Below are 144,179 nucleotides of genomic sequence, written 5' to 3' on the forward strand. Positions count from 1 at the left end.
AATACAAAATAGATAGATCCAGAGTCCCACCAATGGTGTGGTCCTCTGATCTAACCACAAGGTCCTTCTCCTATCTACCGGCTATCTCTAGACTCGAGTCCGCGTGCTCCACCTCGAGTGTCTGTAGACTTTCCATCTAGTGTTTTCTTCTCCACCTTACTGCCTGTGAATCAGCCTAGGTGGGAAGCCCCTGCCAAGCTTTGTTTGTAGCACACAGGTCCATGTTCCACTGCTCCAACTTGCTTGTGAATGGCTGCTCCAGAAGGTATGATGATCACAACACCTTGCTACCCTAGAAGACAGCCAAGGTCCCAGCCATTAGGGAACTCAGTCTGCAGCACTCCTTCAACTCTCCTTTACCTCCAAGATGAGGCCAAATGGAATGCCTTCAGGCTACTCCTGTCTGCTCCACTTTCTGCTGGATGTTGGATGAATAATGGGGCATGAAGCCCCTCCTTTTATAGGCCTAGGGGCCTGTCAAAAACTTGACCAGTCTATCCCAATCTGGGCCGACTGGACAGACCAGGTTGGCTGGCCCAACCGACCTGGTTGGCTCAACCCAACCAGCCCTTTAAGGGCTCACAAAACTAGGCCTTTATGGCCCACACTTTTAGGGCTTGTGGCCCTCCAATCAAGGCAGGGGCCTAGCCTATATAAGGCATGCCACAGCCCATTGACAGCCCCATTTGCTGCTCTACCAGGCCCCATGCAGCCCCATACACCTGCGCTCCTGACCTGCCATGTCAGCGCCTTTCTGTCCTACTGGTTCTGCCCTCTGCCAGGCTCTTCTCTAGCGTCGTACAATTTTGTACACTGTTGATGTCAACGCCATGCAGATCCATCCTAACTCCGGGTACCTTCCATGTTCTTTGATGTGAGGTGTTGCCCATGTGGCAGCCCCCTCTCTTCTTTTCCTCTTGGGCACATCCTGCCCTAGGTCTCCCTCCCCCACGCTCTCCTCATTTGGGGGCTTACAGATGGGGAGGTGACCATTCCAACACACCTGACCCATGAATCTTTGTAACTCCTTAACATTCTGCGGGACCTTGGTCTTCTGGATGGCTTCCAGTGTCCTGGGATCTATTGCCATTCCCTCTTCTAAAATAATGTTACCTAGTAACATTCCTCTCTTTACTACTCCTTTACTACAAATGCACACTTTGCTGGGTTTAAGCTTAACGTAGTGCTTCTACACTTCTCAAAGCACAACTACAACTGATCTAGGTTCTCAATTTTCTTTTTGAACATGCTGAAGTTGTCCAGGAACACTCGCATGAATGTGGTTAGATATGGTTTAAAGACATTCTAGATCCATGACTAGAAAGTTGGTGGTGCATTTTTTAATCCAAATGCCATGACATTGCTAGCATACACCATGACAAACGTTGTTTTGTCTTATCTTCCTTTGCCATCTGTATCTGATTGTACCTACTAAAGCCGTCCAAAAAATTGTACATAACCTGCCCCGCAACCGCATCCAATAGCGTATCACCAAAATGGTAAAGGAAATGGATCCATGATTGTCGTACCATTCAACTTCCTGTAATCCACGCAGATCCAGAGCTTCCCATTTCTCTTTGGCACAATTACAATTGGTGATAGCCATGTGACTTTATCTATCAAGTAAATGAATTCTACTCTCAACAATAGCTTGTCTATCTCCTTCTTCACCTGCTTTACGTAATTTGGGTTCATTTGATACTGTTGCTGAATTACAGGCTTGGCGTCCTTTCTCATGTTAATATGGTGAACACAAGATCCAGACCTACTCCCCTCATGTCTTTTCCCCATTGCTTTGCTAGACGAGTGCTTCCGCATCTATCTCAAACAATGGGACCACTGATGGATTGGCATCTAGGAACTTGTGCTCCTCATTTTCATCCATCTCTATTTCCATATTCACCCCTTGGGCCATTATCGGTCATTGTTTCTTCTGTAAGGTGGTGCTGGGAATCATCTGCATCTTTGGCTTCTTTTTCCCATTCCGTATGGTGATCATCAATGATTCCCAATCTTGTTTCACCCAGGCTACCTTGAACCACGGCCTTCCCAACAACATAGGGTAATGCACGTCCTCTTCCTCCATATGTAGGATTACAAAATTAATACAAAACACCATGCCCTCCATGCGTATCAATTGATTGCATATTATGCATGTTGGTTGAATTCTCCTCTAGTTTGCCATGTGAACTTGAAATGGGGCAGGTTCCAATCTGAAAAGTCCCAACTTCCTGAACATGTACTGTGGTAGAATGTTGACCCCCGGATTCCCCATCTAGTAACACACCTGTCAGCTTTTGACCCTGGTATTGAACTTTTACTACTAGCACCATGTAATCCATATCCTCAGATTTTGTCCATCATATAATTGGTACCTCCCTCTCTAATCGACTTGGTGGTATGAATTCATGAGGTTGGAACTATGGGTGGGGCCACATCAGATCTGCCACCATCCTTTTCCTTACTTTCGAGACCATCCATAATAGGCACTCCACTGGAATATTTACCTCCGCCTTCTTAAGGGCTGTCAATAATCCTTACGAGAAATTCTCCAATCCGAGAATTTTCTCCTAATTTCAAACTATAGGGTTTACGTCCATTTACTTCTCTGGCTTTGTACTAGTTGTGGTAGAAGAGCATCGGGATTCCCATTCTGATGTGATTGATTGTTGTTCCACTTGTTGCCACCCATCCGCTTGCAATTTCTCAATTTTCATTAATGTCACCATCCGGACCTCCTCTTGGTCCTTCCACTTCAGACATTTCTCCTTCTTTGGTTGCACTTCCTCTGTAGGTTTCCAAACTGGGCCCTTAGATCGTGTTACGTCATAAATGTTGATCTTCTCTGGTTCCTTCTATGGAAGTACTCTCTACTTTGTGCATGTTGAGCCGTTGCACTGTTGCCATTCATAAACCTATGTTGCATAACACCTATTTCATTAATTTTGGACTGGTGCACTGTCCAAATTCATTTTGTGAGATAATTTTGGATAAAACATTTTTAAAAAAGAGGCTCTTATAAAACAAAACATTGAGTCAAAAAGGAAGATTTTAAAAAATCAAATTAGAAAAAATGACGTGAGATGTTATTAAAACTAGAGTACATTAAAAATAGAGGACCACATTGTTAAAAGAGACAAAAAGTAAGATTTTAAAAAATCAAATTAGAAAAAATGGCGTGACATGTTATTAAAACTAGAGTACATTTAAAAAAGAGCACATCACATTTGTACAAGAAGTTAATCATATAACTCAAAGCCATATGGTGTCAAAAAACACCTTACATTAGCTCACAGCCCTAGAAGATCTCATCTTGGTCTCTCTTATCTTCTCAATAACCCAAAGTCTAGAAGATCTCATCATTGGTCTCTCAAAACTAGAGTACATTTAAAACAGAGCACATCACACTTGTACAAGAAGTAGATCATATAACTCAAAGCCATATGGTGTCAAAAAGCACCTTACATTAGCTCCTAGAAGATCTCATCTTGGTCTCTCTTATCTTCTTAATCACCCAAAGTCTAGAAGATCTCATCATTGGTCTCTCTTATCTTCTCAATAACCCAATCTTTCACTACCTCCACATCTGTATCCTCAACATAATTACATGCAAAGAAGTAATTTAAGCAGTCACAAATTGTTTCTTTATAATTTCTCTGTGAGGCTCTTATTGTTCTCTCAGCATCCGCATCAAATCGCCCATGACGAGAGCTGCAATAACAAAGGTTACTTAAGAAGTCTAAGAGATCTTGTTGTGCTTTTATAATATGTCTTAAAAGTCTTTCACTCTCTGCTATCTTGAGAGTCTCCTCCCTCTCTACGTGCCTTTGTGCATCGAATTCCTCTCTCTCCATCTGTGTCAAAGGAGAACCTTGTCGAATTCTAGCCTCTCTCTGTGCTCCTTGGTTAGCAATCCATTCTTTGAGACTGTTAATTCCGAACTCCATGTCTTCGACAATGCCAAGGACATCCATGGGTGGGGAGATGATAAAGAAAGGGAGATGGACTAGGATGGAAGAAAGAAGAGAGTGTTTGTGGAAGGACTAGGATGGAAGAATACAAGTTAATGAGAAGCACTAGCATGGATGAAAGAAGAGAGTGTTTTTGGAAGAACTAGGATAGAAGAATACAACTTACTAGGATGGATGAAAGAAGGGAGTGTTTGTGGAAGGACTAGGATAGAAGAATACAAGTTACTGAGAAGGACTAAGATGTAAGAAATAAGAGAGTGTTTGTGGAAGGACTAGGATGGAAGAATACAAGTGCACTAAGGCACGATGTGTTCGCTATGATAAGGATAAGGGTTGGAATAAAGTGAGAGAAGCATTGGGAATGCTCTACTTTAAGTGAGTGGAGACTGTCCGACTGAATAAAATTATGCAGAGCATTGGGAATGCTATACTTTAAGTGAGTGGAGCATTGGGAATTGATACTTTGGAGTGAAATATATTACAAGTGAGAGAGAGAGAGAGCGATAGAAAGTGAGGAAAGACATAAAGTGAAAGACGAATACAAGTTAATCATAAGGACTAGGATGTAAGAAATAAGAGAGTGTCTTGAAGGGATAGAAAGTGAGGGAAGATGTAAAGTGAAAGATGAATACAAGTTAATCATCAGGACTAGGATGTAAAAAATAAGAGAGTGTTTGTGGAAGGACTAGGATGGAAGAATACAAGTGCACTAAGGCACGATGTGTTCGCTATGATAAGGATAAGGGTTGGAATAAAGTGAGAGAAGCATTGGGAATGCTCTACTTTAAGTGAGTGGAGACTGTCCAACTGAATAAAATTTTGCAGAGCATTGGGAATGCTGTACTTTAAGTGAGTGGAGCATTGGGAATTGATACTTTGGAGTGAAATATATTACAAATATTACATCATCACATATTCATATCAAAATTCTCATCACACAAGGTTATATTTCCAAATAATTACATCATCACACATTCATATCATAAAATTGTGTGCATGAAATAAATATATAAATATCATGACTAAATGCCACTTAAGTAATAAGTCACAAATTGGTGTATAATCAACAAAAACTACATCATGATTCATACATTGCAACAAATAAATGTCAACCATAATATTCATGGAATAAACAACATCATGAGAATATGCTCCTCATGCATATATACAAACACAACATCATACATGCATCACAACTCTTCTAATGCTTCTAGTGAAGACTGTGGCAACTCTTTTGATGCTTCTAATGGAGGCTGTGGTGCTCTAGATGTACACTCAGTCTCTACTTCTTTTGTAGTATGTAGTGCTTTCGGAGTATCTAAGCTCAATATCCTCTTCCTTAAATGCAAGCGGAGGCTGTGGCAACTCTTCTGATGCTTCCAGTGGAGGCTATGGTGCTGTAGGTGTACACTGAGTCTCTACTTCTTCTGTAGTATGCAGTGCTTTCACAGTAGACTCAGTCTCCTCTTCCTTAAATGCAAGCTCTGATATTGCTTTAGTTGCACGTTGTATTCTAATGGCAGCAATAAGGTCTCGAATGATTTCAGCCCTAAACAATTGTATATCCTCCTCTGAATATTTGAGCTCCAAAGAGTTCCGATGAGACCTGTGGCTTAAGCGAGAAAATTTCTTTGAAAATCAACATGCAGTTATAGGCAACTCTCCACCCACAACTATGCCCATCTTCCTGCTCTACTACTAAATGCTTTTGGAAGTCTAGCGAGTCTTTGTACTGTCCTATTTCTCTGATAGTAGATACCAACTTCTCAATCGACCTGCTCATCATGACATATTAAAAAAACTTAGTGTGTCTATTACATAAGGTACATAATATAGAAGTAACAACAGATTAATAGAATACTTACGTTTGCACTGAGCCATGAAAGCCTACAATCGAGTTGACAAACCAACAATAGTTGTCTTCAAGGTCCCAAACCACCAGACTCCAATGTTCCCTACACGAATAATTAAGAACCATTATTATTCAACACAATGTTGCCAGTATAAGATGAAAATAAAGGTTGCCATGATACTTACATCTCGTGATATGCCATAAATAGGACTCGCACGCCATGTAAATGTAAAGGCTGTAACCATTTACAAACATTGGCTATCGTCTTTCTACTATCGCTAAGTATAGGAGAAAGGAGGGAATCCAACATATACACACGGTTTTGTACGGCTCTACAAAATCGTGAGATAACTATACTACACCAACAAATAAATGAATATTAGCTTATTAGATTTAATCAAAATATTGAATTATCAAGCAGAGAAAAAGTTTGTATCAAACCTGAGAATGGCCATCATAACATTGTTATTGACCTCATTTGAAGCTCTAGAGAGGATTGAAATCTCCTCTCCCCCAAATTCAAGATACTGAGGTCTATGTTGAATCATAACGTTAGCATTAAAAGAGCTTCCCAATTCTTCCAATGAAGCCATGTTTGTAGAGTTGAGGTCTTCTATCCCCTTTGACTCTTTGACGGCATTCATTTTGTACTCCTTTGAGCCATTATCTATTTGCCTTGTGGGAGGTCCATAATGTTGCCCTTAATGATTGCTCGAATGGTACATGTTATAAATGCATAGAGATGCAAATCCATATATGTTGACAGTGTGGTGTCATTTTGTATCTCAAAAATTTGACCAAGTACCAAAAAGCAATTGTAGCCCACCCTCCATCCACAATTATAGATGTGGCTATCCTCTTGATGTGATACCTGACATATTATATACTCTTTTTGTTGTGCCAAGTCACATTGCCGCATTACTTTGTCGATAGCACCTACTAACTTTCAAGCCAATCTGCACATCAAAACATATAACAACAGTGAATATGTGCATTACATATCAATCTACATGTCAAGAAGTGACAACAAGTGTAGTCTATACTTACTCTAACACAGTGCCATGGACGGATGTCATTGAGTTGGCAAAGAAGCACTTCTTAGCAAACATGTCCACGACCACCAAACTCCAATGTGAGCTGCATTATCAATAAAGAATAATTACTGTGTTTGAGACAATTCTAGCAATGCAATAGAAAAAACAAGTAGGGTTTGATGCTTACTTCTCATAATATGCTGTAAAGATAACTCGTGCCTCATTCATAGGAACGTGCTTCAACCACTTGCAAACATCCTCTATGGTTTCTTCTTTGTTGCTAAGCACTTCTGAAATAAGAGGATCGAGCATATATGAAACGCTTTGTATATTTTGAGGAAAATTTGCTATAACATTACTATATTATAAAAAAAAGTATTAGCTTCTTGGGTTTAATCAAAATAAGCAAAGTATAAAGCCAAGGAAAAGGCTGCATCAAACTTGAGGATGGTTGTAATGACTTTGACATTAACCTCTTTCTTAGGATTCAAGAGGATTAAAATCTCTTCACCAAATTCAAAAAAATGAGGTTGTTGTCGAATTAACAACATAGCGATGAATGAACTTCCAATCTGCTGCAATAAAGTCATATTTTCATGACTCATCTTATTAAGAGAGTAGTCTACATCATATTCTTCTTCACTTGCTATGTCTTCTACATCCTCCTTCTGCTATAAAAATATAAAAAAGTTATGAGATGTACACATCCCAAATAAAGGCTTAAACAAGCATAGAAATATAAAGATAAGATTTCATACATGCTGCAATGTAGTCACATTTTTAGGTTGTTCCCCAACATTAATAATGGTTTTTTCATTAGACTGCATAGAAGTATATAGACAAGGTTTCATACATGCTTTCATTAGAGTGAGTCTCTCCTCCTCTTGGAGCAAAAATTTAAAAAGTAAGGTTTCATACATGCTTTCATTAGAGTGAGTCTCTCCTCCTCTTAGAGGAAATTTTTAAAAAGTTATGAGATTTACAGATCCCAAATAAAAATAAAGGTTTAAATAATCATAGAAGTATAAAGATAGCATGCTTTCATTAGACTCAGTCTCTTCTCCTCTTGGAGGAAAATATAAAAAATTTATGAGATTTACACATCCCAATTAAAGGCTTGAACAAGCATACAAGTGTAAAGATAAGGTTTTATACATGCTGCAATGATCATATTTTCAGGTTGTTTCCCAATGGTAGCAATTAGACGCTGAATACTCTCAGCCCGAAACACTAGTAGATCGGCTTTTGTATATGATTCCATTTTGATTGGTAACTCCAAATCAAGAATCTCTCTAAGAAACAACATGCAGCTGTAGGCAAATCTCCACCCACAGCTGTGCCCATCTTTTTGCTCCACTGGTAGACGTCATTTGAATTCTACTTGGTCTTGTTGCTCCGTGGTTGTTCTGACAATAGATACTAGCCGATATGTAGCACTGTCCATCATGACATATTAAATATATTAATATGTCATGATCATAAGATACAAAATAAGAAAGTAACAAAAAAATTAAGAGAATACTTACCTTGGGGACTTGGCATGATAGCCTTCCATTGAATTCACAAACCACAAACGGTTGACTTCAAGGTCCCAAGCTATCAGACTCCAATGTGAGCTACACGACCAAAATAAAAATGATTTTTCTTTAAAAGTTTTTGTGTTGCCATGGATGCATACTTGCCAAAACAAAAATGATTTTGCTTTAAAAGTTTTTGTGTTGCCATGGATGCCTCCACATCCTTGCCGTCAACTCCTTCTTATCCATTACCATTACCTTCTTATCCATAGGTAAACTGTCCATGCTCACAAGCAATGCACGTTTCAAGCATCTCATTGAACACTTCAATAGGACGAAATATGATAGAAGTGTAGTTGGCATATCTGTCTCTCACCACCTTGAGGCTTGTCATATTTTCTTCCCGCTCTTGAGTTCCCCTAGGCACAACTGCACTCAAAGAAGTATAGAAGTTTGTGAGTGTGTCGGCGTCTGCTTTTGTGACCTTTCGCTTCAAATCAGGATTTGGAGAACCAAATGTTGTCCATATAACCCTTGCCTTCTATAAGACCTCTGAAGTTGAGGATATCTTACGCTTTCCATGGACATAATGATTAAGTCTTTCGGACTCAATCAAATACTTGATCTTATGCTTGAATATACAAATTATTGTAGGATAATAATGGAATGAACTTATCTTTGCAAATTGTTCTGAAGTGAGTCTTTTGACCTCCTTTGCTTCTTTTGCGATCTGATTACAAGCATAAGCCCAATGTTGACCATCAATGGGCTGGAATCTGCAATGAAGGAGGAATTCCTTCTTTGCTTCCTTTAGCATATTCTCACCTTGTGCCTCTTCGCCTTGTTCATGTGGAATATTTTTAAGAGTGTCTTTAAAGAATCGACTGAAGGTTTCCTCAAAATGTGTAGGCCCTGTAAATGTTATTTGATCCAAAAAGCTATTTTTGATTGGACAAAACATTATTGGGTACAGGACCACGTTGCTTGCCACAGGTTTCTTTCCATCTCTCAAAGCCTCGTATATTTGCAGTGCATAGGATATATCAAGGCTTCGGCTATTAGTAAAGACAGCTGCAGCTTCCACATCTTTGGCATTCACAAACCACATCCTTTGACCCCAGATATATGCCACATCATCATCTGTTACTGCTTCATTAAGACGTAGATTAAGATTTTTGATTGATGTGAGTTCATCCTAATCATCTTCAGCCTCAGGTTCTGAGTCTTCTTCATCTTTCTCTTCTTTTAATCGTTTTTCATCCACATGACCTTTCTCTACAATGGGACGATGCCTTTTTTTACTACTTGGAACCGTGGCTCTTGCAGTACTAGCCTTTTGCATTTCACGTCGTGGTTTGCTAGCAAGAGCTTCTAGCATAACTGCAGTGGATCGACCTTGATCTTCTTCAAATTTTTTTAATTCCCATGCACTCAAGGCTTTTGTTTCATCATCCTTAGTGACATCCACCATTTCTTGCTCTAGAAGTTTGTGCTCATGTTCCACACGTTTGTGATAGTGTGCATGTTCTTCTTGCCCCTGCATCGAAGTCTGAGCTTGATCTCCTGCATGTGAAGATCCTTGAATATGAGGAGCATATTGTGCATCCTGAAAGTACTCAAACATTATCTTTGCATGCATCCTTTTTGCCACCACACTAGGAAATTGCTCCCAAGTATATGCAAGAGCCTCCAATGTACTTTGGAGCTCTGGAAACTTTGATGGTTGAGGAGGAGGCATCACAAAGGTCTTTGAGTCTCTCCTTGATACAACAAAATGAAGACCGCCAACTTCAGGATCTGAACTCTTTGTGAAAATATCCATTAAAGTCTCTTTTGGCTCTATCATTATGCCTACTACAAGGCTTGAAGTCATATCTTTTTTAAAGAAAGTAGCATCCCATGGATCTTCAACATCATTGAACTCCCTTTTTGACATAAGTAGAAAGAGTCTCTTTTCCTTTTGATGAAGAAATTAAGCTCTTCTGCCCATGTGATATCGAGTCCACCTACCAAAGCCATTGGGGCTATATTACAAAAGCCCTATGTTGTGAATGCTCGAGATGTGGAGTCAACAACTATTTTTACCAATAATAGGAATCTTGATATATCTTATGCGATGCAAATGTTCAATGCTTTGGTGGATGGCAAGAAACCCGTGGTCTCTAATGTAGTCTTATGAACAATCATGTTCTATCCAAATATAGGTAGCTATGACAATGGAGTTATGTTTGAAGGACCTACCCATTTTGAGGAGACTTTAGCAAATTCTTCACACAGCCTTCAACAAATTCCGCATGAACAGGGTGAAGAGGCAAATTCTGAGAAATTTTTGGAAGAGGCAAAGAGAAGTTTCTTGTTGCATTGTAAATTTGAGCCGATTGATGGTCAGCATTACATATGCCTATAATGAACTTGCTAGACAAGCAAGGGACTCCAGAAGACTCACTGCAAAGCAGATTTCAAAGGTTCTTCACTTCCATTTTGATATGGCCACAATATGTATTTTTAAGCATCCAACAAAATATTTGATTGAGTCCGAAAGACTAAACCATGATATTTTTACAAAACATAAGATAACCTTGACATTGGAAATCCTAACAAAAGCGAGGTGTCTATGGATGACACTTGGTTCTCTAGCAACACATTTGAAAAGAACTACCACAAAAGCAGATGCAGACACATTAGTCACTTTTATACATGTTTAAGTGCAGTTGTACCAAGGGGAAGTCAAGAATGGGAAGAATCTCTCACAAACTTCAAGGTAGCAAGAGATAGATATGCTAACTACACAAGTATATTTTTTCGACCTGATGAGGTGTTTGAGCAAGTTGTGGTAGTTTGTCGTGCATACAAGAAGGGTGAGGCTACTTATGAAAGTCCTTTGTTACTATCACAAAAGTCAAAGGTTGAGAAAAAATAGGTGACAGTAATAATGTGGAGGCCCGTAAAGTATTTTCCAGATAGCTATGTAAAAATGGCAACAGAGAAACTCCTCAAGAAAGAATGGTTTTTTGGTAGGAAGGAAAAAGATCATTGCATGGAGGAGTGCATCAACATACAGGTGAAACGTGATGCAGTGTGGATAGTGCGATTAGATGTTTGCACACATAAAAAGATATCCCTACTAGTCAATGCAATATTGACCCTAATATTGTGAAGCATATAGCCGCTTTATCCATAGCTAAGGAATATAGGCATGGGCACATAAGTGGATGAAGAATCAAGAAGATGGGGCCAAAGTAGTCACCTCGTTCATGAGAGCCCAAATCCCACCACAGGTGATTGCATATGTTGAGAAGCTTGTGAATGAGCATAAGCTAAGAATAGCAAGTCTAGTTAACCACGGCTTTCAATTCAATGTGAACATCACTTCAGAATCTAGAAAGCTTGTAGCGTATAAGGGCATTTCAGATGAGGACTTTTTACTTGATGAAATAGGTTGGGATAAGCCCCAAGTATTCTTTATTGATGAGGTTTCTTCCAATGATATTTGCCAATTCATTGATAGAATACTATACACCACCATTAGTAGAGATGGAATTTGCAATATTGTCATTTTTGTCAATAAAGAAAACAATGAAGAGATACATAACAAAGTTTATGCCTCTAATTTCAAGATCTACAATGGTGTGTATGCATCCAAGACAAGTAAGAGAGAATGTGTATTAAAGATCCAATGCCTCGAAACATTCCTCTTATGCATGCGGAGTCCATATCCTGACCAGTCCCTACAACATAACATAAGGGGGACTTCCAAGAATTTGCATCTCATGCTAGAGGAGAAACAAATCCACAGGTACTCTCATCATCAAGTGCACTCCAAAATCTATGAATGTTCTCCAAAAAGTGGAAGTCTTTTGATTACTATGCTGGAATACTTGCAACTGCCTAATTGGGAGGTCACCTTATTATGGATGGGATATCTTTTTGAAGATCTTCTCAGAAAAGGATATTCCACTAATATTATTGAAAGAAAGGCTTGCATGGCACACTTCCACTTGCAAGCTGGTCTAACTGTCGGCTACGAGAAAGAGGTGGAACATAAGAGGATTGGAGATGATGACATGGAAAATCTTGATGGCTCCCAGGATAAAGACGAAGGTGATGCATAGATGATTGCAGATGATGGCATGGATGATCTTCCTAGCTCACAAGATTACGCAAAGAAATCACATACACATATCTTGGTATGACCCTTTACTTTTCTTTTACAAGCATTACATTTAACTATAACCTATCAATCTCACAAGCTTTTGTATTTTTTACAGATGATAGAGGGGAAGGAAGAAGAAATGAGTTCAAGTGGATCTAAAGTTAGGAAGGCCACAATATTTCCTCCAAGTTTAATCGATATGGTGATTGCTAGAAAATTTGAAAGTGAAATATTTAATATAATAAAAGGATCACCGAAAGACTTTCCTAATATAGAGAGTCAACTACATCATTTATATGGGAACTCAGAGCATATGATGATGGCTTGGATCACATTGAAGAATTCTGAAGATTTGTCCAAGCTACAAGAAATAGGAAGCAACTTTGATGTTTCGGTTGTGATTGGACAACGACCTCAATATCTATCATTTGGTGCAGAAGAGTTTTAAATCCTAAGATATCGAGGGAAAGAGGTTAATGATGAAGTTATAATGGCCACCCTCAGGTTTGATACAAACTTTATCTTAGCTTAGTATTTATATATTAAGTAAATCTAATGAGCTAATGTTTGGTTATTTTTTGATGCAGTATAATGATATCTTAGTTTCCTAAAAATTTTGGAAAGTGTGTATATGTCATAGATTCCGTGCTTTCTACATGGCTCAATAATAATAATAAGTCAATAGAAGATATCTACACCTAGCTGCAAACTCTCAATATGGACAATGTACGAGTTATCATTTTTCCATATAATGAGACGTAAGTGACACCGCAACCTCATATTTACTTTTGTGAGATATAAGATGAAGTCAAATAATAAAGATTCTTAATTGTCCATGCTAGAAACATTGGAATTTGGTAGCTTTGGACCTACAAGCCAAGAAATACTATTTCGCCAATTCAATGCCAAGTTATCATAGCAATGTGTTAGCGTAAGTATACCCTTAATGCATTGTAACTTTTGTGGTACACTTACTCTTAATGCATTGTAACTTTCATGGTATGTATCTTTTGTGATGCACTTATTCATTCCCTTGTATGTTATGATGTATAGGTCCACATCAAGGTTAATAAGTGCAATTGAACAAGTCACAAACTATGATGGTGACTTGCAAGAAGCAATGGACTTACAATGACTCAAGGTTGTAGAGCAAAATGATCCATACAGCTGTAAGTGGAGAGTGTGCTATAACTGCAAGTTGCTCCTCGATGAAATATTTGATGTGAAGGGCTCACAATCCTCAATGTCTACATATTCCAATGCAGAACTATATACATTTGTGGCTCATACCGTTCGATTAATAATTGCTGAATCTCCAATTAAGGTAATTGAGACACACAAGTCTGCATCGAAGACTCTCGAGGAAGTAGAGACTCAATATACTCCCAATCCATCATAACCTTTAAAGGACTCTACTCCCGAAGCATCACAATTGAGTCCAACCGTCGTAAAAGTAGAGATTCAACATACCCCCAAGGAGTATAAACCCAAGCATCAAAAGGGAGTCCACTCACGGAAGTAGAGACTCAATCTATGGCCAAACCATCACACCATTTTGGGGAGTCTACGCCCAAAGCATCCCAGCAAAGTCCACGAGTGGAAGTAGAGACTCATTCTACACCGCGAGCATCACAGCCTCTCGAGGAGTCTATGCCCAAGGAATCACCATCTACCCCACACTCAAAAGCAGAGATTCAATATATGCCTAGAGAATCACAACCTCCACTAGATTTTATGCCTAAACCATCACAATCGAGTCCACACTTGGAGGTAGACAGATTCTATGCCCGAAGGAAGAGTCCATATATGCCTAAAGCATTAAAGCCTCGAGAGTTAGAGTCTACTTCCAAAGTCCAAATTTTTTGTAATGTTAAACTTTATATCTTCTTTTTGGTGGATTCAATCTAGTATCTTCATTTGATTCTGGGTGCTCAATAACTTCATCTTCATTAACACCACATGTATGCTTGCATCCCTTGCATTCACAAGCTCCACACCATGATCATCACAATAATATTCCAATTCATCAACTCTAATATTTGAATAAAATCTACGTTCTCTTCCAAAGATGTGACGTGCAATGTACACCTACATTCGTGGAGCACATGGGCACCCCTTAGCATCTGATCCAAATAATAAAATTATTGGTTAATGTGTGTTGCATTGTTAGTAAACTTATGGCCACATGAATTGCATTCCACATATAATATTGATGTTGACACTTTTCTCAAATATCTTACATATGAGCAAGTTTTCCTTCAAACCATCTCTACAAAAAATCAATGTGTTAAAAACCACACATATGTGACATTTGAAAAATAAAACAATGCTTCAAAAAGATTAAGATAAGGATTATAACAATCAATTCAAGTCTTTTTTTTTTAATATTTTGTGGGCAACTGTGTGTTTTCATTTTCAAAACAATGACTAGAAATAATAACGAAGATTTTGAATTCACATAATGAAAGAAATGATATCTAGCATACATATTTTTTTAATGAAAAATAATATGATAAATTCATCTAATGTTGATAATTCACATACTTATTCTTTCTCGTTTTAAAAAAAACATCATTTTTTTAATATCATGAAAAAGACATTTATTTTATAATATATGAAAGAGAATGTAGATAATATTTATCCTCTAATTCATATTCAATATATGATTAAGTATGTCTCATTTATGCACACTCAAGTTCATTCTCAATATATGAAAGAATTTGCATCATTCTTGCTCACTTAGAGGTGTATTCTTTCTCAGTGTAAGAAAAAAAATATGCATCGCTCATTAGGAACGTGTGAGAAAGAGATGAGTGATTCATTGTTAACATGTGAAGAATTCTGCACATAGAATTATTCATTCTCACACATTGAGAAAGAATGGCTTTGTGAAATGCATGACAAATAATATGTGATTTACATTCACAACGTGAAATAACATATTAATTTCAATCAAAATTATACAAAAAGGATACATTAAGGTAAATCCTACCGATAAAACATGCTCAAACATATAAAAGTTTATATTTATTCATTCTCACTATGAGAAATGATAATCCTTCTTCATCCTTAATGCAATATATGAGAAATCTTGTTTATAGTGTTAGTATTCATTATCAATGTGAGAAAGAAAAAAACAATTCATCCTCATTTATTCTAAATTGTAATATATGAAAAAGAAACTTAGAAATAATAAGACAATTTTCATTCATTCTTAGTAGAAGAGGACAAATAAGACTACTTCGTCCTTTTTCTTCCTTTTTAAGTGAGAGAAAAATTATTCATTCTTATATATAATATATGAGAATAAAAAATATTAATCCTTTTTCTTTTGAATATATGAGAAAGAGTGCACCCAAAAAAAAAAACCCTCTTTTGGACATCAGAGATCATGGTCCTTAAAATACTCTGACCCAGTGTGACCATAGGTGCACAATGCCTGACAAATTTTCCTTTGATTGATGCTTTTATCTATGTAATCCTTTAAACATAGTTGTAATTTGTTCTCAAAATGTTATTCATGCTTCACCTCGTACGAAGTTTCAAAATTTTCTACTTTTCAAAGCATTTTTAGTGCTTGCCACCATTGGTCAAGTCTCAACAAGGATAAATCTCATAGATTATACGTTCCATGAATGGTTTAAATAAAAGACATGTGGTAAAAGTTTGAGAAAATTGTTGACTTTGATTTTTGGTAGAAGTTGGGACCATTTACTTGTCATCTATCAGTTGATGTTTGATTGAAATGAATAGTGGGAAAAGTATAAGAAATGAGACTAGATCCCCAACCATCCTAGTTATTGTTAGAAATGTGTGCAATGATGAGTGCATGGTGTGCAACAAAGGCGAGGAATATTAGAACCTCACCATTGAATGAAAAGTGAGAAATATGCAAAAAGCATAATCCCATAAGCAAAATGGTTGCCCAAATACCAAGGCATATAAAGCCTTCAGTGATAGAAACCTCGTCACCCTGGATCCATCTTTTAAGGAGAGGTCCTTAGAGTGGCTAGGTGGTTGAGGGTTGGGGTACCCTCAGTCCACACCAAATTGCCTTATGCTAAATTGTTGACATGGTATTAGATCCTACCTCTGATTGTACATGAAGAAAAGGAGTCGACAAAGACTTTGCCACATGGCAATAGAGAAGACTAGGACCAATAAGACAATTTTGAAAAAAGGCACTTAAATTTCTTAAAAATGATATGTGTATAAGGTTCATCACAATAGAGAATCATATGATATACCGGTCTCGATTGGATAGACTAGGGGCCAAGAAGCCATGTATACGTGGGGCAAAAGGACCAATGAGGGTCCACATATGAGGCATGAAAGACCCAACTAATAAGTGACGCGACAAGCAACAGGCCAGAGAAAGCTAGTTGGAACTAGCACAGACACCAAGAGTTGCCTACTATAGTAGAGAAAAAGCACAGAGCATTGAAGGCTGATGGCATTGAAGCTACAGACCAAGATGATGTGGCAGTGCAGAGGCTGGGCATGCAGACAATCAGACAAAGATCCGAGTTGATAGTGTGGAGTCCAAGCTTGTGTTGCAACTATGGCCTAGGTGTGCAAAACCCAAAAGCAACTAGCAATAGCCCACACAAAAGTCGAAAGGGAAGCGAGGCAGTCGACAGATGTTTACAAAGAAGCCAAGACTGGCAGAGTGCACACGTGATACAATGGTTCAAAGCTAGTGCAAGGCTACACAAAGCATAAGAAGAAAAGATGTGAACAGGCCAAGCAGCACGATAGTGAGTTGACCAAGGAGTTGCAAATGAAGAAACGTGGAAAAGGTGTGGCAACGACACGTGGTTGCAGAGGGCACAATCCCATAAGCAAAATGGACACCAAATACCAAGACATATAAAGCCTTGAGTGATAGGGACCTCGTCACTCCGGATCCATCTTTTGGGGAGAGGTCCTTGGAGTGGCGAGGTGGTCGAGGATTTTTGGAGAACCCTCATTACATGACTCCACACCAAATTGCCACATGTCGAATTGTTGACAGTTATCTCAAGAAAGCTTTTTTCATCTCATAAATTAGACTTTTGCTTGATTGGCCTAAGGGCAAATCATGTGGTCAAATTTTGATCATTTTCTTGACTAATTTTTTGTAGAGGAACATCTATCAGACATGCTTGATGCAAGTGAATATTGGAAATGTATATAGCACATTAATACCACCTTTAAAAATTGCAAAATCTCTTAGATCCTTAGTTACCCCATATTACACAATCAAGGGATCAAAATGAGAGTGTGTGCATGAGTAACACCTATGTGAGATTACCAACTGCATGCATGACATACAACATATTGTGTGTGTTTTGTACATGTTAAATATCCATACAACATGTTAAGGGTTGAATATAGACCTCAAAAGGCTGAAGATATGATGACATTCAGATTAGATTCCATTTTCATAAGAGGGGAATAATTAAGACCCTACCTTGTATAAACAAGCATATTGAAGTAAAACAATCCCTTGAGTTGAAATGATCGTGTGCTCTTAGGACCTTGCCCCAAAGTTGCTGCAGCTGCAACATGACAATCTACAACTCCAAATGTTAGACTCGTACCACTATATCTATCACAACACTGGTTGCAACTAAGGGAATGAGTTGTTGCTATGGTACACGCCCCTCCCTTCCCTTATACTTGATACACTTCAATCATGCCTTCATACACGATACACTTGTGCTATGATATGCCCCTCCCTTTCGTTATACTTGATACACTTGAATCATACCTAAAGCTCCCCCCTCATATGCCCCTCCCTTCCCTTATACTTGATACACATCAATTATACCTTCATACACTTGATACACTTGCTATGATATGCCCCTCCCTTCCCTTATACTTGATACACTTCAATCATACCTAAAGCTCTCTTGTAAGCTCAAATTAACCCCTCAATTACGTTGGTGTGGTCATAGGACATAATCTGATGTCCTTTTGAAGAAAAAAGTCACATTCCCAAAGAAAAAAAGTGTTCATTATTTTCCTTTTAAAAATATACATGACCAAGACATCATGGCAGAATTATTTGTCTCACTCATTGCTAACTAAATGCAGTTTGGTATAGCAAGGGAAAAAAGTGCGGAGACCTTATCAACACACAAATTAGGGTCACCATGACCATGTAGGGAGCTGCTTCATGCCATGGGATCAAAGGGTCCACATATTTTTCTCAAACCTCGTGAGTCAATTATTTGTGACTATTTGGATATTTAGCCTTTAACACTAGTTGGAAATTTTACCATAGTTTTGACCTTCCATTGAGCACCATGGAGACACCTAAAGAAAAATCTAGACAGTATGTTAGGAATGTGATTTGAAAGACAATGTGATTTGAAAGACACAAGTTCAAAAAATTACTTGAATATGTTAAGAAAATACTTTGAAATTAGTTGATTGACAAGACAAGAAACGTCCACTGACAATTTTATGTGAATTTACCAAACTAGTGCAGTGAAACCCTTAAAGTAACTCCTCATGTATTAAAATCTTGAGATATGCACATTGGAGGAAAAAAAGGGTGCCCATTAAATCTAGGATAGCAAAAAAGCTGCTATGAATCATGTCCCTCCCTCCTTTCCCTATACCTAATTCAACCCCAACTAAACTCCTCTTCTAAGCTATAGTTAACCATTCAATTAACCCCTTAGAATGTAAAGATTTTTCTAAGATGTGGACACTCTTGAAATGTCAAAGTTCCCTTGCTTGAACTTGTATACATTAGCATGACCGAAACAAGAGAGAAGCGCTATTCTAAAAGTAAGATCCTAAAAGATAAATTTCTATGTGTAGTCTTCAAACAATGGTGCACATGGGGACTTGTCATTGCTCCAAATTGTGCGCATCTTATAAATCTAAACCTTAGATAAAATCCATGTACTCTATCCTTCAACTCCTTGCACTCACTCTCATAAGTCAAACATCTATACATAAAATACAATCCTCTATCACAACATCTTTGCTTTGGAAAAAGTCCCTTCAAGAGTACATTCACAGTTGAAGCAAAATGGCAAATAGGGCTCACAATATAAGCACATGTACTCTCTTCATGGCCCTCACATGCAAATCTCAATTTTGAGTTGCTTGTCTTGGACTCTCGACATACACTCAATCTTGCCTGTTATTTATGATACTTTCAATCTTGGTTTTTGAGGGCTAATCCTTTTCCATAATTCTACATCTCTAAAAGCTTCAAGTCAATGCTGAAAAGACTTATAGAACTAAAGTTGCATAATTAATAGCAATACTATTGAATTGGAGGATCAGGTGCCAATGTGAGGCACCTATTCTCAAAAAACTTACTCCTCAATGATGGCAACAAGTTGAAAGGAACGATAATGGGACTTGTAAAACTTCTAAAGTTCTCCATTTCATTATGGTGGTGCTCCTCCTCCTTAAGATCCCCTTCACACTGATTGTTTCCATTGAGAAATCCCACAAGTACTCTTGCTATGTGAACTTGAGATCTTTTTTAGCTCTGTCTTCTCCCTTTCTTCACATGGCTCAAGCAATGACCTCTCTCACACTTTTGTACTCCTCTAAATAGCTAAAGTAATAATGAAATGTGGTGTTGGTGGACACACATCCACTATTGCTGATATGTTGGCTTCCATTTGGTGATCTTCATTTTTACTCTCAAAAATCAATGGGAGAGATCCACTAGGACATCTGCAGCAGCACAGCTGCTTGAGAGAGATTGATAGAATTCATGAGGACCTAAGATTGCTCCTTTTTTTTGCACTTTAAATGACGTGGCATTATAGATCACCCCCATGGCTATTTATTCATTGTAGAGGCCAAGATAGAGTTCTCAGCCTCAACCTCTGGTTTAAATTACTTCATAATATCAAAAAATAAAGTATTTGAAAATCTCTTTTCTTCTCAAATCAATCAAGGTTTTTTGCAACTTACATGCACTCTCTTAGGCTTGACAATATGGTTGGATTGGGTCCTCATAGGACTCAATGTATATAGAAAATAAAATATTGAGGGAAAGAAATAACATAAGAGTAGGCTGACTTACAATGTACGATCTATCACTAAGTTCATGAAACTTATGTTATACATATTTAGTGTTAGGATTATTCCTTTGTCACTCTTCCATTACATCTAATATAATACAAGTGAGCCTATTCTAACAACTAAGGCCTAATGTATTGTGTGGTCACATAACATGGAATTTGGAGCCCTCAGAATGCCATTAGAGAGCCCATCACATGGGAGATGTTTGCGAATGCTAGTCTCTTAAAAATTTAGATTAAATATCTCCTTGGCCACCAATTGAGGTTGCTATTGGAAGATGTGAATGCCCAAGAGGTAATAAAGAAATCAGATCTAGGGTCCCCACAAAACAAGCTCACGTGTGATCTCTTACAATATGATCATTTGATTGCCTCTCTCACTATGTAGATGGGGGTAGCATCATAAGAGCTAGCCAATCCATTGGACTAATCCATCACCCACTTGGTACTAAGCATGGGGATCCTACTAAAGAGCATAGAGAAACTTCTTTCAGCTTGCATGCCTTACCTTTCTATCTTGTAACCTTAAAACCTATTAATTTCTCTACAAAATCCTCTTGTCCACTATGTTGATTGAAATCCAACCTCGCATCCATCCGATAGATTGTCCACACTGCTTGGTAGTGACAACCTAGATCTATGTCATCCTAAAAGTAGCACAAAAAATCCATCATTGGATAGTCTTTCCTGTTATGCTTATACCTTCACAAAAGTTTGGCCTTGTAGTACACTGCCATCAAATCTATACTTCACACAAAATATACTTTTTCAAAAGCGCATCATACTCAACCTACAAGAGGCTTGCCACCAAAATGTGCATTATGCTTCCTTATAAGTCTGAGATTCAAGATTTCACTAATGAATGCATTATTGAAACAAATTTCATGCTAAATGGACTCACAACTGGGACAATGACTTCTAGTATTATATAATCCAAACGCTAAGATGTTAACATTAACAAAAGCTAACAACTGTTAGGCTTTGGCTAGAAGAAAGGCATATGCTATTAAGAAGAGATCATTTATTTATTTTTGCTAAAAAGAGACTTCTATTAAGGATGCAAGAACCTCCAAGAGAAAAATTCAGTGAAAAGTACATGCAAGGCATGAGAACATAGTACCAAATCCAAATCAAGCTCCTGTAATAAAGTGAGAAATAATCAAGGTTGAGGCTCATAATGCCACCTCAACCCTGAAGGGGCTTCCAAGAAGAAAGGTAAGCCGCACCACTCGCTCAAGAAGTCATTCCTTTTAGTAGAGGCTACTATGAAATCTCTTGCATAGTTTCCCAAATGGATGCTAAAGTTGGTTATGTGCTTGTCCAGATGCTAGCCAACTTGTGTTTTGGATGGATCTAGGAACCTTCTAATGCCTCAGTACATTTGGATCTCCAAATATGCCATGCTGAAATGCTTGCCATAATCTCCCATGAAGTATCTACAGATGCATGCGTAGGTCTATATAGAGAGCCAAGGGCCTTATCCATAGAATATGACTCAACCAAATGTCCTCGAATCGAAAGAGCCTAAGAATATTCATGTCTCTCGTAAAGCATTTGACGCCCCAAAAGATAGAACCATGCCATCAAGCTCCAGGTCATGGAAAGGAGAACGCATGAGGTGGTCAATAGTTTAGTGATCCCTTCCAACTCACCCTTGCCTGTTTGTAGTTCTGAGAGGCAATTGAGAACAAGTGGAATCAGCCCCAAACTTCAACCTCCACCGGTTGACAACAATCCCTCCATGAATAGAAAGCCAAAAGAAAAGAGTGACTTTTCTATTCTTGAGGGATTTCCAAAGTCTCTTCCAGAAGGATTTCTATAGATCAATAGAGATCTGAAATTTCTTCCAATGAGGAGCTCTACTTCCATCCTTTAAGGATGAGCTTAGACCTCTTGGCATTACTAATCGTGTATTAAAAGAAAGGGAGTGTCTTCTCTCGGTGCCCTGCATCAATTTATTCCCACTCCCAAGGTCCCACGATAAATAATTTATGGGGACAACTCCATAGAGACAAAGCCTCCATGAACCCAAGCAGATATGATCTAGGTACCATCTTGCCTCCAAAAAAAATATCGTTCCACATGGCCTATAACCTTGATAGGCTGAAAAGCAATATGCACATGCATATCATCTGTAGATCTAGATAATCTTCCGCTAGAGTGAACATCGAAGACCAAGGCATCCATGTTTGGCCCTTAAAAGTCCTACAACTTCAAGTGGGATCCCTGATCTCAAAGGCTCTCAGCCATGTGTCCCTAGATTGAAACTTGTTGCCCGAAAGAGACCAATCCAAGGGGATGGCTACATTAATCTACTAGATTCTCTTTGCAATTCCTCTGTGGTGACTTACTAAACTAGACTCTATGCTCAGCTAAAAGGCATCTAAAAATCCTCCAAGAGCCTACACAGAAAGCAAGGCCTCTCTCCCAAGAAGCCCACTCATATAGTAAGAGATACCTAATGGACTACCATACTCATCAAGTATACTATTCTTATCACTGATTCTCCCAAGTGCTGGTTCCCAAGGTGTTGGTCACCTACAATCATGTCATTACTTGTTATAGCATTGGTGTTCATAAGTGTAGAATAGGTCCTTGGGTTGTATTTCGGGGTGAGAGGTGTAGGCTAAAGTGTGGAAAGCAGATCTCATGCGTGCGTGGGGGAGAAAGAGGGCTTGATCACAACAATTGATGGAGGCTCTCGCCTCCATGGGAGTTCAAGGGTTTAGAAGGGAATTGTAGGGTTCGAAAAGGGGACAGGGTTAAGAGAGCTATCTAGGAGTTCCAAGGCTCAGAGAGGGTTGCAGGGTTTAGGAGTCCAGGGTTGAAAAGTGGAGAGCTAGTCTCCTTTGCGGCGGATTTGAGGGCGAGGGTTGAGGAGGAGGGACAAGGGAGAAGGGAGGAGGTGGAGGTGGGGGGAGGAGGGAGAAGGGAGGGAGGAGGGAGGAGGGAGAGGAGGAGGAGGGAGGGAGGGAGGAGGGAGAAGGAAGGAGGAAGAGGGAGGAAGGAGGAGGGAGGAGGTAGGAGGAGGGAGGGAGGAGGAGGAGGAGGAGGAGGAGGAGGAGGAGGAGGAGGAGGCGAAGGAGGGAGGAAGAGAAGAGGAAGGGGGAGGAAGATGGGAGATTGCAAGGTTAGAGTATGCTTTCACATTGAGGGAGCATGGACCCAAGGAGAAGAAGCACATGAACACTAAAGGGAATTGAACACTGAACCCCAAAGAGTGGGAGCTTCATTCCATTGAGAGATATTTATACATATTGGCCTCTACACAATCCGAAGGTACCTCCATGGTGGGGCCTCTTTTGTAGGAAACCTTTTGGACAAGAGTCCCTCCACTTTTTAGGGGGACCTTGTGGGTATCCACACAAAGTGGGGGGACCTTTTGGGCCTCTATACAAAGGGGGGTGTAGACTTTTAGTCTTTCTCTCTCTAGATTTAGTCTTTCTCTCTCTAAATCCTGATTTTGCAAGTATAATTGGATCTTTTCTAGAGATGATTTTGGCTTTCCTCATTCTTTAATATTCATCATACCATATTTTAGGATCAAGATATAACAAGTGGAGCGTTGCCCCTACTCTACACACACAATGATCTCATCTTCATTGCTCTAGACTGTACTTCTGTCCCTCGTTGCCGCAGAGTGAACATTTCCCCAGACCGATTTGATTACACATCCTCGGGTATTGGATGCTTTGAGTGGGAATATTTATGAACGTTGTTCCTTCCATGGAGTTGCAGTCTTTAGGTGATAATAGGAAGTTGATATAAGCACCACATATGATAATAATGCAAAACAATACAAAACCAGGTACACTCAACTCAAGTTATTGACATTGTCAATACCAAAAATTCGCCCATGGGCTCCAAGCCATACATGCAAGTGCTAAGACCTCATCATCGAACACCTCATTCTTTATTCTCTTAAGCATTCCTCTCGAAAAACAATGAATCAAATTCCAAGATCCAAGAAGACATACATTCTATACAAAAGGAATGCACCAAGCATAAGAGAACGTTTTTGTGAGCCAAATTTGATGCCAGAAAAGGTAATCAGACACAAGGCCTCTCAACATGTGCATCTACATACCATGTACAAGAAAAACATGGGAAATTCCAAGAATTATCAAAAGAAAAAATTAAGTTATCTATAAGAGAAGAGAAACTTTGCACACACTCAACAAGGCAAGGGCTACTTCAATGACACAATCACATCAAAAGAAGGTACATCAAAAAGTCATCTTTTGGGCCCCCCCCAGCAAAGTCATGGATTATGGGAGGTGACTTCAACATGGTGGAGTTGCATTCAAAACAAAAGGGAGGTAGAGAAGGTGGCACTCATTCTCTAGAGAGAGTAGCTTGGATGCCTTTCTTTTTTAAGTGCAGTAGTAGAGATGCTTGGGCAGATGATGTCTTTCACACCTTGCTACACTCACTTCACTTTTCTTGGTCAAATAGAAGGTTGCATATGCCCATCCATGCACGGATAGACATATTCTATGTTGATGATTGGGCACTTGACAGAGGAGGCTCAACATGCATTACACCAAGGGTCACCACTTTCGAATCACTTTCCATTTGTTCCTATGATTTTTGAGCCTCATGAGAGGCACCGCTTTGCTAATATTAGGATTGCAAATGCATTTTATGTAGAGGACTTCAATGAGGATATGTTGTAGATTTGGGTCTCTCATTTGCAGTGTGGAGTGTCATCCCCACATGCTGTTGTAGCTCTATCTGGTGTTAGTGATTTTCACCATTTTCTTGCTAATAGCAAGAGACATGAGATTATCAGGCAAGAGAGGAGGCTCCATCGATGGTTAGCATCCCTTAAATAGAGAGGATAATCCATCTATGGTTAGCATCCTAGAAGGCCTACAAATGCTTGGATTCAAGAGCACCTTGCTGGAGGAAGGGCTCATATGCAGATCTTGCTTGATCAGATAGCAGACTATGCCTTTCATGCACGGGAATCCTTCTGGACCTAGATGGGAGGAAGAGTCAATAAACCCTTTTTCTCTACTCTCGGCCCGAGAGATGGTAGAGAGAGAATAACTCAGCTTATTGAGTCTGACGAGGTTTTGGCAAATAGTCCTGATGCCGTCATGTGGATTGCATTGAATTATAATGCCTCCCTTCTTTCAGCAGATATTGATTCACATGCTACCAAGGATGGTGCCAGAAATATGGTTTGGCATAGTATTCAAGTATTGGTGAAACCCCATATGCCATATTTACTTAATGGCCCTTTCACCAATATGGAATTCAGGACTGCACTTTTGCCCTTCACAAGGGTAAATGTATGGACTCAAATGAACTGACACATTCCCTTTTATTGCTTTCTCGGATATGATTGGGGACCATGTTATCTCAACCGTGCAAGGCATTTTGGACTCTAGTATGATGCTACAAAGGGTCTCACTCATCTTATCCCAAAATGAGCTTGCGAAAACTTCATCTCCAAATGGAGAACCATCACTCTGCTGGGAAAATTTTACAAGATTCTAGCCAAAGCAATCAGTTTGCGTGTCAACCCATTCTTCTTGATCTTATCCATGACATGCAAATTGGCTTTGTGCATGGCAAAAACATTATTTATAATTTTCTCTCTTTCTGGGAAGCTTCAAATTAGGCTATGCAAGTGGCCAATGCCTCACCATTCTACTCTTGGATTTGGAAAAGGCATATGAGAGAGTAGATTGGGTTTTTTTGAAAGGTAGCCCTGCACGCTTTGGATTCTATGATGCATGGATTAGAGGGTTTTCCTCCTTATATTAGTCTGCTTATAGCAAAGTGCTCATTAGAGGAGAAAGGGGGAGAGATTTCATAATTCTAGATCAGTTTGTCAAGGATTCCCTCTTTTCCCTTTCTAGTATTTATTTGTGGTGTGGCTGAAGCAATGAGTAGATTCTGAGATCATAAGCGGACATTATTGGGCTGAGACTTCCTCTTAGACTTTATGGATGCCAATTCACATTACCTCACTTCCTTTAGAGCAGCCTTGGATTTGTTTTGCGTCGTAGCAGGTGCACACTTTAATTGGAACAAATTCAATGGCTTTTGGATAAGTGATGACACTTCTGCTGCTTTGGGGCTGACATTGGTTTTACTTGGATCTAGAGGGATGCCACTATCAGATACTTGGGTTGCGAGAGATGCATATAGTCCTGCATTCCTTCCACTCGTGAGGTTGGAAAGGTAGTACTAGATCGATATTTACTTCAGTCCATCTTCCTTCCTTCTTCCTTCCTTCCCTCTTATGGTTGCTATCCTGAAATCTTTGGCCAACTTCAGGAGTATCTTTGGAGATTCCCCCTTCCTCTCAGGAAGAAATTGAAAGGTAGCAAGGCATGTGGAATGATAGTTGTTCACTCTGCGGCAACAAGGGATGGAAGTACAGTCTAGAGCAACGAAGATGAGGTCATTGTGCTTGCAATATCTTGATCCTAAAAGATGGTATGATGATTCTTAAAGGATGAGGATAGCCAAAATCCTCTCTAGAAAAGATCAATCATACTTGCAAAATCAAAATCTAGAGAGAGAAAGACTAGAAGCCTACAGTTTTTGAGGTCCCCCACTTTGTGTAGGGACCCAAAAGGTCCCCCCACTTTGTGTAAAGACTCAAAGGTCTCCCCACTTTGTGTAGAGACTCAAATTTCCCCCCACTTTGCATGCTCTAACCTTGCAATCTCCCATCTCCCCCCCCACCCCCCCCCCCTTTCTCTCCTCTTCCTCCCTCCTCCTCCTCCTCCTCCTCCTCCTTCCTCCTTCCTCCCTCCTCCTCCCTCCCTCCTCCTCCTCTCCCTCCTCCCTCCTTCCACCCTCCTCCTCCCTCCTCCTCCTCCTCCCTCCTCCCTTGTCCCTCCTCCTCAACCCTTACCCCTCGAATCCGCGAAGGAGACTAGCTCTACACTCCTCAACCCTCGACTCCTCCTAAACCCTGCAACCCTCTTTGAACCCTGGAACTCCTAGATAGCTCTCTCAACCCTGTCCCCTTTTCGAACCCTGCAATCCCCTTCTAAACCCTTGAACTCCCATGGAGGTGAGAGCCTCCATTAATCGTTTTTGTGATCAAGCCCTCTTTCTCCCCCACGCATGCATAAGATCTGCTTTCCATGCTTTAGCCTACATCCCTCAGTGGAATACCACCCGAGGACCTATGCTACACTTGTGAACACCTATTCTACAATGAGCAATGACACGATTGTAGGTGACCAACACCCTGGGAACCAACAGTTGGGAGAACTAGTGACAACATTTTGGCGCCGTTGTCGGGAGGTTAGCGCCTGAAGCAAAAGCAAAGCACGTGTTTGCATGTGTAAAAAAGAACCCCCTTTCAAAAACCATTAAAGACACATCCCTCAAGGCAAAGGAGTGAAAAAATGCTTCCAAGTGGTGCAAAAGGATAATGTTGCCTTGCATAATTACATTAATACACTAAACACCCAAAATTAACCCTTAATCCCGCCACATGCTATAAAAGCAACACCCAAAATTAACCCTTAATCCCCCCACATCCTATAAAAGCAACACCAACCCCCCCTCATTTCTTTCCCCACACTTTTCCAAGCTACTTCCAACTCCAAATTCTGTTGAGCCTCTGACATATTCCCACAAGCCCTAATAGGAGAACCATTTGGTTGGTACTACAAAATGGATGCAAAAATACAAAGCTCATGGCCCATGCTACGACAAAATTTTATACAACAATTTGCAATCACTCAGGGAGCAATGATGGATCTTTATCAGAGTGTGTCATCCCTAAATTTTGGCAATCAGGAAAGATCAGACAAAGGGATTCAAAAATCAACATTGGCAAGGGTAGTTCAAAAGAATCGAGATACTATGATAGACTATTTCTACAAGCTAAAAAACACTATCATAGAAAGCAATCTGTCACTAACAGAGCACCAATTATTCAAAAGTTTTGTCAAGGGCTTGCATGAGGAAATGAAAGAGGAATTGGATCACTATAACTGTAAAACCATAATAGAGGTATATTATGCCGCAATGATGATTGAAGATTCAACTGATAAGGAACAAGAAAGGATTGAAGCAATATTAGAAAGACAAGTTTCCAAATCGAACAATGACACAAATATAATTGACTCTAACTTTGTTGATGCACATAGTGCAAAGCTTATAGAATCATCAAACACACTGGACAATAATGATGAGGGCAATTTGGCCATGGTTTCAAGAGAAACCCCTATCACGAACATGTGCACAATGGAAATTCAGCCAACAAGCAAAAAGAAAAAAAAGAAGAAAGGAGCTAAGAAAGGTAATGTAAATGTTGTGCAATCAAATGATGACTCAGAACCAACCTTCACAAGAGGAGATTGTCCAAAGGGGGAAGATATCCAAAGCATTGCACTGGAATGTTGTAACACATGTCTCTTGGGTGATGCAAACCCAAAGTGTGGCATTCGAGAACATCTTGATCACTAGGGCTCTTCCAATATAACACTTTTGCATGAAAAGGATGCACAAAGCATCCTCTGTGTAAATCTCAAATATGGGTGCCAACCATGGAAGAAGAATTACATGAGGACCATACACCAACAAATCCCCCAAAGACAACAACTAAGGTACAACAACTACATCCACTCTCTTATCAAAACTCTTGAAGACCTATTCTTGACACAGTCAAGAGGGAAGAACAAGAGAGAATAGACCCAACACAAGATCTGCAACAACTCAAGACTATTTTCCAAGAGCATGTTCAACTAATGCAAGAATTTTAGAATACTTGGCAACAACAGTTGACATAACTCAGGCAACAACTGTAAGAGGAACAGGATCAAAAGAACAAACTTGCTTCATGCCGTGCAAAGCAAAACAATGAGATCCAAGACTTGAAAGAGGAGCTCACTCAACTCAAACAAATGCTGGCCCTCTTGAATATCTACACCCATTCTCAAAATTCAAAAGGAAGAGTCAACAACATCAAGACTACACAAAGACTCTCCAAATAGGATTTGTTCAACAATCAAGACCAAAGAGGACTCCAAAGCAGATCACTCAATCAAATGGCTACCCAACAAAATGTCAACATGTAAACATCAAGAGAAAAGGAATTGGGTCCTTGAACAACAATGATAATTCTCACAATCATATGCAATCCAAACAACCAAGGAAAAAATCTATCTGGATACAAAAGAAAAATGTGCACCACTTTGTCCCCAATAGACATCAACACTTGGATAGAAGATTAACATGGGCATGGATTCCCAAAATATGTCTCAAGCAAATGGGGAACTCCCATGTCCCAACTGTGAATCCATGAGGAAGCAATGAGGCACACAATGTAAATCTTTATTCCAAGAGTGGTTACATACATAGGCAACTGCCTCCATGTAGGTAGATCCCAGATCCACAATCATCTCCTTGATTATCTCAATCAATCATCTCCTTGATTATCTCAATCAATCACCTCCTATGATCACTCACTCATCACACCAACCTGACACACCTAACTAGAACCTTCTAGCACACCTACACTCACACACTTCTTACATAGGACTCGAAGCCCATAGGCACACACACACATACATCAATTTTCCCCTTCATTCCCCCCCACAAATTGATGACCTCATCCCTCAGCAATAGTACATGGGATGCTCCATGGCTTGCCCACCATCATGTCGCAACACTCATGGCCCCAACCTGTGACTCTCTTAGGATTCTTGGTTTACAACTGGGAGATGGACATTGACTATGTATGTAAAGCCCAATGAGTCCAACAAGGAAAAATCTCAAAAGACTAACAATCATTTAAGGATGGACTATCCATGGCAGAGAACCATTATAAAAAACATATGGATCCTTACCCTTGTCAGATTTGACTTGGGTGTTGTAAGTAGTGAGAGCTTTGACATTCTCTGGTTCTTCTTCTTCTTCAGTTTCTGCTTCCTCAACAAGATTGGCTGAGCATCTCTTCTTGGCATAACATTCCTTTTAAAAGTGTCCAGGTTTGCCACAAAAGTTACATTTCATTTTGCTCTTTCCCTTGAAGTTGCTTAAGTTGCTTTTGGCCAAATATGCCCCTTCTTTGTAATATGCCCCTTCTTTGTAATCACTTCTTTGTTTGATCTTTCTCTCCTCTTCCAAGAGTGATGCTTCAATTTCTACCAGACTTATCTCTGGAATATTTGTGAGTGTGGTTACAATAGTGCCATATTCTTCAGGGAGACTTCTAAGTAAGATGGCAATTACAATATCTTCATCAAGATTAAACTTGATGCCAGATAACTGTGTCAAAATGCTCTTCATTGAATTTAGATGTGAAGAGATGGACTCCCCTCTATCCAATTTTAAGTCAAATAACTTGATAAGCAAGCTAAACTTAGAGCATCTTCCCTGTGCACCAAACACATGCTCAAGATGAGTCCATGCAGCACGAGCAGTCTCACATCCATCAATGTGATGAATAAAGGAATCACTCAAACTAAGAGCAATTATAGCAAGTGCTTTTTCATCTTTTGGAAGCCATGAAGCTTCTCCTTCTCTAGTTGTAGGTTTAGTTTCTTTTCCATTTGCTACCTTCCATATTCGCTTTTTCATGAGAATAAACTTCAGTTTTGTTTGCCAAGTGTGGAACCCCTCTCCTTCAAACTTATCTATTTTCAGTTTGGAAGCCATTTGGGAAGATCTTACCAAATTAATGGCAGTGTCTAATCCCTTTACAAAAGGTCAATCTTTTTGAACAAAAAAAATCACCTTCACCATATAGATGCAAATTGCAAGATAAGAATTCTGAAAAACCTAATTGTTTCTCATAATCATAACCAGTTGGCTTCTCCCACAACCTCTTAACTGGAGTCTTCTTCACCTTGTACTTTGTCTTTGTAGTCTTCTTGACATTTGAAGAGCTTTGAGAGCTTGAGGTTGGCATGTTGTCAAGAGATTAGCACCAACTGAACTTGGAAGAACATTCTCTGAACTAAAATGACACACTTTGAACTGAATTTTGGAAGAATAATCTCTGAACTGAATGTTTACTCCTCAAGCATTTAGTGTAGCATAAAAAACTCCAAAAAATACACTAGAAATGCTTGCAGAGTACATGTAAACTTGGAGGCTTGATACCTCACTTCAAGCATCACCAAGATAGGGGCTTTTGCTGCGCAATCATAGATCCATATGCAAGAAAGGCTCAGAACAAACCATAACCAAAATGGTGCATTATAACTCCTGGGGCTACAGCATCTCCTTTGCTTGAGGAAACTGTCTTCTCAAAAAAGTCGACTGGTTTTTTGCCTAGTTCTTCCTCATTTTTGGACCAAGTCACCCCAAAATTCTTCAGAGGGTAGCTCTAGGTGTAGAGTAAGCTTGGCTCAGAGGAATTGCAAGGTAGTTGACTGAGGTGAGCAGCATTGCAGAAATGGCATGGAAGTCACAGAGAGACAGTGCGCAGACATGGCGACGTATTTCGTCAATCCCACCGGTAAGGAGGTTGCCCAGGAGTAAGGAAGGTCTGGCTCAAGGGGCTCCTCAAAGCATTGCATGGATGGAGAGAATAGAGCTTCCCAAGCTCAAGGTAGAAGAGGGAGAGATAGGAGGCATTTGGGAAGAAGATAGAATCTAGTTGAAATCTTCTAGGAATCTCATTCTAGGCACTCAGATTCTAACCAAGCTCTGATACCACATGTGAATCCATGAGAAAGCAATGAGGCACACAATGTAAATATCTATTCCAAGAGTGGTTACATATATAGGCAACCTCCATGTAGGTAGATCCCATATCCACAATCATCTCCGTGATTATCTCAATCAATCACCTCCTATGATCACTCACTCATCACACCAACTTGACACACCTAACTAGAATTTTCTAGAACACCTACACTCACACACTTCTTGCACAGGACTCGAAGCCCATAGGCACACACACACACACATCAATTTTCCCCTTCACCAACAATAATTACAAATATTGATAGACTATGCGATGTGCTAAAGAAGTATGGGTACCGCAATGACAGTGTGTAGAGCCTACAGAGAGTGAGTCTATCTCGACAAAAATAGGACACACGTCAAGCATGAAATCACCATTTACAAATGTTCCTCAACATGAATATATCCAGCCCATCCTAGCCACAAATCAAATGCTTGCAACATATGAAAACAATCAAACCCAAGAGATTCAAAGCAGAGAAGATACAGATCTACATGTATCATCAAAGACTGACAAATCAGCAGAGGCATGCATCATTGAAGGATAGCACACAATCCAACCATCCACCTTACAAAATGAAGAGGTTGCACTTTTGACAAAAGCATATCCCGATATGAACTCAAGTGTCAACTCTCTATACTCTTCCACCTTGCCAACATGCCGACCGACTCAAGTACAAGAATAGAAAAGCTTCAACAAAATTCAAAGGCCAACATGACATAAGTTTCTCAGATGAAGCAAGAAGCATTGCTTTGAGCAATAAGCTCAATGACTTGTCCATGCACGAAGGTCAAACTATTTCAACTCATATTGCAAAGATTACTGACATTCAGGATGAGCTCACAGCTATTGATGAGGATATAGAAGACAAGAAATCGGTCTCTATCACCCTCAATAGTCTGGCACCCTCATATGATACGTTTGTTACTTCCTTGACTATTATGCTCAGGGCTGCTCCACTCACTTTTAAGGAGTTAGGTGGTTTGCTCTTATAGGAAGAAATGCGGACTTCCAATTCAGCCTGTTCGAGTGGGCAAGCACTTGCCACTCATGGAAAGGGTAAAAAGACCAACCATACTTATCAGCCCAAGATGGAGGGGAATACAAACACAAATGCACGGAATGCAGATAAAGGTGCAAAGGTGAAGAAAGAAAATGCAATTATTTCAAGAAGCCCCATTACATTGCAAAGTGCCAGAAAAGGATTGCCAATGAGAAAAAGAGGCAAGGCACAAGTAGTAATTATGTGGCACCAGCTGAAAATGCCAATGCTTCACCATCTCATGAAAACTTTGCACAAGAGGGAAAGGATTATGTGTTTACTTCATTTCAGGATAGCTTTGGTGCCAAGGGGGATTTAGTCGCACATGATGCTTCTCTTGCTTCATCTGGGGATTCTTCATTTGCTACCATAGATACTTGGTATCTAGATAGTGGTGCATTGAAGCACATGCCTCACAAGAAAGAGTGGTTTGAAGAAATCAAACCTGTTCATGGCAGACAGGTTACTTGTGACAATGATGCCACTCAGGACATCATAGGACTGGGAGATATTCCTATCCTTCTAGATTCAGGAAAGAAAAAGTATATCCGTGATGTCTGGTATGTTCCTGACTTGAGGAAAACCTTGTTTTCGTTCCATCCATGGTTCATGATCACATGCTTGTGGAATTCCAGGATGATCAATACAAGATCAAGGATCCAAAGAAAGGGTATGAGATTGTGGCTACAGGTTCTTATGAGGCTAGCATGGGTCTTTACAAGCTTGATGCTCATGCCTATAATCAGCATGCTATTGGCTGTCTCTTCTACTACTCCAGGTGATTTATGGCATGCCAGGTTTGGTCATGCACATCACAGAGCTTTGGCATATTTGCATAATCATAACATGGTTGAACGATTGCCAAAATTACAGCAGCCCGCTCAAGAGGTGTGTGAAGCTTGTGCTCTTGGAAAGTTGCATCGCCTACCGTTCCAAAAGGATGGTCCAGGGTCAGCAATAAGAGTACAAATGGTCTTGTGGATTGTGCATAGTGATGTTTGTGGACCAATGAGTATCACAACCCATAGAGGATATCGGTATTTTGTCACATTCATTGATAATTATTCTAGGTTCACTTGGCTCTTTCTCATGAAAAGCAAATATGAAGTGTTCTATTGGTTTAGGGAGTTCAAAGCATTGGCTGAGAACCAAACCAATTCTTGAATTGGAACACTTAATTCTGACAATGTGGGAGAGTATAGTTCACATGCTTTTGAGGGATACCTGAAAGAGCATGGGATAAGGCATCACAAAATAGTGCCATACGCATGCCTTAGCATAATCCGATTGCAGAGAGGAAGAACAGGACTCTCATGGTGGAGATGACACGGTGTATGAAATTTAAGAGAATGTCAAAGGCATTTTGGGGTGAAGCAATTGTTACAGCCACAATATTCAGAAACTACCCTACACAAGCATTGGCTGACATGACGCCTTTTGAGGCATTTTATGGGTACAAGACCAAGGGGAATCATTTCAGATTGTTTGGGTCTGTTGCATATGCTTTGGTACTAGCTGACAATCGATCCAAGCTTGATGATAAAAGCATTAAATGCATCTTTGTGGCGTATAGCACTGAAAGCCGAGGCTTTAGGCTTTATGATCTAGCCACAAGGAAAGTGATCATAAGCAGGGATGTTTTGTTTGCAAAGCATGATAGGATGCAGCCCATCAGTGAGGAGTTACCTCCATATGATGATATACCACTGGACATCATTCAGTTTGAGGATGATGCTGATTTGGGTTCTTCAGTTGAGGTTCCCTCTACCTCTCAGACTCCAACAGGGTTGCCACATGTTGAGGTTCTTTTCCTTCGAATGTTTCAGATTTGCACCAACCTCATGGGGAGGGACAGCCCAATATTGGAAGAATTATCAGCGCCGTGCAAAGGATGTTATTCCAGATGCACTTCCAGACGCTATTCCCAGTGGAACAGCTGAGAATTCAGTTCCTATAGATGGGCTAGGTTGACACTTGTAGATACTAAATCTTAAAACTAAGCCTCAACGCTTTGCGGATGCTCAGGGCAATCCGGCATGGCAGAAATCCATGGAAGCTGAGATTAGATCCATTCAAAAGATTGCTACATGGGACTTGGTTTATGTGCCCATTGGCAAGAATGTGATTGGCACCAAATGGATCTACAAAATAAAGTATCATGCAGGTGCTACAGTTGAGAAGTACAAAGCCCGTTTAGTTGCCAAGGGGTATGCACAAGAAGAGGGGATAGATTATGAGGAGACTTGCTCCGGTGGCCAAGATGACTACCATTCCCTCTGTCATCTCTCTTGCTGCGTTTTATGGTTGGTATGTGTACCAGATGGATGTCAAGACCGCCTTCCTCAATGGGGATCTCAAGGAGGAGGTCTATGTGCATCAGTCCCAAGGTTTTGTTGTTCAGGGACAAGAGCACAAGGTATGCAAGCTCAGGAAAGCCTTGTATAGGCTGAAGCAAGCGCCTCGTGCATGGTATCATAAGATACATCAGTTCTTGTTGTCCCAAGGCTTTGTCAACACTCATACAGAGCCAAATTTATATGTTCTGCAACAAAAATCAGATTTGGTCATGCTTGTGCTTTATGTCGATAACATCACTCACTGGCAGTAATTTACAGCAAATTGCAGCAATGCAGTTCGCAGACCTTTGACATGACAGATTTGGGCCTATTACACTATTGTCTTGGCATTGAATTTTGGCAAACCCAAGGGGGGATTTCTATGTCACAGAAAAAATATTCGAAGGCATTGTTGCAGAAATTTAAGATGGAGAACTGTAAGCCTGTGGCCACTCCATTGGAAAAGGGAATCAAGATGAGTAAGCATGATACAGCTGAAAAGTTTGACGGCACATTGTACAGGCAGTTGGTGGGCAGTTTGATCTACTTATGCTCCACACGGCCAGACATTGCCTATGCCACAAGGCTTCTTAGCCAGTTCATGCATTGTCCCACAGTCACGCATTGGAATGCATCGAAGAGGGTTCTCAGATATGTACAAGGTACACTCATTGGGCTCAGCGTGCATCTCATGGCTCAGTAAGAAGCAAGACCACGTGTCTCTCTCCTCCAGTGAAGCAAAATACAAAGCTGCAAATTCAGCCACTATGGAATGTATGAGGTTGAGGAAGCTTCTGCATGACTTGCATCATGCTCAGGATGGTGAAGCAACTCCGATCTTCTATGGCAGCCAGAGTTGCATTGCTATTGGAAACAATCATGTATTTCATGCTCGCATGAAACACATAGGAAATCACTATCATTATGTGCAGGATTGTATTACAGATGGCTTCATTGATCTCACATATTGTTCCACTAAAGACAATGTGGCAGATATCTTCACTAAAAGCCTATCTTCACAACGCCTCTCTTCACACGACATCGACATGGCTTGGGGATACGAGACATTCAAACAACGTCAAGGGAGGTTGTAAAATGGCACTGTTTTCTTTTGTACTCCCATAGGTTGCTATATCCACATTTGGATGAATTTGTGCAACCATGGTACTTTAAATACTGTAGGTGCTTCTGAGATCATTCCAGAACATTTCAACCATATCATTGAGGGGGGATTTGTAAAGATATAATACAATGATATGGTGGTGTAGGATAGACTAGGACTTGGTCTATTTTAGAGTTTTTGTGTGCTCTAGTACTTGGACTATATATACCAAGTATTTATACTTCATTTGGTTGAACATTTCAATTGGAGTTCACTTCTTGTTCTCTTGTGTTCACAACTCTTCTCCATTCTTGTTCCTACAGGGACACACTAATCTTGACTCAATATAGGATTACCTCCATAAAGAATTATCATGGAAGATCATTTCTAAGATTATCATTTGAAAGATTTGGTGTGTCCATTGTATGCATGTCACATTGGTTCTCATCACTTGAAGAGATGCTGCACACACTGCAAAGTTAGTGGGATGGATGCTTTGGTGGCTTTGAGTTTGCCTTCACGAAGAAATATTTTCTCAAAGTGTGGGATTGTGGCATCTTCTTCTGTTTGTCAAAGTCTTCTTTCAAGTGGCAATACTTTCTCCACCCTAATTTTTCAAGGATACTGCTCAAGACAAATATTGACCTGTGTTGTTGACTCTCCCACATTCTTTTGCATTTTGTTTTCAAAGAAAGGACTTCTCTTCTCTTCTTCTTTTTTGGCCAAAAAAAAAATTTCTCAAAAAGATTACTTCATTAAGTATGAATGAAAGCCGCAAGAGCAAGCTCAAATGCGGGAGTACATCATGACATGCATGAAAGAAAAAACAGCTCAAAAAGAGCTAACAAAAATCCAAGGTGGAGACTGAAAATGCCACCTCAACCCTGAAAAAGTCTCAAAGAAGAACGGAGATCCTCTCCAAACTCTAAAAAATATATCTCTCCTAGCTGTAGCTACTCTGGAGGATCCCTGCATGCTCGCCTAGATGGCCATCAATGTGTGTATAGTATCAGTTCATATACTGGCCATAGACTGGGATGGGTGAACCTGTGAACCCTTCATCGCCTCCGTACATCTGGCCCCTCCAAATATGTCAAGCTGCAATGCTAGCCAGAATCTCCCAAGATGTCTCTACCGAAGCATGAGCAGCTCTGAAAGGAGTGAACGGAATATCTTGGAGAGAACATGACTCCACAGAATGTCGTCGTATAGTGAAGGATGAGTCTGAGTCCAGTCCCTCAAAAAACACCTGAGGTCCGGTAAGAGATAACCATGCCACTGATCCCCAAGTCATGAAGAATGGTGTTCTATGAAATATGCAAAGAATCATGGCAACACTCCTCCAGATTGTCCTCGCCTGTCTGCACTCCCAAAGGCAATGTTGAACTGACTCGACTGCTGCGTGGCATCGAGGACAAGTAGGGTCAACTCCGAACTTGGATCTCCACAGGTTCACTGCAATCCCTCCACGAATAGAAAGCCAAAAGAAGAGAGTGATCTTTCTATTTTTGAGGGATTTCCATAGCTTCCTCCAAAAGTTTTTCTGCACCTATGAAAACTATCCCAATGAGGAGCTCTGGAGGGCCTCCAACCTCTACTGCTAAGCTGAAATCTCCTGGCATTTCTAACTGTGTAGCGAAAGAATGGGATGCTCTTCTCTCCGTGCCCTTCATCAATCCATTGCCACTCCCCTGGGTCCCACTGCAAGAACCTAATGGGAGAACCACCATATAACCAGAGTCTCCAAGACCCAAGTGCCAGGAGAACGGGGTCAGGATCAAGATACCATCGTGAATTCGTGCCCTACTCCATATACCCTACAATCCTAACAGGCTAGAAGGAAACCTCCAAAAGAATATCATCTGAAGATCTGAGAAGTCTGCCTCTCGACTGAATAAAGACAAGGGTCTCCTCATGTGCATCCCGCAAGGCAATGACCTGTAAAGGAACACCCATCTCCGAAAAGACTCCCAACCAAGTGGACTCTGTGATCGGTAAGTCATCTGTATCTATCCACTCTGCTGGTATGGCTGCCTCTATCTGTTGCATCCTGACTGCACTCCCTCTAAGGTGGCCAACTGATAAGAGTCTTTGATCTTCTGGAAGCTGTCTAAAAGCCTTCCAGGCACCTACAGTGGAAGCAGATCCCCTCTCCCATCTAAAGTACTACAATTAATGTGACACACCCAGTGATCTGCCATGCTCATCCAATATGGATTCATTCCACATAACTAGTTGCCTGTCTATTTCTTCACGAGATGAGGGTGTAACTCTCCGAAGAGTGTCTCTGAAGCTGCCCCAAGCTTTCAGAATAGAAGCCATGAGAGGGAAAGAGGGAGACCTAAGATGGGCTAAAGTAAAAGAGCTGTCCATCCAATCTCCCCCGTGAGAAGGTGTACAAGACTGAATGCTGCGTAGGAAAAAGTCCTTCCAAGGCTCTTGTCCACGCATCAAACCTCTCACTACAAATTTGCAGAGCAAGGCCATACACTACGAATTTGGATCAATAATATTGAGACCTCCTTCCCCAGTGGGGAGAATGAGGGTCTCCCAAGCCACCCTGGCTACAACATCTAAGGTGCCATCTAACCCACTCCAAAGAAAGTTCCTGACAGGTCTCATGAGCTGAGATGTACAACCTCTACCACCACCAAGAGCAGACAAACCAGGCAGTAGCCAATAGTACCTGGTTCACAACCACTACTCTGGATGCAAGGTCAAGTCTAGCGGAACTCCAAAACATGAGTTTCCTCCTGATGCTCTCCAACACGGGAGCAAACTGTTGTGCTGGAGAGATGCCCACCCCAACCTGGCATCCTAAGTACCTGATGGAAACACCCCTCTGAATCCAAGTGAATCCTATGTCAATCCCCCAATCTGGAGTGTCCTCATCACTAATCCAAAAGCCATTGGATTTGTTCCAATTAATATGGGCCCCTGCTGCAGTGCAAAACAAATCCAAGGTTGTTTTGAAAGAGGTGAGTGTATGTGGTGTGGCATTAAAAAAAACAGCCGTATCATCTGTCAACTCACTATCCAAAAGCTCATCCTCCAGCCTCAACGGAAGACTCAGCCCTATAATATCAGCTTGAGCTCTAAGGTAGTAGCTCATAGCTTCAGCCACAAATAAAAAGAGAAAGAGGGCTAAAGGGCATCCCTTACGGACTGATTTGGTAATCTGAAATCTGTCTCCCCTGACTCCACCAATGAGAACCTGGCTATGGGCTGATCTGTAGAGAGCTCGATCCATGCATTTGTGAATCCAAAGAGAGAGAGGTACCCTCTAGAAAACCTCAGTCTACTCTATCATAAGCTTTCTCAAAGTTAGGAGTAGAATGGCAAGCCTATGGCCATCATGTATGGCCCATTCAGAAGCCTCCCAGAATAAGAAAATATTATCAAAGATACTCCTGCCATGCACAAAACCCATCTACGTATCGTGTATAAGATTTGGAAGAAAGGACTGCAGACGTAGGCTGATTGCTTTTGCTAGGATTTTGTACAAAGTTCCCAACAAAGTGATCGGGGTCTCCACTGCGACACTCAATTCCTGCAACCCCCTTTAGAGATAAGATGAATGAGAGCCTCAGTAAGTGAGTCTGGCATCTCAAGCGAGTCCCAAACGCCCTACAGGGCTAAGGTAATGTGATCCCCAATCTGACCCAAAATGAAATAATGAAAAAGGGTGTAAGGCCATCTGAACCAAGACACTTGCCCTTGTGAAGGGCAGAGAGAGTAGTCCTTAACTCTATGTTGGTGAATGGTGCATCAAGTGAGACTATCATATCTCCAGTCACCAACATGGGTAAATGCTGCCAAATAATACCTCGAGCATCATCTCTGGCCTGAGTGTCAGCATCTGCTGTAAGAAGGGAGGCATAGAAATCTGTAGCCACCTATAAGACGGTATCTGGATGTGTCTTCCATGGTGCTCTGAATGAAGTGCTCCCCAAGGGTAGAGGGTATAAACTCCTCCTCTAAATCAAACTCTGCCATGTCTGCCAGAACTACAAAAAAATTCCTGAATGATGCTCCTGGCATAGGTGTGCGGAGGATCCCTGCGGATGAAGGAGTAGAATCAATAATCCCCTTGCCTCTGTCAAGAGATAAAAAAGTAGGAACAAGAGGGAAGGGGAGCTACTGCTGCTGCTGATGGATCTCGGCAGATCTCGGCCAAAATAGCAACATTGGCTTTGAGTACAGCACGAGCTTCAGCAAAGGCTTGCTCCCTAGGAGAAAGCTCCTTCACATGAACATATGAAGAGATAGAAGCAACCTCATCAGCACAAGGAACTAAAACTGGTATATCTCATGCCTGTAAAGGAGGGTTCGTGGCGCCATCAGTAGCCTCTAGATGTGGAGATGGCTCAATAACTCTCACTGGCACCCAACGGGAGATGACTGGAAAAGGACGTGCTAAAGGTCCCGTGCGTACTGTAAACGAAGGTCTAGGACGAGAGGCTATAGTCGACGGGTCCTGGGCGAGAGGTGGAAGGTCCGGCAGCGCGAGAAGTGGTAGGATGTAGGTAGAACGTGAAGTAGGTCCAGCCGAGGTGGTGATAGGAGACGCAACACCCGTAGACCTTTTAGGCCTTTTCCTTTTTTTCTTCCTTGGGCAATCTCTGGCAAAGTGCCCAGGGGTCCTGCAAATCCTACACTGATCCTGTCTTCTAGCGATCTCGACTCTCTGCCTGAAGAAGGAGCCATCTAAACGCTAGAGCATGATGTGGTCATCCGTAAGGTTAGGGTTAGTGACAACGACTCTAACACATAGAACCCGTCCGATCTGACTGTCTCTGCTGTCGAAGAAGGTATTCCAGGAAGGGGGGGGGTCTCAGTGACCATCCCGAAAGCGGCTCCAATGGAAGATAAGAGTTGATGGTACACCTGAGAGAGGCCGAAGGCCGGGGAATCTAAGAGTGAAAATGTCCGGCCATCCTCCTCCACAGGGTCAAAGCCCAACGAGAAAGGTGCCAAGAACATCCTCCTGGAGCTCAGTGCCAAAGGATTGGCCTGAAGCACTGTACCTGCTGCATCCGAAAAATCAAAAACAACCTGAAAGAAAACTCTACCAAGCAGACGAACATTTGTGAGGTGCCCTGCAAGGTCTCTGGGTAAAGCGGCAAGCATCCAATCCCTGGCCTATAATCTAGAAGGGTGGGACTCATGGATGCAAGCAAAGAGCGATGTCAAGCTCTCCTGCTCTGTATCTTTTTTGAGCTGCTGCAACTCGTCTTTTGAGAATGTGATGGTTTTCGCGGCCGGTGGAAGCGGGCGAGGATTGGCTGAAGGCAGAGCCATCGTCAATCAGGGCGGAAAGGCCAATTTGAACACTGTTGAGCACTGTCCGACTAACAAGCTGCTTAGGAAGAGGGTGAAGGCAGAGGAGGGTCCAAGATGAGGGTGAAGGTAGAGGGAGGGGATGAAGGGGGAGCGTGAGGATGAAGGGAGGAAGAAGGGTGAGGATGAGGATGAAGGGAGAGGGGATGAAGGAGGAGAGGAGGGGAGGGGAGAGGCAAGCTGAAGGGGTGGGAGAAGAAGTGAGGGAGGCAAGGGAGGGGGGCGGCGGGGGAAGGGGAGCTGCAAGGGCGAGGGGAGGAGGTGGGGGTAGGGGGCTGAGGGGGAGGGGGACGGGGGGATAGAGAGCGGAGGAGGGGGGGATTTTTTGGCAATTTTTTGGAATTCAACTACTGATGTATTTTTTAAATTTGAAATTGCTAGTTTGGAACTCGTCACTAGGAGTAGTTTAAATTGTTTCTTTAAATATACACTGATTGTAACTTGAGGAGTCTATGAATACTTATGGATAAGTACTATCCATAATTGTCAAGGGAGCACGGTTTGGAACCAACAGCACCTGTTGAGAAAAAGTACCCATCTTCTCACAGAGCAGAACTAGGTCAATGTTGCCATGCCAACCATGTTTATGATTTCCTCAATTAGTTATTTGGTGATAATGCTCATGCTGGCTAAACAAATCAATAGTTTCCCTTTCCCCACATAATTATTTATCGTTTCAGTTCAAGAGTTTCTGTAAATCCATAACAAAGTTAGATTATATTGTCCCTTCTAGATAGGCCACAAACCCTTAGAAGTCGAGCATTTTCAAAAGTGTAATGGTACTTTAAAAGCATGGAAATGAAAGGGTGGACCACTGAAGGAATGGATTAAAACAAATCAGAACACTGAGATCTCATGCTTTTATCTTTATAATCTTACCGACTTAACGCCAACAGCTTGCAGCTTATTATTGAAAGTGTATAAGCAACCCGCTGATATTTCTACCATTGAAACTCTGCCTTGAAAATGCAAAGTTTTTAGAAAACGGCACTGTTTGTGGAGCTGAATGGTTGCCTCCAACAGATCTCCCTTGCTCCAATGAATTGTAACAGTAACAGCTCCACGAGCTCGAAGCCCCGTCACACATCCTGAAGGCCACTTGTCAAACGGTACTGCTGGGAGAAGGTATATATTTTCTTCATCACTTTGTAGCAGCATTTCAGCAATAGCTGCTGTAAACCTAAACACCCATTGAATATTCACCAAAATCAGAGTGACCGAACTTGATGTTCTACCTATATGTATGTTTCTTTTCCTTTAAGAGCATCATTCTTTTCCAATCAAAATCCTAGGATGAGAATCAGCCCTAGCACATCTTAATTTGGGGAGCACATTTTGAAAGAAGAAACCCAAGTGAAAACAAGTCCATCTTACTATGCCCGTTGAAATAGAATATAGAAACCAACACAGAATCTATGATGAATATAACCAAGGATTTGGCCTACACCTCTGCTGCCATAAAATGATAGTCAAACTCCTGGCCTTTGATAGAAAGGCCTTTAGAATTTGGGAGTGCAGTAGCTTGTCTTCTGGGGCACTCTAAAAGATTGAATAAAGTCATGCTTTATCCAGAATGCTCGTGTTTAATATTTTGCATACCATGTTCACATGCCTTTACCTCTATTTCCACCTAAAGTGTTCCAAGTTCAGAATTATATGCCTCATATCTAGTTGGACGGCTCCTAATCTCCGATATTTCACAAGCCTTTTCACTTCCTACACCTCATGTCATACCTTCAGGAGAAATTCTCCTTCCTCACATGTTCACATGGGGCCTCCATTTTATATCGATGAGCAAAATGCCCCTTATATAGAACTATTACATCTGTCTTACATACAATACCACCTGTTGCACTTCCTATATTCAACCTTTCCCCTTCTATAGGACTAATACATCCGTCTTACATACAATACCACCTTTTGCACTTCTATATTCAACCTTTCTTTTAGCAAGATCATAAATTAGCTAAAATTTCAAACACGTTACAAAACACAAATTAGCTGAAATTTTGTCCAAATATGTTCCAAAAGAAAGACTTGCCATGTATATTTTGATAGCTACAAAAATGTGAAAGTCAAGCCCATTTACAATCTCCTCACCTCCCCATCTGCCCCCCCTTCCTCCCCTAGCCTCTTCACTACTTCCCCACCTCTCTTCTGTACGTCTGACCCCATGCTCACACCTCCAGAGTACTGATGCCCTAGATTGTAGGCTTCCTAGGTGCAACCCCTGGGTCCGCCGGCCACTTTCCCTACTTTGCAATGTGCCTGTCCAAACCACCTCTCCTCATTCTCTTGCTGCTCCTTTCTTATGCTTCCTTACCCTATCTTGTCCTCCAGTTTTTTCAGGTGTCTACACTGGAGGGCCTCTCAAAAGTGTTTTTTCTCATTTTAGCCTCTCCACTATGTTTTGAGGGCCTCTTCATCTTGCTATAGGTCATGCACATTTGCCATCTCACATTTTACTCTCTTTTCTTCATTTCATTTTCTCTTCCATTGACCGCTTTTAAAGTTGCTAAACTGTTTTTAGTCCATCTTAGCCCTTTCATTGTCCCTTGCCAATCCAACACAAAAATACTCTCTCTCTCTCTCTCTCTCTCTCTCTCTCTCTCTCTCTCTCTCTCTCTCTCTACGAGCCCTATCCCCTCTCACAGATACCAAAACCTAGCACGCACACTATATGATGTCCTGAACTAGCCAACACCTGATCTCTCACATGTCCCACACCCCACTTCATGCACACTTTTCACAACCAGTGGTGTCAAACACTCACCAACACTATATGATGTCCTAAACTAGCCAACACCTGATCTCTCACATGTCCCACACCCCACTTCATGCACACTTTTCACAACCAGTGGTGTCAAACACTCACCTATCCCCTCTCACAGATACCAAAACCTGGCACGCACACTATATGATGTCTTGAACTAGCCAACACCTGATCTCTCACATGTCCCACACCCCACTTCATGCACACTTTTAACAACCAGTGGTGTCAAATACAATGGCCCCGCCGATCTTAGCGAAGCTCTTCAGTGAAGCGGTTTGCACAAGCTTCCCACACACTTGGACCCTTAACACCATCACAACCATACACAAGGCATGAGATCCCATGAGCGCGGAAACTACAAGACCATTATGATTTGGATATCATGTCCAAGTTCTATGCATCAGTACTTGACACAAAGGTTAGCTTGGCCGCAACCGCAAAGCTTCACGGATTCATAGCCATGGGACAAGCTAGCTTTCACGTAGATCATGAGACCATAAATAATTTATTTACACTCAGAGGCTTCATCGAGGAGGTCACAGCATGAAGATAGAGGGCCTATTGCTACTTTGTGGATTTCTGAAGGCTTTCGATACAATGCCAAAAGCCCGACTCATCAGATGCTTGCAGGAGTTGGAATACGATCAGGAGATCACACGGGACTGTATGAGAGAGTCTCGGGTAGGGTTTAGATAGGCGCAAGGTGGACATTGGACATATTGAGCACTATTGGGATCAAAGAAGGTTGCCCATTATTATCACCAACGTTGTTCAACCTTTACATAGATAGGCTTGAGACCTTTATTGGAACCCTAGGGAGGTGTTGGTTGCTCTTTAGCCGGATCCTTGCTTCAAATTCTCCTATACGCAGATGATGTGGTCTTACTATCTTCCTTGACAAAGAGACTCTAGCGACACCTAGATGCATTTCATACCTTCTGTGAGAGACATGACTTGAAGGTCAACCTTGGTAAAACCAAGGTCATAATCTTCAACACATCCTGGGCAGCCATGCATAGAGAGCACTTTACCCTGGAAGGGTTGCCAATGGAGGGAGTTGCATCCCACACATACGTAGGGCTCATGTTCTCCAACCCAATCTTTACAATGTGACTACCATTACAGGCTCGACTCCGTGCTAGCTAGACTTGAGCGACAATGCTTTCATTCTCACTTTCAAGACCCTCAGTGTCACGGGGGCGTGAAATTCTAAGTACTTTAATGTACTACAAGACCGTGACAACTTTGGTTTTAAAAGTCCAAGCGTGGGCTTAATAATGTGTAATTAAACGCGGCATGGTGCCTCGCACATAAGCGTAATTAATCCCTAGGCCCAAAGGCATTCCAAGGATTTTTTTTTATTTTTTTGCAAAAAGAGACTTCTATTAAGTATTAAAGAAAAACCGTTAGAGCAAGCTCCATACGGGATACATCATGCAATGCACGAAAAGCTCAAGAGCCAAAAAGAAAGGATTGAGGCTGATAGTGCCATCTCAATCCGGTAGAAACCTCCGAGAAAAAGGGAGAACCTCTCCAAACTCGAAGAAATATGGTCCTTCTAGAAGAGGCTGCCCATGAAGGGCCCTGCATGCTAGCCCATATGGCTATCAAAGTGTGAACCGTGTCAGACCAAATACCCGTGAACACCTGTAATGGGTGTATCTGGGTGCCATCCAAGGCCTCAGTACATCTGGCTCTCCAAATGTGCCAAGAGGAAATGCTAGCCAAAATCTCCCAAGAGGTGTCCACTGAAACATGAGAAGCTCTGAAGGGAGTAAGTCGTACATCTTGTAGAGAGCAGGGCTCTATCACCTGCCGGCGGACCGACAGTGCCCAAGAAGAAGGCTCACCCTCATAAAACACCTGGGGCCCGGTAAGAGATAACCATGCAACCGAGCCCCAAGTCATGAAGAAAGGGGAAGTGTGAAAGATGCTGAGTATCCGAGCAACCCCTTTCCAAACAGTCCTCGCCTGACTGCAGTCCCAAAGGCAATGTCACACTGACTCCTCTGCAGAATGGCATCGAGGACAAGTGGGATCAGCCACAAATCGTGATCTCCACAGGTTCACTGCAATCCCTCCATGAATAGAAAGCCAAAAGAAAAGAGTGATCTTTCTATTTCTGAGGGATTTCCAGAGCCTCCTCCAGAAATTTCTACGCAAGTCTGCGGTGATGAAGAAGCTTTCCCAATGGGGGGCTCTGGAGGGAATCCAACCCCTACTGTTCAGCTGAAACCTCCTGGCATTACCAACCGTGAAACGAAAGAAGGGAATCCCCCTCTCTCGGTGCCCATGATCTATCCATTCCCACTCTCCTGGGTCCCACTGCAAGCACCTGATAGGTGCACCTCCATATAACCACAACCTCCAGGATCCCAAGGCCAAGAGCAGAGGGTCGGGGTCTAAGTACCACTGCAAGCCCGCTCCAAGGTCCACAAAACCAGCAATCCTGACAGGCTGAAAGGCAACCTCAAGAAGAATGCCATCCTTGGATGTAGAAAGTAAACCTCCATCCCCAACATCAAAGACCAGTGCGTCTTCCCCGAGACCTCGGAGAGCGATCACCTGTAAAGGAACTGATGTCCTCGAAAAAGCCCCCATCCAAGTGGTGGAAGTAATAGGCAGCTCAACTGTCCATTCCACCGGGATGGCTGCATCTATCTGCTGAATCCTGCATGCTACCCCTCTGAGGTGACTCACGGACTACAGTCTCTGATCCACAGGTAGCCTGATAAAAGATTTCCAAGTGCCTACTGTGTAGGCGGGGCCTCTCTCCCATTTAGACCACTGCATGTAATGGGAAGTGCCCAGTGGTCTGGCATGCTCGTCAAGAATACTATCATTCCAAATGATCGGCTGCCTATCAATCTCTTCGACGGTAGAAGGTGGAATCCTTCGAAGAGTGTTCCTGAAGCTCCCCCAAGCTTTCAAGATGGCAGTCATGAGAGGAGAGGCAGGAGATCTGAGAGGGGCTGATGTGAAAATCCATCGAGGGCTGTCCACCCAATCATCTCCCAAGGTTGGTGTGCAAGCCTCAATGCGTCCAAAAAAGAAATCCTTCCAAGGTTCCTACCCAGGCATAAGTCCCCTCACCACCACCTTACAAAGCAATGCCCTACACTGCAAGTCCGGGTCAATGACATTAAGGCCCCCTTCACATGTAGGGAGAATAATAGTCTCCCAGGCCACCCTTGCTGCAACATCCGCTGTGCCATCAAGTCCACTCCATAAAAAATTCCTGACTGGTCTGATAAGCTGAGTGATGCAATCCCAGCACCAGCAAGAACACACAAACCAGGAGGTGGCCAAGAGAACCTGGTTCACTACCACAACTCTAGATGCAAGGTCGAGTTTGGCAGAGCTCCAGAAAAGGAGCTTTTTCCTTATACTTTCTAGTACTGGGGCAAACTGCTGTGCTGGAGAGATGTCCAATCCTACCTGGCATCCCAAAAACCTGATAGGAACACCCCTCTGAATCCAGGAAAAACCAATGTCAACTCCCTAGCCTGGAGTGTCCTCATCAGTGATCCAAAAGCCAAAGGATTTATGCCAGTTAATGTGTGCCCCTGCAGCTGAGAAAAAAATATCCAAGGCTGTCCGGAAAGAATCAAGTGACTGCAAGGAGGCCTGAATAAAAATAGCAGTGTCATCAGCCAACTCACAGTCAAAAAGCTCCTGCTCCTGCTGTCTCAAGGTCAGTCTCAGCCCAAAAAGCTCAGCCTGAGATCTAAGGAAGATACTCATAGCTTCTGCCACAAAAAGAAAGAGGAAGGGGGCTAAAGGGCATCCCTGACGAACTGATCTGAAAATCTGAAACCTGTCACCCCTTACCCCTCCAATCAAAACCTGGCTATGGGCTGATCTGTAAAGGGAGGCCACCCCTCTGATCCAAGCATTTGAAAATCCAAACCGTAGAGAGTGCCCTAAAGAAAACCCCAATCAACTCTGTCATAGGCTTTCTCGAAGTCCAAGAGTAAAACTACTAGCCTCTGTCCACTCTGCATAGCCCACTCTATGGCTTCCCAAAAGGAAAAGATATTATCAAAAATGCTCGTGCCATGCACAAAGCCTATCTGAGTATCATGGATGAGATCTGGAAGAAGGGGCTGTAGTCGGATGCTGATCGCCTTGGCAAGGATTTTGTAAAGAGTGCCCAAAAGAGTGATGGGTCTCCAATGGGATACAAAATTCCTGTTGCCACCTTTCGGGATAAGGTGAATGAGTCACTCGGTCAGTGAGTCAGGCATCTCGCCCGAGTCCCAAATGCCCTGCAGGGCTGAAGTAATATGATCACCTATCATATCCCAAAAGGCTATAAAAAAAGAGGGAGTAAGACCATCGGAACCAGGGCACTTGCCCTTATGAAGGGCAGAAAGAGCAGTCTTGAATTCTGTGTTGGTAAAGCGTGTATCAAGTGAGCATAACATCTCTGGGGTGACCAACACAGGTAAACTCTGCCAAACTTCATCTCTAGCCACCTCTCTGGCCTGTGAGTTCGGATCTGCCGAAAGAAGGGAGGTATAAAAATCTGTCGCTAAATGCATGACAGTCTCCTGGGACTGCAAAACGCCGTCAGAGTCAATAAGCTGCCTGACACTCTCTCTACTATGTCTGGGGCCAAGTGTAGAGAAAAAGTGTTTATTGACTCTCCCTCCCATCTATATCCAAAAGGACTCCCGTGCATGGAAGGCATACTCTGCTCTCTGATCAAGCAAGGTCTGCAAGTGAGCCCTTGCCGCAGCAAGGCGCTCCTGTATCCAAGCATCTGAAGGTTGTTTCTGCTCCTCCCTCTGAAGGGCTGCCAACTGCCGGCGGATACCGATCTCTCGCCTGAGTACCTCACCTCGCCGAGCACTAGCAACTGAGTGATAGAAGTCGCTGATACTGTCAAGTGCTGTGGCCACATGTAAAGGACCGGCCACCCCCCCTGCATATGAGAAACCCAGATCTCCAACACTGCCTCTGTGAGAGTCTCATCCGTGTATAAGGCGTCTGGGATCCTGATACTGTGAGACCGTCCTCTCAGATGAGGCTCTGAAATGGACAAAATTACCGAAAAATGGTGTGAAGTGGAAACACCCACCGGGTGCAATGCAAACTGTCCCCCCTCTATCAAGAGCCAAGTCACCCACATAGAATCTGTCAATCCGAGCATGGATAGGCATCTGCACCCTATGGTTCGACCATGAAAACAAAAGTGACTGAGACTGAACAATGCATCATCTGACCAAACATCTCAGCCACTGAACCTGAACAAGAAGGCATCCCAGGCTGCTCTCTCAAGGGAGTGGATACCACCTTCTCTGCTCCCTTTCTTATCCGAAGGTGCCTCAACCATGTTGAAGTCACCTCCAATAATCCATGAATCCGCAATGTCAGCCCACGAGAGCAACTCTTTCCAAAACAAAACACGGTCCCCTCTGTTGTTCGGAGCATAAAGGTTGAGGAAACCAACCTTACGTCCGTCAATCAGAAGTAAAACCCACTGGGCCCTGGAGGGGGTTATGGTACCGTGTCCAATGACCAGAGGGAGAACAGAGTCTGAAACTGAAATGCATGTACCTCCTCTGGTTCCCAAGGCAGGAAGCCAAAAAGTCTGGCCTGAGAGCAACTTACCTGACTCGGAGCAATCTCTGATATCCAGTTTGTGTTCCTGAAGAAAAAGGATGTCTAGGGAACCACCTGAAACACCTGGATGGAGCTGATTCTTGATCAGCTGTCTGCGACGGTGATGAGGGATGCCGCCCAATCCCTGTATATTCCAACTGGCTATCCTCATCGGCGGGAGGAAGTGGGTTGGAATACCTTACCCGACCTGGTGGTGGAAACAGAAGCCTCTACCGGAGCAGACCTCCTGCCATACACATGAGGTCCGAGGGGAGGAAAGTCCACAGGTGAGAGAGAGAAGGATCTCTCAACAGGGAAGCCAATAACTGGCTCTCCAAAAGTAGAGGGTACAAAATCATCATCTGGGAGGCTAGAGAGGTCCTCCAAAGCGGAAAAAGAGTTCCGTTGAGCCAATCCTGGGGAGGGGGTACGAAGGATTCCTACCGAAGCAGGAAGAGAATGTAAAACCCCCTTCCCTCTGTCCAAAGAGGGAGGCACCTCTACTGGATCCTGATCAAAAAGTGGTGCAGACGAGGTGCCAACAACCTGCGCTGCTGAGGAAGGTACAGCCTGATCCAAGGGTGGAGTCGAACAAGGCTCCTGAACAGTAGTCTCCTCCTGAGGCTCCAAGGGGGTAGCCTCCGAAGAGGTGGAGGAGTGAACTAGAGTAGAGGGCCTAGCCGCGACCGGAGCCCACCGTGGGCCAGAGGTGGCGCGGGGTGCCAAAGGGACTCGAGTAGCCCTAGGAGAGGGGGGAGTCCGTGTCTGTGGAGCGGTATGTCCTGCTCCAGCTCTCTGTCGTAAGCTAGTACGAGCTGGTTGCTTTGTGGGCCTCTTTTTCTTCTTTGGGCAATCTCTGGCGAAGTGCCTCGAGGATCTGCAAATTCTGCACTGGTCCTGCCGACCTGCAACCTCAAATCTCTGGCGGAAGATGTGGTCATATGAAATATTGGGGTCCTGGACAATGACCCTAACCCTGGGAACCCCGTCCATCCTGACCGCCTCAGCAGCCGAAGAGGGCTCGCCAGGGAGAGGGGGGATCTCTGCCACCACACCAAACCTCTCGCTAATAACTGAAAGAAGCCGGTGATAAACTGAGGGAAGACCAGGGAACCTGATGAAAACAGAAACTCCCTGCTTGTCCTCTTCAACTGGGTCAAATCCCAGTTGGAAAGGAAACAAAAAGATCCTCCTGTAGCCAAGAAGTAGAAACCCGGCCTGTAGCAGGTCTCTCGTGACGTCCAGGGAATCTAGGCACACCTGAAAGAAACCCCGTCCCAACAAACGAACATCCTTGAGGTGGGGGGCGAGGTCCTGAGGAAGCGCCGACAGCATCCAATCTCTAGCTTGTAACCTGGAGGGGTGTGAGCCATGAATGCGTGCGAAGAGAGTCGTGGAACACTCATGTTCGAAATCCTTTTGCAACTGCTGTAGCTCGTCTTTTGAAAAAGTGACAGTTCTCGCGGCCGGTGTGAGCGGAGACGGATTGACTGAATGGGAACCCATTCGTCAATTACCCGGCACATGTACAATTTGAAAATGAAACATTGAGAGGAAGTTAGCCCATCTCATGTGCTTTTCAAATAATTTTCTCTGCGTGAGAAAATATCTAAGTGACTGATGATCTGTCTGCACATAAAAATCAGCTCCAAGAAGGTAATGTTTCCATGTGGTCAAAGCATGTATCACTGCTAACATTTCCTTCTCGTATGTCTGCGAGTACAATTTAGCATCTTTGAGAACTCTACTCTCATATGCAACCACTCTGCCATCCTGCATCAAAGTGTCTCCTATGCTGTTCCCACATGCATCACAAGTTACAGCAAAGGGTTTTGCAAGATCTGGCAAGATAATAACGGGTTCAGAACACAACTTTTGCTTCAGCTCTTCAAAAGCTGCATTTTCCTTTGGTCCCCACTGAAACGGTACAGCTTTCTTTTGTAAAGCATGCAAGGGAGAAGCAATTTCTGCGGAGTACTTTATAAACCTCCGATAGTATGAACACAACCCAAGAAAGCTTCTGACTTCATGCAGATTTTTCAAAATTGGCCAACTCCTTATGGCCTCAACTTTTGCAGGATCCATCTTGACTCCATCCTTTGACACTATATGACCGAGAAAATGAATCTCATGCATAAAGAACTCACTTTTCTCGGTGTTTATTAATAGCTTGTGTCTTTTTAACTCTTGAAACACAATAGTGAGGTGTTTCCTGTGCTCCTGCTCATTTTTAGAGAACACAATGATGTCATCGAAGAAAGTGCCCACAAACATTCTGTGTGCTCTAAAAATTCTGTCCATCATTCTATTGAAAGTGGCAGGTGCATTAGTCAAACCAAAAGGCATCACAAGGAACTCATATAAGCCAAATGAAGTGCGGAAGGCAATCTTGTAGACATCTTCAGGCCGTATCCTTATCTGATGGTATCCACTTTTAAGGTCAATACGACTGAACATTGAGGAACCTTCCAACCGATCCAATATATCATCAAAGCGTGGAATTGGAAAACGGTTCTTAATTGTGACTTTATTCAAAGCCCTATAATCAATACACATTCTCCAACTGCCATCCTTCTTTTGCACAAGCAACACAGGGGAACAATAAGGAGAATAACTTGGCTGTATTAATTCCTTTTCCAAGAGTTCCTTCACTTGTGACATTATCTCTTCCTATTGTGCCTTACTGACACGATAGGGAGGTATATTAGGCGGTGAGCTTCTTGGAATTATATCAATTTGATGATCCTCGGGCCTCTTGGGAGGTAATTCTTGAGGAAGTGCATTTGAGAAACAATCCTGAAAATCTGAAATAAAAGCAGCCCTTTCTCTATCTAAAGCAGAAAGAGTAGAGCCTTCCTGAACTGGTTGGCTGTTCTCTTTGACAAAAATCAAGTACGCTGAAATATGACGCTTTATTACATTGGAAATACAAGAAGCTGAAACTACAGGGATGGACTCCCCTTTCAACTTTACATCAAGTACATGATTTTTGCCTCTATGAGTTAAAGAAATCTTCTTGTTTCTCATCTGCACATCAGCCCCCACCCTGTACATCCAAGGCATCCCAAGCAAAGCATCACACTCTGGCAAAGGCATAATGTAGAAGTCCTCTGCATCCTGATATCCCTGGATATGCATCCTCAACTTGCCAATGATAGGAGTGACAGGTGTGTTGAGTTCAGGGTTGGCCATATCACACATGCCGGATGGCCCCATTCCCTCAGGCTTGATGCCAAGCCTTCCTGCCATATCAGGAGTTATGAAATTTGCCTTTGCCCCAGAATCAAAGAAAAACAAACAATTCTGATTTCTGATTTTTCCCCATGCTTTGCACATCTCATTCTTTTTCATTTCCTCTTCATCATGTGCATGTGGCGAACTCCCAATCACATCTGGAAGAAGTCCTGCGGAAGGTTTAGGTTTTTTGCCCTTCCGATCAGCCTGTTTATCACCATTCTTATCATCATCTGACCTGTCTCTTTTCTTGAATGGGCAATCATAAGAGCGGTGTCCCTCTCCTTTGCATATAAAACATTTGTTTTGCTCCATGAGTGACTTTTTCTCTTCATCAGATAACTTGGTACGGGGCTGTTTATTAGGCTGTCCACGCCTTTGACCATTGGGCTTTTCCTCTCTTTTGAAACGGTCGTTTGCCATAATTTTTATTTTCAGATTTGATGTCCTTATCCTGGTGTTTGGCAGCCCGTTTGTTGTCTTCTTTCTTGCTGTCCATAAAGCCCAAATTCTTCTCCTGCATCCATGCATATGCTGTCCTTGCATTCTCAATTAATTGAGTCATAGAACCCACCTTGGTTTTGATGCAATAATCACGTAGCTCACTAGGCAATCCACAACAGTACCTCTCTATTTGCTCTTTCAAAGAAACATGCCTGTAAGAGCTCAATGGCAGCAAAACATCCCAAAACCTCTGGGTGTAATCATCAAGATTCTTGCAAAGTTTGTATGACAAGTCATGCCAGTGTGAAAGTACTTCAACTTCAAAAGTTGGAGTAAGCCAAGTAGAAGAGAACACTTGCTTAAATTCCAGCCAAGTAGCAGGTGCATCTCCATGAAGCATAAGGTTGGTGTACCACTTAAGTGCATTGCCTTTCAAAAATGTGGCAACCTTCCTCATCTTGGATGCTTCTGTAAACAAACCCCCAAGAAATGCAGCATCAAACTATTGAAGGAATGTGAGGGCTTTGTACTTGTCCTGTACTCCATTATATGTATCAAACTTGACATGAGAACCACCATCCTTAAATTCTTTATATACATTTGATATTGGCTGTCCCAAAGATGGCTGTATATTTGCAGCATTCCCTTCACTAGGGAGAGCCATGCTTGGCTGAACATTAGGCATGGGAGCATATGCTGTGGCTTGCATGCCTGGCTGCATTCCCACATTGTCATACATGGCTTGCTTTCTATGCCCAATTAGCCGTGAAATCAACATAGCATCAAAGATAGAATCTGTACCAAAATATTCAGGTTGCTGCCTCAAATATGGCTGAGGTGGTTGAGCCACATTTATGGACTGCACATTATTATTTTGAGGAGTAGAAGTACCCAAACCAAGGCCTTGTGCTGGCTGCTCATACTGTTGCACTGGCTGTACTTTTTGTACCTCTTTCTCAAGTGCTCTTTTGGGTGATTCCTCTCTCTTGGAAGTCACTTTTTGAGTCATTTTTGATGGCTGTCCCTCATGGGAAACTGATGCATGAGTGTGCGGTCCGCCATGAGAAGCTAATGCATGTGTGTACTCACTCTTTCTGTGCTTGTGCTTTCTTGATTTCTTCTTCTTCTTGGCATTTGTTTGCACAATCTGAGCCAAATTTTGAGCCAGTTGAGTCAAAGTAGTCACTGCACTTGCAAGCTGTGCATTCAACATAGTAGCATCATGTGACTCACTGCTAGAACTAGTATCACCGTTGAGCTCATGTGTGGCCTGCTCAAAAGGCATTTGTTGTGCTCCCTGCAGCTGTACACTAGCTAGATCATTAAGGCTTTCCTGCCTTCTCCTTTGAGGAGTTGTGGAGCTCTCTTGCTCATGGGTACTCACCATGTTTATGGTTGTAATATTCAGCTGTCAAAAAGTGCAGCAAAGATATCCTTCCACCAAACTACCCAGGCCCACTTCTTGAGAAAGAGTGTGTGGTATCCCAGTAATGGAACCAATGAAACCGGCCTCTAATCACTCAGAGGGCAGTGGAACTAAACCTTTAATCACTTCAGCACTTATTTACAGCTCACAAAGCATATATCACAACCATTAACCATTGCATGATCACCATTTGGCATTTACCCATTTGTTCACAAACAAAACCACTGAAAAAGCGATGGAGGCTAGAATGCCCCTGCTCAACAGACATAGACAAGTGCACCCGATTGGCCCCAAACACCGTGGCGCCCCTTTCGGCATTTCTTTATATTTCACAGTGAAATGATTACAAGTTGCATCTGGGAGACCTTCCCTGCAACTGAGCACGCAGCCCCAATTCACTAAGCCTTCGCAGCAAGGCTTTCAAGCATAGAACACCATCACATAAGTGCACTTAACCCATAGGCTCAACCCAAAGGCATTCTCTTTTCCGAGTGCAATTCCATTGGCTGTCCAGATGCAATCACACTGCACCCCAGCTGCACTCTCTTTGAGTGGTTTCCAGATGGCATTCACAAAGCTTTTCAAAGCTCCAAAATAAAATCAGCAAAGTACCCAACCAAAGAATGACTCATGTAGCAATGCCTAGGCACCTGTGAGCCAAGAAAGAGGCGGCACATGAGGCCAACCAATAGCTTATGGCAAAAAGAAATTGCAGCAGCAAAATCACAACTCACCAAGCCCTGAAAACTCGAACCAAGTCCTCAATCGCCAAGAGGACATAGTAGCCAATGCCCAATTACATTCTCAGCCAAAGAGGAGTGCAAAAGCATGAAGAAAGAGCATTTACAAGAGCCGACCAGCAAGAATTCCACTGAAAAATGCGAAAAGAAGCACTTCTGTCGCGAAGAAGTGGGAGTTCTTGGGCTCAAAAGAAGCGTGCTTCAGAGAGGAATGCATTAAGAAGGTTTTGGAGAAGTTTCATTGCCGGAAAGTCCTCCAAAACTGAGAAAAACCAGTCAACCAGCGCGTGGGACCACTCGAAATTCAACAGAAAGCTGTAGCTTTGCAAGAGGAGAGGCCCAGGAGGCGGTAAAAGTAAAAAGGTCCAGAAAAAGCCACTTTTGCAAATTCGACCAGCAAAAGAAGTGCTCAGCTCTGCCCGTTCTACCAAACGCACGGAGGGAAAAGCATATCACTACGAAGGGGAGGCAGAGGGGAAGCCATCGGGCCAAACGGAAGTCGAGGAATCCAAACGGGTGAGGAGTTATGAAGAAAAAGGGAATTCAGCTGAAGGAGGCTGAAAAACCAGTCCAAAATCTCAACAAAGGGAGAAGATGAGAGAGAAAACCACACATGTGAAGTTTAGAAGGCCCAGGAAGGGCAAAGGAGCATGTAGAAGGCACTAGAGCCACCTGGAACTCTAGGGGGGCCACTGAAGGTACATGGCCCTCTAGGGGGCCCATTAAAAATGCCACATCATCATTTCCCAACAACCACTCTTTTAATTCCTTGGAATGCGGGACTCGAGAGAAAACCAACTGCTGCTGCTCCCCGCTCCTCCTCACTGCTCTCCTCGCTCCCTGCTGCTCTTGCCCCCTCCCTTCCCTCCTCGCTGCTCCTCCTATCTTCCCTCTCCCCCGCACTGCCCCTTCCCCCTTCCCCCGCGCTGCAGCCTCCCCCCCCTGCGCTGCAACCTCCTCCCCCCCCCCCCGGGCGCCCGTTGCTGCCCTGAGCTGTAGCCCGCTGCTGCCCTATGCTGCAGCCTGCTGCTCCCCCCCCACACCCACTGCTGCTCTCCCCCCGCTGCAGCCTGCTGCTGCTTCTCCTCCCCTCTCCTTCCCCTCTCCTCTACTCCTCTTCTCCCCCTCTCCTCCACTCCTCCTCTCCCCTATCTTCCCCTCCTCTTCCCTCCTCCCTTCTTCATCACCCTCTCCTTCTTTTGGATTACCCCTATTCTCCTATAGGGGTCTCCTGGGATTCAGGAAAGCGGACGGAGTTTTTTATTTTTTGTGTTTGAATCGGCCAACAGCCAGGCAGAAGGCACCTGGGTTGTTACACCCTTTGCCAATTCCGGATAGACCATGGCAAAGCATAGCTATGGATTTTGTGTTTGATCTTCCACGTACTCCTACTGGACATGATGGATTGTGGACAATAATTTGCAGGTTTAGCAAACAAGCCCACTTTGTGCCAGTAAGAAAGAAAATTACAGCAGATCAAATGGCCAAATTGTTTTTGCAGCATGTCTTCAAGTATCATGGGATGCCTGAATCCATAATCAGTGATAGAGATCCGAGGATGACCAGCCTCTTTTGGAGAGGACTGTTTGAAAATACGGGCACTACGCTGAATTTTTTGTCATCTTTTCACCCTCAGTCTAATGGACAATCGGAGCATGAAAACTCTACCATCTTGGATATGTTTAAATGCTATGTCTCAGACCACAAAAGCAAATGGGAGCATTATTTGCCTTTGCTGGAATATGCTTACAATAATACGGTGCACACATCCACAGGTAAAGCACCTTCTGAAATAGTGGAAGGTGCCAAGAAGATACCTCCCATTTTGCATACAAAAGAGAAAATCTTCGAAGCTGATCGTTTTGTGGAAAGCCTTGAAGAGGCTTACAAGAAGATCAAATATGCCTTGCAAAGAAGTCAGGACAAGTAGAAAAGAGCAGCAGATAAGCACCGCAGGGAATTGGTATTCACAGAAGGTGATTGGGTTTTGCTGCGTTTTCAGAAGGCAAGGCTGAAAAATAAGAAAGGCAAGGAAAGGTTGTACACAAAGCTGAACATGCGTTACTATGGTCCTTTCTAGGTTTCTGAAAAGATAAACGAGGTAGCTTACAGGCTGAAGTTGCCTCCCGCATTGGAAGATACATAATGCCTTTCATGTGAGCTTATTAAAGCAATATCATGGAGATATTCCGGAGGATCTACCTGATGAGGTGCAGCCTGAAGTGGAAGAACAGGATGAACTCCTAGTCCCAGAGCAGATTCTAGCACACAGAGATAGAAAGCTCAAGGGTAAAGTTATCCGTCGCTACTTGGTAAAATTTCAAAATTACCCATCACTTGATGCGAAATGGATGGAGGAAGGTGAACTGGCAGATTCACCTGGGATATTGCAGCTTTACCTTGATGCTTTCCAATTAGAGCCGACTGCGGTCCAAGCTCCTACAGGTAGTTCAGCAGAGCGAGCGTCTGGAGCATTACCTGGTGTTCGAGAGGGGGGTAGCACCTCCACTCCCTCAGTACAGACGGGCTCACCGTGATTTCATGAGGTCGCTTGATGACACTGTATGTTTCATCCGAGATACTGAGCTGACAGTATTTCTGCTGTAAGACTTCATGATATTGATGCATCTTGACTCTTGATCGTCGAGGATCACATAGATTTTGAGCAGTGTATATGGATGGATGGATGCATGCCTCTCCTAGCCATATTTTCACTGTCTCTGTATACTATAGCTGCGGCTTTCTTGTATACACTTTTATGCTATATTTCATGCTTGCTCCTGTGTTTTGGAGCAGCAAACTGTGGTTTGCTGTTTCAAGAGAGGGGTATGTCACGGGGGCGTGAAATTCTAAGTACTTTAATGTACTACAAGACCGTGACAACTTTGGTTTTAAAAGTCCAAGCGTGGGCTTAATAATGTGTAATTAAACGCGGCATGGTGCCTAGCACATAAGCGTAATTAATCCCTAGGCCCAAAGGCATTCCAAGGAATTAAAAGAGTGGTTGTTGGAAAATGATGATGTGGCATTTTTAATGGGCCCCCTAGAGGGCCATGTACCTTCAGTGGCCCCCCTAGAGTTCCAGGTGGCTCTAGTGCCTTCTACATGCTCCTTTGCCCTTCCTGGGCCTTCTAAACTTCACATGTGTGGTTTTCTCTCTCATCTTCTCCCTTTGTTGAGATTTTGGACTGGTTTTTCAGCCTCCTTCAGCTGAATTCCGTTTTTCTTCATAACTCCTCACCCGTTTGGATTCCTCGACTTCCGTTTGGCCCGATGGCTTCCCCTCTGCCTCCCCTTCGTAGTGATATGCTTTTCCCTCCGTGCGTTTGGTAGAACGGGCAGAGCTGAGCACTTCTTTTGCTGGTCGAATTTGCAAAAGTGGCTTTTTCTGGACCTTTTTACTTCTACCGCCTCCTGGGCCTCTCCTCTTGCAAAGCTACAGCTTTCTGTTGAATTTCGAGTGGTCCCACGCGCTGGTTAACTGGTTTTTCTCAGTTTCGGAGGACTTTCCGGCGATGAAACTTCTCCAAAACCTTCTTAATGCATTCCTCTCTGAAGCACGCTTCTTTTGAGCCCAAGAACTCCCACTTCTTCGCGACAGAAGTGCTTCTTTTCGCATTTTTTAGTGGAATTCTTGCTGGTCGGCTCTTGTAAATGCTCTTTCTTCATGCTTTTGCACTCCTCTTTGGCTGAGAATGTAATTGGGCATTGGCTACTATGTCCTCTTGGCGATTGAGGACTTGGTTCGAGTTTTCAGGGCTTGGTGAGTTGTGATTTTGCTGCTGCAATTTCTTTTTGCCATAAGCTATTGGTTGGCCTCATGTGCCGCCTCTTTCTGGCTCACAGGTGCCTAGGCAGTGCTACATGAGTCATTCTTTGGTTGGGTACTTTGCTGATTTTATTTTGGAGCTTTGAAAAGCTTTGTGAATGCCATCTGGAAACCACTCAAAGAGAGTGCAGCTGGGGTGCAGTGTGATTGCATCTGGACAGCCAATGGAATTGCACTCGGAAAAGAGAATGCCTTTGGGTTGAGCCTATGGGTTAAGTGCACTTATGTGATGGCGTTCTATGCTTGAAAGCCTTGCGAAGGCTTAGTGAATTGGGGCTGCGTGCTCAGTTGCAGGGAAGGTCTCCCAAATGCAACTTGTAATCATTTCGCTGTGAAATATAAAGAAATACCGAAAGGGGCGCCACAGTGTTTGGGGCCAATCGGGTGCACTTGTCTATGTCTGTTGAGCAGGGGCATTCTAGCCTCCATCCCTTTTTCAGTGGTTTTATTTGTGAACAAATGGGTAAATGCCAAATGGTGATCATGCAATGGTTAATGGTTGTGATATATGCTTTGTGAGCTGTAAATAAGTGTGAAATGATTAAAGGTTTAGTTCCACTGCCCTCTGAGTGATTAGAGGCCGGTTTCACTCAGACCAAGAGTCTTCTCTTTGACTGTTTGGTCCGACCAACAGGTATGTATGGAAGCCCTTGTTGGGGGCTAGATCTATCAGAGACAAAATGGGCTCGAGTTGAAAGGCTTCAAGTTCTCATGCTTTCACGAATGATTCGCAGTAACATCATATTGTTTTGGATAAGTGTGGGGCAACCCCACTACAACTTGATGCAGCATTTCAGGTCATACACAAATCTCTACCGCATTAGACAGTATGGATCTTGCACCGCACAGTGATGTAGGCTTCCCTGGTTGGCTTTATCCTCCTCCATGGCACTGGCAGCAGAGGGTGTGTTGGTATGCACATACATGCAGATGATTTGAGAGTGTAGGGCTTCACATAGACAAGCTACCTCCCTTCCAGTACAGCGTTGAGGCCCCCTATCCCGCTCACATATCATGACGTGAACCATGTCATTCAAGAGAATCTCCTACAGTTACACACATTTAAGACTTGGTTGGCACCTCGTGAGCTCCCTGTGAAGCTCAACTTCTACAATGATCACTGCCTATGGATTTCAGCAAAGGGCTTCTTCGACTTACCAGGGGACACACAGATGCACCTCCCCCACTCCATGGAAAAATCGATTATACAGTTCCTAGTCTCATCACACCATCTTCGTATTGAGAGTGGTCAGGTGGAGGGCATATCCAGAGATGCACCTTGTGCGACTCTCGGGAGATCGAGTCAGAGGGACATTTCGATTTCAAATTCCCTGTGTACTACAAGATCAGGGGTCAATATCACTACCCTTTCAGAGATGGTTTCGTATCCCTACCTAGTTTCCTATTCTACCCCCATACCAGAGATGCTTGGTGGCCTTCATCCATGAGGCCGTGCGACACAGGAAGCGGTTGCTAAGGGCACATAGGGGAGATCAAGATAGACAGTCGAACCGCTTAGAGCATGATCACCGAGTTTTTCCAGCCAGACAGTACCAACCACCAGGACCCACGTAGGCGCGGCGACTCGAGAAACCAAGCGAGAGTCAGAGACACATTAGACTCGTCAATGTATTAAGGCACAGATCACACTAGGGGACCTTCCTTCCATGCTCATCAGGCTGGATACACGACTCACAGGAGTGACTGAGGCACTTGTCCGCCGTAGGGCTACAACTAGTAGACCACAATGGATTGCCGTGTCGATAGTCGCCAGCGCTCTATCACGGGCTTTTTGCCACCACAGCAGCCTCACACAACAACGCCCCCTCCTAGGGTTGACCACCTCATCGGCTCTTGCTTCATGAGCTTAGAGAGTTTCTCTTGATGTACCAATGCCGTTATGATCATGATTATGAATGTTCTTTTGTATTCGTCATGGGTGTTGATGCCCGCTTAGTGGCTCCACCCCCAACCCATTGTATCAATTTCTTTTAGTCTCATTACCCTATTTAGTCTTCTAAAGACTTTTAATAAAGTCACTCAGTCTGTGTGTGTGTGTGTGTGTGTGTGTGTGTGTTTCAGTAGTGTGTGTGTGGAGAGAACGGTGAGCGACGGTGAGTGCAGGCGATACCCTCCTAGGATATCTTCCCCTCCGTCCGTACGTCCGTACGATCGCCATACGGACTCTCCCGGTGTGCAGGACCATACAACTTGTCGTTCTTCCGTACGTCTCTAATTTTGCCGTTAGCCCTTCCGTACGACGTGACACCGTCAGTGTACTCAGCCTTCCGTACAGCTTTCCCGCTGCTCCGTACAGTTCACATCGTGTACGACCATCCGTACAGTTTTTTCCGTACAGCACCTCTTCATCCGTACAGTGCTCTCCGTACAGTTTCTTCCTGCTGTTCCGTACAGCCTCTCCGTACAGCTTCTGCCGTACTGTTTTTGCACCTTCTCCCGGTGCCTTTCCGTACAGTTACTCTGTCTGCTTTGTCTTTTGCTCTATTTCTTCCTTGCTTTGCCATATCTCAATCATGGCTTCAGGTTCAGATGTTTGTACATATGCTAGAAAAGAAAGATTTGCAGATGCCAAGCGTCGTCCTTCTCAGCTTGCATCTCAGGATGATGAGCTTACTATGGAAGCTCAATATGTGTTTGATACACTCAAGGATGACTTTCAGCAGTCACGACAGGAATGGGGCGAACCAGTTCCGGAGGTCACATACAAATTGAAATTGCCCTCCCTTGTGAATCCCCTCAGGAAGCTATCTCAAACCGCGGTAATTATTTTCTTTCCAGGAAGAATCCCAGCCGCCAGTGATGTTGCGCAATGGATCAAGTTTATCCTTGGAGGATGTTTTGTAGAGGGTGTATATTTTGCCTCCAGAGGCTTTTATGAGGTGCATTTATCAGATGCTTTGTGCAAGCAGAGGCTCCTTGAGCTTTCTCCCCTCTTTTATGGGAAGCAGATGGTACATGCCATGCCTTGGTCCCCAAACAAGAACTACCAAAGTCTTATACGTCATCATTGTCCTGTATGGGTTGAGGTTGTTAACTTCCCGGACTATATGCATGAAGAATTGCCTAGCCTGGCCGCTTCATTGGGACAGGTCATTTGTCCTCCACGCCCCATGGGAAATCGTAACAGATTTTGCATCCTCTGGGACACTGACATACCTACCCCTCCTTCTATTGCAGTGGAAGTTGAGGGTGTGCAATTGGGGAAAAAGTTTTTTGACTTGAAATGGGGTGTATTTGCAGGCGCTTGCTTTGCCTACCACAAGTTTGGGCATCTAGCCTCTGAATGCCCAATGGTTCTGCATCAACCCCCTCCTAATGCCTTGCCACCTCTGACAAGGGAAAAGAATGAGAATTTGCAAGCCAAGGCAGCAAATCGAAATGGAGCAAAGAATGCTAAACCAGTTAATCAGGTGCAATCACTTGTTGGAAAAGGGAAAGAAAAAGAAAAAGAGAAGATGAAGGAATCTGTGGGGACAGATCGGGATGGGTTTCAACAGCCTAAGAAGGTGGTTGTATTGAAGCAACGCCCCTTTCAATCTCGGCAATGGGATGCTTCCTCTCCTTTACCAGGACAGGCTTCTACTTCAGCTCCTGTCCTTCAAAATTGGGTGGGGGTTTTGAAGAAGGGTATCCCCATATATGATTCTGAAGAAGGGGAGAATGCCATATCTTTTATGGATCATGAAAGCCTGCAACCCATGCAGGCAGAGGCTTTGCCTCTCTGATATCTTGTCTCATATTTACATTTTCCTGTATATATCTCTTTTATGCATCAAACACTTAAGTGCTTTACATACAATGTACAGAGCCTCTGCAATGTCTCAAAGTGGAGGCTTTTCTGGAATTATGTACATAAAATGCAGCCAGATATTGTTTGTTTGCAAGAGCATAATCAAAACTCTAAGGCTGGTCATCATGATCACTTTGGCGGCTATGATATTTATTATGCTGGTACCACTACCTATTCAGGTGTATCCATAATGGTCAGACATGAGCTGGAGCCTCAGTTAGCATTCAATGACAGCAGTGGCCGATGGATAGTCATACAATGTAATGTCAATGGTGACATTCTTGAGCTTGCATCAGTTTATGCCTCCCAGACCTCTGCCATGAGGGCTTCTCTATGGGAATCTTTAAGCAAATATCCATGGAGATCAAATGCCTTTATCTGTGGAGATTTTAACAATTCTCCTCTGTTGAGAGATAACACCACTTCAAGATCTCATATGCTTTCATCGGAAAGACAGAAATGGGATAGCATGCTTCTCTCTGTGCAGGCTGAAGATTTATGGCTGCTTCTACAAGGGTCAGTGCCCGGATATACTTTCCATCATAATGCATTTACCACATACTGGGCAAGGCTTGACAGATGGTATCTGTTCTATCCACAACAATATGCAGATTTTAGCCTTCATCTCCTCATAGATTTCTCATTGGGATTGTCAGATCATGCCCCATTATGGTTAAATCTGCAATTTGGTATGCCACTGGATGATTTGCCGACTCTCTCCAGCAGATTACTGCATGTTAATCAGGCTTATCTTTGACATCAATATTTCCAGCAAATGATCAGATTTGCAATTCATCCCTTGCTTTTGCATGCTCAGGAGGACATGAATTATGCTTGGCACAGCTTTGTCTCTCGTATACAGAATGTCATTAGGGACTATGGAAAATGGCACATGGCTACATGGAGGAATGAGGTCAAATGGGCAAAAAGGACAGCACATTATTCATGATGATGAATCTGTGCTACCTTTTTCTCTGGCATCTACACGGTATGGCTTGGGTTCTCATTATCATGGTTTATGGCAACAAATTCCTTATATGCTTTCGCCTTTTGTTCCAATTCCTCCTTTGGAACTTCAGGACAGGTTGGAAGATTGGACTTTGACTTCCCCAAGGTCCTCTCTCGCTCTTTGAGGCTATCTCAGATTACGGTGCTTGCATTGTATAAAATCCTTTTGCCTCAACCTTGGGTTTCAAAGAAAGGTAATTCTATTTGGCAAATCCATCACCCAGCCAAGTGGTGGAGAAAGAGATTACAACAGCTTTGGACCTACAAAACTCCTCTTCAGCAACAAGTTTTCTTCTGGCGAGTACTTCTGGGCATTTTTCCATCTGGACAGATATTGGCTCATAGACACATTGCTCCTGCCCGTTGCCATAGATGTTTGAGTTCTTAGAAGATAGTGTCTCATTTATTTTGGTGTCCATGTTCTCGTGAGTTCATTGATCTTCTTCAACAGCGCCTGCAAGCGAGATTCCCGACTGTTCCTTTTGGAAAGTCTTTATGGCTCTTTGGTTTTCATCCACCCAGACCGGAGTTTCATCTTTTCTTTGTTTGGGTTCGCTATTGGGCACTCCGGACTTTATGGACAGATAGGAACTATAAAGTCTTTGGTGATCCTATATTTTCCTTGTTTGGCTTTTTTAAGCGTTCTCTCCAACAATCCTTCTTTAATTGCTTGCAGATGCACTACATAGATCATGATGTATATCTAGCATACACTGAGATTTTCAGTTGATGTATTTTCGGCTGCCTCGTTTTGAGGTCGCTACTCTTGTAATATAATCAATCAAAAGTTTTCACAAAAAAAAAATAAAAAGTATGTATGTCTTATTGCGTTCCAAACATGGCAGAAAAAGTCTCAGGGTGCTTTCAGTGCATCAACTTTGTTCTCCTAAGATGCATGGTGGTTTGAACATCACGAATATCCAGGTGCATATCCTTGCTCACAAGGGAAAAATGTTGCTGCAATTTCTACAAGGTGATCAGCCTAGGGCTCTTATGATTAGATCTCTGGTCACATATATAAGTATTACTGCCTTTGGTCACTGGCAAATCAATTACTAGGATTTCTTATTTGGTCGCATCGATGGCACTTTGCCTGGCTGCCCTTTGGTCTCCATTTTGCTTCTTGATTGGAAGCATGTCCTCTCTCATCTGGAATGGCATGGTCAATAGTCTTTACTGGGTAATTCTTTGCGAGCTGAAAGCATTCACTGGTCGAAGTTTTTCAGTCTCCACTGGCTTTACAGGAACCTCGCCGTTCGTACTTTGTTTCTTTTAAAGGCATCACTTCTGTTATCGTGCTTTGTGGCAACAAATTGCTTATATACTTTGGCCTTTTGTTCCGATTCCTCCTTTGGAACTTCACGATAGGTTGGAGGATTGGACTTTGACTTCCCCAGGGTCCTCTTCTCGCCCTTTGAGGCTATCTCAGATTACGGTGCCTGCATTATATAAAATCCTTTTGCCTCAACCTTGGGTTGCAGAGAAGGCAATTCTATTTGGCGAATGCATCGCGCAACCAAGTGGTGGAGAAAGAGATTACAGCAGCTTTGGGCCTACAAAGCTCCTCTTCGGCAACAGGTTTTCTTCTGGCGAGTGCTTTTGGGCATTTTTCCATCTGGACAGATGTTGGCTCGTAGACACATTGCTTCTGCTCGTTGCCACAGCAGTTGTAGCTTGATTGAAGAGATTTGGACTACTTTTTGATTAGCCTTCTCCTTTAGTGCTAGCCTTCGTCATGGCTGAGTTTGCCCTTCACCTCCGGAGTGCCGACAGAAACTCAGTACGAAGACTTTGTATAAATGGATGCTCAAGTATGTGTGGGTGTGTGGATTTGTATGTGTGAGAGCATACTTTTATACTATGGTCTACACCCACTGTTGGGCGCTGATGACGTCAGTGGGGATGTCATAGTAGCTAGTCCTTGCTATGCGTGATGGAGTTTATGGTTTTCAATCTTATGAGTGACTATCGTGAGATTGAAATTGCACTATGTTGTGTTTTTAGAGGATGAGTTTGGGAGTGTTCTTGGATTCATCTAGGTATATACAGTCTCCTGAGAACTCAAACATATGTGGCTCATTTATTCTGGTTTTGTCCATGTTCTCATGAGTTCATTGATCTTCTTCGGCAGCGCCTACAAGCGAGATTCTCAATTGTTCCTTTTGGAAAGTCTTTCTGGCTCTTTGGTTTTCATCCACCCAAACCGGAGTTTCATCTTTTCTTTGTTTGGGTTTGCTATTGGGCACTCTGGACTTTATGGGCAGACACAAACTGTAAAGTCTTTGGTAATCCTATATTTTCCTTGTTTGGCTTTTTTAAGCGTTCTCTGCAGCAATCCTTCTTTGATTGCTTGTAGATGTGCTGCATAGATCATGATGTATATCTAGCATACACTGAGATTTTCAACTGATGTAATGTCAGTTGCCTCATTTTGAGGTCGCTACTCTTGTAATATAATCAATCAAAAGTTTTCACTTAAAAAAAAAATATGTGTGTGTGTGTGTGTGTGTGCGCGCGCACGCGAAGGTGAGCGAAGGTGCTAGCTGAGAGCGTGAGGTCGTGAGCGAAGGTGCCAAGATATCCTCGCAGGCCTCTCCCCCTATGTCCGTACGCCCGTACGGTCGCCGTACGGATCTTTTGAACGGCCGTACCAGCTGCTACGAGAGGGTCGCAATCCCTGTGCAGATTTACGCGCAGGCCGTACAGTTCCCTCACCTCATTTTTTTTGCCGTACGTATGTACGGTTTTCAGTCAGTCCTCTGTACAACGCAGTACTTTCAGCGCCTTTAGCATCTCTGTATAACCCTACCTTTCCCGTACAGTTTCGTACATATTTCCGTGCAGTACATCTCTTGTCTGTACAGAACCTCCGTACAGTCTTCTTCGTACAGCCTCTGATATTTCCGTGCAGTACTTCTTCGTCCGTACAGTATCTTCCGTACAGTCTCCTTGCTGTTCCGTACATCCTATCCCGTACAAGCCCTTCCGTACAGCCTCTGACGTACAGTTCTGGACTTTTTCCCTGTGCCTTTCCGTACATTTTCTCTGTCTGCTTCATCTTTCACTCTATTTCTTTCTTGCTTTGCCATATTTCAATCATGGCTTCAGGTTCCGACGTCTGTAGATATGCTAGAAAAGAAAGACCCGCATATGCCAAGCGCCGTCCTTCTCAGCATGCATCACAAGATGATGAGCTTACTATGGAAGCTCAATATGTGTTTGATACACTTAAGCATGACTTTCAGCAGTCACGACAGGAATGGGGCAAACCAGTTTCAGAGGTCACATACAAATTGAATTTGCCCTCCCTTGTGAATCCTCTCAGGAAGCTATCTCAAACCGCGGTAATAATTTTCTTTCCAGGAAGAATCCTAGCAACCAGTGATGTTGCGCAATGGATCAAGTCTATCCTTGGAGGATGCTTTGTAGAGGGTGTCTATTTTGCATCCAGAGGCTTTTATGAGGTGCACTTATCAGATGCCTTGTGCAAGCAGAGGCTCCTTGAGCTTTCTCCCCTCTTCTATGGGAAGCAGATGGTACATGCCATGCCTTGGTCCCCAAACAAGGATTACCAAAGTCTTATACGACATCATTGTCCTGTATGGGTTGAGGTTGTTAACTTCCCGGATTATATGCATGAAGAATTGCCTGGCCTGGCTGCTTCATTGGGACAGGTCATTTGTCCTCCACGCCCCATGGGAAATCGTAACAGATTCTGCATCCTCTGGGACACTGACACACCTACCCCTCCTTCTATTGCAGTGGAAGTTGAGGGTGTGCAATTGGGGAAAAAGTTTTTTGACTTGAAATGGGATGTGTTTGCAGGCGCTTACTTTGCCTGCCACAAGTTTGGGCATCTAGCCTCTGAATGCCCAATGGTTCTGCATCAACCCCCTCCTAATGCCTTGCCGCCACAGACATGGGAAAAGAATGAGAATTTGCAAGCTAAGGCAGCAAATCGAAATGGAGCAAAGAATGCTAAACCAGTTAATCAGGTGCAATCACTTGCTGGAAAAGGAAAAGAAAAAGAAAAAGAGAAGATGAAGGAATCTGTGGGGACAGATCGGGATGGTTTTCAACAGCCTAAGAAGGTGGTTGTATTGAAGCAACGCCCCTTTCAATCTCGTCAATGGGATGCTTCTTCTCCCTCACTAGGACAGGCTTCCACTTCAGCTCCTGTCCTTCAAAATTGGGTGGGGGTTTTGAAGAAGGGCATCCCCATATGTGATTCTGAAGAAGGGGAGAATGCTATATCTTTCATGGATCACGAAGGCATGCAACCCATGCAGGTAGAGGCTTCGCCTCTCTGATATCTTGTTTCATACTTATACTTCCTGTATATATCTCTTTCATGCATCAAACACTTAAGTGCTTTACATACAATGTACAGAGCCTCTGCAATGTCTCAAAGTGGAGGCTTTTCTGGAATTATGTACATAAAATGCAGCCAGATATTGTTTGTTTGCAAGAGCATAATCAACACTCTAAGGCTGGTCATCATGATCACTTTGGCGGCTATGATATATATTATGTTGGTACCACTACCTACTCAGGCGTATGCATAATGGTTAGACATGAGCTGGAGCCTCAGTTAGCATTCAATGACAGCAGTGGCCGATGGATAGTCATACAATGTAATGTCAATGGTGACATTCTTGAGTTTGCATCAGTCTATGCCTCCCAGACCTCTGCCATGAGGGCTCTTTTATGGGATTCTTTAAGCAAATATCCATGGAGATCCAATGCATTTATATGTGGAGATTTTAATAATTCCCCTCTACCGAGAGATAACACCACTTCAAGATCTCATATGCTATCATCGGAAAGACAGAAATGGGATAACATGCTTCTTTCTGTGCAGGCTGAAGACTTATGGCTGCTTCTACAAGGGTCAGTGCCCGGATATACTTTTCATCATTTGTGCAAGACAGTATTATATATATTTTAATTATCTTGAGTAGTTGAATGGGCCAAAGACCGTCATCAGCCATTGGCCATTCTCTTTCTTGACTTAGAGAAACCATAAGGATGAGACTCCGCAGCATATGGGATTTCATTGTCTTCAGGAGTCTCTTCTCTTTATTGTTCAGGTCATAGCAGATTACTCCTTCAGAGGGCAAGAGGTGGCAGGTTTTAGATTTCCAGATCAATCTATCAAGGTTGTCCCCTAGCACCCTTCCTTCTCTCTTTGTAGCAGAGGCTATGAGCTGTTTTTCCTAGTCACGTACTGAACTTTGCCTTCCACTGTGGAACGATGAAGAACTTAACTGTGAGCTTGCAGACGAGTGTTCATTTTACCAGAGGTTTCTAAACCAAGACATGATCTGTGGTTGTATAGTCGACCACACTGGTTGTTTGCATGTTAACTTATGCACTGAGCTGGAAACCCAAGAAGCAGGCTGCAAACAGCTACCCTTGCTACCCTTCCAGCTCATTTTCAATAGAGTGTTCCCATTAACTTACAAAATTAATCTAGATATGGCATTTAAATGATCAAGCTCATAGAGATCTGCAATGCACTAAGGTAGTTCACACTTTCTCAAGAGGAAAATGATTTAAGTAAAGCATGATATAATACTTGAGAGAAAGGTGCCATGAATTTCCTCATAATAAAAGAAATCAACTGGGAATCAACTATATAAGATAATATAAACCCACATTTTTTAAAAAGAAAATCAACTACATAAGGGAAACATGAAAGAGTACAATTAAAAAATTTGCAGAGCACGAAAACCAGTCCTCCTTTATCTTACCCAAAGTTTCCATCAATTTGGAAAGGTGGGTGTGCATTAAAAAGATTGGCATAGAGACCTCCACCATCAAGGCTTTCTGTCGTCTGATCTGATGGAATTAAGACAAAATTCCTCTTAACCATTTGGTATGCTTTTGTGCTATTCCATAGCCGAGCCCAAAGTGCAACCTTCCAAGCCATAGACCATCCTGGTCCAATCTCTCCTAAAAACACAACAAATGCCACATTAATACATTAACGCCCCCAGCAATTAATGTCATATCATAGATTTCACAGACACAGCCATGTTAAAAGTGTAGCCATGAGATAACATTTGTCCATTTGCAATCCTCAACTGAATTGGCTACAATAGTAGGGAAAATTAATAGTATACTTTCTTTGCCATGCTTGTTTAGTACATTAAACTATATTCAAAAGAATATCTGGTGCAAAAAACATGAATGACCACAGCAAGAGAATTTAGTTGTACAAGGTGTCCACTGTCAGCCACCTTACAAAACATGTCTTTGAATGTATAGTGCAGCATACGGCCATGGTATACAAAAATGAAATGTCTAAAGGAAATTCTCAGATCATTCTTTGCTAAAAGGATGGTACCAAGATATTGTAAGTGAACAAATAAGTTCCACCAGAAGAAATTTTGAAAACTTGAAGAGAATATGAGTTAAGTCTATTTGAGCTAATGCAGTGCTTTCTACATGGTTGTCCAAGATGCAAGTCTGAAAAAATTTAGAGGTTTGTCCTTGACATACAGACTTGAACAGAGGCATGGGTGCAAGGTCTGTTTATCTTAAATCAAGATTGACTGAAACTGCATCAAAGCTAAGTAAACATATGCATAGGATATGACCAAAAATCTTGGAAATGGAAGCTAGGAGGCATTTCAAAAATGGAGGGTTTTGGGAAAGCCTTTTCTAATATCAGCATACACGGATAGGGTAGCAGACCATTGTATGTTAAAAGCACAACATCTTTGAAAATCAAATCAAGGCGACTGCATCCAAAATAGAATAAAGTAAATATACTTCTTGGAGTTCATGTTGCACAGTTGTGAAAGAATACAAAATTGTTAGCCATCCTAATGCAACCAGTTAGTTTCAATTGTACATTATCCCAACCTTCAATTGAATATGCAGCTTCAGACAGTACCTATAAATTTTCCTTTCTCATGTAGTACGAATCAGCTCATGCATGACCCACGGATTCCAGATTGAGGCAGAACATGAGATTGCTGCCACACTACATCATAGAGAAGAAAGGCTCTGTACTCTTTGTGACACATGAGAGATAGAAACAAAGAAGCATGTTTGATGCAATGGCCTGGATACTACGAGATCCAAGGGACAAATCACTGTTGTTCCACTACAGCACCTCACCTAAATTCATCAATAAAGCACCCCTCCCCCTGCCAAACACACAATCCCACCTCTTGGTAAAAAGTAAAATTTTTATTGTATTAAAGTCAAAAGATATATATATACAATCATATTCCTGTCATCCCAAAACAAAATTCCCTCCAAGGAGGTATAATGAGACATAGCAGAACATAACATGCTGTAACAGATTGGTACTATATGGTATGTGACCTGATTACTCCAATTTCTCCTCTATGGAAAACCAGTGATGATCCCTCCCTAACCAATGTTTTCATGATAGATACTGACCCAGGTCAGCTTCATGATCCCTCCCTAACCAATGTTTTCATGATAGATACTGACCCAGGTCAGCTTCATGTCTCTAATATTTGGCTTGGTCCACCAATCTCAAATGTATCTAGAGCTTTTGGTCTACTTTACAATATATACATAGAGGTATGATAGACACCTCTAGCTCCCCTACATGGGAGGTACCGACCATGATGTATTTCATATTTTGTGGTTGCATAGGCCTCTTTAGTCTTTTGGAGACATTAATAAACATGTGTTCGTGTATGCGCACACGCGCGCGTGTGTGTGTGCGCGCGTGTGCGTACGGCCGCGACTCTTTGCAGGGCAATTCTTTAAGAGCTGAAAGTATACATTGGTCAGAGGTCTTTGACCCTTCCCTGGCTTTGCAGAAACCTAGACGTTCCTATTTTATTAGTTTCAAAGGGATCCACTCTGTGGCTGATGTGATTCGTGATGATGGTACCATGATATATTTTCCTTTGGCTGCCAGACAATATGGTTTAGGGATGCATTATCATCCTCTATTGCAAAATATTACTCAAATGCTTCGGCCTTTTCTGCCAGTGCCACCAGTTGAGCTTGAGAATAGTCTTGAAGATTGGAACCTTCATTCCCCACATTTATCAGTGTATCCTTTGAGGCTGTCCCACATTACAGTGCCTTCCTTGTATAAAGTTTTGCTGCCCCAACCTTGGGTTTCAGATAAGGAAAATCAGCTCTAGCACATGAATCGCCCAGCAAAGTCGTGGCCGAAAAGATTGTGGGAGCTTTGGAGTTCCAACGTTCCTCCTCGACAGCAAGTTTTATGGTGCGTGATGCTGGGGTTCTTCTGTCTGGGCAGCTCTTGGCACGAAGACATATTGCGCCGGCTATTTGTCACAGATGTTTGGCTCTACGGGAATCTGTGCCTCATCTCCTTTGGCTTTGTCCACACACCTGTGATTTCTTGGGTCTCCTTTGGCAATGTTTGAGAGCTAGATTTCCTAATGCTACCTTTGGGAAGCATTTATGGCTCTTTGGGGTTCACCTACGCAAACAGGGTTTGAGTTGTTCTTCACTTGAGTTCGTTATTGGGCACTCTGGACTCTATGTAAGGATAGAAATCATAGTCTTTGGTGATCCTACTTTTTTGCACTTTTTTTCCAACGCTCTCTGAGCAATCTTTCTTTGATTGTCTGCAAACTCATTATATAGACTACAATGTATACTTGTCATATAGTGAGATCTTCTCTTGATGTACTCTTCAGCTCCCCATTTAGGGGAAGCTACTGTGTAATATAAAGCATTGAAAATTTCACCAAAAAAGTGTGTGTGTGTGTGTGTGTGTGTTTTTACAGAGCAACAATTTGAAGCTGGAGGATGATGTGTTTGATCCTTCTCCAGCTTGATATGTAACTTTTTACTTGGCTGCCTCATGACTTTTGCTCTGAGGCTGTACTTGTAAATTTTTTCCTTGTACTTATTGGTGGGCTTTTACCTCTTTTGAGGTTTCCCATACAGATATATAAGATTTCACTAAAAAAAAAGTGTATGTGTGTGTGTGTGTGTAGAAAAGAAGAGAGGCAGGGTGACACCAATACTATGAATTTGAGACCACATGCAAGACCCCTAACATATGGTGTTGAGGGCTCGAGTTTGACACACTTGTCACAGCATTGCTGATCTATAGGATTGAGGTTTTGGCTGTTAAATTACACGGCGCAGCGGAACAGAAACTGAACAAAGAATAGAGAGTACACAGCAAATTGGAGAGGAACAAACTTTTCCTTCAATACTGATGTAGTACAGATGATGGCTCCGTCCACCCTTGCGCTCCCACAGTGGAGCTTAGATGGCGATCTAGACAGATACTAGGTGAAGAGCTACTAGCTGGAAGATCTAATCTGATCAGAACTGATCGGATGCAATGGACTGGGGAGGTCGCTTCTTTATAGCTATGAGGACGGTAGTCGGATCAACGTAGTCGGTGGAGTCAACTAGTCGACCTAGTCGGTGGAGCCGACTAGTCAACCTAGTCGGTGGAACCGACTAGTCGTCCATGGAATATTCAGGGAATATTTCCTATACCGTCGCCTCGAGGGCTCTCGTCCCCGAACCCCTACCAGGGGGCCCACTGGCCAGCTGGCCCCCAGGCCCCAGCAAGAATAAGGAGCTCCCACACAATCACCTTTCTACCATCAATGGTCTCATTGATAGACCGCATCTGACATGCAAGTCAGGATCCATCCAGTGTCCCGAGCTCACACATGGCTTCTCCTCATATGGGGGCCTTACAACTTGAGCACCTTGGACCACTGGTGGCTACCAGGAGGGTGGGGCATTGAGCATATCTAACATAGGCTTCGAGAAACCACACCATATTCCATTTTTCATCATTGAAACTAGGAGTACATGACTTCTTGGAAGGAAAAGAGCGATCAAATACATCTGCAGACTAGAAAAAATATAAGAATGCAGCATTGTGTGATATTTTTCCTATGATTGTGTGATATATTTTGCTTGGAAGACCTCGGCAATATGAAGATATGTGGTGCATCATGCAAGAAAAAACGAATATGGTGTTGCATTTACAAAGCCAAAGCTGCTAGTTAACACTGGGTATTGCTTTCAGCTAAGCAATTCAAGAAGGTAGTTAAAGAGAACAAGCAATGTTAAAGCTAGGCATTGCTTTCAGCTAAGCAGTTCAAGAAGGTAGTTAAAGAGAACAAGTAATGTTGTCTCTTGATGATAAGAAAGGAGGAGGATGCAAGAAGACACAGTGGGGCTTCCATACGCTTCCATACGGTTAGGCTCACACCCCTTAAGATGTGAGAGAGTCCCTTGGCAAACAGGGGGCCAGGTTTAGATACCATGGGAAGGGTGGCTGTATCTACACCAAGTAACATGCTCTCCTAGGGTGCCCAACATATTCCATTGTACAAGATAGATTCTGTCATATGACACCGTTGTTGAACAACAAAGGTGTACAAATGCTGCACATACATTGCCCGAGTCATGAGGACCAGAAAACAACTCCTAGAGCAGGCCCACAACATCACACACATCACTACCAGTAAGCATTGAAGTAGCACTCATAACACTTATCACATTTGCAGATTTTGTAATGCTGTTTTTGGCTCCATAGATAGTATTCTGCCTACAATGTACATTAATACCATCATCATCATCTCTTAGCATATTGCTGCTTTGTGGACTTTGGAAAGGCCTTTGATTCAATGCCATAGGCTTCTTATATCTCGCCTCTAGGACCTATTTGGCGATCATGGATTTCTATGAGAGGGTCAATTAGCACCATCTAATGTGAAGTAGGGATAACATTATCCCGCACCTTCTTTGGACTCATTAGTATCCTTTATCAAAACACTGCGCAAGGAAGGATCATCACTGGTATAAACTCTTGTTTCCATTTTGCTTTACACAAATGTAGTGTTGATCTCAAACATAGCAAACGGCCTATAAATGCATTTGGTCATGCTGCAAGCTTTTGGTTGCAATCAAAATATGAAGATCAAGTTTGGTAAAACCAAGGTCATGATCTTCAACTCGGATAAGAGACAACTCCACCATGATTCCTTCAAATTTAATAGGCAAGACAAAGATTGTCAAATCATAGGTCTACTTAAGGTGCATTTTCTCCAGGCCCGATTTCACTATAAATACTTAGGCATGCATGCTTCCTTAGCGAGGTTGAAGAGAAAGTGTTTTGAAGACTACATATAATATTCCTCCTATTTCACTCACTAATCTGACCAGCAGCATTGTATGCAGGCTCTTTTTGGGCAGTGGATTACGGAAGGATGAGTGGAGTGGATTGGAGAGTTTACTAGTCAAGATGCCCTCTCGCCTATCCGAGGTAACCTCGCAGTGAGACCCCTATTCACGGATGCATCCCTTTAGATCATCAACTAGCTCGACCAAGCTCAGCTAAATGGTTTCATTGTCATGGCATGCCCATAGGTCACCATCCCCCATACCAATACTCTACCCTACGCTAGTGTGGCACAACAAGAGCTCCATTGGAATTTTAGAGATGACTTATGGCACATGTACATTCAGCAAAGATAGCTCCCCCAGAAATGCCACATCACCAAAATTGTATTTTATAGAAGAGCATTTTCTCTACTTGATTGAGGATTGCTTCAACCAAGCTCCAGGAATATTTATTTCTCATGCAGTATAGATTGCCATGGGCCAGCTCCAGAATTGAACTCATTGGTTCAAATTGAGGCAGACTGCATTAACAGTATCATTGAGAGTTGAGATTAAGTGTGTATGCAATTTCCAGCAGGTAGAGGCTGAGGACAATGTGTTGGAGGGATGCCACCATGACCTGTTTTTCCAGAGGCTTCTAGAGATGAGACAAATTATTGATTACCTGGATCAATGGTAAGCTTGCCCCCTGGTTTCAAAGGTCACCAGACATAGGGATAGCCTCACAAGTCCCACAGCCAGGCAAGAAATTGACAACATACAATCACATATTTCTTTCAAGGTGAGCCTACACGTAGTGGGCATCGTAGACCCAAGAAGGAGATCCAGATGCTAGACTTATAAGAAACTGGACACAGGATCTTTGGGATCTCACCCCATGCACCCTCATAACAGCCTCGCAGAGCGAGGCTATCTCACGACACCCACATGTTCAGCCGACCGCACGGAGCTTGCACAGAAGATCTCCGACATACTTGCCAGGCATTGCATGGAATTGAAGCTTTGTGTGGCATATCATCAAGGCTTCTTTTAGAATTATATCCTCAGCAGATGGTTGGTAAGGCAAACATGTTTCAGCAGTAAACATGTCAACCTTATACTTAGATCTATCCATCATAATGCTGAGTTATTGGTGAATAATTATTTGTGACACTTAGCAGTCACGCCCAGAAATTGTAAAGGCTAGATTTTCCATAGAGTGGGCAGGCACCCCAAATTGGTTAGAATCTCTCAAAGACCCAAAAACCTCCTTTCTAGATCATTTTGGGTCATAGGATAATTCTCCATTGAACCACCTGGTGTAACCAGTTATCTCCATCAGTTTCCTCTAGATTTCATGTAGTAGATTAGCTTTACTCAAGACACCTAACAATTGCCTGACCAGGTCTTGTGATACGTAGGTGAGATCAATTGTCTAAAAATCTTGTTTCCTCAATTGGATAAGGCTGTAGACAGAATCTACGCGATATTCTTTGAATAGGACAAAAATTGTCAGTTATGTTCTTCCTTAATTGTTCAGTACCATCAGTCCGGCTTGCTTTTTTTAAAGTTTGCCATTAACATTACTTTTGGAAGACACTTTCTTGCTATATGACTGATTATAATCTCTATAGTTTCTACTATTCGCTCTTCTTCCCAAGATTAGCTATCTGTTAATTATGGCATAATCTGCCATATTATGATCACTTATCCACATATGGCGTGCTTTGCATAGTTTGGCAACTGATCTTTACTTATTTCTAACAGAAGAGAATATGTCACACACCACAGGGGAATCATCATGATCATTTGAATTGGCCTTTTCTTTTGTTCATTCTTGATATCAAATTTTAATATCCATGGAAAGAAAATCCCAGAAGCAGTGTATAATTTGAGAGCTTCAATGTAAGCACCTCGTTTTATGATACTTTGAGCTGCAGCTTCACACAATTGAGGAGTTGATGAAACTGTAATTGTATGCCCTGGAAAAAGCCCAAAAAGATGGGACATATGTCGATGATGTTCATCTGGATCTTTGAAATCTTTTGCCTGTGCAATTCAAAAGACAAAAAACTACATCCAGTTAACAATGTTCATGACTTAGAAGGAGGAAATCTATTGGTGCAGATGAAAAATATTACAATAATAAAAAAGAAATGATTGAGAGCAACATAAAATTGACTTCTCATTCTTAAGGCAGGATCTCAATATCTGAGTTGCAATCAGCTAATGCTTACCTCTTGCATGCATTTTTGAACAATGCTGCCAATTAATGGGGGTGGTTTTTCGACAAGTTTGTCGGTAGCAAGTTTGAGAGTTTTTTCAAACATCATTGATGATTTGAGCTGCCTATTACTTCCACCACTTGGATGGGGGCTTTTTCGAGGACATCAGTTCCTTTACAGGTGATCGCTCTCCAAGGTATCGGGGAAGACGCACTGGTCTTTGATGTTGGGGATGGAGGTTTACTTTCTACATCCAAGGATGGCATTCTTCTTGAGGTTGCCTTTCAGCCTGTCAGGATTGCTGGTTTTGTGGACCTTGGAGCGGGCTTGCAGTGGTACTTAGACCCCGACCCTCTGCTCTTGGCCTTGGGATCCTGGAGGTTGTGGTTATATGGAGGTGCACCTATCAGGTGCTTGCAGTGGGACCCAGGAGAGTGGGAATGGATAGATCATGGGCACCGAGAGAGGGGGATTCCCTTCTTTCGTTTCACGGTTGGTAATGCCAAGAGGTTTCAGCTGAACAGTAGGGGTTGGATTCCCTCCAGAGCCCCCCATTGGGAAAGCTTCTTCATCACCGCAGACTTGCGTATAAATTTCTGGAGGAGGCTCTGGAAATCCCTCAGAAATAGAAAGATCACTCTTTTCTTTTGGCTTTCTATTCATGGAGGGATTGCAGTGAACCTGTGGAGATCACGATTTGGGGCTGATCCCACTTGTCCTCGATGCCATTCTACAGAGGAGTCAGTGTGACATTGCCTTTGGGACTGCACTCAGGCGAGGACTGTTTGGAAAGGGGTTGCTCGGATACTCAGCATCTTTCACACTTCCCCTTTCTTCATGACTTGGGGCTCGGTCGCATGGTTATCTCTTACCGGGCCCCAGGTGTTTTATGAGGGTGAGCCTTCTTCTTGGGCACTCTCGGTCCACCGGTAGGTGATAGAGCCCTGCTCTCTACAGGATGTACCACTTACTCCCTTCAGAGCTTCTCATGTTTGAGTGGACACCTCTTGGGAGACTTTGGCTAGCATTTCCTCTTGGCACATTTGGAGAGCCAGATGTACTGAGGCCTTGGATGGCACCCAGATACACCCATTACAGGTGTTCACGGGTATTTGGTCTGACACGGTTCACACTTTGATAGCCATATGGGCTAGCATGCAGGGCCCTTCACGGAAAGCCTCTTCTAGAAGGACTATATTTCTTCGAGTTTGGAGAGGTTCTCCCTTTTTCTCGGAGGTTTCTACCGGATTGAGATGGCACTATCAGCCTCAATCCTTTCTTTTTGGCTCTTGAGCTTTTCGTGCATTGCATGATGTATCCCGTATGGAGCTTGCTCTAACGGTTTTTCTTTAATACTTAATAGAAGTCTCTTTTTGCAAAAAAAAAACATCATTGATGATAGCAATAACAGCCATCAATTTGACAATCCATGTAATCTATTGCAATGAAGTATTTACAAAAAGGGACCTCTCTTGAGTGCGGTTGCAATGCAATGCTCGAACAAAGTCCATGCTCTTTCACTACCATCAATTCTTTGATCCATAAATGTGACCATTTTGATGACTAGAAGGTTTTGATAGATACAATCAAGAAACTATTTCCTATTAAAGGCTAAAAATATCTCAAATTTATTAAACTTACAATCCATGCAGTCTAATGCAATGAAATATTTAAACAGAGTTACAAAGGTACTCTCTTGAGTGTGGATCTAGATGTTCAAACAAAGGCCTAGAACTCTTCATCAACATCCAATTGATCCATGCGCTCTATAGAAGCCTTTAAAATCAAAGAGTGTGTGATGAGCAAAAGAGGGTGCAATTGTTTTAGTGCAGTTGTTATAACTACTCCATTTGTTGTGGATCAATATCTTCATTGATATTAGAAAGATCATGAACCTGAAGAATGAAGCTGAGATGTCCAAAATTTTACTTTCTTTTGCATTGGCCATTTCACAGGTGCAGGTGATGCACTAATGATTCTATTGCTTGGGGACCATACATGGGAGACATCATCTCCACAAAACCATAGCTTCGTTTAAATCCTCTGCTAGATTTTGCACATGTTGATTCTCATTAGTTAGTTTCCCACATTTATGACCAATATGTGAGAGCCATGCCTAATAATACACCTTGCTTCCCCTCTCTGCCTTTCATATGGCCTAAAAGAATCACAGATATCTTCTTCATGTACCATATTGTCAACAGTAGTTGCATTCCACTAACCTAGAGAAAGGTGGAGGCCTCTCTTAACAATTAGAGCATTCTACCTTTGCAAATGAGTTGATCTAACCAATCCAATGCAAAAGATTTTCCAAAGAGGGCCCTAGTCCAGTTTGCATTTCTCTTTCATGATGCTCACACTGTGCAATTTGCAACAATGTAGTAGTCAAGTCCCCAACACAAGCATCATACAATGATACTTGTCTTATGTAACCCTCCGATGCCAACCAACATTCATGTTTAGGTTCTGACAAGTTTGTCTTTGGAGTGTTGGCAAGTCCGTCAAAGATCCATCACCTACAAGAAGCCAACATCAAATGAATTGCAATCCAAAAAGAAAACAAATCTCACACCCAAATATATGTTACTGACCTGAACCACAAAGTTACCCCAATGAGGTATCACGTCCTTGAAGTCCCACCAAGCCATCCATTGGTCCACAAATGGAATATCACTTTATTGGGCATTGTTGTTTCTCCACCCTTGTCTCACAATGCATGACTACTGCATCCTCCCTTGCTTTTGCATTCCTCGGGCTCTAGAGTGTTCTAAGTGTGTTTGTCGCTTGATATGTATATGCTTGTGACTCTTTGTAACCCTTGCTTCCAATGAGAAACGCCTAGTCACTGGCATTGTCTGGCCCTCCATTATCCACTGTCCTCACTGCTAGCCAATTGGCTTGGGCACAAACCCATTGACTCCAAGATTGTTTTTTCAAATTTTTTGTTGATGGTGGTGCAGGATATTGGATTGTCTGCAAGAGACTCATCACGAAGTTATTTTTTCCCTCATACTCTCTCGCGCTGCATCCACACTACTCTCGATTTGCCCCTTCCCCTCCTCCCCTTCCTCGTGCTTGCTTTGCGGTCCTCTTTCCGTCCCAAGTAATTCCCACATTCACCAACCACTCGTAGCCCTAAAGCTCTTCAAGCCATCATTCAAATAGGCTGTTCAAGAGCTCATTCAAATAATGATCTACATCCCACTCCCTCACAAGCTGTACGCCATTCATGGCATGGCTACCCTGTAGTTGTCTCCATACCACTCCCTAAGAAGCTGACACTTCATAATCATCTCTTGCTGGGAGCTCATGATTCCCACATGAAGATGGGGATAAAGCTTGGTATTACTCCCGTCTTTGTAGACACTAATTAAAATTATGACTTCAGCTTAGACATGAAGGTGGGGATAAGGCTCGGTGTGGGATCTTCGACTGTGTGCGGCACCGCACATAGTAGAACGGGGTTCCCCTCTACATTGAATTACACCTCAAACCTCATGAAAAGCGAGGAGAAATTTATGTACATTGATATGCTTATGCCCTTAGTGTCTCTAGCTCTACCTTCTCTCTCCATGGCATCCATGTTCACCCTCTCATGCTCATCCATGCTCAAGTTCTCAATTTATGTGATGAGTTATGAGTTGTATCATATGTGATATATTCGCTCTCAACTTTTTATTCAGACTTGTAATATGTCCTCAGTTTTAAACTTCTCTAGAGTCTAGCCTCAGTTCTCATGGTTGAAGGCAATTTAGGTAATGTGCATGTTTACAAAGATTTGAAGTCTTGACTATGGAAGGTACATTTTTATAGCAAATAAATACAATTTACCAACATCAATACCCTACCTCCCCTCCAAATCCCGACCCCCTACCCCCACACACCACCCCCCCCCCAAAAAAAAAAATCATTTTCTTAGTTTACACCCCTCTTATTCATAAGAGGCGTGCCACAACGCCTCTAATGCCCCTTACGGTAAGGAGTGCATTTTGGATCCTACTATGGACTGTTTGGATGACAAGTTTGGACTCTATATGGCAAGTTTGTACTGTTGTGTGACAAGTGTTGGAATATGAAGCCAAAGTGAGTCAAAAATAAGTGTACTAGGTGTCTAGTAGGTGTTTTATAGTCTAGTGAGTCCTATGGATGCCACGTGTCATATTGGGAGCTATCCCATATGCATAGGTGTTCATATGTGTGTGTGTGCTCTTATATAAGAGCTGTACTTGTCGAGTGTCAAATCAATCAAGTATCAAGCTACAAGCTCTTTGGTCTACATGTGAGTACTCTCATTTTTGTTCATTGCTCGTATTTCATTTCCATTTCATTATGTCTCCTTTTGAGTATCACTTCCTCTCTCCCTAGCCTACCCTCTCTCTACCATGTTCCTTCAACAAGTCTATACCAATCTGTAGATTGCAGACTGCAGTTGTATATTCTACACATTCATAGATCAAGGCATCCATTGGTGGTTGTATAGCCCCGCACGCTGGTTGTTGACCCTGTTTCTAAGATTCCCTGGGCAGTGAACTGGTTCTAGAACTAGGCTGGACAACAGCCAGCAATTCCTTTTTACTTTCTTCCATGATCAACGCCACACAGATAGCTGATTTTGATGGTTTGTTTTCTCTCAAACATTAATAGAAGGTTCTTTCTTCACTGAGAAGAATGCTTCTTAGCAGCATAACAAATAACAAAACAGAGCAAAACAGAGCTGGTCTGTACTTGAGCCTTCCATAAGCCTTTATTATAATCTTTGTCACCACAAAGACCCTCAACTGTGTCCTAATAGGCTGCAGGTGTAATTGTTAGCATGCCTTTTCTTGTTTATTTTTAACATGACGCAACAGCCCAACGAAATATTAAACTTTCCAGACTTTGATTTGCAACACTCACAAATTCTAGAAGGTAAACAAAGATAGATGCATCCTCAAAGAAAGCAGAATGACTGACCCACTCCATGAGAAGACCATCATTCCCAATTTTTGGGGGAAGCAAGCGTGCTTGAGCAGCCATCACTTTCTTCACAAAAGGCTGTTCAGAGACTCCAATCAGCTGGTATTACAAGCAAAACGAAATCAAACTGAGTACCCTCTTTCTGAAGCTATCAGTTCGATAAGAAGTACATCTAACAATCTGACGAGAAACAGTTGAAAAACTATTTCAGTGTAACATAAATGTGTTTAAATCAATGTCATATATATTCAACATCTCTTGAAAGCGTCTTTGATTTTTGACCCAAATATTTCTATAGTCAACAACTGAGGAACATCAAATAAATATTCATAAAAGATTGAAGTAAACTGCACACCTCGGCAGCAGATACAACAGCAGAGAAAACTTCTTTAATGATTGCCATGTCCATTGCGGTTCCATAGCTCACACTTGCTTCTTGGCCATCCGGTGCCACAAAGTAATGTTCAGGAGATGTTGATGGATTTGTCACCAAAAATTTTGATTCAGGATCTTCCATGAGCCATTCCAATAGGAATTGAGCACATCCTTCAATTAAGGGGTATGCACGATCTCGTAAGAAGACCTTACATGACCAATAACAGAACCAGAAATGAGAGAAAATATCAGGTGTAGCTGAATAATTGATTTTCTAGACAGCAAACTAAAGTACTCCTTAAAAATCATTACAGCTCTCTAAAGAAAACCAAAAAGAGGGGTTGAACTATGTCGAGTTAAGTCTGAGAATCGATTTTCCAGAGAGCAGGATCATAAAAAACTTAGGCTTTCCAACTTATTATACTGGATTTTCAAAGAAAGTCCCAAGCCAGCAATGCAACATGAGCAAGTTCTCAAGAAACGGTATAACATTGCCATCAATGTAGCACAGCAAGGAAATTAGGATGCTTAATGACATGGACAAACAAATATGTAATTAATGCCTCCACTCTTTCATAGCATATGGCTCCTTCTCACATGCTTACGAATTTTTCTGCACATGGTCTACCTTTTTACTCTAAAAAAGGCCAATTTGTAAAAGTACTGCACCCATTACAAAGTTACTAGCATCTGTCCCAACCACAAAGAGTTCATTGGGGATAATTCATTCAAGACAAGCTGCAACTATAGCCACTTTAAGCTAAATTAAACTTTATATTTGGAGTTCTTGCCAAATGAAGGTCTTTCCCTTATCCTTAATCTGATCCACCATCAAAACGTGATATCCATCTGAAGCCAAGATCGCCCCCCATGTGAGTGCTTCCTCGGATGCAGATATGAAGCCTATTGATTTCAATTGATCTTGGCCGTGTGCTCAGTAATAGATCTCTAAAAGGTATCCCATCTGCTCTGGGCTAGCAGCTGTGCCCTCCCGGGCTGCCCCTGGGCCCCTTTTCTGTTTTTGTTCGTTGTTGCACCATTGGTCTATTTCCTCATATCACAGGAGGCTGGCCTGGCTTGGATGTACCTTCCGATTTGGTAGGAGGAGGATCTCTTGGACTCATAGTTTGCACATGACAGGGCCGACACTGTAGATAGATAGAGAGAGAGAGAGAGAGAGAGAGAGAGAGAGAGAGAGAGAGAGAGAGAGAGAGAGAGAGAGGCCTCATTGTGTGACCTAAATTTAGAATAAGCATCTTGCTAGAGCTGCCTGCATAAAGATCCAACATCGCTTGAACCCACTACTTTGAAAAGCCTAGTCTCCTCATGGTCCCCTCCAAGAAGGCCCAATCCACCCTATCATAGGCCTTCTCAAAGTCCAAGAATAGGATCTAAAGGGGATGAGACTCCTGCAATGTTCACTAAACGGTTCCGGAAAGTAAAAAATTTTGTCCTAGATACTTCTCTCCTAGACAAAAACTATGTGTGTGTCGTCGATGGTATTGGGCCCGTGTCAAGATGGTCTTGCCTTTTGGTTCCAAGTTCCAGGTTCCAAGATAAAGAAATCACCTGTGAGGAACTGAAGGAGGCAGCACATGATAAGGTAAAGGGGAAATTTTTGGAGAAATATGGCCTACTCGTAGAATGTTAACTTTGTTTTTGGGATACGATATGCCCTAAGCTCATGGAACTATGGGAGGAAGCATTATGCAAGGGGTCGCTAGATGTAAGAGTAAACACAAGGATGATTAAACTCATTCCTGAAGGGGGCTCTAAATATGTCCTAAGCAACTAGAGACTTACTCAATATGCTGAACACAAGCTACGGGAATTTAGCTTGATCACAACGTCTCCCTTGAGTGCGAGTAGAATATTGTCTTTGTTTTTGAGATACGATATGCCCTAAGCTCATGGAACTATGGGAGGAAGCATTATGCAAGGGGTCGCTAGATGTAAGATCAACACAAGGATCATGGACCACTCAATATGCTAAATACAAGCTACAAGATTTTTGCTTGATCACAACATCTCCCCTGAGTACTATGCACACCTTTCCACTTTAATCTCAGATCTCGAGGACATCCCGTCCTACACCCGCTCCCTTCATGAGGCGGCCTTGCACACCTTCGCACACACCACCCGCTCTACTTGCCTGCCACCTCTTGGTTCACCATAAAGGTGCCAACCATGAATATCAACGAAAAACTAAATGCTGGTTGTCAGAAAGACAATCCTGCTACCAGAGATCCCAGCTCACTGCCTAGGGATTCTCTGTAACAAGGGCTAACAACCAGGGTGGCGGACTATACAACCATCTGATCCCTCTCGGGGTGATGTTGTAGAAAACACCTGCAGGCCAAGCCTTGCAGAAACGTTCCCGTTGTGTGACGGTAGCTCGAGAACCTGGAGAGCCTCACTCCAAAATGGCGCAAAGCGTGAAGATGATGTCCTGCCAGATGGCTACCAAGGTGGCCGACGGTGGAACATGGTGCTGGCCCATAACTCAGCTATAGCGAGCAACCCAAATGTTCCATGTCGTATTGCTGGCTATTGTCTCCCACACGCTGTCCTCCGATGAAGGAAGAGGTCGATGACTAGTGGGAAGGGTCGCCTCATGAAACTCAATGCTGTGAATGCACATGCCATGTATCCTATATGCTGGAGAGATCACGTCAATGGGAAAGGCATGGCCACCCTCTGACAACCAAGTAGCCATGCCCCACGTGAAGTCCCTCTGCGTGCCCTGAAGCCTTGCCACGATCCGAAGCGCTCCTCGCCATATCCTCTGTGCTGCTGGGCAGCTCCAAAGGCGGTGGGGGATCGTCTCCAAAGTCCCAATCGTGCATCTATGGCAGCTGCCATCCACCTGCATCTGCTCCAACCAAGGGACAACCTGGATCTCACCTCTCAAGGTACCTACTGCGCTGCCCAATGCCTCTCTCTCGACGGAGTCCAGGCTACCTCGTCCAACTGCAAGCGGCGTCCTATGCGTGTAGTATAAGCGAAGAAGGGCACCTCCTCCACTTCTCTGAGTGACCTACTCTAGACGGCCATAACCACTCGCTTGGATCCCACTGTACCTCACTGAGGGGATGACCCTCCCATAACCATAAGCGCCAGCGAGCTGCATCCAGATTTGAGATGCGAGAGGGGTCGATCGACCACTCCTTGCCCATACGGCCCACTACTCTGACCCTCTACCACCCTAACTGATCCAAGGCTCCATCCATCTCCGGATCTCCATCTGTCAGAGACTACAAGAGTCTACCTGGACCCACACTGTAGAATCGGGCTCAGCTGAGAATGGCAAGGAGGGGGCATAGCTGAATCCGAAGAGGTACCCATGTCCATGAGAACTCACCCAACCACTGTGCTGGTGTGAAACTCTGAAGGCCCGCCCACCAAGACTCTGGGATAGTTGCCTCAATCTCTACCATCCTCGGGCCTGCGCCCCGAAGATGTGGGAGGGTCTCTAATCGTACCTTTGCGTCAACAGTGAGTCTCACCGACGTCTTGAAAGATCAAGCTGGGCCGCTGTACCACTGTGCCCAACCAATGTGTAACCTCCGTCCCAGCATGCGACCCCATCCTGATCCTGGACCTCTGGGTGCCAGATCAGAGGCTGTCGTGTAAACTCCTCCGAAAATTGAGGACTAGCCCGGATAAGACCCCCTGCCAATCGCTGCCAAACTTTGAAGAGACTCCGCATCAAGGGAGAGCCCTTCCCTGTAAGGGGGGCCTCCGAGAAGAGCCATCTGTGTGACTGCTGCCACTGACCACCCGCACGGGGGGTGTTCCGAAGGAGACCGCAAGCTTCCAGGACTCTGTACCTGGAGTGAGGCCCCTCACTACCAACTTACCCAACAAGGCTTTGCTCTGCATCTCCAGATCAATGATGCCTAATCCTCCTTGGTCCTGGGCAAGATCACTGTCTGCCAGGCTACCCTGGCTCGGGTGTTATGTGTGCCATCCGATCCTGCCCACAAGAAGTTGCGCACCAAGCGCCTCATCTATCCCATGCATCCCCTGTGAAAACACCAGCATGAGGCTATGTACCAGGCGGTAGCAAGGAGGTTAGCCACCAAGGCCCTTCTGCAAGAGAGAGTTTGGCCGAGCTCCCCAGTACAAAAGCTTGCGCCGAACACTCTCTAAGACCGGGGAGATCTGGTGCTCTGCTGAAATATCAATGCCAACCTGGCAGCCAAGGTATCTCGCTGTATGCCCCCTCGGAATCCATCGGAAGCCTAGTGCTGAGCCCCAATCCTGCATCTCATGTATCTCCTCTATCGCTGCCAGAATGCCGACTGATTTGGTCTAGTTGATCCTGGACCCTCAGGCTAGACAATACACTACCAAGGCCTCCCTAACTACATCCAATCTCTGAGTTGAGCCCTCTACAAAAAGGGATGTGTCATCTGCAAACTCTGAGTCCAAGAGCTACTCCTCTTGCCGAATCGTGAGATCCTCGTGAGTCCCACCGACTGATACCTCAGAAAATACCCTAGGGCCTCGGCCACAAAGAGGAATAAGAAAGGGGCAAGGGGGCATCCTTGCCGAACTGAGCGGGAAAGCGAAAAGGCCTCCCCCATGTAGCCACCAATAAGTATCTAGCTCGAACTACCTGCATAGAGGGCTGAGACACCCCTGATCCAATGATATGAAAATCCAAGCCTCTGGTATGGCCGGCTATGTCAAGGGGGTATTTCAGGATTGTGTTGGATGCTTGAAGGATGATTTGGAGGTTGGTAGCAAGTCTTGATAAATTTTGGCAACATAACAGTGCAACTGCTAGTCAGCATATGGGCTCCCTTGGTCATTTATAGGCATGTCAGCATATCCAACGGTGCTGACTTAGCTATCTCAGTGGCACTGACTTCATTCCCTCTTGCCAATCAATTTGGAAATTGACATCCAGCACCATGCCCTACCCAAGATAACCTGTTCTTCAATGGTTCTGCCGGGCAGATAAAGAATCGACTTTCAACCACATGGTTTATTAACAGAAACTTAAAATGTGACATAATATGGTGTGCAGAACATGGCCATTAATGGCTTAATTCTTGCAAGAGTAGAGGTAAGAGTACCTATTGCAAATTTTCATGTACCTCTTGTGAATGAAACTATGACTTGCGCCCGGATCAACCAACGCATGTATTCAATGTTTACCACGAACCTGTAAATGCAAGCAACTTGGCTGAATCAACGGTTAGTTCATCAAAGGTACCATCATCTTGGAGAGTTGCTTTATAAATAGCCATAGATGCCTTTTACCGAAGCATTTCATTGCTCACCTTGGCTTCCTCTTAAGCATGTCTTTGTAGGAGCTTGAGCTATTTCTTATGCTCCTTATCTCGGTGAATTTCTTAGAGGGCTTGTAGGGTGAGTGGCCCATAATAATGCTTGAGCTTGCTATCATTTATGTATCCTTCAATTTCCACTCCATCTAAGGTTGCAATACGTACTAACCCTTGTGGAGTGATGTCCACGACCCGATAGGGACCATGCCCCGATACTTAAATTTTTGTTTGGTGTTTCTCAAATCCAGTCTCCTCTCCTACCCAGATCAAAGATGCTTGGCAACCTTCATTCATGAGGCCATCCGACATAGGGAGTTGTTGCTCCGGACACGTAGGTGTCATTAGGGAACCCAGCTAGACTCCTCTTAGCATGATCACTAAGTCCTTCCAGCCACAGCACCAATCGGAAGGATTTGCAAAGATGGCGGGTGCGAGGACCCAAGCCAAAGATATGACAACTTGCCAACGGACTAAGCCACATATCATATTAGGGGACCCATAGGGTGATAGTGGCACTTGTTTGCCGCCGCAGGGCCACAACTGGGAGACAGATGCTAGTGCTCCATCATAGGTTTTATGCCACCACATCGGCCTCACATAGCCACGTCCCCTCTCGAAATTGGTGCCTCGCCTCAAAGAGCTTTCCTCTCTATGTATTGATGCCATTATGATCATGACAATTATGGACTTTTTATTTTTCGTACTCATCATGGCTGTTGATGCCTGCCTAGCAGCTCCACCCCTCAGATCATTGTATCTGGATTCTTTAAGTCTCATGGACCTTTGGTCTTCCGAAGACTTTTTATGATTTTTCTTTCTTTCATGCTCTACATTAGTGCAGCATCTCCGTCTTTTAGGTCTTTGTTTTTCAAGTTACGATTAAACCACCGCTTACACTGTAGTTTCTCTACCTTTGGTTTCATCGAGTTTTTCAAGCTCAATTAACTGTTTAAACAATACCTCCTCTATGAGTCTTACTGCAACTCTCAGGCTTGGCTCCAGGTACTCCATGGGCATCACTGCTTCCAACCCAAACGTAAAGCTTAAAGGCGTGCAATTGATAGCAAGCTTGTATGCAACACGATATGCCCATAGTGCTGCAGTGAGCTTACGCTCCCAATCATTTCGGTTAGCTTCCACTATGCGGGTCAAAGTGTTGCATAAGGTTTTGATTGTGTTCTCGGTGTGTCCGTTGGCTCTAGGATAATAGCGTGTTGACTTCCTATAGATGATCAGTAATTCGCTTGTTAGGACTATAATTATCTCATTGATGAAATAATCCTCTATCGCTAACAAGTTCAAGAGGGCATCCAAACCATGATATGATGCTTTCATACAATAAGTTCGCCACTGCCCTAGCATCATCCTTTCTTTATGCTTTAGCCTCTACCCACTTAGTGAAATAATCAGTATCGACAATGATGTAACATGCATGTGTGCTCTAAAACGCTAGACTGATGAGATTGACACCCCACTTTTCAAAGGGTTGATTGGTGAGAACACCGGTAAGGGGCATTCTATCCGTTTGTTGCGGTATAGCTTCTCTTTGACGAGGATCACAATGTTTAACCAACTCAGTTGCATCTCGAAAGAGAGTAGGCCACCATAGGCTTGCATATAACACCTTACAAGCAGTAATTTTGGCAACAAAGTGGCCACTGGCTATTCTAGAATGTGCTTCTTCCAGAATATCTAGAATTTCATCTTTATGCACACGGTGTCGCATAATGCCGTCTTTCCCATTCGATAGAATTGCCCAACAATCCGATGGTATGGCATTGTCTCTTTGATTATCTTTCGTGCCCTTTTCTTGTTAAGGGTCTATTTTGTGAGAAGTGACCAATCTCCTCCACCCATTTTGGTATCAAATCTACGAGAAATAATGGGGCACTTGGAAGATCATCATCCACGCAAATTGGCAGCTCACTATTGGGAATTCGTGACATGTGATTAACCAAGACATGGCTTTTACCATTGCCAACCACTGATTCCAATAAAATCAACATCCATTGCATTATTCACGTGGTCATGCAAGGCTTGTTCACTAAGTAAAGAAGTGCCTAATGGTTTACAAAAAACACAAACTTGGTGGCCAACAAGTAGTGATGAAACTTCTTAACAGCATAAACCATCGCAAGACCTTCCCTTTCCATGGTCTATAATTCATTTATGCTTCATTAAGTTGATGACTTGCAAAGTAGATCAAATGGTCCACATTATGCTTGCCTCTGGCTACGCTAGCACACATCCTATGGCAAAGTTCGAGGCATCAATGTGAATATGGAACCAATTTGGTGCCTTTAAGTTGGTGTAGATGCGAATGCGAGTTTAAGGGTGTCAAAGGTGATTTGGCATTCTTCTGTCCAGATGAATGCCGCTAAAAGCTTATACAAAGGGCAAGTGATATCCACATAAAAGATTATAGATCTTCTGTAATAGCCCGTATGCCTTATAAAACGTTGTATGCCCTTGGGATATGGGAGGGGGCAGCTCTAGAATGAGCTTGATCTTATTATAGTCAGTAGAAATCCCGTTCTTAGACACAACATGTCCCAGAATCACTCCATCCTTCACTCAAAATTTGCATTTGAAGGGGTTAAGAGATATCATGTACAGTCGACACTTCTCAAAAACCAACCTAAGGTGTTGAAGATGCTCATCCCATTTTGAATTAATGCACAGATCATCAAAGGAAAACTTCCAAGAAGTCCCTTAGATAATCCTTAAACAGTGTGCTCATTAGTAGTTGGAAACTGGCTAGAGCATTGGTGAGCCCAAAAGGCATAAGCCAGTATGCAAATACTCCCCATTCAGTTTAAACGTTAACTTATGTTGATTGTAGCTAGAAAATCCGTCAAGGAAGTTAAATGCCTCCTTTTTTGCTACTCTTTCCAGAACATGTTCTGTAAATAGGAGTGGGTAGTGATCGCGAGACGAGTGGCGGCATTTCCTTTTTGAATGTCCACTCACACTAAGCTTGCCATTCTTCTCGATCATGATCACGATCACTATAGGAGATACCCAATCCGTATGTTCAGCCTCATAGATGAATCCTACATCAATAAACTTTTGGATCTCTTCTTTTACAACTGTGGCATATTTGGGATTCATTGGGTAAGGCCGTTGTTGAACGGGTTTTGCATTTTCCAAAATAAGGATGGTATGCTGCAAAAATTCTAGTGGTACACCCTTCATATTAGTGTACTTCCATGCAAAATAGTCCTTATATTCTAGACGAAGTGTTCTTCTTGTTCTAGTGTAAGGCCATCGACAATGTAGACCAGTTTAGGGTCTTCACCATCTTCCGCTAGGTTCACTTCCTTGACCTTAGCATGACCATCAAAGCCCTGATGATTAGCTTCCTCTGCCATCCTCTTAGCTTGCGCAAAGAATATCTTCCAGTGGTCTTGGACCATATATGCATTGTAGTGGGGAGGGATGTGGCATAAATCTGCCTTGTCCTCTTCATTATCCTCCAATAACTCTTTGGATGGTTGATTGTCCTTGGTCGGGGCTTCCTTACTCTTAGCCTTGGTGGTTTTGGCCTTCGGGGGCTGTCCCATTTCTACATTGATGGATTCTATAGGGATAGTATCTCAGCTTAGTTGTGAATCCCAGTCTGATGAAAATTTCTAATGAGCTATGGTGATTTTGACGTACAAAATCCAATGCAAGCCAGATTTCACCTTGACTTCACCCTTACTAACCTTAGGAGCCTTACGCATGTTGATCATGTTGAGTGGTACGGTCACATCTTACACCTTTTGACAGGGGGTAGCAATTTGTGTTACCCTCTTCTCTAATATGGCTATTGTTGCAAGTATATGCAACCAATTGTGAGAGAATTCTTGTTGTAGTAGGGGAGCATACCAATGATCGTTCCAGTCCTCACCCTCGTTCCTCTCATTACATGCTTAGAATACATTAATTGATGTCGTTTGTTGAGTAGTTTCCGACTCAGCTGCGAATAGATTCCTAGACATAGAATGAGCTTTCCATGTTTGGAGATTGACATCAAAATTAAAACCTTTGGCTTTACATATCAGGTATGGTTTGTTGTGATGGAATTCCGCAACCAACCTAATTCCTATGAAATGTATTAGGCAAACCGTTCATGGTATTGCAGGACTAGTTCATGACTGGCATCCCAACAACATTTATTTATGAAAAGATGAGCAAGTCATGAGGGTGAGTACTCCAATTGGTTGATCCATGGCTCCATTGGCCAATTTAACTACCAAGAACGTACTTCAAGTCCCCATTCCTCCCAACCATGTTTGGTAATAATGCTAACACATCCTCCTCCATCTAAGATCTCCGTATGGGTAGCACTACATTCATGTTATCACTCTTGAATTATTGCCCCAATTTATTGATTAGTACATTCGTAAGATCTCGAGAATCATTTGGAGATTCAACAACCTAAGGGTCTAAGGGCTCATGTGCTATTATTTGTCCATTCATCCAATCATAGAGGTCCCTCCAAAGGATGGGATTACCTCATAGTAGTGTTGTAATGGGCATCTTCACCTCTATGGATAGAAATGAAGCTAATCCAGCAATGTCTTGAGGCCATGTGGCGGGTTCCAAGCCAACTAATTTTGGCTCTTCAAAACCGTACAAGGACATGTTGCCGTCCTCTTTTAGTTGTTGCAAGGCAAGGTCCTCTTCTAACATCCGTTGCATTAGTGTGGACCTCTCTGCTCAAGAGCTCAAGGTACATTCTTCTTCCATTTTTCTCGGCACATGCTAAGATTTATCATTTAGAGGCTCCGGTAGCTACCCGGTGCCTTGGATGGACCATATCGGTTCCCTTGCTCGCCTTGAGCAGGTGCTCAAATTTCTCTTGGCACTCACCCAACAAGTCATGTGCTTCGATGAGACATTGCTTTTCTACTAGAGGATTGGGATACTCACCCTGCCCCTTGCGTGTTGTGGCCCTACTATGGGTCGGGGTACTCACCATTTCCTCAACTTCCTCATGCAGGTGATTGATCATGCCACCATTTGAGGAAGCATTGCCAAAGGAGAAGAATGTCGACAGGGTGGTTGCGCCTTCATCCGAACCACTTTGGGTGATCACCTTATTGTGTCCCTTCCCAATTTTAGTAACACCCTTGGTATTTACTCATGCACATTGAATTGTCTCCCCAAGCTGTGACACCCTGTCCCTTTTAGTCTACTTGCAAATCTCTCTATTAAAGTCTTTAGCCTACAACCGCGTGATTACGTCCAAGAATACTGACTACACTTGACCTCTCTCAATGCCTAACAAATTAAATCTTGTGGTTTTAGGATCAAGGGCATGCGTTGATGGCCTTTGCATCGAACACTGCTTATAGAGATAGTCAACTCCACATCCAGTGCACAATGGTGCTGGTGTGTTAGAAGTAGTTGCAGTTGGCACGGGTTGGTTGTCCTTGTAAAAACCAACCCTTCAAATAATGAGGTTCTTGACACTTATAATATGTGAGTGGTTCATTAGACGCTCCCTTGAATGGACACTCATTGGCCCTGTGAGGACCATGGCATGTGTAACAATTTCTTTGTTGAGCTAATTATATCTCTCACTTTCTGCGAGATGGGAGCCATCTGGTAGATTGGAATGTATTTTGTCATCTTGCATAACATAACGGCTTAGGAACCTAGACCGACTCACATCCTCGTGATATTGTGAGTAGTCATGCTGAGATCATGTTCGTGGTCTTCCCAATCGCTGGGTAACTCTTCTACCACCACTTGCTTCATGGAGTGGTTTGCAGTGATGGTGGTTGAGGTCTCAATGATGATGGGGGTAATTGAACATTTGATCTCTATACTATTCTTGATTGGCCAGCATGGTTCCTTGTATTGCCAATTATGACTAATTGGCTGAATTGGGTGGTACAGGCAAGGACAATTGCGGCCTTGGTTGATACATTGGTTTGGGAATCCCTTGGGATAATAACATTACGATGTCTCATGATTTCTCCAATCACAATGAGCACATTAGAGTGCAGGTCTTATCCTAAGATGAGGATATTCATTGGTGGGACGATTCCCGATGCAGACTCCACACCATACATTGTCACACAGTGGATACAAGTGAGGGTTATTGGGAAGTTCTTTGATGATCCCCCTTTCCACTGTTGGCTAAGCTGATTTAGTAGATTAGTAGTCAACTCCCCTATATTCATCCTTTTAGAGACCACACTCGCTTCTTTAGTTTTCCTTGAAGTAGTTGCCTTCAAGTTTTGCTACACATCAGATGAAGTTGAAGAAGATTTTTCCCTTGGCGATTTCTCCATCATGTTGTCACTTTAACGAATCAGCATTTTGCTGCACGGCTGAAACAATGTGGGATTCATTACAAACAAATGATCGTGAAGTTTAAAATCCCAAAGTCCTATGAGAAAGCATGGCAACAACTGTGCATCACTCATTCTCTCATGAGGTTCACATCGAGAGTTCAAAATTTTATCCTGGTGATATAATTGCAAAGGGATTCAATTTCTTTTTGCTTCACCTCGTATTGGTTAATGGGGCTCCATTTCGGCCCACTCGGAGCAAACCCCACTACGAATAACTTACATTAGGTGGTCCGATTAATCTTTTCCTCTGGGCTCAAGTACCTAAACCATTGTGCAGCCTTGCTGTCAAGGCTCAAGCCAAAGGCATTAACCATGTCTAGATCTCCAATATTATCATATGTCTCACAAAATTGTTCGAATCTTTCCACATGAGAGATTGGGTCTCCTTCATCCAAGAGTTTAGTGATCAATTTGGAGATCATAACTGGTTTGCTTCCTGCTCGATTTTGTTTCCTTCTTGTAAACATTGGAGGCATGGCCCCCCTTCCTAGTGCTTGCACTTGGACCCCCATGGCCTCATTTGTAATTATCGTCTGTGAAATAGGAGAGGTTGGAAAATATGGTGATGGGTATGGAATGCCTTCCATGATCCTTGCCCAAAGTTGGATAAGGTGGAGCTTGAGGGCTTGGGAGCCTAGTTAGCGGATCTTTTACATTACCCATTTGTCCTTCTTGGCTAGGCACTTGGTAGCCCTGTGGGACCCTAGGGCCAAATTCTCCCCTATATGATTGACCTCCTTTAAAGAATTGATTGGTGGTAGTTGATTGCATGTAGATGCAATGAAACTTGATTCCCTATAGATAGCTTCTGACACAGGATGTTGGTTGACACTTGGGGCTCTTTCAGCACCCTGGTCTGCCTAGCAAATGGATTTACCATGTCTACTAGTTCAGTCAGCCCAAGTCTTTCCATCATTTTAGAAAAGGTCTCTTGTAGTCAAGCTGTTGTAGAAGGGGTAGGGGGCTGAAGGTCAATAGAGCTAGAGTTTGGTGCCATTTAGGCTCTAGCATTAGAGGGTTCTCCCATGTCACCATCAAAGCTCATGGATTCTTCCTAGTTGGACAGGTCACCCTATGGTGGTCCGTGCACGGGGTACGAGCTAAGGACTGAAGCTCCGAATCGGATTGATGTGAAGCTGAGTAGGTAGATATACAAGGTGTTTTTTGAGACACTATCTTCAGGCTCGGGTTCAATTTCTAGCACTCTACCAGATCTAAGGTGCATGTAGATGAGAATATCACCTTGTAGTTGTATATTTCCAACTCCAGTTCCTAGGCTATCTCAATGGCATTGACTTAGCCTTATCCAAGCGGTGCTGAGTCAACTCTATTCCAATGTGGGTATATGTTCCGTTGGGATGGGGCGGATTTCTCAGTTTTAGTTCGTCACACACACTGGGAATGGAAATGTGACTACAAGCGTGTGACTAGGGCAGTCAGGATGGAGATGCTCTCTGAGTGCCCTGAGATACTTTCCCCCTGTGATGATGTCACAAACAATCTTTTCAGGTTCTGATTGATGTTCAAGTGATTGGATTGAATACTAGAAGATTTGGCAACACTTTGGAGCAATTGCTAGCCCGGCACCCTGAGATGCTATCCCAGTGCCCTGAGATGCTAACTCAGTATGATGTCTATTTTGGTATAATTCAAGGTTCTATGTTGATATCTCAGTAAGAATTGTTGAGATAATTCAGATTAAGTTCAATTGGTGACTTTGCTATCCAAGCACCTGAGATGCTATCTCAACGTGTTGGGTTGTATCTCGATGTCCTAATGAGCTAGCATGCCAGCTGTGCACATTTAATGTCCAGCCATCAGTAGGTAAATCTGTTTAGGTGATTTCTACTTAGATTTGTTTTCGTTCAGGGTTTCTTGTGTCCTAAGTGTTCTATACTACCTACTTTGCCTACTCAAACAAACAAAAAACAACAACTTTTCACCCTCTTTGTGGATTTCCCAAGATGTGGACAACACTTATCACTTTCTACAACCTCGAAATTTTCACAAAGACATTATTGTTTTTATGTTTTCCTTTTCTTTTGAGGCTAATACCTTAGCAATCCCATCACCTATCTATCCCTTCGATTTGATAACTATTCTACTCCAAAAACTCCCAAAAACACTCTCTTTTCACTCACGTACGAACAGATGTTCATTAAGCTACTAAGTGTCCGGCAATGGATGTTTGAAGAGAGAAGCAAATGCAAGCAAAAGCGTATCTAGAAACTCCCCGGCAGTGGTGCCAAAAATGTGTAATCCTCGGCAGTGACTCTTGTGTCATGGGGATCATATCCAGACGTTGTTGGAGAGCTCACCTTCAAGCTACCCTCGTTGAGAGCAATGTAAGCAAGAGCTGTCCATAAGTATCACTCATGTGGCTCCCAGGTTGTTGCAACAGTGACTCCACAAGAAAGAGAAGGGGAAGGGGAAGGAGGGAGGAGAGGATAAGAATAGAAAGGCAGGGAATGCAAGCATGGCTTTGACAAAGGGCAAGACATGGAAAAAAGACCAAACACCAAGGAAGAGCAAGAGATCTATCTTGTATTCCAAAAATGCATACAACAAACTGGAGAAAAAAGTCAAAGGTCTTCCCTTAAATACAATCCACCTTTTGAAGGGAGGTCCAACCCTATGCTCTACCACTCTCTTGACTCATCCTTTTACGACTCCTCTTGGGTCCAATCGGCTTCAAGGCACAGTCCTAGTGCTACTAGATTGTCATATACCCATGTCACTACTGACTCCGCTACTCAAAACCATCAAAATGGCATTTCTAACCAATGTGGTTGACAATCACTCAAAAGGGAACACAAGAGTAGGTTTATTGCAGAGAGAGGGCAGGAAGAGTTAAGATTCTCAGACATACAAATAAGCTGAAGGGCACAAGGATATGAGCTAACTCCGACCAAGTTCAAACAAGAGAATATTGAAGTCACTAAAGTGAAGGATGAATGCAAAGTGGGGGGAATGGGCAGTCTATCAAGATGCACTAGCATTAATTAGAGATTTCAAATCTAAACCCAAAGACTTTGACTCTTAAACTGATGTAATGAAGACCACTTTATTATAGGACTAGAACATAGATGTGTGTTATAATAATCTCGAGCATGTGCACTCCTCGACTCTCTAATACTCAGAGATGTAGTAGCTACTCTTTCGTGTGTGTACTTTGTCTCATAGGATCGTGAGGCCTTCTAAAGTTCTTTCTTTCTGAGATGCACTAGCATTGACTAGAGATTTCAAATCTAAACCCAAAGACTCTTGAGTCTTAAACTGATGTAATGAAGACCACTTTATTATAGGACTAGAACATAGATGTGCGTTATAATAATCTTGAGCTGAGATGCCATCTGCAGTCCTCGACTCTCTGATACTCAAAGATGTAGTAGCTACTCTTCTTTGTGTGTACCTCGTCTCATAGGACCATGAGGCCTTCTGAAGCTCTTTCTTTCTCTCTTTCTCTGAGATGGATTCAGGCCCCTCTCTAGTCTCTTGTCTTATCTGGATCAGAGATGCTTGGCGACTTTCATTCAGGCTGTCTGACATAGAGGCAATCTCCTCAGGGCACATAGGCAAGATCAGGGTGCACAGCCAAATTCCACTCAGAGCATGATCACTTAAGTGAGAGATACGACAGACCTGCCAGACGGTTGATGCACAAATCAGGCCCATAGATCTTACCTCCATGTTCACCAAACCTGAGACACGTCTGAAGGGTGTGACAATGACACTTGTCCCATGCAGGGCCACAACTAGGAGACCACAGTGGATCAAACACACTGATTTTCCAGCACTCTATCACACCTTTTATTTCTACTGCAGCCTCATACATCACCGGGATCCCTCCGCCAGCATCGAGAGGAACATCATAGTAATGCCATGCCATGGCTTCCGTCTTCTCCATGGACTCAGACATTTTATGTACTAGTGTTTCTATGTTCATGTTGCACTTGTCTTGGGAGGAGATGCCCGCTTAGAGGCTCCACCCACTCAGCTTATTGTATCAGTGTCAAGACCGTTACGTATTAAGAAGATTTTTAACAAACTTCCTTTCTTTTTTCCTCTCGCGGAGGGTAATCAAATTTATCTGTCAACCAGCTTGTGATGGTTCTCCTTACACAAGCAGCCATAGCTGATTGTAATACTTGTATGTTGTCCTACCCACTCTCGAATTCAGGGTTTCGTATTCCTCCCAAACACTGCTTGGTCAATTTTCCCTTACATTATGTGAAGAGTGGAGCCCAACCACTATACAACACAAAACAAGAAGAAATCATAGCAGCTATGGCTTGACAATCCATTTAATAGAGAGCCAAGTTCAACCTAGTAGCTATTTTTACGTGTAGACCTTGCAGGTTGATAGTAATTACCCTTTGTAAAGATTTTTCCACTCTTTCACCATAATCAAATCACAGCTAGAATTTTCATTTCAGCTACGTGGGCTCCTCACTTTAGTATCAAAAAATAATCCCTGCAAAAGTGTGGAATGTGGTGACAATATTGAAACGATGCCAGAGCCTTACCTCATCCAAAGAGAATCTATAGTGCTCCCAAAGATGCAAGCAAAGCCAGGCCCCACCCATGGGCCACAAAGCATAGACTGGCTCGCCAGTAATTGGAGCAGTTTGAGCCCAGATATCGGCATTGTGATGCCCAACCCATCCATTTTTATTGTAATTCACCTAGCAAAAGAATACACAAGGTGCGTTCCACAAAACAGGAGCAATAAGAAACCTCATTTAGACAAAAAGGATGTTGTTCAAAGGCATAGTCGTTTCAGGGAAAATTTGACAATCCGTACATGTGCTGTCTTTTCTCCGTTGATTGATAACCACGATATCAACTCAAAAAGTGGTTCATGGCATTCAGCTAAATTGCAAATTTCTGCTGGCCAATAATTCATCTCCAGGTTAATGTTTAGATGTGGAACACACCTTCACAAGTCCGTAAAAAATGAACATTAACACAACAACGTACTTGACAACAATATCAACAACCAAATAAGAAATAAATAACAGGAGAAAATGAGATAAAGATATTTTGCAGACAGAGTCACAATATGGCGCAAGACTTGTAAATCTAAGATATTGCAACCCTTGGTTCAATCCTCTAGTCTTTGTACAACGGCACCAAAAGATGAACCACATCACCATCAACATGCTCGTTGAAATGGAGTACCACAGAACTAAAAGAGAAACATTCTAGCACATGAAAAGTATGTGATGCATGAGAATCAAACCAGGCGTCTAAGAAAAATTTAGTATTGGGTGATCTAGAAATAGCTGGATTTACCAAACTATTAACTTTAAGTAAAGCCAACCAGAGCATTGCCTGTTACATTTAGTAGAAAAAGAGGAAACTAAGATGGGAAGAGAGAACTAAGCACCTCCAAGCTGGTTGGAGATCTTTGTTCCATATTCCCTGTAGATTGGAAACAAAACTTTCTGGCCTTGATGATGCCAGCAGTAAAAACCGCCCGAAGTTGAAAAGAAGTGTAACCAATGCAGGGTCTTCGTTTTCTGCAAATGTTTCTATCCTCTGTCTGGTGGAGACTTTGTGGTCCATATTCATACCTTGCATAAAACCTTCAGCTCCACTGATGCCACAGCTCATTGAGACTGATGTACTATGCATCATTCCTCTATAGTCAGTCTTGTCATCTTTCCTATGAAGATGAAGTGACACTCGTTGAAATCGTGGCTGGTAATCTTCAAGATGATACTTAAGGAGTTCTTCAAAAGAAAGATTTTTTGTGGCATCAAGCACACTCGAGCATGCTGAAATTGGATCCTTTGTTGAAATGGTTGGGTCTTTGAAAGGTCCATCAAATGAAGACGATGCAGCAATAACAAGGACTGCCCAATCCACATCTTGGACGCTTAGAGTGTTTTCTCCAAAACCTTGAATATTTCCTCCATTGTCACTAACAAGAACTTGTACAACTGTTCCAAATGCCATCCCTGTATCTGAACTTTCTTTCTCATTATTGTCACCAGGACACTGCCCCTTCATCACCAAACAATGGGAACTCGCTACTTTTGTTGTATGATTCAACTGGCTGTCTAGGGATATGAAAAATGAGACTGAACTAGCTCGGCTTGCAGAAATTCTTACTACAATGACCTTGTGAGGATATGTTGCAAAAGTTTCCCTTTTAAAATTGATGCCTCCTGTACAATATCTCACAGTAGTAATTGCAGAACCCAGATCCAATTCTCTTTCATAACTGTCCTTGTCATATGCTTTGTGGAGATCATCAAACCTGAGTGTGATATCACCCAAAGGCTTGTACACCTTAATGACAACATTTGAGACACAATATCAGGGCATCCTTTTTTTCATATCCAATAGAATGTTAAAAAAAAAAGGAAAGTCACATCAACTAAAACACTCAAACATGCATTGAATACACCCTCAAACTGGACCATAGCCTTTTCCATGCATTCAGTTTCCAAAACAGCAAGTCTTTATAACTTCATGTAACATGCTTCCTTGAGGATTGTACTTCGACTTCATTAAGATAACAATGCTCCTAGAATTAAAGCTGGAAACCCTACTCATAATGGCATTCCAACACACTAGATTGCACAAAGCCATTCCCTGGGGGCAGAGATGCTCATACATCCCTGAATTGGGATGTTTCAAAAAAGACCACGACAATTTGCCATGGTTATTCTGCTCATTTCACAGCAGCCAGGGCCTAAAGATGACAAGGCTCCTTTTGCACATCTATGGTTTCCAAAACTCATCACAGAGAAGAGCATTGAAGCAAAGGCTCTATCGATGAGATGAGACCACCTCCAATATTCCTATGGCCAATGAGAGAGTTATGTGTGACCATAAGGGGATGAAGATGGAGGAGGAGATAGAAGAGGGCACATTTGTGCAGGGAGATAACACAGAGAAAGAATGGAGATGGAGGAGGAGATAGAAGAAGACACATTTGTGCAGGGAGATAATAACGAGAGAGGAGGAGAGGTGAAGAGGGTAGAGGTATGAGCTCTCCTGAGTCAATATTGTACTAGGACTTGTGAGGATTGATTTCTATGATATGTAAGGTAGACTTTATTGTGCTGGTGAAAGATAATGGAACAGGACTGCCAAGTCTGATTAAGTTTTGCTCTGCATCCATTCTCGAGTTGCATTGAGTGGGTGTGATCTTGTGACTTGTGAGTTCTTGTTTTCATTGCCACACACAGATGCACCATAATCGCATGCAAAACGGCAAACACAAGTTGGAAAATGCATGTAGTAGATAGAACCCTTGGCATCAGTGGCCTTTGGCCTCTACTGATCCTTCTGGAAAAGTATGAGCTCCCACCTAAACACTCTACCTTGAATGATCCTCAATATTCATTGAGAAAAGCAACCACGGGTAGAATCAGCTGGGCACATCTATCTAATCCTTGTAATTAATGGTAAGACACCTCATCCTACTTGAACTACATTGCACTATGTCCACTCTCACTGTCATTGCACTGTCCACTCTCATTTTATTGTATTAAATGGTGCACGCTGATGGCTTTGGTTTGTTCAATTGCTTGCCCGAATGAGAAAATATTATCGAAGATTCCCCTAGCCTGACTGAAGCCAATTTGAGTGTCATGTATGAGATCAAGTAGGCGTGGTTGAAGTCTTAGGCTTACTCCCTTGGTGAAGATTTTGTAGGCAGTGCCAAGGAGGGTGATGGGCTTCCACTGAGAGATGATGGTCCTATCCCCCCCCCCTTATGGAGATGAGATGGATGACCCCCTGAGAGAAAGGGGGCATGCTACCCCTGTCCCAGATCTCTTGGAAGGCCAAAGTGATGAAACCTCCTAAAGTGTCCCAGTGTATGAGAAAGAACGCATAATGCCATCATCGCCTAGACACTTGCCTAGTTGCAAGGCATGAAGTGCATTCTCAAATTCCTGCGTAGTAAAAGGGGCATTTAACTGGGTCCTCATGTCTGCCTCCCAAACTTTGCATTGATGCCTAGTGTCTGACTGGGTTGCAGGCCTTGGCTGAGAAGAGACGGAGATTCTCCACTGCCCTTAGCAAGCCCTATGTGGTGCTGGATCCAACGAATCTCAATTATGGGGAGTACAAATATGTAGCAATTTGCCTAACTATCAGGGGGTCATTCTCAAGAGCATCGTGGGGGTACTAAACTGCCTCACGCCCTCTTTGCCATGTCTCTACCCATGATGCAAAGGAAATTCTTGTTGCATCTTCCCCTTATTTGGTCTAAAAGGCCTCCTGAGCATGGTGCCGATAATCCAATATTTGGTCAAAAAGTCCTCATGTGCTACCGTTAGCCTGTCATGAATCCATGGATTTTCAAGGTGCTTTACTTCCTGTCTCTCTCAAGGGACTATTTCTCACTACCTTCTCCTAAAGGAGGACTGTTTGTCTCCTCTTCGATGCTATGTAGTGATAGAGATTTTTGGTGAGTTGAAGAGCCAAGACAATGCCTAGGGAGTTGTTTCCAGCAATAAAGTCCTAGCTGTGCTAGATATCCACAATCTGCTTTGAGAGCTCCACGTCCAAATACATAGAATCTAGGATTCTAACTCTAGCAGATAACACTAAGGTGCTTTACTTCCTATCTCTCTCAAGGGACTATTTCTCACTACCTTCTCCTAAAGGACTGTTTGTCTCCTCTTTGATGCTACGTAGTGATAGAGATTTTTGGTGAGTTGAAGAGCCAAGGCAATGCCTAGGGAGTTGTTTCCAGCAATAAAAGTCCTAGCTGTGCTAAATATCCACAATCTGCTTTGAGAGCTCCACATCCAAATACAAAGAATCTAGGATTCTAACTCTAGTAGATAACACTATCCATATCAAATGTCTTATCAAAAGGACAATGGGAAGGTGATCGAATATAGTGGTGCATGTTAATATGAAATTGCAACCTCCTCTATCCAATGCCCATTATCGATATAAGGTGGCCAATCCTGGCAGAATCATCCTTGTGAGTCTTTAGTTTGACCTGGGGTATCAAAGGTTGGCTCGCTGATCAAGAACTCATCCTCAAACCAAATCTGACCCTAAGAATGATATCCTCCCATGCTACTGTCTTAGAAGGGGATATATTTCCCCCCTCTTATTGACCAAATGCTTAATCATGTTGAAGCCCCCCCCACACTCCAAGAATCAGCTTATGGCAGCCAAGTAGAGACCTCCTGCTGTTGACCATGCCATTCCAGGTGAGACAGAATATGCTTCCAGTCAAGAAGCAATTTGGAGACCATAGGGCAGCCATGCAAAGTGCCATCAATGCACCCAAACAAGAAATCCCATTGAGTGGGTTGCCAATGACCAAAAGCAGAAGTACTGATATGTGTAAGCAGTGATTGAATCATGAGAGCTCAGGGCTGATCACCTTTCAGAAATTGCAGCAACATTTTTCCCCTGTGAGCAAGGATGTGCACCTGGATATTAGTGATATTCAAACCGCCATGCATCTTAGGGGAACAAATTCGATGCACCGAAAGCACTCTAAGACTTTTTATGCGATGTTTAGAATGCCAAAAGATCTCCATAATGACAGACATAAAAGAATTAAGATATGCCTTAGTGAACATGATCAAAGGCAAATAGAATTGAATATATGCAACAAGTATGGACTGCACTATCCGGAGGCGAACATGTAAAGGCCAGGTTGCCAATTTTCAATATTCAAGCTTTTTCCGAAGCTTGATTAGAACCCAATCAATTTGTTGTCGACGAGTAACATCCCCAGCCCAAAGGATAACCAAGGTGCTGAACCAACTGAGTGGGTGGGATGATCTCCCCTGGCCATAAGAGACTGTGCCAGTCTTGAGGATGCAATGGAAGCAGCTTAGACTTTTGAAAATTAACATGAAGGCCAACTGCCAAACCATAAATTGAAAGAGCTTGCATCAAAGCTGAAAGATCAGACCCTGTAGAGCCAATAAATGACCTGCTGCATTTTTATTCCAAAGCCCAAGGATCGCATTGTTTGCGAGATGAACTCCCATTGAACTGTGTCAAAAGCTTTGGCAGTGTCAATCTGTAAGAGTAAAACATCCCGTTGTGTATACTTGGCATATTCAATCCCAACATAAGCATTGGCAATATTGTCCATGATGTGCCTACGAGGAACGAAGCCATAATAATTAGAAGGATGCAGCCCATCATGCAGATAGCCTTTGATACGGTCAACAAGCATGTTAGCTATGATCTTGTAAATGACTGGCATAAGCGTGATTGGTCTCCAATCAGTGATAAAATCAAAAATCTACTTCTTCGGAAGGAGCTTTGCCAATCCCTTTTTCCATGACAGGGGCATTTGCTGATTTTCCCAAGCTGAATTAGCCATTTGCAAGAGAAGGGATTTGAGGCTATCCCAAAAAGCAAGAAAGAATTCAACAGTGAGGCCATCCCATCCTGGAGATTTCCATCTGCCATAGGATTTAACTGCATCTAACAATTCCCATTCAGTGAAGGGAAGTTCCAGCTCCAAGGCCTGAGCTTGAGAAAGAATTGGATGGACATGTTGTAAAAGGAGCTGACGTGCAGACAAAATCTCAGGAGAAGGAAAGTCCACATGCCCAAAATGGGAAGAGAAGTGCTGCACACAAAAATCAGCAAGTTCAGAGCGAGATCATGACCAAGAACCATGAGGCATCCGGACCCGACAAATATTTGCAGCCTGTCGTTTGTAATGCAAACTTTTGAAAAATTGCTTCGAAGAGCAGCCTTTATCCAAAAAATCCCTTTGTCGTGATCGGGTTTCCCATTTAGCAAGCTTTCTTCTATCATTTGATTGGAGGCAGAATTTGGCCTGACATAAGTGCATGCTTTCATTAGAAGACAAAGGCTTAAGGTGACTAAGCTTAGTTAGACTCTGGCAAGTGAGTTTAGCATGCAGAACAGTCTCCCGTGTGGCTCGCATAAATGATTTACCATAATCCCGAATCACAGCTTGCATTCAAGCAACAAAAGCCTGCCATGCATAATCCAGATCAAAAAGCATCTGAGAAGAGAGAGGCTGAATGGCATCAGAAACCATAGCTTTAAAATCAGCATGTTCCAGATAACTGTTATTCACCAACAAATGCCTTCTGCAAGGCAATCTGTCATCAGGAAAGTCATGCATGGAGAGCCTAAACCAAAGAGGTGCATGATCAAAATACATGAAGGCATGATCAACCCAAAGTTGACAAGTAAAGGCATCACAATGCGGCGGATCAATGTGATACCATCTGTCCAGGCGTACCTGATAGGAAGATTGAGCATTGTGTTGAAAGGTATAGCCTGGGAGTGTGGGCTGTAATTCCTTCCAGAGATCCACCAAACGAACATGAACCAAAAAGTTAGACCATGCCTGCTGTTCAAAAGCCAACATATGAGTGGCCCGAAGTATTATCTCCCGGTTGCGGAGCATTGCACAGATGAATGCATAGTGCCTCCACGGATAATTATGCATGGCATCCCAAAGCAACGCTCAACCTTTGGAAGATTGAGGGGCATAAACCGTTGCAAATTCATAAATTTCTCCTTGACTCAGGCATTGCATAATAATCCATCTACCATGGTGATCATTGAGAGCCACAACGGGCTGAAGATCATGCCTTATAAAAAAAGCCACTCCAGAGAAAGAGTGCTCTCCAGCGTAGAAAATATCATAACCAGCAAAATGTCCCCTGTGACCAGCATACATGTGTTGGTTGTATTCCTGCAAAGCCACTATGTCTTGTTGCAATTGTCTGATATACATCCACACAAGTTTTCACTTTCTACGATCACACAAACCCTGTACATTGAGTGTAAAACGCATTTGATGTGGTCAAGCATATTTACAGATATAAGCAAGTATGTACAGCAAACAAACAAGCTGACTATGTTTGCATCTCCACCTCAACGTTAGGGCCTCTGCCCTGAGAAGAAGAATCAGCTTGAGGAGAAGACAAAAGAGCAGCAACTTCCTCTTCAGGAAAGAGGGTATGATTTGCAGTGACTACTGCCCAAGTCAAACTAATTTCAAAATTTTCAACGGGGGTTTTACCCTGTGAGGATGCACTATTCCAAGCCCTGGATGGCAAAGGTCTCCTAGGAGAAAGAACTTTTCGAGGAGTTTGCCATGCTTCATCCAAATTTTTGTCCTTCACTTGAGGCTGAGATGCGGAAGGCATAGAAAGAGGAACATGAGCATTTGGGGTAGCCGGGGCTTTGCCTTTATCCTAGACAGCAAAAAACTGATTGACCCCTTTGTTTTTCATCACAGAAGGGGCATTTAAATTCTTACTTGGAGGCAGGACTGTTTCCGCTTGCACTGGTAGTTTGGGAGATCAAGAAGGGCACTATGAAGCCATATGCCCAAACTGCTTGCAATCAAAGCAAGCTCCTGCAAATAGCCCCCATTTCAGCTTGTAAAAAGCACTCCCCACAAAATGCAAAAGCGATTCGAATTGCCATTTGGTCTCGGTGGACAAACCACATGGCCAAGAGAAGCTCCCATTTTTGGCAGTAGAGACACCATGCACTGAGGAAAATCCACAACCTCTACCCATACAGGGCAGCGGCGTCGAATCAATGCCTGATAATCCCTGGTAGGAGACCAGGGCAAGACATGGACCATCTGTTGGCCATAGACGAGTGGAGAGTGCTCCAGTAAATCCTGTCTGTGCTCTTCATCAACCATGATGATCTCAAAAAAACCTCTCGCTGCATAGTGGACTTTTTTGACATAACACCCACACAGGGTTCTAGTCAACTAATTGCCCACATCCGTAGCAGCAAGCATACGTCCAGGAAAGAAAATAATAATGGCATGCTTGGCGTATTCCTTGACAGATCAAAGATGTCATCTACCTCAACCATGATAACTGAAGTGGGAAGTGGATCTTTCCAACCCTTGTGGGTATCCTCAAAACATTCATGCATCACTTCGTAGACAAGCTGAGCCTCTGCAGAGGCATAAAAGGGGTCATAATGACCCATCAATTGCTTCTATTTTTTGTTGGAAACTGACCTATCTTTTTGAAAAGTCTTCTCATAAGGACAGTCCGCCATTTGATCCAGGGAAAAGAAAAGGCAAATGAAACTGAGAGGAAAAAGCGAGGGTAGAGAAAACAAGAAAAAAGTCTGTACGGAAGGAAGGCTAAAGAACAACAAAGAGAAAAGGACAGCAGAGAGGGGAGGAGAAGGGGCAGCAAAAGGCTTGTATGGACAGCAAGGGGAATAGTACGGACGACAGAGGAGCCTGTACGGACAGACGAGTAGGGACTGCAGAAGGAGCTGTACGGATGGCGAGGGAATCTCTACGAACAGCAGGACAGAGCCGTACAGTCTGTACGGACGTGCCAAAACTGTACGGACAGCGAGGTAGAAGGGGCTGTATGGAAGGCGAGGCCAAAGCGTACGGATGTCAAAGAACCTGTACGGACGGGGGCTGCCAGATCTATACGGATAGAGAAACATGTACGGACGTGGGCTGTACGGACATTTAGAGCTGTACGAGCGACAGGGGCTGTATTGAGGCTGGCACGAAACCCACCACGAGCTGCAAGGCGAATCCGTCGACCCTTCCTCCACACAGACACACACACACACCTCTCTCTCACCTGATACACCTTACACACACACACACACACACACAAGTAACGTACACCGTGTACACACACATGCGTGCGCGCGTGTACATATATATGCATGTAGATGTGGCTATGAGTGATGCTATACTTGGAAGTATTGACTGATTTGAAAAGCGTTAAGAACCAAGGGGAGGCATTAGCTGATATTTAGATGGACTTGGGTGATGATAGTCCAAGAACCAAGGAGAGGCATTAGCTGATGTTCAGATGGACATGGATGATAATAGTCCCTTGAAAAATGTGGCTGCCAAGATGGGTAAGAGGAAGACCTTTCCGACTCTTGAAGGTGCACGGAGAGAGGGTGAGTGTTGTGTGAGAGTGAGAGGGAAAGGAGTATGTGTATGGGTGAGAGTAAAGGAGTGTGTGTGTGTTGTGTGTGCGCGCGTGCATGAGTGCGTGTTATGCATGCATGCGCACGCGCCTGTGTGTGTGTGTGTTATTAACTAGAAAAGAAATCAAGGCACGAGACTAGATGCTAGACATGGCGACGCTCGAGGGCCATGGGAGAAAGGGAACGTGAGGGGAGAAGCGTTAACATGGGTGGGGAAAGGGATTAAGAGGGGTGGGAATGAAGAGGGAGACTATGGCACAGGGGGAAAGGGAGAGGGGGAAGAGGAGCATGTACATGATGGGAGGTGGAATGTAGACATGGAGACATCAAGGGAAGAGAGTATTTGAAAGGAAAGATGGAAAAAATCAAAATACTAGCATGGTGGCTATACAAGAATGAGCGTGTCGCATCAAGCAATAGCCCCCTCTTTTTATAACCAAGAGGAGGGGGCTCTCCCCATAAATGCATCCTCCCACATGCATGGTGTGTGTGGAGGAATCTCCCATGTGGGCTAGGTGGGTATCAATTGTGTGTAACAACCCTTTGCCTCATTTTTCCACATAAATCAAACCCCATATCCCAAGTCTAAGATACTCCCTTGGTTCCTTCTTAATTTTATAATATGTTCAAACATCTAGGAGGACAAGTGGAGGGCTGGCACAAAGAGGCTTGCCACCTCATCCTACTTTCCCTTTATTTTACTAATATTTCTTGGACTATCTACATCCCCTCCACATGGGTCTATCCCACATGGAGGGAATAATCCAATATAATATCCATCTCCACCTATTTTATATTAAATGCATCTTAAAGACAAAGCAAGAAGCTGATTTCTAGATGGTACAAAGATGAGAGATAACATCATAACCATTATTTGTGGTAAAGAGTAGAAAAGACAACTGAAGGACAAGATGTCCTACAACAACAGGACAGCATGTTTATGTGGGTACAACCTTGTGGGAGAATTATTTTGCGATGTTTCAGCACCTTGCAATTGTAATTTCTGGTCATTAATGTCTTTTGTTGTGACCAGTTGTATGGAGCTCATTTGTCTATATAGAATCAAGAAAGAAGACAAGATTTAGTGCAATAAAGGATGGCAACTGTGAGTTTGTGATTGCAAACTTTGTTGTTGAAAGATGTCATCATTAATACTTCAACCACAAGTATATATTGGATGCGGCAACAATCATCATGAAGATTCTACAACTCAGAGTATTGCCTCCACCAGTAGTCAGGATGGTGATGATGGTGACAATACTATGAGTCCGTTTCATAAGGCTATAAGCAAAGGCCCTATGAATGTTATTGTCCTTATTTGCCACATAAATGACACTCTTGGAGTAATCGTCTCCTTTTCTAGCTCGACTCAACTATCCCATTTCAAACATTTAGCTGATTCTATGCAAATATATAAAATTTCAATACTTATTCAATATTCAACAACTGAGCTTATAATTTTTGCATTGTTTATTCGTGATTTGAACATTTTAGTTTCTGAAACTTAAATTGAAAGACCTACCAATTAATTTTGCATATGTAAGTGTATATGAGGATAGGGTGTGAAAATTTCAAATTGCAAGGCATACAGCTAATTTTGCTTGGAAGTGAAGCACTGCAAGTTGCATGGTCCAAAATCTTGCCATTTGTACGATTTAATGATTTTGACTTTTTAAGCCTCTGTCCAAAACGTTTATTCTTAAGTCGTTCAACACACCTGTGCATACTGCCCCAAACATTTCTCAGACAGGATGGACGCTTTTGTATACTGGCCTTCCCACACTAACTGCTGGACCTTGGGAATGATGTTTGCTGCTTCTGGATTATTACAATCAGTAGGTTTTCCAGACCACAGCGTATCTTCTACAATCAACAAACATGTTGATAAAATATACTTAGTAGGCAAATCAACTGCATATCCTTATTTGTCCTAAATTTAAAAGTTCTTCAAATGATAGCCTAACTAGCACTACAGAAAAAGATTAAAGGGAAAACTGTGTAATAATAATAATTTAAGCTTCAGGAAGCTTCTTAAATAATTTAATACCAGAAATGCAAACTTCTAGCACATAGCACTCAAGCAAAGTAAATAGAATATTCTCGTGCAAAAGATATGGCATTAGAATTAGACCTAGGAGGAGGATCAGGAGAGCTATAGGTGGACACAAGGCTAGTATAAAGACAAAAGGCAAGGACAAGATGGGGGAGCAGGAGGACAGGAAGCAGATAACAGGTTCATACAAGATGGACTTACAAATCGATGGAACAATTCATAACATAGCCCTAACTTCAACTCCCTATACGAATAAACACGAAGGGCAATCAGTGCCAAATGGGTGAGACAACTTCACTATCTGAAACTGAAGCTAGTTGCCACTGCTAAGGTCATTATGGATGTGCATAATGGTTTCATGAATGAAGTGTAACAACTTGGGAACCAATGGACCTTCGGCCTCCCTAAAGACACGGTGCCCCCATGAGCATGTTAGTTCATCCTCTGCAAAACAGCCCGAGTAAAGAGCTGGACACAAGATCTAGATCATCAACCTAGCCTCTTATGTTAGGCTATAACCAGACCTGGAGTGCTCTGCGCTAGCTGGAAATCAACTTGGCAATGAAGTTAATGCAGCTGACGTTAATGCCTGTTAGAGAGATGCCCAGAATGATGAATTTCTACTTGAGGCATGAACGAACGTACGAACGTTTGTAAGACTAAGGGTCCAAGGAATCGTCACTTTACGCGCTGTGCTCTAAACGTCATAGCTAAAAAGAGATGGGGAAAAGAGAGAGACCATTCAATTGCAAAAGCTCGGAATCAACTCCACCCCAAACCATCGCTCCGAGTTTCCCGTTTCCCACGGGGAGGGCTTCGACCCAATACTCAGCTGGCTCGAAGAACAACACTTTGGAGCTTCCGTCATCGTCGTTGCCCACTACGGAAGGAATTCTGTTCTGCGGGTCTACCCAGACCCAATCGCTTTCAACATCAGAATGCTGAAAGGAAGACGACGGCAAGCAGGAAGAAGAGGAAGAAGGAAGAGATCTGTCGTCCATAACGTCTCGAATTCAGGGAGACGATCACGTGGGATGATGCAGAGAAATTGTAGGCGATATATAAGAGCAAGCCGCTCATTTGTACAATTGTTTACGACGTCAGGATACCGTAGATTGACACAGACAGCATGCCAGCCACGCCATTGCTAAATCGATCAAGCATTTGCATCATGTTCAGCAACAATTTCGATTTTCTGGACGCCATAACGTGGCGATCGATCCTCCTGTTTTATTTGCAGCATCGAGAATGTTTCTACGTTAGTTATAGGACGCCATAGCCAGGTTTTTGAACGTTAAGCTTCAGAAATCCTGCTGAGTTTCTCCATAGCCAGCTTCAGAATTCCTCCATAGCCACGTTAGTGATCGCCTATCACAAATCTGGACTGTGACGTCAATTGCCACATCTGGCATGCAAACATGCCATGCAATCATCCCACCACCTGGCACCACCTGGCGGCCTAGGCAAAGGACAATCAACCTCCAATAAGACGACGGAGGGTTGCACTAGGTATTCAGACGGTCGGGCGCCTCTCCCCCGCCCGCCGACCTGTGCTGGAAATACAGCTCATGGCAATGAGAGCCTGCTTACTCGCCCAACTCCACTAGTAAGTATTGAATGGGGAAGCAATTCGTATGAATTACTAAGCGCTTAGCACTAGGCTTGCTTACTTGCCCAACTCCACCAGAAAGTCGCGTGACGCATGAGGAGTTAGTATGAACTACTGAGCGCCTAGCACCAGTTGCATTCTTTGCAGGCAAGCGGACAACCATGGAGGATAGCACACCTAGGTGCCAGTTTAACCTATTTAGTTAAATATCTGAATTCCCATTAATTTGTTTGTCTCTCTCCTTGGAATTGTTAAAATCCTTGTCTCCCATTATGTAGAGCCACATTACATCCAACTTTTTACCACCATTGGTAGAGTCGGACTATGTAACATCGTCATATTTGCTGATAAAGAAGACAAGGAAAAAATGTCTACTACCCTAGAAAAACAATATGTCAATGAGCTTAAGATTTACAATGGTATATACTCAAGAAAGAGGGACAAGAGAGAATGCAGTCTCAATATACAGAGTCTTGAAATTTTTTTCTTGTGCATGAAGAGCCCTTACAATAATCACTCCTTACCAAACAACATAAGAGGGAATACAAAGAGATTGCAACTAATGGTAGAAGAGCATGGAGCTCCAAGTCTCCTCCATCATAACACCAATCACTATGAAAGGCCAGCAAAAAGTGCTGATCTTTTAATTTTAGTATGATGGAATTTTTTATGCCGCCCGGATGGGAAGTCACCTTGTGTCGAAGGGACATTTGTTTGAAGCTCTTTTCAGAAAAGGATACCCTGTAAATATTATTGAAAGCCCTGCTTGCTTGGAATACCTTGATACCATGGCTGCTCTCACAATGAAGTATGATAAAAAAGGTCCGATCTCACATAAAGAGGATGCTGACATAGAGATGGCTATGTATGATGAGAGCAAGAAAGCGGATGAAAATGACGAAAGTGATGGATATGATAGTGAGGACACCAACGATAGTGAAGAAGCTGAAGGAGATGGATATGACATTGATCTTGCCTCAGAAGGCTACATAAAAAGACCACGAAGATATCTAAAGGTATGAAAACTTATCCTTAATTTTCTTCATTTATTTAAAAAGACTTTTTTAATTATATCTAATTTAAAATTTTGAATCTCATGATTATTTTATCTTTTTATAGGGTGAGGAAAAGGAGGAGGATGAGGAGGACATAGCTGGAGTAGAGAATATAGGGAACTCATCTCAAGAAAACAAAGCTGCTCTCGCTATCCATCGGATGAGTCTAGAAAATAATCATACCTTGCAGCAGATGGGGAAGTGATTTCAAGTTAGGTTTCAAGTTCGACAATAGCCTCTTACTTTTCTATTCAATGAAGAGGACATTTCAATCCTCTTAAACTCCAAGAAAGAGATTAATGACAAAGTCCTAATAGCCATCCTCAGTTTGACACAAATTTTTTCTTGACTTTATGCTTTTGTATTTCCATTGGATCAAATAAACTAATTTTCTTTTCTTTTTATTGCAGTATGGTTTTAGAACAGCTTCCTCTATATATACAAAGACGTGCATATATGGTCGATCCTCTTATTTCTAATGTACTTAGCAACGAGCAAAAGGCCATAGACGATGTTTGCAAGTGGTTGATTTGACTAAGGCGCGAGTTATCTTTTTTGCATATTACGAGGTGTGAGTATCAATCCTTACTTAGCTTTTCTCTTACATTGTGGAGGATTATGTCAAATAATAATTATTCTTAATTGATAACCTTGGTGACTGTGGACATCTTAGCCAAGCAATGTTTATTTGTCAACTCAATAGCATTTGTCCATGGCAGTGTGTCTGGGTAAGTATAACCTATCTATGTCACAATTACTTCCATGAGATGCATCATATGCACTGCACACATTCATTTATGTTATCTATTATGATGTGTAGATCAGCTCGAAAGTTGGTAGGTGCTATAGATGTAGTTATGGAATTGGAAGGTGACTTAGAAGATCAAAGAGAGTATGTAACATGCCTGACAGTGAAGCAGAATGATGGCCACAATTATGGGTGGAGAGTCGGATATAACTGCTTATTGCTCCTTGCTTAAATTTTTAATTTGAGCGGTGGTGAAACCTCATTGTCAACATATACAGACTTGCATCTACATGGATTTATGTCATCTACCATTAAGGCATTTATTGATAACATTGTGGAGCATCCAGAGGGAACATTGGCTGCTACACCCATAAGTTGCCCTAATGTAACCGCTGTATTGGACGAAATGGATAGCTCTTTTGATGTCAGGGTTAGCATTAGCCAATGACCTCAGGTTTTAACATTTGGTAGCGAGGAAGTTACAATCCTCTCTGACCCTTTGATAGAGGTTAATGACAAAGTCATGATGGCCATCCTCAGGTTTGATATGAACTTCTCTTGGCTTGATACATCAATCTTTTGATTCAATCTACTCTATTAACATTTGTTTATTTATTGCTACCGTTTGGTTATATCTCACTTTTCTAGATTAGTACACAATTGCGTGTGTATGCTCAATTCTCTCCTCACACCTGTACTTAGTGATACCAAGAAGATGATAGATGATGTTTGTACATGGTTACAACCTTTAGACTTGGATGGCATGCTAGTCGTCTTTATGGCATATTATGAGAAGTAAGTATCATCCCAGTCTTTCTTTTACTCTTTTTCTTGCCCTCTCACCCCCTCACTTTCTCCCTCCTCTGCCTTCCGCCCTCCTTACCCTCCTTCTTCCATCTCTATCATGCCCCCTCCTCCTCCCCGCTTTGCCTCCACCTCCCCCTTTGCCACCTTTCTTCCTCACCCTCCTTTTCCTTTTCTTCTTCCTCCCTGCAGTGAGAGCGCTTGTGCTTGTTAACGCAAAAGAAGAACCTTGGTGGTGACCCTTGGTCTGTGGCCAGAGGGGCTAGCACCCTCGAATCCCACAGCCGTTAAGGTTCTTCTTTCCCTAGTTGACAAGCAACAGGTACAGTAAGTAGTTCAGTCCCTCTAGGACAAGGTGCTGTGGGCAGAATTGTGGGCCTCACTCCTACACGGAGACAGGTGCGAGAGTGGATCTAGCATTAGAAGGAGACCACATCCAGGAGGTCACCATCTATGGACGAGGCGTTTTCCTCATCGAGCTGAGCTCCCCCAGCTCTGCCTCGTCACTTGTGGAGCAGAGCCCCATCCTCCTTGGCCCGCATCTTGTCTACCTCTTTCCATGGTATCATGGGTTCACAGTGGAGGACATGGATACAACACATCATGTTCCACGTCTTCTGGTCACACTCCACTTCCCAGAGCTCCCCATGGAGTATCAAGCGATCCTTTCTTCCATTGGTCAGGCATTTGGCACAGTGCTCAAGTCCCCACCAGAGTCGGCCACCTCAGTTTTAGCAGATGATGGAGTCCCCAGGATCAGACTGGTGGTTGAGAGCCCAGAGTCCCTCCCAGAGTTGATCCTTCTTGAGACCCTGGAAGGGGGCACACTTCGCCAGAGGGTGGAGATCTCTGAGTTACCAAGCCAATGCCTTCGTCGATGCAGATAGATGGGTCACCTCGCCAGAGATTGCCCCCATGGCCTCCCTTGTGTGCCTCCCCCCCCTCCTCCACAGAGTAGGCAGAGTCAATGGCCTCTCAGGCAGGAGCAGCAGGAGTCTCAGACCCCATGGGTTACCCCCACTGGACACAAGTTAAAAAGATAAAGAAACCAAGCAAGCAGGCCCGTAAACGCCACAGGCAGAGGGCCAACCACAGGGAGAGGGACAGCGTTGACCGAGAGGCCTCGAAAGAGGAACAGTAGGAGCCACCTCCTCTAGCAGTAGGGGCCACAGCCCATCTAGCTGATCCTCCAGCTTCGGAGGTTTAGCCTCCGCATCCACCCTTGCAGTAGCAGAGAGCCCCAAGAGCTTCAGATGTGGTGATGGCGAAAGCCATAGATGCTAGCCCGACGAGGGTCGTGGAGGAGCTGTGGAGGAGCCGATCGAGAGCCCCGGCTAGCCTGATTAGAAGGGGGCCTGAGGTCGCTCTTTTCCCTCCTCCTACCCTAGTACGGTATCCACCCTAGTACGACATTGCACAGACACTAACTGCTCGCCCTCCAAACCCCCAACAAAATCACACAAGACAGTCTCTCTAGGACAGGCACCCCCTCACAAAAGAGCCTTGTTGTTCCTGACTCCCCCATCCTCATGAGCTGGACCATAGTGAGTTGGAACATACACGGGCTCCACAACCGTGTTCGTAGCCAGCCGCAGTACCTAATGCTCTAGCAGGAGTTGCAGAGGGCAGTGGTAGGGCGGGCAGTGGACATCCTTATGATTCAGGGTGGAGCACATGTTTTCAACAGCAAATATCAGACGATGCCATCACCTTCTCCTAGGGAGAGGTCCAGAGGAGTGGTCTCCCGTAGTAGGACGGAGCGAAGGGGTCTGCATCTCAATCTCACAGACTTTGGCTTTAGAGGTCTACAATCAAGGCAAGCTCATTCCAGCACTTTGGATGGGAGCTCGGACGGGAGAGTCCAGGATTGGGATCTTGAATGTGTATGCCCCAGCATGTAGACAGCACCGCTCGGCCTTTTGGAGGAGGCTGTCAAAGTGTCTTCCGCATGTTGACTCCTGGATTGTTGGAGGGGAATTCAACAACCTGAAGTTTGGGAAAGACAAGCAGGGCGACACCTCGTTCTCTGAGATGCCAGCAATAGATCATAGTACCTGGGAGCAGTTCATTTTCATGATCAGTGTGGCAGAGACCCCTGGAGAGAGCCAGAGTTCAGCAGGACTCCTGGCAGCCTTCTCTTCTCCTTTGGACAGAGGAGACACGATGGATTGCTCGAGAGATTAGACCGCTTCTATGTCGGGGATTGGGCATTACACAAAGGCGGATCTATCGGGATTCTAGCAGGTACCACGACATCCGACCACTCTCCAGTGGTACTTCACTTGGATCAGCCCCACCGAGGTCTCCCCTAGAAGGGGGTTCGCATTCTAGAGGACCTCTTGCAAGACGAGGAGATTTAGTAGGTCATGGCAGAGATTTGGGAGCATTCAGAGATGGCACTAAGTGAGGGCTAGGTTGCATGGGTGGCCAATGCAATTTAGAGGAGCAGTGTGGAGCTGTAGGCTCACACCCTTAGGCGGAGGACCCTTCAAGAGTGCGAGTAGGCTTTGAGGAGAGACCTCGCCTCCATCGAGAGGCTCAAGGAGCAGGACATAGTTTCTCAATGGCTTAGTCACAGATTTGAGAGCGCTCATCTCAAGCTTCAGGACACGGAGCTGCGGCGGGCTGAGTTCTCCTACCACTCCTCCCGGGCCCGATGGGTACAGCAGGGGGACAGGATGATGAAACAGTTCTTTCATACCACTGGACGCCGATCGATAGGCACACAACTACAATGTCTCTAGGACTCGCAAGGCATCATGCACACTAACCCGCAGGAAATTCTTGACATGACCACCGGGTTTTACAGGAGGATGACCCCAACTGGTCTTATGGCTCGAGAGCTAGTTTGGATCACGTTCCGACAGTAGTCTCGTGGGACTTATGCAGTAGACTTGAGGAGCCTTTCATAGATGAGGAGCTCTAGGAAGCCCTCAAGGCTCTCCCGACCCAGAAGTGCCCGGGGTAGGATGGCTTGTGACTCCGGCCTTCTTCTGGAACTTCTGGGAGATTATCTCCACCCCCTTCCGTTTAGCTTGCCAGGAGATTTTTGACACAAGCCCCTTGAGCAGGGGTGGACCTGTTTGATCCCGAAAGGGGGAGATAGGTCAGATATCCGGCAGTGGAGGCCCATCACTCTGCTTGATACTGCATACAAGATCCTCGCCAAGGTCTTGAGTTTGTGGTTACGGCCTCATCTTACCGACATCATCCATGACACACAGACTGGGTTTGTCCAAGAGCGCAGAATCCTGGACAACATCTTCACATTCTGGGAGGCAGTGGATTGGTCTAGGGAGGAGTCACAGCCACTAGCCACCCTTCTCTTGTACTTTGAGAAGGCCTACGACAGGGTGGAGTGGTCTTTCTTGGAGGGCACTATGAGGAGGCTGGGTTTCTCAGACAGATGGGTCAGAGGAGTTTCAGCGCTATATGGAAGGAGCTCTATTCATATGCTTATCGGAGGACACACAAGCGAGGCCTTTCCTCTCCCTCGCTCGGTCCGCCAGGGCTACCCACTAGCTCCCTTCCTCTTCTTGTTTGTAGCAGAGGCTCTGGGCTACTATTTGAGATCACAAGTGGTGGGTCTCACAGGGTTGAGGCTCCCAATCAGGCAGGGGGAGGAGCTCCTTGACTCAGAGTTTGCAGATGACACGGTCTTGTATGTTGAGGGCACCACAGCGAGTCTAGAGAGAGTCAGAGGTGCGCTGGCTATCTATTGTGAGGCCTCGGGGGCACGAATCAACTGGACGAAATCCATAGGCTTCTTCATAGGCTTTGAGGAGACACAGGAGATCCATGAGTGGGGAAGTGACTTTGGTTTTAGATGGATACTGTGGGGCCAGATAGCGAGATACCTCGGGGGCGAGGTGGGTATTGACATCATAGCAGAGCAACAAATTGCCCCGGTCCTTGAGAGTATTTGACGCAAGCTTCTCTATTAGAGCTCGAGCAAACTCTCCGTCGTAGGTTGCGCCTTGGTGGCAAACCACGTCCTTCTTGCCACTACCTGGTATATTGCCTCCTATTGGTGCTTTCACAAAGGATGCATTGGGCAGCTCAACGGTTGGTACGAAACTTCCTCTAGGCAAGTTTCGATGGCACAAGGAACACTAGGGCCCGAGTAGCTTGGCAGATGGTGATCATGCCGTAGGCATTGGGAGGCTTGGGTATCATTGATCCGGAGATGCAGTGCAGGGCTCTTTTGGGCAAGTTGGTGGTTCGTGGCCTCACCCCAAGTGCCGAGCCTTGGATGCTCCTCTTACAGAGAGGGCTTTTGAGGACACCCCACGCACTGGGGGACAGTGGCAGCCTTCACATAGATGGATCTTCTCAGAGGCCCCCCTTATAGGGAAGGGCTCCCCCCTGATTTGAGGAGTCTTCACAGGGTTTGGCAGAGACTAGCAAGGGGTCTCATTCGTGCTCCGCCTAGATGCAGAGAGGAGTTTGAGCGCCAACCCCTTATGTGGCACGCAGAGGTCAAAGATCAGGAGGGATATATGCTCGAGCAGCGGACTCACATTGGGTGGGCACAGTGGGACAGTGGTCCAACAGGGTCCTTTGGTCACTAGAGCAGACTACGTATGGAGGCAGAGGCGAGGCTGGACACCCTAGCGCATTTGCGAGGGGTAGGGCAACAAATGGGCGAGATCGACTAGCCATTCTTGAGTCCTGGTGGGAAGGACTTCACATTTGGAGAGACAGCACACGGTTGGGGTAGTTTTCTTGTACTGGTGTTCCCTTGAGGACTTTGATGCAGCGCGACAACACGCACCCTGGCTTCTTCCGTGTAGGACCTGGAGGCCTACTTCAGCCCCTCACTGGGAGCGACCTTGAGATGGATGGGAGTCTTGATGGGATACACTAGCAGATGATTAGAGTGGTAGGACGCTTGGGGAAGGAGTGGCACATTGACCCTCCTTGTATCTCAGATCAGGACGCTTCTAGATGGTGCCTTTCGCTATGGAAGGGTAGACCTTTGAGGGAGGTCCAGTGGGATCCAAGGGAGTGGTTCTGGCCCTCCAGGGGCGGCCTAGCTGAGATGGTAGATGAGGTGCCTTTCTTTTCCTACACCACACGGATTGACAGAAGACTTCAAATGGACTTGTCAAGGTGAACCCCCTCGAGGGAGAGACACTGGGTGACCCAGAGAGTGCCCCAGGATGTTTGCTCCAGGTTGTGGACACGGTTGTGGTCCAGCTTGCGACCAAGGAAGATTTCATACTTCTTCGGTCTAGCAGCCCACGGAGGCTTGCCCATGGTTGGAGCAGATGCGAGTGGAGGGGCAGTGCCATTATTGCTCAGATGGTGTCCTGGAGACTATCCTGCATTGCCTATGGAGATGTCGTAGCACAACGAGGATCTAGATGAGAGCCCTCAAGATCATGACACATATGCAAAGTCTTCACATAGACTATACCTGGGGGATGGTGGCTTGTTGACAGAGGGAGGACACGCGTTTCAGATTGATGAGATCTCCCAAGCCTACCATATACAGAGTTAGAGCATTCAAAGGATTGCACTCCACGAGGCAGTCCCCCCTGACACTCTAGCTCCTCCTTCTCCTAGGGAGGACAGTGTTTGGGAGGTGGTAGCCATCATCACAGCTTGGAACATTTGGGTGGCTCGCTACAGTCTTGTGATGGGAGAGCACCTGGTTCCACCCTTGGCTACCTTGGTTGCCATCTGGCAGGATATCATTTACACTCTACTGTCCACCTGGGAGCATGGGACTCTAGGCTCCAGGGTGACTATTAAGAGGCGTGCTCGTTTCTGCAAGGCTTGGCCTGCAGGTGTTTTCTGCATCTTCACTCCACAAGGGATTCGCTGGATGTATAGTCCCCCCACTTGGCTATTAGCCCTAGTTCCAGATATCCCCTAGGTACTGAGTTGGGCCTCTCTGGAACAGGCCGGTTTCTTTCTTTCAGTTTTTTCATACTCAGCACCTTCAGGGTTGCTGTCTTGTATGAAATCTTTCAAGCATGAATAGAAGGTTCCTTTCTTTGAAAAAAAAAAAAGAACTTGAGGAAGAGTGGATCCACTCAATCACCCAAAGAAAAACAAGAGACAATTCAATCTCCTTATGCATCACAGTCTCAAGCAGAGTTGCAACTTGCAAAGGAAGAAGAGAATGAGTCTATAGCAAAAGCATTACAGTCTCCACCCAATTTAGAGACTCAATGCATCATTTCCTACACAAGAAGTAGAGACTCAATGTGCATCTACAACATCAGATCTTGTGAAGTAAGAAGAGATTAAGTCAGCCCTACCAGGCTTAATGTTATAGATTGCACCAAAAGTAGAAACTCAGTGTACACCATCTACATAAGAAGTAGAGACTCAATGTACTCTTAGAGTATCATAGCCTCAAGAGGATTCATTAGACTCTATTCCATTGTAAAGCATGTAGATGACCTAAGAAACATGAGTCCTTGAATATTTTTACCTTGTTTGTGTTGACTAATGATGGTGTTTTTTTAACTCAAAACAATAAGATTACTCAAATTATGCTATACAGTCATAAGAGCCACACTTGATGAGAACTCAAAAAAAAACTGTATTAGAAATTCGAATATGATCTTCTCAGTCCTACCAGGCTTGTTGCAAAGAACACAAAATAAGATTAATGACAATTACAGGCCACACAAGCCAAGACCACATTAGAAGATCTCATCATTAGTCTCTTTTATCTTCTCAATAACCCAATCTTCCACTGACTCCACGTCCATATCCTCAACATAATGACAATGAAGGAAGAAATTCAAGCAGTCACAGATTGTTTTTTGATCATTTCTTTGTGAGGTCCATATTGTTCTTTCAGCATGGCCATACCGAGAGCTGCGATAACGTAGGTTGCTTAAGAAGTCTAAAAGATCTTGGCATGCTTTTATAATATTTCATAAAAGTCTTTCGCTCATCTTCTGAGCCTCCTCCCTCTCTGCTCGCCTTTGTGCATCGAATTCCTCTCTCTCCATCCGTGTCAATGGAGAGCTTTTTGAATTCTTACGTCTCTCCTTGCTCCTTGGTCAACAATCCATTCTTTGAGACTGTTAATTCTGGACTCCACATTTGCGACGACGATGCCAAGGACATCCATGGGTGGGGAGATGATAAATTAAGAGAGATGGAAGAAGAAAGTGCTTGTAGAAGGACTAGGATGGAAGAAAGAAGATAGTGTTTCTGGAAGGACGAGGATTTTGGAAAGAAGAGAGTGTTTGTAGAAGGACTAGGATGGAAGAATACAAGTTTAGTAACACAATGTCGAGGGTGAGGAGGGAAGAAAATAAATAGAGTAAGAATGAGAGATAGGTGTGTTCAGGATGGGTGAGTGCTGGAGTGTGTTTGCACAAATTAGTATGGGTGAACGGTCCAATAGACACTTTAACCGATAGTGTGAAATGAAAGGTTTGGAATAAAGTCAGTGGAGCATTCGGAATGCTCCACTTTAAGTGAGTGGAGCATTGGGAATCGATACTTGGAAGTGAAAGATTACGAACAATTATTATGTTCTTCTCATCAAACATTTAATATTGCAATAGTTTGATTAATATTGTAACTTTTAAAGGTGTTTGTTAAGACCATTATAAATATATGACAGTTTGCAAAGTGGCACGTTTGAAGGTGTTAACACCATACAATCCTATTATGAGAGTTAACAATTGCTAAATCTTATCTTTTGGTGTAACTTATCTGTGCCCCGTTAAATTTTATAATTTTGATTTCATCTCCTTTAAAAATCTCTAAAAATTTGCTTGTTTTTATGTTTTCATCTGTGCTTAGAAGAGTGGGTTTTTTCTTAAATTTTAGCCAAAAACTAGTCCAAAAGTATATGTAAAAATGAATTTGTACAGTGACAAGTCCAAAATTAATAAAATAAGTGTTAATTGAGCTCATGTAAGTTCCTCAGCTATCCATACTTTAAACTTATAAGATTGGCAGTGAAGCTTTACCCCTCCTTTATAGATCTCATGATTTGATCGGAATGATAGTATGTCCTCTAGAGTGTTAAATATTAGTTGCTCCATCATCATCATCCTAGGCATGGCTGCTTTGATATGTGCTAAAGTTTCACTGAAAGAATCCTCCTCTTTGTACTAGCTTGCACACACACACACACTCAGAGACTCACAAGACGAGACAAGACGAGGGCTCTTTTACAGCGTGGAAACAATTCCAAGGGGTCAAATCTAAAGATGATCTGAGGATTGAACACACAACACACACAACGATAAGATCACAACACAAACCAAGACGTATGTTCACAGGCAATAAGATTGTTGAAGCTAGAAGCTGCAAGGAGGAATTGAGAAGCAAAGTCGTGGATGAGACCTATATATCTTGCTCACGCAATGATCGAAATCAAGAGGCATATTTTCAATGGCGTACCTTCAGAGCTCGCTTTCACATTTCTCCATCCCTTACTCCACGTGAATCTGACTCTCTACCCCTTTTGAGAGCTCCCCTCTTGAGTCAATGGGTATAGTTTGGGGGGACTCTTGGGTGGTGTTTGGGGAGGTGGGGACAGTTTTGGAAATTTTCCATTTGTTTGAAGGGAAAAAAACTTGCAAATTTTTGGCCCCACCAAGAGAGGAAGGAGGGTATGGGGACCAAATTGCAACTACCAACCTCATTTGGAGATTGAACTCTTGTTCCAAGACTACTCCGCCTCACATAGTTGGATGTAGCCACTGCCTCTGATTTAGATATTCTTCATGTCTAGCCTCCTATCTTCTTCTTCTCTCCGAGCATGTGTTAGCCATTTCTTAATTTAAAAAGTAATCAAAGAACTATCCGAGTACTTTCTATATTCCACACCCCAATCTTTAAGGACTCTATCAATTGTTGCCACTCATTTGGAGTTACTTGAATAAACTTCCTATAGTAACCCATGATTCCTAGCAACTGCTTTTGATGGAACAAAACTGAGTTATTGTCCACACTTAACACTTAGTGAAATACACCACAAGTGAAATAAACAAAAAGTGAAAAGAAAACTAAGAGAGAGACTATTTCTCATTCATTCAATAAGAATTACCATGTACAACCAAGTTGCCTCGGCTTGCATCCCTAACCTATCAACTTAGTTCAGAGGAAGAGGACTCGACACAATTACTCTCTCTTCCTTCCCCGCTATTACAACTTTTCTACCTAAGAACCACCTTCCATCTTAGCTCATGCTATGTGCGCTCGCCACTACTCGCCTATGGGTTGATACCCTAGAATCATCGGCACCCCTTGCTGCAAAATAATACTTGATTGCCACTCCTACTATTTGTGGTTGATGCTCGCTAACCACATACTAGTGACACTAAGGCAAAAACGGTGTTTTATGCGTGATCGACAATTCAAAGCATATCTGATGGGCACAATACTTTGCACACACCTTCAACTAGGTGTAATTGACTTACATGCAAAGTGGCACGCCAATCCCATAAGAGCTTTTCGGATAACATACCTAGCAGCCTGTTCTTTTATGGATGTGCATGACACTAGAGCAAAAATAGTATTTAATGCTCGATCGACCATGCAAAGGATATCCGATGGGCACAAGACTTTTCCTACACCTCAACCTAGGTGGTATTGAAATGTTCTCAAAGAAGCACACCCATCCGATAAGTACTTGGTCAGATAACACACTTAAGGGCGTGTTTTTTTGCGGATGTGCATATCACTAGATAAAAAATGGTGTTCAATGCATGATCGACCATGCAAAGCATATCCGATGGTGACAATACTTTGCACGGACCTCAAAATAGTTGAAACAAACTTGCGTGCAAAGTGGATCCCCCATCCGATAAGTACTTGTTTGAATAACACACCTAGGGTTGTGTTTTTATATGGTTGTGCATGACACTAAGGCAAAAAGGGTGTTTTATGCTTGATCCACAATGCAAAGCATATCCGATGGGCACAATACTTTGCACACACTTTCAACTAGGTGGAATTGACTTACATGCAAAGTGGCATTCCCATCGCATAAGTACTTGATCGGATAACACACCTAGTAGCGTGTTTTTTAACGGATGTGCATGACACTAAGGCAAAAATGGTATTTAATGCTCGATCGACCATGCAAACCATATCCGATGGGCACAATACTTTTCCTACGCCTTAACCTAGGTGGTATTCAATTGTTCTCAAACAGGCACACCCATCCGATAAGTACTTGGTCAGATAACATACCTAAGGGCATGTTTTTTTGCGGATGTGCATATCACTACGGAAAAAACGTTGTATAATGCGTAATCGACCATGCAGAGCATATCCGATGGTGAGAATACTTTGCACACATCTCAACCTAGTGGAAACAGGCTTGCGTGCAAACTGGAGCCCCCATTCGATAAGTACTTGTTTGAATAACACACCTAGGACCGTGTTTTTTCATGGTTGTGCATGACACTAAGGCCAAAATGGTGTTTATGCTTGATCGACAGTGCAAAGCATATTCGATGGGCACAATACTTTGCACACACCTTCAAATAGGTGGAATTGACTTACATGCAAAGTGGCATGCCCATCCCATAAGTGCTTGATTGGATAACACACCTAGCAGCGTGTTTTTTTACGGATGTGCATGACACTAAGGCAAAAATGGTATTTAATGCTCGATCGACCATACAAAGCATATCCGATGGACACAACACTTTTCCTACGCCTCAACCTAGGTGGTATTGAAATGTTCTCAAAGAGGCACACCCATCCGATAAGTACTTGGTCAGATAACACACCTAAGGGCATGTTTTTTTGCGGATGTGCATATCACTAGGGGAAAAACGGTGTATAATGCGTGATCGGCCTTGCAAAGCATATCTGATGGTGACAATACTTTGCAGCACCTCAACCTAGTTGAAACAAACTTGCATACAAAGTGGAGCCCCCATCCGATAAGTACTTGTTTGAATAACACACCTAGGACTGTGTTTTTATATCGTTGTGCATGACACTAAGACAAAAACGGTGTTTTATGGTTGATTCCCAATGCAAAGTATATTCGATGGGCACAATACTTTGCACACACCTTCAACTATGTGGAATTGAATTACATGCAAAGTGGCATTCCCATCGCACAAGTACTTGATTGGATAACACACCTAGCAGCATGTTTTTTTACGGATGTGCATGACACTAAGGCAAAAATGGTATTTAATGCTCGATCGACCATGCAAAGCATATCCGATGGGAACAATAATTTTCCTATGCCTTAACCTAGGTAATATTGAAATGTTCTCAAAGAGACACACCCATCCGATAAGTACTTGGTCAGATAACATACTAAGGGCGTGTTTTTTGGCCGATGTGCAAATCACTACCGGAAAAATGTTGTATAATGCGTAATCGACCATGCAGAGCATATCCGATGGTGACAATACTTTGGATGCATCTCAACCTAGTTGAAACAGACTTACGTGCAACGTGGAGCCCCCATTTGATAAGTACTTGTTTGATTAACACACCTAGGACCGTGTTTTTTTATGGTTGTGCATTACACTAAGGCAAAAATGGTGTTTTATGCTTGATCCACAATGCAAAGCATATCCAATGGGCACAATACTTTGCACACACCTTCAACTAGGTGGAATTGACTTACATGCAAAGTGGCACGCCCGTCCCATAAGAACTTGATCAGATAAGATACCTAGTAGTGTGTTTTTTTCGAATGTGCATGATGCTAGAGCAAAAATAGTATTTAATGCTCGATCGACCATGCAAAAGATATCCGATGGGCACAACACTTTTCCTACGCCTCAATCTATTTGGTATTGAAATGTTCTAAAAGAGACACACCCATCCGATAAGTACTTGGTCAGATAACACACCTAAGGGCGTGTTTTTTTGCGGATGTGCATATGACTAGGGGAAAAACGGTGTATAATGCGTGATCGGCCATGCAAAGCATATCTGATGGTGACAATACTTTGCACACACCTCAATCTAATTGAAAAGGACTTGCATACAAAGTGGAGCCCCCATCCGATAAGTACTTGTTTGATTAACACACCTAGGACCGTGTTTTTTCATGGTTATGCATGACACTAAGGCAAAAACAGTGTTTTATGCTTGATCGACAATGCAAAGCATATCCGATGGGCACAATACTTTGCACACACCTTCAAATAGGTGTAATTGACTTACATGCAAAGTGGCACGCCCATCCCATAAGTGCTTTTTGGATAACATACCTAGCAGCGTGTCCTTTTACGAATGTGCATGACACTAGAGTAAAAATAGTATTTAATGCTCGATCGACCATGCAAAGGATATCCGATGGGCACAACACTTTTCCTACGCCTCAACCTAGGTGGTATTGAAATTTTCTCAAAGAGGCACACCCATCCGATAAGTACTTGGTCAGATAACACACTTAAGGGCGTGTTTTTTTGCGGATGTGCATATCACTAGGGAGAAAACGGTGTTCAATGCATGATCGACCATGCAAAGCATATCCGATGGTGACAATACTTTGCACGCACCTCAATGTATTTGAAAGGGACTTGCGTGCAAAGTGGATCCCCCATCCGATAAGTACTTGTTTGAATAACACACCTAGGACTGTGTTTTTATATGGTTGTGCATGACACGAAGGCAAAAACGGTGTTTTATGCTTGATCCACAATGCAAAGCATATCCGATGGGCACAATACTTTGCACACACCTTCAACTAGGTGGAATTGACTTACATGCAAAGTGGCATTCCCATCGCATAAGTACTTGATCGGATAACACACCTAGCAGCGTGTTTTTTTACGGATGTTCATGACACTAAGGCAAAAATGGTATTTAATGCTCGATCGACCATGCAAACCATATCCGATGGGCACAATACTTTTCCTACACCTTAACCTAGGTGGTATTAAAATGTTCTCGAAGAGGCACACCCATCCGATAAGTACTTGGTCAGATAACATACCTAAGGGCATGTTTTTTTGCGGATGTGCATATCACTACGGGAGAAACGTTGTATAATGAGTAATCGACCATGTAGAGCATATCCGATGGTGACAATACTTTGCACGCATCTCAACCTAGTTGAAACAAACTTGCGTGCAAACTGGAGCCCCCATCCGATAAGTACTTGTTTGATTAACACACTTAGGACCGTGTTTTTTCATGGTTGTGCATGACACTAAGCCAAAAACGGTGTTTTATGCTTGATCGACAATGCAAAGCATATCCGATGGGCACAATACTTTGCACACACCTTCAACTAGGTGTAATTGAATTACATACGAAGTGGCACGCCCATCCCATAAGTGCTTGATCGGATAACATACCTAGCAGCGTGTTTTTTTACGGATGTGCATGACACTAGAGCAAAAATAGTATTTAATGCTCGATCGACCATGCAAAGGATATCCGATGGGCATAGCACTTTTCCTACACCTCAACCTAGGTGGTATTGAAATTTTCTCAAAGAGGCACACCCATCCGATAAGTACTTGGTCAGATAACACACCTAAGGGCGTGTTTTTTTGCGGATGTGCATATCACTAGGGGAAAAACGGTGAAATAATGAGTGATCGACCATGCAAAGCATATCCGATGGTGACAATAGTTTGCATGCACCTCAATGTAGTTGAAACGGACTTGCATGCAAAGTGGAGCCCCCATCCGATAAGTACTTAATTGAATAACACACATACGGCCGTGTTTTTATATGGTTGTGCATGACACTAAGGCAAAAACGGTGTTTTATGCTTGATCGACAATGCAAAGCATATCCGATGGGCACAATACTTTGCACACACCTTCAACTAGTTGGAATTGACTTACATGCAAAGTGGCATTCCCATCGCGTAAGTACTTGATCGGATAACACACCTAGCAGCGTGTTTTTTTACGGATGTGCATCACACTAAGGCAAAAATGGTATTTAATGCTCGATCGACCATGCAAAGCATATCCGATGGGCAAAATACTTTTCCTACACCTTAACCTAGGTGGTATTGAAATGTTCTCAAAGAGGCACACCCGTCCGATAAGTACTTGGTCAGATAACATACCTAAGGGCGTGTTTTTGTGCCGATGTGCATATCACTACCAGAAAAACGTTGTATAATGCGTAATCGACCATGCAGAGCATATCCAATGGTGAAAATACTTTGCACGCATCTCAACCTAGTTGAAACGGACTTGTGTGCAAAGTGGAGCCCCCATCTGATAAGTACTTGTTTGATTAACACACTTAGGACCGTGTTTTTTCATGGTTGTGCATGACACTAAGCCGAAAATGGTGTTTTATGCTTGATCGACAATGCAAAGCATATCCGATGGGCAGAATACCTTGCACACACCTTCAACTAGGTGGAATTGACTTACATGCAAAGTGGCATGCCCATCCCATCAGTGCTTCATCGGGTAACATACCTAGCAGCGTGTTTTTTTACGGATGTGCATGACACTAGAGCAAAAATAGTATTTAATGCTCGATCGACCATGCAAAGGATATCCGATGGGCACGACACTTTTCCTATGCCTCAACCTAGGTGGTATTGAAGTGTTATCAAAGAGGCACACCCATCCGATAAGTACTTGGTCAGATAACACACCTAAGGGCATGTTTTTTTCGGATGTGCATATCACTAGGGAAAAAACGGTGTATAATGTGTGATCGACCATGCAATGCATATCCGATGGTGAGATTACCTTGCACCCACATCAATGTAGCTGAAACAGACTTACGTGCAAAGTGGATCCCCCATCTGGTAAGTACTTGTTTGAATAACACACCTAGGGCTGTGTTTTTACATGGTTGTGCATGACACTAAGGCAAAAACAGTGTTTTATGCTTGATCCACAATGCAAAGCATATCCGATGGGCACAATACTTTGCACACACCTTCAACTAGGTGGAATTGACTTACATGCAAAGTGGCATTCCCATCGCATAAGTACTTGATCGGATAACACACCTAGCAGCGTGTTTTTTTACGGATGTGCATGACACTAAGGCAAAAATGGTATTTAATGCTCGATCGACCATGCAAAGCATATCCTATGGGCACAATACTTTTCATACACCTTAACCTAGGTGGTGTTGAAATGTTCTCAAAGAGGCACACCCATCCGATAAGTACTTGGTCAGATAACATACCTAAGGGCGTGTTTTTTTGCCGATGTGCATATCACTACCGGAAAAACGTTGTATAATGCGTAATGGACCATGCAGAGCATATCTGATGGTGACAATACTTTGCATGCATCTCAACCTAGTTGAAATAGACTTGCGTGCAAAGTGGAGCCCCCATCCGATAAGTACTTGTTTGATTAACACACTTAGGACCGTGTTTTTTCATGGTTGTGCATGACACTAAGCCAAAAATGGTGTTTTATGCTTGATCGACAATGCAAAGCATATCCGATGGGCACAATACTTTGCACACACCTTCAACTAGGTGGAATTGACTTACATGTAAAGTGGCACGCCCATCCCATAAGTGCTTGATCGTATAACATACCTAGCAGCGTGTTTTTTTACGGATGTGCATGACACTAGAGCAAAAATAGTATTTAATGCTCGATCGACCATGCAAAGCAAATCCGATGGGCACAATACTTTTCCTATGCCTCAAACTAGGTGGTATTGAAATGTTCTCAAAGAGGCACACCCATCCGATAAGTACTTGGTCAGATAACACACCTAAGGGCGTGCTTTTTCTGGATGTGCATATCACTAGGGGAAAAACGATATATAATGTGTGATCGGCCATGCAAAGCATATCCGATGGTCACAATACTTTGCACGCACCTCAATCTAGTTGAAAGATGCTTGCGTGCAAAGTGGATCCTCCATTTGATAAGTACTTGTTTGAATAACACACCTAGGACCGTGTTTTTTTATGGTTGTGCATTACACTAAGGCAAAAACGGTGTTTTATGCTTGATCCACAATGCAAAGCATATCCGATGGGCACAATACTTTGCACACACCTTCAAATAGGTGGAATTGAATTACATGCAAAGTGGCATTCCCATCGCATAAGTACTTGATCGGATAACACACCTAGCAGCGTGTTTTTTAACGGATGTGCATGACACTAAGGCAAAAATGGTATTTAATGCTCGATCAACCATGCAAGGCATATCCCATGGGAACAATACTTTTCCTACGCCTTAACCTAGGTGGTATTGAAATGTTATCAAAGAGGCACACCCATCCGATAAGTACTTGGTCAGATAACATACCTAAGGGCATGTTTTTTTGCCGATGTGCATATCACTACCGAAGAAATGTTGTATAATGTGTAATCCACCATGCAGAGCATATCCGATGGTGATAATACTTTGCACGCACCTCCACGTAGTTGAAATGGACTTGGGTGCAAAGTGGAGCCCCCATTCGATAAGTACTTGTTTGAATAACACACCTAGGGCCGTGTTTTTATATGGTTGTGCATGACACTAAGGCAAAAGCGGTGTTTTATGCTTGATTGACAATGCAAAGCATATCCGATGGGCACAATACTTTGCACACACCTTCAACTAGGTGGAATTGGCTTACATGCAAAGTGGCATTCCCATCGCATAAGTACTTGATCGGATAACACACCTAGCAGCGTGTTTTTTTACGGATGTGCATGACACTAAGGTAAAAATGGTATTTAATGCTCGATCGACCATGCAAAGCATATCCGATGGTGACAATACTTTGCACGCATCTCAATGTAGTTGAAACAAAGTTGCGTGCAAAGTGAAGCCCCCATCCGATAAGTACTTGTTTGAATAACATACCTAGGACTGTGTTCTTTCATGATTGTGCATGACACTAAGGTAAAAACGGTGTTTTATGCTTGATCGACAATGCAAAGCATATCCAATGGGAACAATACTTTGCACACACCTTCAACTAGGTGGAATTGACTTACATGCAAAGTGGCATTCCCATCGCATAAGTACTTGATCGGATAACATACGTAGCATTGTTTTTTTACGGATGTGCATGACACTAAGGCAAAAATGGTATTTAATGCTCGATCGACCATGCAAAGCACCTTCATCTAGGTGGAATTGACTTACATGCAAAGTGGCGCGCCCATCCCATAAGTACTTGATCGGATAACATACCTAGCATCGTGTTTTTTTACGGATGTGCATGACACTAGAGCAAAAATAGTATTTAATGCTCAATCGACCATGCAAAGGATAACTTGGCATGTCCATCTGATGAGTACTTGATCGGATAACTTCTCCCACCAATAAATTAAGTACTAATTAAAAATTATAATAAATGAGTAGATTATTAAAAAGAGACTAATATTTATGTAATTGTTGCTACTACAACTTGCTTGCGAAGGACTCTCACAAAGGAGATGGCTATAGATTTTGTTCCAGGGATGGATGTGATTTTATGTAGCAAAAGAGAAGTAGTTGCATTTGCTACAATCCATGATAGTGATTCCAATTCAGTTTGCCACTTTCGAAGACTTGGCGAAGATAAGGTGGCACTTACTGTATCAAAGATTCTTAGCGCACATGTTGAGATAAAGTATAAATGTGGAGATATGGAAACACTTGGAGATGTTATGCCCTACAATACATCTAACAAAACATTTATAGCATGGGACAAAGATGAGACTTATGCAACAGACATTATCAAGAATACAAAGTGCACCACCTTGGATTTTACTATAGGGGACATTTTACAAATGAGATCATTTGCAAATAAGATTGTAGAAGAAGGTGAAGTATTGGGATTTGAACAAGTGGAGAAATGGTCATTTGCACAGATGAGGATTCTAAAAGTCACTGATGATGGTATGGTTGATAACATAACATTCTTATGTGATCCCTACTATGAGGTAGGCAAGAATATGAGATGGAGCATGCAATTTTTAAACATGAGAAAGAGGCACGTGGTTTTCAATGATAAAGACAAGGTATACTACAATATCAAAGGACCTAAAAAGCGTGCCCATAAGCCAGGCTCTATCACTTCAAATGTGGATGATTTCAATGTACTCAATTATAGAAGTGACATCTTATCTGGAGTGGATGAGTTCATTGGTTTTGAGAAACAAAATGATTTTAGAAGCGAAGCCTTATCTGGGGTGGATGAATTCTTGCACAGTGAGAAGGGCAAAGGTTTCAATAGCGATGTCTTGTCAAGTGTGGATGAGTTCATGCATATTAACAAACCTGGTGTCAATCAAGCTTGTGGATTTGTGAAAGCCATGCAAGATGTCCCAATGAGTGATGTTCTCTTAGGAGTGGAAGAGTTTCAAGGTTCTCAATACTCTCGTAGAATATTGAATTCATTGAATGGTCCTAAGAGTATGTTAAAAACGAGGATGAGATCAACAGAGGACTATTCAATATTTAACTTTGATTGTGATATGGCCAAGGATGCAACGACCAATCATGGATGCTTGGTTACAAACAAATGTGAGGAGAAGAAGTGCATAAATACAGATAACAATATGCACGAGGAATGAAAACGGTCATACATATGCATGAAGAGAAAGCGAATCCAGGCAGATCCACAAAAGCAACCAAAGAGGAAGAGAGTAATGAAGGAGGAGAACATGTTAAATGCATTGGGATATCTATGTTGCAAGCGAAGATGTATGCACTTCATTGATCTTGCAGACATCAGGGAATGTAGAGGACACGTGTGGCAAAGAAGAGGAAGCGAAAGAAATGAATACCTTCTCACAAGTCTCTCTTGCTTTCTTTAGAATGGCAATAAAAGGCTAAGTTCAAGACAAAAGGTAAAACCTCTCATAAATGGAAAAAAGATTTGCAATAAGGCATATCGCAATATTACTGGATTATCCCATGGTACATATTGGGATTTAGTCACCAAGGCAAAGGGCGGCAACAAATTTAGCATTCACGGTAATAGAGGAAGGTCCAAATCAAGAATCTCAACTGTCAGGGCAGCATCAATTTTGCAAGACTTCATACATGAAAATGCTTTACCTCAACCCCATATATCTACCAAACTCCCTAACGGTGACGCGATCACTGAAATGCACCTTCCAATGAGCTTGACAAAGCTCGAAGTATTTGACTCTATTGCAGAAAATCAAAGGCAAAGAGGGGATGCCGTAGCTTCTTCTCATACTTTGTATACTCTTTGGAAGAAGAACTTTGGATATGTTAAAATCCCAAGGAGGCAAAAAATGTTAAAGTGCAATGTTTGTGATGATTTAAAGCGAGTGATTGAGAGTGCAACATGTCCAAATCAAAGGGAATTATACAAAAAAAACCAAAAATCTCATCATGACCTTATTCGACATTCTAGACAAAAATATGCATTTTGGAAGGAGCAAGCTATTTCGTATCCCGATGACTACATGTGCCTTATTGTAGATGGCATGGATCAGAATACAACAACATTGCCTCGTTTTGTTGCCGCTCCACCTAAATTACAAGGAAAGCACTTTCTAAAGACACATCTATGTGGAGTGTTAGTGCATGGAATTAAGTTCTTTGCAAATATATGGATTGATTCCTTGCATCTACATGATAGCAATCAAGTTGTAACATCTATTATGAAGGCAATTCGCAATGTACATGCAGAAAAAGGTCGCCTACCACCGACTTTGAGAATACAAGCTGATAATTGCTGGCGAGAAAATAAGAATGTACTCATGTTTGCATTCTACTCCATGCTAGTTGCTCATCGAATCTTCAATGAGGTCGAATGTGGATTTTTGTATGTTGGGCATACACATGAGGATATCGATCAGGTTTTTAGCACAGTCTCAAGGGAGCTTAAATGCAAGGATGTGGAGACAATAGATGACTTGGTAAGAAGATGTGGCAGGCAAGTTGGTGGTCATAAGGAAAGTACAGTATGTGAGAGGCTCGAAAGAATGTATGATTGGAAGAGCTTCATTCTACCTTTCATACAAACGGGTGGTGATGCATTGACAGGTCATACCAATCCACACTACTTTCGTTTTTTTTTAAAAGATGAAAAACCCGTAATGCAATGGCAACAGTATTCTCATGATACAAAATGGGAACCTGAAGAACCTTACAGTCTCTTAACTTCAATTCCCAGCAAGGAAAGGTATCCAACATGGGCTCCTATACAAGAATTCAATGAGAGGTCTAACTGTGAAATAGAAGGATTAAAAGCATTTATTACATACAAAGAGAAAATGCTCCGGAGATATCCTGATTCGAAGCCTACTTGGAGAGAACACACTACCACTGTAATTAACAAGACACGAAATTTAATAAAGGACCTTGAGAGAATGCGAGGCTCAAAGGATGTCAAGGAAGAATGCAATATGTTTTGGCCAAATGTTCATAACGATTTGCGCCCAGCTCCAGTCTTTGAAAATGAATTTGTATCATTACTCCCACGTCCATATTGTGGACCGAAGAAGAGAGAGTTTATGCCACAAGTAGATATAGAGGTTGATTGTTTTGTTGTGGTTCGGCCATCGGATGATGAATATGAGAATGTGAAGTTTTGGCTTGCAAAAGTAGTTGATGTGCAAAGAGATGACCAAGGGAGAGCTACAACATTTACAGTGGTATGGTATGAGCCAAAGGGCAGGAAGGAGAATATGGATAACAACACATTGTATAATGAAGGAGTGGGTCCCAAATGATGAAGCGGTCTCTCAAGTTTCGACAGAGACAATCATAGTGTCTTGGCATTCAAGGGCAAAGAAATCAAAGAAGTGCATGGGATATGAGGTAGAAGGAAAAATAAAAATACCACAGCAAAGTATTTTGCATATACACGAATTTTTAAGGATGCTCGCCATGGAGGAAGTAGAAGGAGACAACGCAAATGAAGAATGTCCATGATTAAAGCTTTGTATTGAAGTCCATTGAAGGATTTTATTTGGGTACTAGGCAAGAAGCCAATTCAAGACAATTATAATCGGAGTCATCACCTCCTATGTCAAATGAGAGTCAAGATATGCACTGGATGTCACCCAAGGGTCAAGGCTTGGCAAGACAATAGGGAGTTAATGCAGATGGCACATGGCAAGGGACTATCACATTGAGCAATAAGACAATGGGGAGTCAATGCACCCAAGGGGCAAGGCTTGGCAAGACAAGTGGGAGTTAATGCAGATGGCACCTGTATTTTGCACTGGATGTCACTCAAGGGTCAAGGCTTGGCAAGACAATAGGGAGTTAATGCAGATGGCACCTGGCAAGGGACTATCACATTGAGCAATAAGACAATGGGGAGTCAATGCACCCAAGGGGCAAGGCTTGGCAAGACAAGTGGGAGTTAATGCATATGGCACCTGGCAAGGGACTGTCGTGACATTGAGCAATAAGACAATGGGGAGTCAAATTATGCAGATGGCACGAATTGAGGCTCTTTAAGAGCAAAAATTTAAATTGTAAATGTTCAATCTATATCATTTTAAATATAAAGACTCTAGCTAAGAGCAACGTCTCTCAATGTAATCATATAATAATAGCTATAATTGCTATTATACCTCTTTGGTTCAATACAAAACTTGGGTCTTATGGCATCATGTCTTTTTTCTATTTATTAAAAGTTTTAAAAATTTGTGCATATTGCGAGTGACAATTTTATTTTCATGAAATATTTAAGTCTCCTTTCATGGATTTATAAATTTATCACGTCAAGGAAAAATATTAAAAATAATTGAATTAACAAATAACTTAGATATAGCTAGAATTTCTAATATAGGATTATTTCAAATTCTTGCATGTTTATGCAAAAGTATAGATTGAAAAAACAATATTTTTATGTGAATATGATAGTGCCACAAAGTAAACTTTTGATTTGGGAAGAATATTTTCAGAAAGTAAAATTTTGATTTGGGAAGGATATTTTCACAAAGTAAACTTTTCATTTGGGAAGGATTTTTGGGCTTCGTCCAAAAACAACAGAAAAAGTCCAAAATTAATGAAATAGGTGTTGTAGCCAAAAAGGACATGGATGGTGACATACGGGATTATGTGATTGATGGGGAAAGGAATCGATAGGCAACAATTGTAAATGGGTGAAGGAGGGTGACAAAATCTCTATAAAAGGAGCCCTCGTCTCCCTTGTTATCATATCTTCCACCATTAGGCCTCATGTTGTTGTAGTTCTAGTCTCCTCAAGGCTCTTCCATGAGCCTTCTCTCCCTCTTGTAGATATTCTCTTATGTAGACTGTTGAGTTCATCTCTCTCTAGTTTAGGATTATCATCACCTTCTAGAATTGTATCTTGGAATCTATCCCCTTGGCAAAATGATGTATTCAATAGTTACAACATGACTTAGCTTAGCAAACTGTGCAATTAAGGTAGCTAAAGTGGTTTTGCTAACCTATTTTTGGAGGTTTATCTATCTATCTATGGTGACTCAAATGATTGCCATTCTTATCTCATTCGCCTCTTCCACACATTCTCCCTTATCAAGAGCAGAAGCATAGTTCCTCTCGTGATCACAATGGCTTCTTCTCGCTTTTACTGTGGTTGGTCTTTTGATACCAAAATTCGATACTCATGTAACCCAGGATATAATTGGTAGGCTCTCTTCACAAAGATAAGGTTCTCCAAGATTGATGAGCTGGCCAAACGGTGGCTTTGAATTCTGAACAATGCTTAAATTCTTAAGCCATAGTGCTGGTTGCTTGTGGTAGCCTCTTCCCTTTTGCGTTAGTCTACCTCCTACGCGAGGATTACCAAAAAGTGAGCGGAGAAAAGCGAGCAGCCCCAAATAAGCGAGCAAGATTAAATAGGTTTCAAGCGAGCGAGAACCTCATCCAACATCTTATTCCCCTCAATATCATTGGAACAATTGATGTGATCATAAGCAAATTAAACATATTCCAACCATGAAGGCATGCCTGAAACTTCTCTTTCATCCCCATACTATCAATTTGAGTCGTTGTGGAGAGGTAGAGACATAACAATACATAAAATTTGCGATAAAAAAAGCAAACACTACTCAGATTGAACATCCACACAGCAAGATAATGATAGATCACAAGGTAGAATATATGACTGAAAATATGTAAACATGATCATGTGCTACATATACATATCATGTCTTTTATGCTTGCAGAAGATCATCCATACATTCGATCCAAAAACATGGAAACAGAACTAACTATGTCAAAAGAAAAAAAACACATTTTCATCATAAGGATTAATTTTGCTTAGTGAAAATACCTATGTAATCTGGACAATACCATGCTTTAAAAAACTTAGGGAGCCAAAAAAGGATTTTAGCCCTCCATTCTTCTATTATGACCAATGTCTGAATGATAGTTCTATCGGAACTAGAAATGAATGCATCTAACCACTATGTTGAGTGCTCATCCAGTATCCTGTAGAAGTCCTATTATGTTAAACTCAATACGTGACCACAAACTCAAGCATAAGAGGAGCATGATTCAAGTGAAATAATTGGCCGACACTCTGTAACTAGTATCCTGCTGCATCTAACGAAAAATATGCACCAGGCATTAACAAGCTTCTATTTCCACCCCTATAAGCAAACTCGTATCCTGTAGTATGAAAAACTTTGAGGAAAACATTGCACTTAATGCATCAATTAAGCCAGTGACTACTCATGATGCACAATCGAACAATCATCAAGGAAAGTCTAGTCAAGCAAGTTGAAGCAAAAAACCAAATATCTATTTGGATCTATGCCGTGGTGTATCCGCCAACCATGAGTAGCAAAAAAACCTATGAAAAAAGCAAAATAGGGATTATGCCACTCTATCATGATCACTTCCATGCTACAAATAAGGGAATACATAGTCGTTTTAGGGTACTTTTAGGGTTCATTCCCAACCACTAAAAAGAGAGCCAATGCTATCTATTTGTATTCATAAAATCTTTATGAACATTATCATGTTCAATATAAGGATAGGAGCCAGCTCAATGGGTAGTCTTAAACAAATATAAATACTATTCGAATTTTAACCTTATGCAAAAGCTTTTTTTTAAACACAAAGTAAAACTTGATTATACATATAGATGGGAATCAGGTCACCATTGTAAGTATGTATTTAGTAATTAAGTTGAAAATATTCCCTTGGAAAAATAGCTCAATCAACATAGTACCCATATTATATATCCAAAATTTATAAGATCTCATTCATACCATTAGATTGTTTTCATCACTTGTCATGAGTACTAACCTCAATTGGCATTATGTATTTGGGTCAAAATAGTTTTTAGTATAGGATATAATGGAGCAATACATTTATGTAATATCTAGTGATCATAGTTTCTAATATAGGATAAAATGGAGCATAGAGTAATCTTGTCATTCAAAAATGATAATATACCTTCCTTGACCATATACAAGTATCATGCATTCATAAAAAAATTTAGTCATAAACTGCAATATAATGTGCCCATAATGCATGTACATTAAATCTTCACATGTTAGAATGTGAGAAAGGGAATAATTTAACTATGAAATCAGGGATCAATGTAGGAAATGGTCTTCTATGCACACATATATGCTAAGGGTCCATCTAATACAATATTGGAAATTGATGTGAGTATAAGTGTATGCATCCATCGGTGATGTATATGAGTGTATGCATCCATTTGTGATGTATATTGTTGTACTAATCCATGGTGCTTTACCACTTGAGTTGTTTGTAGCGCAATTAATCACAACAATGTTGTATTTTTTAAAAGAAAAATGCCATAAAAATTTCATGCTGCAAAACACACACAAAAAAATGGCATTTGTAGCATTAATCCAAGCATTTCCTACAAGCAATCTCCATCCCTCCCTTTCCTGCTTACTCTTTCGGCCACCTCCACCCTCTTGTTGCCCTTCAAGACTGCCTCTTGCCTCCTCGCCTCCTTGCTTCCTCACCTCCTCACCTCCTTGCTTCTTTGCCTTCTCACCTCCTTGCATCATGCTTGTTGCTACCAATTCCAAGGCTGTCCCTCCCCTCATTGGCCAGCTCCTCTACTCCTCACATCATCCTTCTCCTCATTTTGGCGTCTCCAATGGATAGCTTGGGGGTCTTGTTTTTGGAGGGGGGAAGCATAAGAATGGCAACACCTTAATGCGCTATCATTTTTTGTGCTTTTGCCACCCAAAAACAAGACCTGCAAATCCGTTGCTTGAATGAGCCTCTTGATTTTGGGTGTGTTAAGCCATTTTTGACCATTATACCCCCAAAATCAAGAGGCTCATTCAAGCTTAAGCAAGGGCTTTGCAAGCATTGCAAGTCCAGTAAATGAAATCAATCAGATTAGGAATTGGCAAACTCAATTTGGGAATGGTCAGAAATACTTTGTCTTTGAATAATGCCTTGGATCATGGGATGGGGTCCCATGAACTTGCTGCCTGTGATGACGAATGGTTCTGCCCTCGACTAAAGGTGACGTGTGTTACTAGTAGTAAAAGGATAGCCCTCATGGAATCTCTAAGGGGTCTTGATTTTGGCCATGATTTGCACATTCTAGCACTTGAGCCATACATCAATTTCCAACACTTGAGGCATATAGTGGCTTTGCCCACGCAACGTTTCCAGCTGCAATCCAAGCATCAAGCAATCTCATATTCTGTATCCAGAGACATCATGAGGGGTAGAGCCTCTTTTTGGTAGTCTCACTAGCAATATGTATTGAAAGAAAAATGTATTCAATTATTATATTCTTCCTTGCTATATGAATGCTCTTAATGCATCCAAATTGTAGAACTACTTCAATACTACTTGTTAGTTATATTGTATAATAACCTCCATATGTATGCTCGTGAGACAACAAAAAGAGACCTGGCAACCCAAAAATGATAGCGCATTGATGCGGTGCCATTTTTGGGCTACCAGGCCTCTTTTTTAATGTCTCCTGAACATAAGAACAAGCACTTGTGTTCCTTACCTTTCTTTCCAATGGGGGTCTTGATTTTGGGGGTGTATGCCAAAAATTGATAAACAACATTATTTGATGCATATAGTTTTATTAAATCAATAAAATAGGCATGAAAACATCTAAATTGGCTCTTGCCATTTGATTTGATGTATGACATGACCCCATTTGGATTTGTAATTCCAAAGATACGGGGTCTTAACTTTAGGGCTTGAATGCCTGAAATAGGCAGCGCGTCAATGCGCTGCCTATTTCATACATTTAGGCCTCAAAAGTAGGACCCCATGTAGGACCAAATGAGGTCCTACTTTTGAGGCCTAAATGCATGAAATAGGTAGCACATTGACAAGCTACCTATTTTAGGAATTCAGGCCCTAAAAGTAGGACCCTGTAACTTTGGACTTACAAATCCCAATGGGATCATGTCCTATATCAAATCGAACAGCAAGAGCCAATTTAGATGGTTTTCATGCCTATTTTCTCCATCAATCAAAACTGTATGCATAAATATATACATCAAGATATGCATCAATATATGCATCAATATATACATATGTATGTATGTATATATATATATATAGATACATACATACATACATACATACATGTGTGTGTATACACACAAAAACACACACACACACACACACATATATATATACATATATGTATGTATATACATACATATATACATACTTACATACATACAACAAAATGGGGGTCTTGATTTTGGGGGGGGGTATGCCAAAAATTGATAAACAACATTATTTGATGAATATAGTTTTAGTTGATGGAGAAAATGGACATGAAAACCATCTAAATTGGATCTTGCCATTCGATTTGATATATGACATGACCCCACTCGGATATACAAGTCCAAAGATATAGGGTGCTACTTTTAGGGTCTGAATGCCTAAAATAGGCGACGCGTTAACGCGCTGCCTATTTCATGCATTTAGGCCTCAAAAGTAGGACCCCATTGGCAACACAATGGGGTCCTACTTTTGAGGCCTAAATGCATGAAATAGGCAGTGTGTTAACGCGCTGCCTATTTCAGGCATTCAGGCCCTAAAAGTAGGACCCCGTATCTTTGGACTTACAAATCTAAATGGGGTCATGTCATATATCAAATCAAATGACAAGAACTAATTTAGATGATTTTCATGACCATTTTCTCCATATATCCAAATTGTATGCATCAATATATACATCAATACATACATATATGCATCAACATATACATACATACATACATACATATATATATATATGTATGTATGTATGTATGTATGTACATGCATATATATACATACATACATACATACAAACATCAAAAGTAAGACCCCATTGGTTTCCCATGTCATGAATTTTGTTGTCTCATGAGCATAAGAACAAGCACTTGTATTCTTGACCTTTCTTTGCAATGGGGGTCTTGATTTTGGGGGGGTATGCCAAAAATTGATCACCAACATTATTTGATGAATATAGTTTTAGTTGATGGAGAAAATGGACATGAAAACCATCTAAAGTGGATCTTGCCGTTTGATTTGATATATGACATGACCCCATTTGGATATGCAAGTCCAAAGATACGGGGTCCTACTTTTAGGGCCTGAATGCTTGAAATAGGCAGCGCGTTAACGCGCTGCCTATTTCAAGCATTCAGGCCCTAAAAGTAGGACCCCGTATCTTTGGACTTGCATATCCAAATGGGGTCATGTCATATATCAAATCAAACGGCAAGATCCACTTTAGATGGTTTTCATGTCCATTTTCTCCATATATCAAAATTGTATGCATCAATATATACATCAATATATACATATATGCATCAACATATACATACATACATATATATATATATATATATATATAGATGTATGTATGTATGTACATGCATATATATACATACATACATACATACAAACATCAAAAGTAAGACCCCATTTGTTTCCCATGTCATGCATTTTGTTGTCTCATGAGCATAAGAACAAGCACTTGTGTTCTCTACCTTTCTTTGCAATGGGGGTCTTGATTTTGGGTGGGTATGCCAAAAATTGATCAACAACATTATTTGATGAATATAGTTTTAGTTGATGGAGAAAATGGACATGCAAGACATCTAAATTGGATCTTGCCGTTCGATTTGATATATGACATGACCCCATTTGGATATGCAAGTCCAAAGATACGGGGTACTACTTTTAGGGCCTGAATGCCTAAAATAGGCAGCGCGTTAACGCGCTGTCTATTTCATGCATTTAGGCCTCAAAACTAGGACCCCATGGTGTTGCCAATGGGGTCCTACTTTTGAGGCCTAAATGCATGAAATAGGTAGCGCGTTAATGCGCTGCCTATTTTAGGCATTCAGGCCCTAAAAGTAGGACCCCATATCTTTGGACTTACAAATCCAAATGGGATCATGTCATATATCAAATCGAATGACAAGAGCCAATTTAGATGGTTTTCATGTCCATTTTCTCCATATATCAAAATTGTATGCATCAATATATACATCAATATATACATATATGCATCAACATATACATATACATACATATATATATATATATATATATATACATACATACATACATACACACACACACACACACACACACATATACACATATAGGTATATATGTATGTATATATATACATATATACATAATTACATACATACAGCAAAATTAGGACCCCATTGGTTGCCTATTTCATGCATTTTGTTGTCTCATGAGCATAAGAACAAGCACTTGTGTTCCTTACCTTTCTTTGCAATGGGGGTCTTGATTTTGGGGGAGGTATGCCAAAAATTGATAAACAAAATTATTTAATGAATATAGTTTTAGTTGATGGAGAAAATGGACATGAAAACCATCTAAATTGGATCTTGCCATTCGATTTGATATATGACATGACCCCATTCGGATATGTAAGTCCAA

General features: G+C 42.7%; 1 protein-coding gene across 1 annotated transcript; it reads right to left on the bottom strand.

Annotated features, from left to right (window-relative positions):
- Positions 1-42,699: 42,699 nt before the first annotated feature.
- FUC95A (1,2-alpha-L-fucosidase) lies at positions 42,700-112,571 on the bottom strand. Its single transcript, XM_087378529.1, has 10 exons — positions 111,978-112,571; positions 110,903-111,048; positions 100,640-101,547; positions 100,055-100,187; positions 99,777-99,935; positions 83,584-83,811; positions 83,226-83,327; positions 77,961-78,096; positions 70,692-70,893; positions 42,700-43,246 (listed from the first exon to the last, which is right to left on the bottom strand). The coding sequence occupies exons 1-10, from the start codon at positions 112,237-112,239 to the stop codon at positions 42,934-42,936; spliced, it is 2,589 nt and encodes an 862-aa protein (XP_087234655.1). The 5' UTR covers positions 112,240-112,571; the 3' UTR covers positions 42,700-42,933.
- Between the last annotated feature and the right edge of the window lie 31,608 nt (positions 112,572-144,179).

Source organism: Dipteris shenzhenensis, chromosome 8 (assembly GCF_047967505.1).
Source record: "Dipteris shenzhenensis isolate YYH24624 ecotype China chromosome 8, Dip_SZ_1.0, whole genome shotgun sequence".
NCBI lineage: Eukaryota > Viridiplantae > Streptophyta > Polypodiopsida > Gleicheniales > Dipteridaceae > Dipteris > Dipteris shenzhenensis.

Bases quoted from the DNA above. Each gene is read 5' to 3' on its own strand.
- FUC95A (XM_087378529.1), bottom strand. From the start codon at position 112,239: ATGGACGACAGATCTCTTCCTTCTTCCTCTTCTTCCTGCTTGCCGTCG. The intron at 99,936-100,054 runs GTACGGATTGTC...TTCTTTTGCTAG, and splicing joins ACGGAGAAAAGACAGCACAT to GTGAATTACAATAAAAATGG. The intron at 78,097-83,225 runs GTCAGTCATTCT...TGAATTGCACAG, and splicing joins ATGGTCTTCTCATGGAGTGG to GCAAAAGATTTCAAAGATCC.